We start from the raw sequence: 144,179 nt of genomic DNA, 5'->3' as shown, positions 1-144,179 counted from the left end.
GGTGCATTACCTATAGCTGGTATAGATTACCCCATTCTCTGCCTGACAATAGTGGTGGTGCCTGGTTCCGAGCTAATTAAAGAAAGAATAGCATCTAGGTCATATTTAACCACTGTGTCTTTAGCTCACTGCTATTTACAAATTATGTCTTGACAATAGGAGTGAAAAAGCAATACAAGGGCAATGTACAATGGGAAGTCTGTAATGGGCCGTCAGAACATAATGTGACAAATCCAGGTTTACAGTGCAAGCTTTGTTTAAGTTAGAAAATCCAATGTTGTTTTTGAGAATACACTACAATATGTTTGTTCTTCAAGGATTTTGCCACAATAAGCAATCTTTGTTTTCTCCAGCAGCACGGCCATTTCTTTTTATTCATATGGCAGGAAATAAGAGAATAAAAAGACTTTTCGGTAGAACTAGATGTTACTTATGAAGTAAATCATGTGTGTGTGTATGGATGTTTTCTTTTGCAACAGTGGCTTTCAGGTGATTGAATGAAAAAAAATATAGTGAAAGCTTAAAGGCTATAAAGGAGCAAATCAACAGTTTATTTGACACAAACAATTGAACAATGGACATACAAGACAGCTTCAGACTATGAAATGTAACTAACAGCTCACATGTAACAGCTAATGTTCATTGTTTAAGTCACTAAATAAAAATAAACATTTATTTTGTTCTGATGCTTGGAATCCCATATAATTGCATCATTTTACATTTTGTTAATTGTAAATTGCAATATTGATATACTTGTCTTGATCAAAACTCTCAAAATCCAAAATTCTCAGCTGCTAGTCTTGTCAGTTCATTGTGGCATTTCACTGTAGTACTTTTGTGTGCATTTATTTTTTTTAATCCATTTAATCCATTCATTTTTAAACCCTACATGTATCAATCTTAGGTCTTATTTTTTCAAACTAGTACAGGTATGTGAACTGAGATAGACTCAGGCACAGTAGCTCACTCATCACAATATAATATAATATAATAACAAAGAGCAAAAATATAAATGGTAATAATTCAAAATAAGTAATAAATATAGCAAGAGGCACAAATCAGGCACAGTTATACAAATGGAGGAGTGGAAGCAGAAAGTACTCATGCCTCAAATGCAACAAAGAATTATTCAAACATGCCTAAATCAGTCAAAATCAAATTTTGAGTAAACTAGTGGTGAGGGAACATGGTTATAACACAGCAATTTGTTGATTTTTTTTTTTTTTCAAAAGCTAACATAAAAGTGAATAGTAGTGCACGTGGCTTTTCCTGCTTGTGGTGAGTGGTGAAGAAGCAGTGACTTGTGTGTAGCAGCTTGGTGCCGTGTGCAGCGCTCCTGAGGTTTGTTGTTTTAATTGAAGCGGACATTTGTGAGTTGGTGAGGCCTCACATCGCACAGGTTTTAGCCCGGGAGCGGTGCTGGGCAGGTCTCACACAGCCTGTTGTTTCTTGGGCCGGTACCACTCACAGATACCAAGCAGGAGCACCAAACGCCCTGACAACTTTTACATAATTAGAAGAGGCCGCCCTGCTCGCTCACTATCCAGGCTGACATGTGTGAGCACGAGGAACAGTCCTGCTTCATTAATTTATGTCTAACACAAAGAGCAGAGGCAGCGCTCCCTGTAGCTCTGAGCCTTGTGACTAAATGGGGCACTTTGGAGGAGTTGTGACTAATGCATGGTAAAGGCTTGCAACTTAAGACTCTAATTCATTATTATGTTGAAAATGAATATCTATACATAGGCTACTTTTTTTTTGGAAATTTGGGGGAAATTTCTGTTTTTACCTACCCCCTATCACTGCCCACAGTTACTTAAATTGTTCAAAATGAACAGGCTCTGGGTCACAAATGTCACATAGACTTAATAAAAGCATGTTAAATCTTAAAACTCAGTGAGGACAAGGGCCCAGGATGTCCTGATACAAGCAAATGGACCTGTTTCTGTCATTAAGCTGTGAAGAAAATGTAAAATCATCATCATGAGAAAAAAACAAAACAAAAACGCAATATCCACTATAATTACATTTCTTAATTTATTTTTTTTAATTTTTGTATTACAGGTAATGGGTAATGGTAATGTTATAGTAATGTTACAGTCCTGGCTTTTATAAGAAAACCATAGATTTGTATATCATCAAAAATATCTCTTCATTTAGATGCACCTGTATCTTTTAATTACACCACATAGCTTATTTGCTGCACTTTAAGTATACAAAATGTAAATGGCTTTTGCCTGTGAGCTGTGCCTTTCGCCTCTGAGCGCAGGCACATGCAGCCAGGCTTGTCCTTATTCTAATTCTGCTCTGGCTCCAGATGGATCAACACATGCTGAAAATATGACAAGCTCGACATTTGCATGTGACCTAAATCTGTGCCACGCAAACACAGCACACAAAGAAAGAACTTGGATTAAAATCATTTGTACATAAAAATAGTCAAAATCATGTTTATACTGTAAACAAAATGACCTTCAAATGGCCCATATTACTCTATTTTCTAATCTATTCTGAACATACCTGGAGTTTTGTTTTTGTTTTATTCACCCACGTTTAACACACAAATCGTGGATATTTAGGCTGAGCTCTTTTCTAAAACAGAAAACAGTCTGTTCCGTCTTGTGATGTCATATGGTAATATAAGAGGCTTCATACACCTTCACTAAAAACATCTGGAAAATATTAGTCCAGGAATTAAGTCTCCACTGAACTAAAGGTAAAAGGTAGCTGTTGACTCGAAAACTACCACTTCATGACATCACAAGGTGGAACAGAGCATTTTGAGCTTTGATGATATAGACAGATAGATAAACAATGACTCAAACGTGTGTGAATGAAACAAAATACAACTCCAGGTACGTTTTTGTAGAGGCAGTTTGTGTAATATAGGACCTTTAATATACTGCATTAGCTAAATATTATCACCTATTATATTACCTGAGAATATTGCTCAGTATCTGTATCAGTGTCTCTCCAAATCGATCCATATAAGCACGTAGTAAGCCTTACCTTGCGTTTGTGTATCATATTATCATACGTGTCCCTGAACAATGACAGCTTGCCATTGTATTTTGCATCTTCATTAATTCTATAATTGCTTGCTGCCAGTGATTTACTGCCAACTTCAGTGCACATCAAAGCATTTGGCCTTTCTCTTCCCTGAGACCAGACACAGCCCATTAAATTAACATGGATATTACATCTTCTTGAGCTCAATAAGTTGGCTAATTAATAGTAAGAGGCAGCGGCGCCTTCTGGTTGTTATGGCTTTAGAGGAGTTTGTGTAGCATGTGGCCCTGTTTGCTTCATAAATGTGCAATGATATTTGCATCTGATTGAAATGAAAAGGCTGAGGTGCATGTGGAGCTAAGACATTAATAACCTGCTCGCTTTGATCCAGACCAGACCAGCAAGGTGCCCCTTCTTTGCATCAGTTGTGGTATGTAAATTTGCCCCCTGTGTTATCCCCTTAACTGCTCAAGAGCCCACCTGAGCTCGCCCCCCTCGCTGACGACTGGAGGAAGCAACAACACCGTTTTGTTTATCAATTCTTCTGTAGGAATGCAACAGGCAGATACAATTGTGGTTTAAATTCTTTGCACAGAAAACATGCAGGTTGATATTAATTATAAAAATTACATTGTGGTAAGGGGCTACAGGTTTATTGTCTGTTTTTGTGGATACTGTTTTTGTCACAAAGGTCCTATATTACATAAAACCAAGCCGTGTTAAAATTACAAACATACTGGAGTTGTGTTTTGTTTCATTCACACATGTTTGAGTAATTCTAGATTATTACTCTTTAGCATCTCTAAAACTCAAAATGCTCTGTTCCACCTTGTGATGTCATCTAGTGATAGATGGTGCTACCTTTTACCTTTAGTTCAGTAGAGACAGGCAATTCCAGGTTTGAAATCATACAAATCATTCTTATGAACGTATATGGACTTTAAAAACATAGTGGAGCACTTTCTGTATTACCACATTAAATCAGTGTTTTTTGTTTGAGAGAAGAACTCAGCCAAAATTTGCAGGGGTGACATGTTAAACATGTGTGAATGAAACAAAACACTACTCCAGGTATGTTTTTGGTGAAAAAACAACATTATAACATAGACTGGAAAATACTGTAATATGGGCCCTTTAACTCGTCTAATTGTTCAAGCCCAACACAATTACAACAGTTATACCTGAACCCTCCTTTACCAAGCAAAACCAGGTAAATTCTTGAGTCTTTAGTTATTTGGTCAAGCCAGAGTTTGTTTATTTTCTCCTGCTCACTGAACATGTCTGTAAAGGGTATAAAATTGGGTTCTTGACCTTGAATTGAAGGCTCCCAAGCGTACCACCACTCAGTCCTAAATCTGCAACAACATCCAGGTCTAGTTACGCGCATCATTTCATTAAAAATACAAAAGGATCAATCCAGTGCAGACTGGCTGTGGACTGGCTGAGTGTTTGTCAAAACGCATGGTGCATGTCTTACTTGAACCGACTGCTTATGGGTGGATGGCTTATTATGTATTGTCACTGGACACAATGGCATGGAGGCTATGGTGCGCTGGCCTCATAGCTAATAGAAAATATGCAGCATTGTCATTGAGGTATGCTCAATGATTATAAAATGTGAATAGATAAGTGAAAGCATCTAAATTAAATGTTTAAAGGTGCACTGTGCAACTTTTCTGGAGGAGGGTTTGCTACCTGCTTGTTTCCATGGAGATGCTTTGCCTGGAATATTCCATGGTATGACATTAAGCAAAACATACACATCTAGCATTTATTCATTCCGGGTGTTTCTATTGCTCAAAAATGCAATAATTACTTCTGTGAATAGGGGCGACTCTCCACAGATCTGAATTGTAATGTGCGTAGTGCTGCAACCTGCTTGTCTCCCTCGTGAAAAGTAGGTTTAATCTGTATATTGTAGAACATTCTAGACATAGCAATAACATTTCCATGGAGAGGTGTTGAGATATAATGAATTTTATTTTTTTTAAATGTGCTTACTATTGAGAAGAAAAGATATTTACAAAGAATAATCATCATTAGTGATTGAGTGAATGTGTACTTATTACTTTAATGGACCTATATTATTCAAAACAGATTCTTGTTGTCCATGGTATACTGTTGTTACCTCATCAAAAACATACCTGGAGTTGTATTTTGTTTCCTTCACACTTGTTTGAGTAATCATTTACTATTATATACTATAGTTTGTGTACATCTCCAAAGCTTAAAATGCTCTATTCCATTTTGTCATGAAGCGGTAGTTTTCAAGTTAACAGCTACCTTTTACCTTTAGTTCAGTAGAAATTGGCAATTCCAGGGATGAAATTATTCAAATGATTCCAGTGAAGGTGTATGGCGTTTAAGAACACAGTAGATCACCTGTGTTACCACATGATATCTCAAAGTGGAACAGATCAGTTTGAGGGAACTGAATGAGAATGAATGATTTTGATGAGGAAAAATACTACAACATAGATCAGAAAATAGTACAATATAGGACCTTTAAGTACAGGAGTTTGTGGCATATTCTGAACTAGGCTATATATTTAAGATACAATATATACACTTTAAAGAATAGTGTCTTGTACAAGGTCACATTCTCCAACTTCTTTGTATTGTAACTATTTATTTGCAATTGCACGCATACTTCTGTACAACTATACTCTTGTCTTTGTCTGTAACCTTGTTCTAAAGGTGATATAAGACATAAAAGGTAAGGCATTGTAGTGTATGCTGTGCAAGATCAGACAGTATATAGATTCAGCTAGTCGCTTTTTAAAACTGTGTGCATCATTTCTCTCTAATGCGTTTAACCCTAATTTTGATTGAAACAAATGTGCTCTTCAATAGCGCCTGAAGGCATGGAAATACAAGATAAACTCTCCCAGTGTGATCCAAATTAGACCCATACATGGACATGTTTGATGGAATTATTGTGGCAATGACCTTTCTAAGCTGAGGGTCACCAAGTCTATCCATTATCTTTGACCACCATGAGCTATGTAAAAACCTAGAGACAGATCTAAAAAAAACATTACTTATGTGCTTGACTGTGTGTGCTAATCCAATTAGATAAAGCACTAGTCAACATACAAGTTTAATAAGATACATTTGCCTGTCCACACTTTCAGCGGCTGTCGACCTCTGATGCACTGCACTCTGATGTTATAGACCTAATTTTTCGGATGCTGTTTCTTTCAGCAGTGTTGGCGATTATAAACTATCATAGGTTCATTTCATCTGTATGATTGTGTACAGTCTGAGAACATGGTGGAGGGTCTTCATTCAGCCATGTTTAAGTCACAGGCCAATCCAATTTGGCAATTACCACAGTTGCTTGTAGATTTTGTTGAGTTGTATGTATGGATGTCAGTTTTGTTTCTTTCTTAATTTTTTCTTGAAAAGAGCACATAAACAAATAGGATACAACTATTAAATTCTTCTATTTTTACTACTACCACTTAGGTACTTAACTGGAATCACTGGAAACAATGTAACCTTTGTTGTATACTGTTAACACAAAATTTTAAATGACTGCCTTTCACTTGTACAACTTGAATTTTGACTGAGTAAATATAATCGCCTAGTTACACTGAGGATTAAATGAACTTAATTTACTCTATATATCCTTGGCTGATATTTGCAGTTTTTTGCAAATATCAGCCAATATCGGCCTTAAATCTCCAACAGTGGCCAATGTTCTGTTTGGTCCAACCAGCTGCCTAAATACACATGTAATATATATGCATAAAATTTTATTGAAACAGTTAACTCCAAAGAGGGTGTATTGCAAAAACATTACTACACTGCTCTCCTATTCAGTTTGTTATAAAACAAGGTTGTGGATGAGTTTGCACTAATTTCTAATTTAGGAAATAATATCAAAATCGGCCCTACATATCAATCTAAAATTAACGGCAGCTTATTGGTCTGAACAATTGACATCGGCCATGAATAATTTCCAGTGTTCATATAATAACAACGGAGATAATGGAGTTACCTCTACCATTTTAATCTCTTTCTCAGAGTCTGTTACAGTGTGTTCAGTCTCCCTGCCTGGTCCTCTAGCCTGGCTCTGGCTTCAGACTCAGCCTATGCTCCTCACAATGATGTTCTCCAGATGTTTCTTGGTGCAGCCCCGGGTCCGCAGCAGTCGTAGGGAGATCGTGTGACTACAGTTCGTGCTGGTCTTTCTGGGTCGAGCCGCTTCTCTGCCCCTTTCTGCTGTATCTGCCCCTTCAGGCCATCGAGGCTGGTCAGTACTGGACCACATGACCTCGGGACAGGGGTAAACTCGGGCAGGTCCTGGTCCAGCAGTGCCACCTCACATTTGCTCTGGGTCGCTGTGAGGGGCTCATGAGATGGGTCGGACATGATGGGATCAGAGTAGCACTAATGCATGGGCTGGTTGGGCGCGCCGGACTCTGGTGTCCTATTAAGTTTGGCCTGGAGGATCATAAGGTTACAATTTGAGGAGTCTAGACTGGTCGTAGGTAATGGAAAGTGAAAGTCTTTAGTGCAGAGAAAAAAGACACCAGGGCAGAGAGACAAAGAGGGTGAGAGGGTGATTTTATTCTTGATTTCTGCAGTTGGGTGACAAGGTTAAAATAATCTTTTCATGTGCACTGTTACAGTTTATGATTGCACAAATTTCTCTACCAATATCAGTTCATGCCTCTTACATGTTATAAATTGATGATGCAACTGTATTTATTTATGAATGAAAAAAGTGTATAACATCTTTTATCATTTATTTATATCATTAGTTAGATCGTGACAACCACAAAATACAAATAATATGAAATAATCTATTCATTTTAACCAGTGATTACTTACTATTTTGAGTTGACCCAAATACTATTTTTCTTTACCCAAATAATTGGCTTATAATTAATTAGAATTGTAGACATTTACTTTTTATGTCAACTGTCTGATATTCTCTGAGGAATAAAAACATATCAAATTTACTTAGCTAAAGATGAATACCAAATCTCTGTCCTGCAGTTACAGGTTACTGTACATTTATGCTGCTGTTTTTGTTCACAGTCTGTACCTAGACAAAGTTGTCCCCGGAGGCAGCGTTTTTCAAATTAAATCTGATCTAATCTTACCCGATCACGTCTGCTGTAACTGTCCCATTTAGATAGCTCTCTTCTCCTCCACGTTTGAGGCTTCAGTGCATGATATTAATTGGGTCCTATGTCTTCCTGCTTTATTGAACATGACACTTGAAACTGTGTCTTTATATCGTTATATCCAAGAGTATGCCTCATATGAAGACTAAGACTAGGGAAAACCTGAATAATTCAAATGTATTCGCTAACCAGTTAATGTGATAATTAGAACCAATTATGCAGCATGTGGGAATATGTGAACAGGACAAGTATGTGAACCTTAAATGAGCATCATAACACGCTGACCTATACAGAGAATACTTTGAAATTGTATTTATTTACAGAATACTGAATACCTGAATTAAAACGAATTTCATACATGGGTCAATCAGAGTACTGTATTCTGAATACTTTGAATATTTTCACACAGAATTTTGTTTCAATTACGCAACATACATTTAAAAACAGCTATGTGTTTGTTTTCACCTTTTGTTTTGCATGTCCTATCATGGACACAAATGACACAAACAAATATGAATGTTTTCTATTTTTCTCTTTTCTGTTGATTCTGTGCATCAAGCATCAAGTGTATTCAGAGTACTCCTTTGATTTTAGAAAAGTAACTGTATTCTGAAAACCACCAAATGAGAAAGTAACTGTACCAGAATGCAGTTACTCAAAATTAATATTCTTAATACGTATTTTTGGTACATATACTCAGTCAGTTCTAACACAGGATCTATATATAATGTACTTAAGGTTAAAAATTGAATATATATAGCATTTATGTGCAAATTCTGTAATTACCAGGACCAAATTGGGAGACCACTGGGAATAACAAAGTGCCCTAGTGTGACAGCAGTTGGTCTAGTGTATCCTTTGTTGTGTCCTTAGGCAAGACGCTTAACCCACCTTGTCTAGTATGCATCAATTTGGTGTGTGCATGAGTGATTCATGGTCATCTTATACCAGGGCAGCAGTTGTTAAAATAGTTTACAATAATGCAATGTCAAGCACCTCTGAGTGTCCAAAAAAGTGCAAGGGATGTCATTATTACAGTATTTCAAATGTCTGTATGAGAACACTGTTAATGTGAATGGAGGTCATATATAAATTACACTGCCATAACATAGTGACTCTTGTTATGCTCTGATCCAGATATAACCATTGGTATAGCTGAGAGGTATTTTCTGCAGGATGCATGCTTCACTTCATCACAATAATAAGCAACATCTAATCTTCACAGTGAAAGTAATGATGTGCATGCACTAACTCAGCATTCTACCAGATTCTGCTGGTGACTTTTGTTGGTTTTTCGTTTCAACAATTTGTCTCACACTCATCAAATGAAACAACTAGACCAAAGGAAAAGCAAAACCAAATGAAAGACAGAATTCTATTTGTGAGCAGATAACTGTGATGGCTGCACTAAACGCTAAATATCTTTGTATAATTATTGTTTAATTGTTTTCAGAGATAGTGCAGATATACCATTAATGCTTCTGACTATTAATCCCTAAACATTGTAATACACATTTATTGACTATAGTTTAGTCACAAAGTGTCTTATTTCTTCTCCTTTGGTAAAAAGCTGACTTAACATGAATTTTGTAAAATATGTGACTTTAGGCCGGGAAGCTCCAAATTGTCTCTGGATAAATGGTCCATAATAATAACCAAAAGCACTTTTATTTAGATTCAAGACCAAACCTTCTGTATGTACCCGTTTATATGAGCGGTCCAGCCCACACTGGCACCTCTTGGCCTGTTGACATCTGCCAGAGGTGCAGCGAGGTTAAAAGCCTTATTGCGTGGCTATGAAGGAGTGCGTGGCCATGCCCTTGTTGTAGTTTTCTGAAAATTTAGTTGTGGCACCAACCTTGAAGCAGTGGCCTGCTTTATTCTGCAGCAGATAAAGAGAGACTTGTATCCCAAGACCACATCCTGACCTCCTTCATGGCTTTATGAATTGGTGTTATTCCAAAGCGGAAGATTAACAAGGACAGAATCTTACAATTGATGGAAAAGTTATTTGATTGAAAATAAATAATAGCGATTTTGACTGGCAATTTAAATGCTATTGAAATGGTACAATACATCACTCTTGTGGTTTTCAAAGGGGATTAATGTGTTTACATGAACCTGACTGCTCCTTAAGGTCATTTGCATTATTACAAGTCAATCTTTTACATCTCGTTTGAGAGTTCTTTTTGACATGTGGTAACCCTGGTTGGAGAGGGACGTCCCTAAGGTGCAAGTCCTCATTAAAGTGAGCAGCTTCGAGCAACATTGAACTTTCACCTCTGTGGTTTTCACTGCTGCCTTCCTGATCTATAACTATGCCCTGAAAGCAACACATCATGGGCATAATATGGAGTTGTTATATTTGAATCTCACATTCAATCTGAATTATAATGTTAAATAAAATGTTTACTTCTGCACATCAACAAAGCACAGTGTTGTATTTTTGTACATTGCATGGCTATTTTGACACACAGAGAGAGCATGTCTTGTGAAAAATATAATGCCAAATTTCTTAATGTGATTTCTTTTTTATTATTTTTTTTTTATTGTCAAAATCAGTTCCATCTTACTGACGGTGTAACTGGTAGCCACTCACTATCCTGTGGGAGTGTTCCTCTTTACAACATGTAAACCTGTTATGAATGTTATGTTATGAATCTGATATATTATGAAGAATAAGTTGTTATTTCTTATTCATGACCCCAGTCCCAAGGTTCAATTAGAGATGCGGTACACAGGTTGTAAACTGGTCATACACAGTAGCTTGAATTGTGGCCAAGCACTGACTCCTGCAAGGGACAACTCAGGAACCAATTATGTTAACTAGACAACTCCTCTGGACAGCAATGGAAATAATGACATCCGCTGCTCTGTTCTGCTTGATTAGATAAGTTTGCTCAGGCCTCCCCAAACATCACCTGAAGCGCCAGTTCATTTAAAATAAGACAGAGGAGACATAGGATTTTCCCTTTTTCACTCGCACTCAGTCGGATGCGCTTTTGCCTGATCCCTCCAGGTCTGAGCACTGCCCTGGCCTTCTATTCTAAAACCCCTGGGCAATGCATTCATATGGAGCGCACATTACACACATATGGTGCCGCAACAGATTTGAGAAATAAGCTGTCATCAAATAATCCAATCATTTATGTTTCACAGAGCAATAATGAAGGTATATGAGCAGATCCGGCCGGGACCTTCTCCTAGTGGGATGCCTTTGTGTGGTGTGCCTGTGGACAAAAGCTTGTTACTGTCTCCCCTTTTCACACTCACATGGAAGCAACAAAGTACAAAATCAGCCAAATGACACGGTGCAGGGCCAATTAGTTGAAGCTTGAAATTAGATCGGTTTAATAAGCTAATTTTGGAAAAGTGGAGGAATATTAAATGAAAGCTATCCAAAGATACATGGCTAAAAGTACCACCAAAATTAAAAATGTAATTCTGCAAGATAGTGAAGGATTAGTATATTATTATTATTATTATTATTATTATTATTATTATTATTATTATTAAAACAAACTGATATGTGTAAAACGTACATCTAAAAATCTATTTAATAAATTACAATGAGAAGGAACTTTTTATACAATACTGTGCTAGCAATACATTGTATTTTTAACACAGATTTATATGTGTATAGCATTTATATTGTCAAGAAAATAAGACATTTTAATTGTTTGGTTTGTTTTTTTTTGCACATATTTATTGTCGCTGTAGCAGCAGCAAGTGACAATTTTTACAGCTTGTTGCTCTGAGAAAACTAGGTTAATAAATGGCCATTTTTACAGTCTCTTGCTATCAAAAAACAGTGTTAATATTGCTATAACAAACAAAAAATATCTGAACAGATGGATTGCCATGAGTTTAGCAAATTTCATCAATCTCAATCCTTGCATCACCCAGAACTGTACCTCAAATATGGCGGATCTGATGTTGAAACACAACACAACACACTTTCCATCTGAAAAGTTTCTAATCAATTCCCACTGTTCCAGAGCGATAATTAATGTGAGCTTTATTGGTGCAGTGGCTGGATAAGATGCACACTATGCAAACACTAGACAAGACAAGCCGAGCTCCCTGTGCCCTGTCTGCACTCATCCCATCACTGTCAACACAGAGAAACACACAAGAAAGAGGGGAAAAAACATGGACCACTCAGCGCCCACCAAACCCCAGGCTAGGCTTTTTTTAACCTCCCTCTCCCCCGCCGCTTCCACCCAAGGCCATCGTGCTCATCGCGGCTGTGCATGACGTGCCCTGCCACAAATGTTTTCCCAAAGCGTCCACTTCTGTAACCCTATGAGCGTTCAGACCTCCCCCTGACATCATGTACCACTTTTTCACATGTTTTTATGCGTCAAGCGTTACTGGATGGCCTGATGAACCACTCCAGAAAAGGCCGTTGCGATGTGATTTTTTTCTCTCTTTTTTCTTTTTTAGGTCCAATATTGTGAATTTAATATTTTTGCCTTTTATAGTGCCTTGTTGGCTATAAATAAATAGATGTTTTGGCTGCCTCAACAAACAACATTGTATGAGGCAAGTCTTAAAGGTGCATTGTGTAACTTTTCTGGTGGAGGGTCTGTCACCTGTCAATTTCTATGATGTGCCTTTGCTCTGCCTGAAATGTTCCACAGTATGACATTAAACACCACTATCTTAAATTATTCAATGATAGGTGGTTTTATAGCTTAAAAATACCTGCAAAAAACAGGCATTCTGACTGTGAGTGGGGTCGCCTTTACACTGATCCTACCTGTACCTTGGTCTGGTTTGGTCTCCATGAAGCTAGAAAGGTTTCAACCATACTGTGAAACATTCCAGACAAAGCAATAACATCTCCTTGGAGAAAAGCATTAGATGGACCCTCCACCAGAAAAGTTATGCAATGTACCTTTAATGCTAAATGACCCTTCTGAAGCAACTAGTGAAATACAGTGACTCATTAAAACTAAATTGTATTTTGGTTTGCTTAGTATAAATAATATAGAGAAAATTACTGCATCTGTTAAGCGGAAACTGGGCAAATTTAGACTGGCTGCAATACATGCTGTAGATCAGACATTGTGTAAGTTTTTTTATTTTTTATAAATTTTTTGTTTTGTTTTTTGTTTTTGTTTTGTTTTTGTTCTTGTTTTTTGTTTTGTTTGGTTTTTTTGCGAAAGTCCACACAGTCTTGAACATTTCTTTTCTTCTCCTTGATCTGTGGGGATTGTTGTAAATGTATAAGTGCAAAGTTTAATAGTATAAGCACCCTGGTGAGAGATCAATTGAAAGATGGTCCTTTACACCCTGGTTCAATGCTCAATTGTTTTTTATTTTGTTTCACTATATATTAATACTTTGTCTGGATACAGTTGAAGATGAACATTTTGGAATCAGTAGCATTGTAAATGATATTGTATTCGATAAAAGTGTATCCTTTGATATTTTAATAAAATACAAATAAATCTGAAATTGTATTTTCTTAATTGAATTGTATTTATAATATTTTAAAAAATGTGCTTTTCTGCAAAAGATTAGCTTGGAGCTGGCCTGTGATGATTGTGAGGCTTTGTGAGAGGAGAGGGGAAAATGAAAGAGCAAAGGTCTCTCCCAGCACAATGAACCTCATGCAGCATGGACAGACCTCTCCAAAGATGAACCCTGTAAACAATTGTGCATTTCTGTGTTTTTACTTGTGTAAGCGTGGTGGACTGTTGCTACATTATCAGGCACAGATGTTTCCTCTCATATCCACAAGGCTGAGAGCAGTGGTCCTTGCCGTATAACTCTGTGCACTTCCACACTTTGACTGTGATGTTTTGTGATAGCCATGAGACATACATGCTTATAACAACATCAGTGCGCATCGTCAGGTTTTCAAGCCGGGGCCTGGCTGCTTGCTATAATTACTACCTTTGTGTGCAGTTTTTTTAGCTTCACATAGGCACGTCATGGCTGCTTTTTGCAGAAAGGTTCTTGCATGTCCAACCTCCTTAATCGCTTGTGTCCTTTTTTCCAAGCCTGGAAGACCTTGGGACAGGCAAAGGGCATAGGGGGCGATGGTGGAGTGGAGGTTAGGGGCCAGTTGTGATGAGCAAATCATTTATTTACATTTTGCATCTGCATAATGAGGCAGCCAGCCAATAGCAAGCCCAGTCAGGCTGCAGACAGGGTGGCATGCTTTCAGATTTAATGGGTATGCTGGGGAAAAACTTGAAATTCTTTTTGACATTTCGTATAGCGAAATAAACATGCTGTGGGTTAAAGTGTCTATTAGGCAGATAAGACAGGAACAAGTCAATTATAGTTCAATGCACTGCACTGCCAGGGGACCTCATTAACATGATCAGGGAGGTCTGCAGCCAGTCCAGTGCGTAGGCCCTGGTTAAGTTGTGGAAGAATGACATGGACATTTTGTCCAAGACTCAAAAGAAACACAATTTGAAGTTTGCTCAGAAACGTTTTAAAACTGTGGTGTCCCTATCCCAGGCCAGGCTCATACCTATCCTTACCTAAATTTAAAGATGCAAATGTAATGATCAATTATGTAAATGACTATAATCAACAAGAACTTCCACCTCTGAAATCAGGACCAAAATAAAAGAACAACATGACAGAGACTTCCTGAGTTGACACAAATAACCTCTAATGAATGTGTCTAGATTCTTATTTTTAATAACCAAATTTTCAATAACCTTCTGCCCAATGAATGTGGCTTCTGGTCTACACAAGTGGACAGCATTTCTCAACAGCTTCCAGCTTTTAGTTTAATTAACAATTAAGTAAGTGTACAACCATACAAACTACTCTGTCGAGGGTCAGTTCCGGAGCTGTACTTTTCATATTAAAATTAAATTAAAACTACTACCAAAAGTATGTTCAGAAAACTTTCATTAAAGAAATGATCAAAACAGTTAACAAAATACCATTATACAATTCTGAAGGTAAATACACACTGTCAAACCACTAAAGTTACTCAAAGTTAAAACTTGCGACCTCTGTGACCCCGCTGTAATCATGTTTGAGTCCAATAATAAGTGACTTTCTTTTGCATTAACTTGTCATTATCTCCAGAGAATACCATCCTTCAAACAGCATTCCTGAATAAAATGTACAACTCTAACATTTGTGACATCTTTTATCCCAAATGCCCAAAAAGATATTTCTTCATCTTTTCTCTGTATTGAGTGTGCATTAATGAGATGACTACTGCTTTCTTGTGTGTGGCGAGGTTTTTCATGACATTATCGGCTACTACACTGGCACTGCCTTGACTTGCAGACATCATTATAGTAATCACCACAAGCTCTAGTAGTTGCAGGCAAATCATTTTTTTCTCTCCCCCCCTTTTGTTGCCGCTCCATAGACGAAGGCAAACCACATTTTTCACCAAGCCCCACTGTTGTCTCTATTGTGACAGCGGTCATACCCCATCTCATAGTCCCTCTCTCAGCTACGAGTATCTCACAATCAGAGTAATGGTGAAAAAAACAGAGCCAGGCAAAGAAAACAGGCTATTTACCAGACTACCACCTCCACTGCCTGAAAAGAAGAATAGATTTTGTTCACCTTTCATTTGCATTCAGCTCATCCATGATCACTTTTAATTAAATATATCCAGACTCCAGATAATAGTCTCTTTCCCCACCAAGATGAACCATTGAAGCTTTTATCCACCGGCTTATATTTGATGAAGCAAGAGAAATGACCAGTAGCCATTTGTTCTTTGACCTGCATGGCTCTTTTGTAAAGTCTGCAGATAAGACTGGACTGACAAATCCTTCACTGTTGAGTTTTTAAATTAATACAAGAAGAGGAAACTCAAAAAACTTTGGATGTTGTGTTCACTGACAGTACAGCGCAGCTGCCAAGGGCCGACCTTCACCAACACAAAGCCTTTTGAGTTATTGCAGGTTGAGAAAGTTTTGAAAATTATTTCAAGACGATACACCAACCTCCAAAGTCACTTTTTACCACTTTAATGATCTGAGATGCTTTTAAAAATAAAATTCAATGCCAGGTATTGTAAAGCAGTTTTGAATGTTTCCTTTACTTTTTCCTCTCAGAACAAGCCCCAGCCAAACCAATTATGCCCCACGTAATAACAAACATCATTAGCATTTCTTTTATTTCTAAAATGATTTTTTGATTAAGCACTGGAAAAACGCACGATGTTGGTGCATTGAAGAGTGCTTCAACATTAGCTTGTGTGCTACATGTTTGAAGTGCCTTTGTTGGCCCCTCACTTAGCGTGCAGCGTGCTAACTCTATTTAACACATGAACAATTAAGAGAGTTGCAATTAATGCAAAATAGATAAAGAAGAACTGGTGAAAAGAAAGGTATAAAGAAAACAACACAATGGTGGAAAAATATCCATTATACAAGGCTTGTATCCTCCTCACTCTCACAGTGGACACAGAGCAGAGGTGGGATTCGAGTGTCTCTATATCACATATAAATTATCGTTCTGATTTGGGCCTGTGTTTGTCAGACCTCTCTCTGTTTGTGAGGGGGACAATCAGGTATTCAAGCCAAGGCCACGCTGGCCACTATCCACAGACACTCAGCTAATTACAACAAATTGAGTAATTTGTGCCTCTTTTAATCCCCAAATCAGCCCTCATCAAAATGTAATCTAGATTTAGTATAAGAGTGTATGACATCATGCCTGTTGTCACAAGCTCCAAAATGATCGCCATCTTCTCAAAATGTAATATATCCTCTTAGATCCTAATACACTAATTATACAACTTCACACCATTATAAAAGGACTGATTCTTGTTGTGTATCACCAGATTTGCATTGTGGTTTGCCAAAAGTCTTTGGCTCAACCTGGCAAAAGTGGTCTGGTTTGTTCACCCAAATTAAAAATTTAGATAGTTATATTGATTAAAAAAAATACAAGCTGTCTCATATTTACAAGTCTCTAATATTTAGGCTACATTATTTCCTCTTAGTTTTAATAGATCTTCAAATGATTCAGTGTTATTTTGCTATTTTCAAATGAGTTACTGTTGAACATATTACCATATTTGTATTCCCATTCAGTATTCAAAAATGTTTTCTTATGCAGAATTCCCTACCTACTCACTTTAAATGGAAAAAAAACAGGAGGTTAAAAATGTCCTTAAGGAATTCAATGTGTCCTAAAGGACCAGTATAGTTTTAATTTTACCATTCATCATTCATCCTTAAACCAGGTGGTGCCCGGTGACCCATCTCCTGACTCCATATCAGAATATCTAACAGAAGGATTGAAGGATTGTTCATAAAGGTTGCCCTAATGATGAGGATAAATTTGGTTAGGTTGTTAGGTCAAAATGATCCTTAACCTGCACTGAGTGCTAAAGAGCCAAGGTTAATAATACAAAGGGGCAGTATTTTTACCACTATTTTGTGGTTTTAGCATAACCACAGCTGCAAGATAGTGCTTTATATTGATGAAGGAAACTATGAAGAGAGACCTGTGGCCTTTGATTGCAGAAAATCACTAGTGTTAGCAATCACTTGTTGAAAGTTTGTATTCTTTTTTCCCTTGTGTTGTGTGCATGTGTTGTGTAGTTGTTTGTGGATTTGTGTATGAATGGCATAGTGTGGGGCGGGTGCACGTGTCCTTGAGGGCCTGTATGAGAGGCAGCGCGTGGTGAACATGTGCTGGCGTTCTCAGGGCTACACAACAGCGGGGCTCCTAGTGGGACTAGCTCTGCACGGCAGCTGGTAAACTCTGTCTGCAAAATAGGTGTCCTTTATGCTAGCACAAAGCAATGCAAATTAGCCCCAGTGCCGAGTGGACACTGAGAACGGATACACATGGCACACTCTTTGCATTGAGTTTCATTGAGACCTGCTCCGCAATGCAACTTCCCACCAATCAAAAAGAAGGCAAAACAACATGGGATAATGATGAGGGCCCACCCGCACAGCTGTTTGGGCCGGGGTCAACAAAAGTCTAGAGTAGCAACCCAAACACACAACACACGAGTACCGGGGAAGAGATTCACTCCTTTCTCTTGTAAATGCTCCTACGGATTCTACTGCTACTACATAGCATGATTTTGAATAATGTTGATCTTTAGCACCAATACTTTACTCAATAAGGATATACTGACCTTGAAATGGGGCAAATGTATTTGCTCCCACTATTTAGTACTACTAATTGCTACTTGTATTACCAGAGGTAGAATTCCAAATCTGCAGCCAGTGCAAGCAGGCATGAAACAGTGGAATTTCTCAAACATGCACAGATGAAAGAGACAAAACACATTTATGGTGTATAACACACCATAAATGTGTTTTGTGTGTTATGTTGGGGTTGGTAACATTTTTGATGTGAAAATATGTGTCAGAATGCTCAAAAGAATGGATTTTGCATATTAGATGACCTTTAATCTGTGATGTGACAAATCAATTAAAACATTTGTGAATCACACCACAAAATTAATAATTTAGTCCTTGAGTTGAAGATGTAATAATTCAAGTGAAATGAGCTCAACAGTAATTTCTACGAGCACTTATAGGCACTCATTATCAAGTATTTATTTGGCATTTTAGAAGTCAGGTAGCCACAAATATGATAATACAGAATAAATTGCCAGGTCATTTGTCATAATTAGAAATGTGACATGGAATGCCATTTTTATAGTTTAATGTATTTTTGCAATAAAAATAATAATAATTTTATTTGCAAATATGTCTTACTATAATAAACTAGGTTTTGTTATGTTGATTCTTGCTTGATATTTTAAATGCCTTATCATTAAAATGTGTGCAAAACTGGTCACTCATAGTTTCCGCATTACTTATGTACATTTCAGTGTAATTCATAATCTACATTTAGAGTGTGACTGCTTTTGACATTACATTGTACATAAGGTACAGACGATGTATCAAAGTCGTGACCTAAGCTAGCACCATATTGGATTTCCTGGTCAAATAAAGGTCAAACTCTAATTGAAAAAGCATAGGTTGAATTGAGCAATACTCAATTTAGTTGATATTATTAACCCAATAGACTAAATTCTGAAAGCTTCTTGATTACTCTGATTCAGTTGAAGTGTCAAGATCACGGGAGGCTTTTAGGATGGTGCTGTATTGAAAATCATTTCATTGGTCGAGGTAATCGTGTATGAATAGGTTGCCTGTCAGTTACAGTTGCAGCCTTGTAAGGATGGTTGAACTTCAAAGGGAGCCAGCTGTTTGGTCAAACTGATGAACGGGCGAGCAAGAGAGGCACAGGGCCTGGAGAGGGAGGCTGATGACACATCCGAGTGTCACTTGCAGTAATAGGCCTATGGCGGGTATTCATCTTCTGTGAGAGATTTGGAAGAACACTCTACATAGACTTCAATGGGACTTTGGTAATTACTCAGTGCTGCACATATGGATGAGATGGCCCACGAGAGGACTTGAGATGCGCACCGCTCTTCCTCCATCTGAAAACCACCTCCGGGTGACTTCAAGAACATCCCTATAATGCTCCAAGACAAAAGTCTCATTACAGGTAATTATGGACTGCCTATATCCCCCTCTCTACTTTCATCCCCTCATTCAACAGCAGAGGCAGGATACAGCGGCGATGTAGGGGGAGGGGAGTGGACTATTACCTGGGAGCATGCACTGATCATGGCCACTGACGCTTTACTGCACTTCCATTCATGTGGAGTGGCTCACTTGTGGGCAGCAATTACCACCAAATGATCCAAACCAGGCCTTGTGCTAAAGTAGCTGCTCTGCTGAGGGACTGGCCTCTATCTCTAAGTATTGTCATGTATTATTCTAAAAGAAGTGCAGACAAACTGGGCATGTGGGAGGTACAATGGATGCCGATAGTAAATTTTATCATGTAATATAATTAGACAAAATTAAAATGTGATGAATTCGGGGAAAAAAGGTGTTCATAAAAACAGAGACAAGATGTCAAAAGCAACAAAATGTACATTGCGAAATAAAAAATTATATATGTGCTTTTTCCCCTAAAAAGAAACACACATCAAGTACAAGATTCATATTATGATTATTATTATTATTATTATGAGTATGATTATAATTATGATGATGATTGTTATTATTATTGTTATTCAGTCTTGTAGTTTATTTATTTTTGATATCAATCAATTTTAATGTCATACATAAACAGTGATAATCCAAATTAAGTTACTGCAAAAAAAATAAATTTCAATGTGACACAAAGCAGTGTTGATACAATACATAATAGTACATTTCCATTGAGCCTCATGTCAGGACCATCCTGGGCTGAGTACAAGGCCGTGCACACGTCCCGTCTTCATCGCCCCAGGAGCTCCCCGTGTGGAGCTGGTGCAACAGGCAGGGCTGTCACCAACAGATCAGAGGCAACAATGGTCTGTCCTCTGCCTCTCTTTGAATATGTCACTGTGGGAACAGCATAATCAACCCCATGTCACCACCAGCTGCTGCGGCCCCATCACATTTGGATAAACAACAGCCCGCCAAGACGACATAAAAAACACTGGGGACAAGTGGACAGCACTACACTTGCACAGCGCTCATGGAAACATGATATTGTTCTGGGTCATTTGGCCCGGTGTCAATGCTGCGCCCCATCTGTGTGCACTGGTGAATGAGCTCGGCTGGAGCAGGACTTGAGACAGTTCCTGAAGTGTGGAGAGTGTGTTGTTCGGGGTTCACAATGTACACTTAAACAACAGCGAGCCCTCAGCCTCGTTACAAAACACTTATCAATTTTGCATTTATTCATCCCATAGTTTATGGTGGCCCAGTTTTTTTACACAATTTTAATGGGCTTGTGTTTACAGTTCTCTCAATAGATTAACCTCCATGGGTTTAGTATAATGCAGAATTGAAAAGGGAGGGCGAGCAGCAGCTGTAGTCCAGCAGTGTGGCCACAAGAGCTGCCCTTTACAATTCCCCCTTTTCAGACAGGTATATGTTTTTCAACAATATCGTGTCCTTGGGAGTCCCAGTAGAATGTGCACAGAGGTTTTGTTATAAACGCTGACAAAGGCCTATACACTACCTGTGCAGCAGAGACCCAGGCCGCTCTGTCCAAGGGCAAACACAGGTCACTGTGACTGCCCAAGACACAACATTATGAGAAACTCACTAAAGCTTCCAAGGAAGTCATTTTCACAGAATATAATCTTCCACCACTCCTCGGGAGTAGTTAATTACCTTAAATATAGGTTGTGTAATGCATAGATGCCTCTCTGTTCATCTGGTCTGAAGTGCCCTCTCACTAGCCAAGATCTCTTCTTATCTCCAGTACCTGTGAATTATACAAAATGATGTGTTCGCATTGATTTCATCAGTGCACCATAGTCGCTAGTAATCCCATTATAACATTTCTGTTAGTACAATAGCAAGATATGGGCTGAATAAAGGCAGCCTTTCTTTGGTTTATCAATGGTAGGCTGTCTTCCAAATTACTTCTTCAGAAGTTAAAAGGCCCGCTGCCTAATCAGTCCATTATACCACACTAATAGATGACCAGTAATTGCAACTAATAACTTATTACTCATCTACACAAATATTCTAATGGCTTGTATTTAGAAGCTATTTTTTCAATGGACTTATCAAGAAAGGGGGTTCCTATTCAGCAGGCAGACTGACAGCAACACAAAGAAATACTCTCACAATGGAAGCTCAGAAAGCAACCTGTAGCATCTTTTCTCCTTGGATCTGGATTAATATCTAACCTTATTCACCGAGATGTGAAACTCAGCTTCATCTTCATGTGTGGAGCCGTGAGCAGCAGGCCTTTGTTTGGTGCCTGGGCCCCTCTTTGAGCGAGATGGTGCAGAGAATTACACATAATGTGCTCCATCCTCAGAGTCTGTCTCGGCCTCACGGCAGCACACTGGGCACGGGGAGGTGGACACCGTGAACATGATTGGAGCTGCAGCAGTCATTGGGACTCCTACAGGGCTCACAGGTGGAAATGTATTCAGCCCCAGCAGCAGGCAGGGATTACCTCCAGACAGCATCATAAACTACAGTACATGGTGATCACATCTGTCTTGTGGGAGTATTTTAGTAATGGACCATGTTCATAAAATCAAATTACTCTGGCATGTCATGCACTCCTTAGACCAGGACAACCTTAAGTTGGCTGTATAGTAAACTTTTTTGTTTTATGGTTCTGAATAAGACAGTATCAAGAGATATGGAATTGCTCTTTTAAGTGTGATGCACAAATACCATAGTTGGTTATAATAATATCTTTTATATATAATTACATATTTGATGGGTTTTGTTTTTCACTCTCTCCATTTCACACCAATTTATGGACTGTCTCCTTACAGTTTACAATGTCTCTCTTATTGTGACTGTACTAACATGTTGGCAGAAGTTTCATCTTTAACAAAGCTGATCCGTAAACACTCTTTGGCCTGGGGTTGCTCTTGCGAGAAGCGTCATTAACAAATATGTTTATTGCCCACAGTGCATTGAGCGGGGCACAATGGCGATAGTTAAAGGGGCAGGAGGAGTATATGGCCCCTGCTGATCAATGACCTCATCCAGAGTCAGTTTTCCCTTTAAAGTCGGCAACACCAAAGAGCAGCAGGGCCCTTTCAGCTCGGCCTGATAACAAACCAACACCAGACAGTCAATAAAGAGACTTCCACTTCATTTAAAAGCAATTAATATTCTTGGCTGGCCGGCGTGGTCCCTTTGGTCTGGCAGGTCCACACACGCCCCCCTGCGCTGTAATGGGGTTGACTGGTTAACTCTGGGTTGCTGATGCTGCCCGGGTGAGAGCGCAGAGGGCTTTTTAGATGTGATTCAATAGGCCTGTCTCACAGCTCACTGCTCCCCAATGGGCCAAACCCCTCAATCTATTCCTATGTGTTTCTATGTAGTCCGGCCTTCTTCAACCAGTCCTGCCCCTACTCCTCGATCTTCTCTCAGAGTCCATCTCCGTCTTTGTTTTCATGTCTGTCTTTCCTTCTTTCTTTGCAAACTTCTATTCTTTTGGGTTACTATGGGCAGGCATTACAATAGGAGCAAGGGTTTAAATAGTTCACTTTTGTAGCATTTGGTAATGATTGTCTCCCCTGAATGAAAGACTGGTTAAAAAAAATAATAATAATAATAATACTCTCTTTCTTTGAGATGGTGCATTAATTTGTTCACAATGAGGAAATACTGAAAGTTAAAGGGCCCATATTACACTATTTTCTGATCTATTATTATATATTATGATTATTATATATTATGATGCTGTTTTCTCATCATGTTTTGTTTCATTCACACAAAATCCTACATATTTAGTCTGAGCTCTTCTTTTAGACAGAAAACACTATTCCACCTTGTGATGTCATGTGGTGATACAGGAAGCGCGTCATTGTGTTTTAAACTCCATAAACCTTCACTGGAATAATTTAGATGGTTTCAGCCCAGGAATTTCCTATCTCTACTGAGCTAAAGGTAAAGGGTAGCTGTTAACTTGAAAATTACCACCTGGTGACATCATAAGGTGGAACAGAGCATTTTGAGCTTTGGAGATGTAGACAGACTAATAATAAAGGATTACTCAGACATGTGTGAAAGAAATAAAACAGAACTCTGGGTATGTTTTATAGGAGATAACAACAATGCAACATGGCTTAAAGCTCACAAGAATCAATGTTTACGACAAATTAACCTTATAACAGATCTACAGACAACATTAGCACAGTGGGCATACAACATTTAATAGCAGCTTTTTATTCATTGTGGACAGGTTTATGCAGATTTTCATCCAGACAAGATTCCATTAAGATAACATTTGAATCACCATTTTGCCGTTACCCATTAAAATCACAAAAATTACAAAGGAGTCTAAGTTGGACAGATGTGTCATATAAAAGAGACAGCTGATGCACAATGACTCATTTTACCATCACAATTTAATTTAAAAATTACCATGGTGTTAAAGTCTTACAGCACATGAGTTTGCTTGAATGTCCTTGTCCATTGTAGCCTGCCTTCACAGACCTTGTCCACTTACTGAAAGGTAACGACTAGTGCATTAACAGTTGCCTGGTTGTTTAGTAGAGTGAGGTTAATGGGCAAATCAATGGGACAAATTCAACTTACGCTGATCAAAATAAAATAAAAACTGGTGTGCAGATGTTCACTACAAAGAGGTTTTTGTTGTACCAGTACAGAATGTCGGATTTGATTTTCAAGGCCACACAGCTCCTCAACAATCCCTGTAAAAGTTGTGATAATTTGACCAGTTTGTAACTGTGGCACAAGCAGTCAGTCAATAGCTGCTTATAGTAGCCTGTGGGTTTTATGTAAAGTGGAACCTAAAAAGTTCTTTTGCTGTTAAACTGTGTGTATGGTGTTAGGATTATGTACTGTTGCTAGTTGTTTTTGGCAACTTTGGTGAAACTGGACTAGTCAGAAATATCTAACTCTAAGTTTAGGTCACTTTTCATTTCATTGATTCTATCGCATACAACATACAGACATAACAAAATACAAAAAAGAAAAACATGTGGAACTGGACAATATCCAGGTTTGTGTTTCTGCCTTCAGTGGCCTGTGTAGTTGGTGACATCACACACCTCGGCCCTGTTTATAGCCAGGTGTTATGAGTGACACCTGCTGTAGGGGTGGAGCTTAAATATTTTAGACCAATCACACTGTTCCTCATACCCTCAAAAGCCTGCTCCTCTTCCCCTCTTGCACTTTTCTCTAGTCCTCCAGGTACTGCCCACTTTGAAATGCAGTTGTGTACAGAGTCCAAAATCTAACCCCTGGCCACTAACTGATAACTATTTAGTCCCACTGAATGAAAACCGTGTTGTGTTAACAGAATTTGTAAGTTACAAGATAACATGACCTAACTTCTTTCCCATCATGCATTTTGCATTTAATTTTGACTGATCAATATCAAATGAGTTCTTATAAGCATGATAAAAGAAAACCAAACCAAATCACTAAAGTTTGAATCTCGGCCTCTTCCAGTTGATAGGTTGGGTCAATTTAAAAACTTAATATTTCCTTTCCTGTGAAATTAAAAGACATTTTAATAAACTGTAACCCATAACATAACCTTTTTATAGTATAGTATAGTGTTATTAGCAAATTAAATAATTTTACCAATACAGATTGGTCTGCTTTAGTTGAAGAGTAGACAATGAGCATTATGGCTTTGACAAACCTGCACAAATGAAAATTCGTCCTCATTATTGTGCACATCAAACGGGCCTGAGGCCCACTGCAGACTCATTTGCAGCTGAATATCCGAAGCTGCAGCAACAGTGGCTGTTTTGCATGTGTTTGTGATACAGAGGTGTGGAGTGGAGCCAGAGGGACACAACTGATGTGTCATGCTCACAACCTGGTACCTGCTGCTGTCTACCGGGTCAGATGGAAAAAGAAGTCATACTTTTACCACATCATTAACTTTTTGTCAACCACAGATCGGAAATAACAATCAGAATTTTGTCAGGAAGAATGACCTGGAAAACAAGAATGATAACCATTTTGACAGAGGGCAAGCTCAAACTAACTGCGTAAGAGTGAAATCGCTCTCACAAGTTAGACCACATCAAGGCCAAGTCATTTGTCAAGGACAAAATAGTGTTTAATCGTACTATACTTCTGCTGGCGGTCACTCCAGCTGTAATCCATAGACATTTAAGGGTAAAGTTATATTTTGGAACATTTTACATGAAGATAGATAACTTCCGCCCTTCGTCTTGGTAGGTTGGGTACATACGTACTCTAGTTTCCCCATCAACCCAAAGTATGTCTATCAAGGTGGTCCCCAAATGCGACACAGTGCGTGGCGCACCCGGTGTCCCTGATTGGAAACTCGAAAAAGGTGCGCGCGCCTCGTGTTGTGAGGGCTGCAGGCGGGGAGCTGTATGCGCGCGCGCTGTACAGGAGTTGGCGGTGGTGACGGCAGCCGCTTCGATCGCGTCCCAAGCCCCGTGTGGGGCAAGAGTTTTGGAGTGCTAGATTGCCCTGCTGCTTGTAGCTCTGCTCTCAGTTTCTCCTGGTTATAGTAACTTTAGAATGTAGTTGTAGTTTATTAAATGCTTATTTCGGGATTATTGATGCAATAGAGGTTAGTGCAAAATAGGCTCCTAGCACAGTGCACTTTAACCCTCTAAAACCCAATGCACCTTAGTCCTGTTATACTTAAACACTGTATAGATTGACAATCAATTACAGCACTTTCTATTGGAATTTGCAATTTTATTAAGCCATAAAAGAAACCATTTTAAATATGATTGTTTAAATAAAAAAAATTGTACAAGTCCCACTATATATTGCTTTTGTCCTTTGTTTTGCCAGACTTACCTGTATTTTATTGGAAGATATTACGTGGGAACCCCTAACCTACCCGCTGGTTACACGTGTACAGTTGGTAAAAAACTCCAGCCAAATTAGTTCTGATCAATACCTTAAGATGTGGAGACGGGCACCTGGAGCACAATGCGGCGCTTATTGCCCCTGACAAAATTGTCCCAGCAATATTGAAAAATTGGTCAAATGCAGAGGACTAATTTACCTGTGGGGACAATAAAGTATTTATGGCATACATAATTGATTTACATACACACTTTTTTGTTTATTTCATATGGCGATTAAAACCCCTGCATTTATTTTATTCTAATGTTTTGCTTTAATGTAGCCTTGGAGAATATACATACTTCCGTGGCCAGTGCCTCCTGCCATGATGACATCTTGTCTTCTTTGGGCTCCATGTGACCAGCTGAGTTTGTTTACTCTACCTGGTTCACCTGCAAAAGCCCCGTCACTTCTCATTCTCCCGCCCTGTGTGTATGCGTTTTGACTGTCCCAGGTCACTCTATGTTTGAGGCATGGGAGCCTATTTGTCCATGACTCGGAGGTGCAGTATGACCAGCTGTGTATGTTGACTGTGTCTGGTTTACCTGCTCTGGGAGAGGGGCTCACAGCAGCAGAGTAGAAACAAAACAACACATTGGATAGACTCTGAACCATAATCCTTGCCTACATGCAGAGAAGCAGTTGTTTGTCAACTAGGCTTTGGTAGAAAAAGGTTTCAAAAGTAAATACAATTTTAAAGTCATCAATATGCTTTGATTCCCACTGATTTCCCTATTTGATGGTACTGGTTTGTGACACTAAGATTTTTAACTGCCCCATTTTTAACTTTAAACTTAAATTTTTGTGTGTCAGATCAGTAACTAAAAATGTCTTGTGCTGACTCTGAAACCTTGCCAACATTGGATCACTCCAGGACAAATGAGGCATAACACTGACTCAACCATGTTGGACACAATACAAAATATCTTATATTTCTCATGTTTGAGTTTACTGCATGAGGAGTAGTTTCTACTTATTTGTGCATTATAAAAATACTTAAATATAAATTAAAATAGTAAAAGACAGAACTGGCAATACAGTCATCAGTGTTCATTTTCTTGTGCATCTGTTTATAGTTGGGCAATTGGTTGAATTTTAAGATTAGGTTTAAGTCATTTCTAGATTATATTTTTCTGTGAGATCAAAATATTGTTGTCCAAATATGGAAGTGTGCCAGTTACTGATGAGATTTATTTTTTTAATCTGTATAATAAGAACATAACAACAGTTCTGGTTCAAGGCATGTCTTTGGGTCTAGACAAAAGTTAGATGAAGCACTGAGCTAAAAAAAAAAGTTCAAATATCTTGTGTAGCCTCCTAGGTCAAAAGAATACTATTCCGCAGTTGCTGTTCTGAAAAACACAACTATTTCCATTTCAAATCACACAAATTGTCACCATTGTACCTGTACATGCCTGGTTGAATAGAGTTTGAGTGTTTGATGCAACATGGACATTTGAGGGACGTATAACTACCAAACTTTTATCATGCTACAAAGGACAAAGAGTGCAGATATGAATGGAGTGTAAGGAATTCAATGTCATGAGAGAGACGCAGGCCTGTCAGACACATTTTTTTATTAAGGGATTCAATTCAGTCCACATAGTATATGACCGAGTGGCCTGGTGTGGTGTGGGGGTAGAAAGATGTTTTAAGCAATGAACATCTATTGTGAACTTTTGTGTAGTGCTTAACCTTGATCTAAACATGCATATGAAAATTCACAGTCTGTCTCGATCAAATTTAGTTCACACCAATTCTAATGCATTTGATGTTAGCACACATAAGAAGCATAATATTAATCAATTTCCTGAACACAGAACTTAACCATATATGTCCCAAGCTTAACTTGGCCTTAACCATAGCTTAAAGGTGCACTGCGTAACATTTCTAGTGGAGAGTACTTGTCTCCGTGGAAATGTTAATGCTTTGTCTAGAATATTCCACAGTATAGATTAAATCTTTTTATCACAAGGGAGACAAGCAGGTTGCAGCATAGCTACATTACAATTCAGATCTGTTGAGAGTCACCCCTGTTCATAAAAGAAATGATTGTATTTTTCATTCAAGGAAAAGCAATTACATCTCCATGGAGACAAGTAGGTGGCAGACCATCCACCAGAAAAGTTGCATAGTGCACCTTTAAATTTGACTCATGTCTTAACTATAAGCGTGTTGTTGATCTAACTCTGATACCTGCCTTTTGGTCCCCAATATGGAAGCACGTCGCCAAAAATATCTTGTGTCCCCACAAATTTAGTAATACTGCCCCACACACATAAGCACACTGGTTTGTCTTTTGAAACCTTGACTTGAACTTCTACTTGCTATCTTGTCTGTTTGGTGAAGCAAGGCAAGCAAGATGCTCAAAACTGGTATTGTATGATCAAGGATATCCGCACCAGGTTTTGGAGAAGGCTGGATCTCTGCCGAGCAAACAAACAAACAGTGAAGTGCATCTGCTGCATGTGAAGTCTGCTTTTGGATCGGATTCTGTGCCGCCCGGGAGTCAAACTCTCTCAATCAAAGCCTTTTTCCAGTGTCTTTACTAATGAACAGCACTAATTGATTGTAAATGCTGGTGGGAGGGGAGAGAAGGGGGAGTGAATTTAAAAACAATAGCAGCTGGATTTGGTCCAAAATGATGCGAAGCACACATTCACGAAGAGTGCTAAAACAGGAAATTCATCAGAATAATTGGTCAGAAAAGAAACTCACGTATACAGGAAATAGTTAAAAGAAAGATTTGATCAAAGTGAGACTATTTAACTTTTGAATTTATGTAAGTATTGTAGTGAGGCTTATGTCAACATGTGGTGCAATCATCTTATATGAGTGAAACCAAATTTAAAAAAAAAAATACAGATCTGATATTTGTTACTAAAAGAGCAAAATAAAATGTACCATGAGCATAATTTGCCAATGTTTTCATTTTCATCTTTGTATTTTTCTTCATTTCATGCTGGCATTACCACAGGGCCAGGAATAACTCAAATATAACTCATGTGGCAGTGTGATGCTTTAGTTTGCTCCCTGTGACAGTGACTGACGCCTGGAGACTTAGCTGCTCTCTCTTTTCTCTGTATGAAGTCTGTACACACTCCACAACCAAATCACAAGTGACAGGTTTTGTGATCCGTCACAACCATCATCGCTGTACCATACAGAGAAAGGGCAAAGAAAGATTTTTCCTTTCGTTTAATTATTTTAGAAAAATAACATATTTCCAATCAACAGTATAATCTTTAATTTATTGATAAACTGAGCAATAGATCTATAATAATGTACAGTTTATTTCAATTTTAGATGCTTTCGTTTTTAGCATATATTTGTGTATTTATATCTTTTATTTTGTTCATATTTGTACTTTCCCCCCCTCCCACTCCCCCATCACCACCACCCCCTTTTTTTTTTTTACCAACTTAATTAACGCTCAACTCCTCTTTCATACCATGCCCTAATAATGATTTGCTTATTCTTGTTTTATTATTTAAAGTAGGTAACATGCATAGCCTTATGGACTACTCACATGTCATTTACTGATTAATATTAACACACAATTTCAAACAGGTCCTTTATTTTTTTTAATAATTTATTTGAAAAAAAAAAAAAAACATTGACGCAATAATAGACATGAATAAAATATTGCCTCCATAGCAGTGTGACATATAAACAAAGAAACACGTCTCCATCGAAATAAGAGAAATAGTATATTTTACGTTTTACATAATTTCTCTAGAAATAATTCCCTCTTAAAAATAATAGAGTTTGTGGCTGTTGCTTTCAGAACAGCTCGCGCCTCGAAAGTGCAAGTTTTAAAGTTCAGAGTAAATCAGAGGCATAGGAAAACAACCATTTAACCAAAAAAGTATCACATGGAGGGTGGAAAATAAAATGCCCTTGCCGTTTCTTTAAAGTGCAAATGGCAGTTTTAGATGAGACTGGCCGCTTCTCTTTTCAGATTTATGCGTAAAATATCGATTAAAGCGTGTAGTGCGCAATGTGTGAGAAAGTAGTGCGCTTTCGTGATGCGCTTTCATTTATATCAACCTCTATAAAGTTCTTAAAACACGGTAAAAGAAGTCAAAACTAGACTTTGATTGTTTTTATCCATGATAATACTGTGGACAGGCCTCAGTGAAAATGCCCTCAAATCTAGTGTCACTGCAGTGTACAAAATTCTGCAGCTGGTAGATAGAAAATAAAATTTCTACTGTCTGGAAGTCCCAAAAATGTAGCCTTCATTTTGGCGCACGTGCCAAATTTTTATTATAACACTGTGCCGGTGAAAGTCAGTTGAGGCCTGTGCGTAAAACCTCTCACAAACTTAACAACAGTATAATACATATTTATTGAGTGTATATGTGACATTGACACTGATCAGTCTTTTATATGCTCTCAGTCTTTGCTCATCTCTTGGTCGCTCTGGTCGTCGGTAAAACACACGTCCACGTCGCTCTCATTGTCGCTCTTTCGCTCAGCGTCTTCAAACAGGCCTCCCGGTTTGTCATCCAACTTCTTCACGCTCTGACCCGGGTGTCTGGACTTCACGTGCCTCTCCAAATCGCGTCTCCTCACTAGCACTTTGCCACAGAAGTCGCACCTGTATGGCGTGTTGCCCTCTGCGTGGAGACGGATATGTTTGTTCAGGTTACTGGGGTCTCCAAATGGCCTGAAGCACACTTTGCACTTGAGCGGCTTATAGCCCGTGTGAGTTCTCATATGGATTTTCAGGCCATATTTTCTAGAGTATAGTTTGCCGCAGTACAAACATAAATGGCCCTTTTTGGGTTTACCGGGTGCTGCGTTGCTCGTGTTGGCTGTTGGTATGGAGTCTAGCCTCGATCTGTTCTTCTCCGCTGCAATTTCAGACAGCTGCTGTGTATGCATCGCGATCTCCCGGTCTATGTTGGTGATGGTGCCCATGTCTTGGCTCAGAGCGGGCGCGCCGAAGTACGGCATGTTCTCTGGATACTTGAGCAGGTTGCTGAAGTGGAACTTAAGCGGATAATAGGGCGAGCTGTACAGAAGCTCCCCGTTGTATACTGTAAATGGCATGAGAGGGATGTTGCAGTCTGCGCCCGGGTAGGATTTAACGCCATCAAACTGCGAGAAAGAAAACCTTTCAAAGTGCAGTCCGGGGGGCATTTGTGGGTATCTTGAGGGGGATAGGCCTGAGTGTATACGGCTCTCAACGTGCTTAAAAGCTGATGTCTCCTCCACATGTGGCAGCAAGGGGAAACCTCTAAGTGGATTTGGGACCATTGTAGAATTGGGGTCCATAAGTGACGGTGGGCATTTAGGAGGATGACTTCCGCTGCCTCCATTAAGATTCTCTCCTGCATTACGGATTGGCTTTGTGTTTCCGATGAGTTTACCGAATCCGAGGCTGCTCATTTTGCCATTTACGTCCTCTCGCGTTGTTGCATCAGTGACTTTGGAGATGCCGGTTGGTTTAAACGCTGAGCGCACACCCGGATGGAACCCCATGTTGCTCAACACTGATGCCCCCAAACCGAGCAGATGCCCTGGTTGACTTCGAGACGATGCCACACTCATGTCCAGAGCTCTGTCCTGGTCTTCAGTGTTGATTTTCTTTGCTTTTGCAACAAGCAAAGGCGAAGGAGCAAGTGCGCGTCTGCTGGAGTCTGGCACCGAGGTGGAGCTGTTATTGCGGGGAGATGTGGCTGTGTTGGGGATGTCTCCTGATTTAGGGGACCTGCTGAATGTCTCTGAGCCTCTGGCCTGTTGCTGCTGCTCGCTGTTGAAGCCCCTCCCGTTGCTGAGAGCGCAGTGAAAGTGCACGTGGGCCTTGAGTGTGTTGGGGTATTTGAAGATCCTCCAGCAGTACCAGCAGATGTAACGCTCCTCACCTTTACAAAAGAAAGAGGACTATAATAAAACTACTTATAAATGTGTATACGGAACACAATAAAGTAATTCCATAATAATAAGAAAAAATAAACAAAAAAGATTATTAGTTTTGTTTGTTTGTTTGTTTGTTTTTTATATAAAGAAAGAACGCAGATAAAATGTAGGCTACAACTTAAACGTTTAACTGAATTCGGTCAGACGAGAGAGTCAACAGACGGTCCAACTATGAAGTTTTATAAAGAGACCTATATTTGGACACGTGAATTTCAGGATCTCCTGCCAACTGGTGTAAGGCAACACGGGTCTGCGTAATGACCCCCAGTGGATCATTCAGGACTTTAATATAGCTGTAATGATTTGGTAATCCTTATATGGGGGCATTGTTATGATTGTGCACCAAAAGAGCAAACGCCCAGTCCAATCTGGCGCTTCGCGATATTCACGGCAGTTCTGTTTCCCCCTGCTCTGGCTGAGGAGATACTCTTCCCCGTGGAAGTGACAGCAGCTGTGGCTTGAAATCGCAAGTCTTCAGAAACAATGGCGGCGGCCCATCTGTTGACTCTTCATAATGGAAGCGAGCGTATGTCCAAGAGCGCTCATGATGTGTCGGGGTCGGAGAATCAGGGCAATATACACCCCACATAAAAGTTAGCATTCATTAGGCCACAATACCTTAACGCACCCACCTAATTTACCGTGAAGCCCTTGTTTTTGAATTTATTTGCCTTTGAATACGTGAATGAATATTAAGAGCGCATGTGGCATTTGGACACCTCTCTCTGCAAAAAATGAATCCTCTACACAATCTCCGACTTTCAATGGCAATAGGCCTAATTGTTTATCATGAATCCCAAATTTCCTTTTTGAAATTAGTCACTGTACGTATTCATTTAGGTCAATTTTAATTTGTTCTGTAGCGATTTTTTTCACAAACCACGAAGAAAGTAATTTAAATGTTTAATCCTGTTTGTAATCGGATTAGTGTCTGGTGAGCTGGTGTTTTACCAAGATTAATCCCTTTAAACTCAAGCGCCAAACAATTAACCAGAGTTATAACAAATGGGTTAAAAATCAGTGGATTAAGACGCAGAATTCAAAAGGAAACACTTCTTCAGGGATCTTTCTTAATCTCAGATTTTATGATTAACTCTACATATAAACCCATAGAAAACATGCGGCCGGTTTATATATATATATATATATATATATATATATATATATATATATATATATATATATATATATATATATATATATAAGACAACCAAACCAGTGTGTTTTAACTAAAATTAACTAAAAAACTTTTATATTGAAACAAATTACAAAACGAATTTGATGCCTGCATTAAGAACTGCATTAAGAGTTTCTTTTGAATTGTCCTGCTGGTTTGAACAGATTTTATATCAGGTAAACGACAGAAAAATGAAAGTTTTACATTGATTTTCATCCAGACAATGTCTAACTGGAGTAAACCGTTATAGGCCTATTTGACAGAACCTTCAACGTGTCGATGGCTCTGTTTTTCTCTCCATCTGATATGAAATACATGGTTGTACATTTTTCTCATACCTTTTTCGTCGTGCGTAGGCGTAGCTGTAGTGGGGATGTCGTACCACTGTGCCAGTGCGTTGGAGTACCACACAGTGAGCTCCTCTCCTGCTGGGATGTCTCTCAGCACGCGATAGAAAATCTGTAATATGAAATGGTTTTCATAGTGTTAGATTAGGCCTATATCAATTCAGACTATAAATGATGAGGAACAAAAAAATGTAACTTCATGACTGCAAAAGCTTATACATCAGTCTTAATTCATTTCTATATATAATAACTTCTGAGGTGCAGATGTGTATTTTTTGAAGGACAAAAATTCACCTGGCCTCCAGGGAGCTCGGACACTGCTTCTAAGTTTTGTTCTTGGCTGTTCCTGGCAGCGCGAATGAATCCAATCCAGTCTGGTACGGGGCAGCCCAACTCATCAACGAATTCCCCACGAACCAATCGTATCTACAAATCCACAAACATTTGTCATTGTTACACATGCACATAGGAGATAGTTCATATTTGTAGATACAGTTGTTGAAGCCACAAATGACAGGTTAAAGTGAGATATTGGATGAAATGTCCATAATAGGCCTACTCAGTGTTAATTTTCATGCATTTAACAACTGTATTTTAACGAAACGTGCCACCATTATTTACGGGCCCTTGCGTCGGTCTTCGGTATCTGGAGGTGTTGGGTACGCATGACCACAGCGAGCTTAATAAGTCTTTATCCGCTCTGCTGATAATGTCCTCCGGAGACAGGCCTAATTGACTTGATATGGGAAACAAATTTGAGGAGTGTCAAAGCGTTTCTAAACTGTTCAAGGACATTAAAGATGGAAGCGTGACATTTGACACAGAGATTGCACCTGATGATCGCCTCAAGCCCTGCGGCCACGCATTTAGACGCATCAATCACGCGCAATGACAGCTGCAACAATAACAGGGCGCGGCCTTGGGCGCATTTAAAAGGGTGTTTACTGCTATTTATTTACACATTAGGTGAGTTAAAGCTGATTAATAAAACGTTCACTTTATTGTAGTCTATTGTAGTCTTATTAGCTGCTATTACTTAATGAATTTATGCTATACATGGCTACAGGCCTCGTTTATTATTTAAAACACACTCCAGGTTAAAATGTTTTTTTTTTTTTTTTGTTTGTTTTTTTTTTTTTTTTTGTTTTTTTTTTTTTTTAAATCAATGTCGTTATATTATTTTCTAAGTAATATTTCCATAAAACAGCCTAGGGCTATGCGCTTGGACTCACAGGCATCTTTCCGTGGCCAGATTACATTAAGGTTTAACGGCTCATGAGGATAACTGAGTCCCATTAGGCCGGTGAAGTAAAGGCAACGCAGAGGCGCAGACTGACAAGACTGCCGCTAATGGAGCTCAATTATCCCTTACACGACAGGCCAAAGAAATAAACAGTACGAATCACGATTGAGTTTGACAGAGGTTTCGAAATCAAAACAGATCATTTCAAATATGTTGTCCTAAGCCTACACATTTTTGTTTCTTTGTCAAACATTAAAGATATGTTAAGCATTAGGCCTAGGTATATTTATTTCATGTAAAATAACATTTAAGAAAAAATAATCTGCCAATGAAGTCGTTAAAATAATAGTAAATGTAATACTACAATTTACATTAGATTATTAGAGTTATAATTAGGCTAGGTTTATACCATAAAGCTCTTTAGGCACTAACCTTCTTCTTGGGTCCCACTTCCTTGCGGTCTGACGTGTACTTTCCAAGTTTGAAGACTCCCGGTACCGGACCTATCCGTAGCCCTGCTGGGAAACTGCAGTCCGCGAACACACTGAGCGTGGAGGACGCCCTGCTTGCTTGCATGGCGTGGGGTGAGATCAGAACCATGAAGCCTGCTGACGACCGAGAGGGATACTGCGGGGAGAAGGATGGAGATGAAGAGGAGGAAAAGGACTGGCTGATGTCCGCCCTCAAAGTGACGCGCTGCGTGCACCTCTTCGGCTTTTCTAGTGACGGTGCAAGTCAAAGGTACCCCCCCTCCCTCCACCACTCCAAGCAGACCCCCACCTCTCCTTCCTGACTGTGATCCTGTAGGTGATGCACAGAAGAGAAGCTGCAGCTTCTGCGCGTGGAAGTGCGCGTGAGTGTGAGAGAGTTGGGTCTCCCAGCAGCTGTGCGCGCGGGGCTCAAAACGGGCCCAGTCTTGTGGTCACATGGAGACTTTCCCTCACTCTGCCGCATAATGAATTGCCCCAAAACGGTCAAGAGACACAAAGGTCCTCGCGACCTTCCCATCCCCAAAATCCAATTTGTCAAGGGCAGAGAAAAGAGGGTGCAGAATCAAAGGTCCAGAGCAACCATTAATCCTCAGCATGTGGCTTTGTTCCGTAGACAGTTCCGATATTTGAACTGACAAATCCACTGTATAATTTCTCCATAAATCCTCACCCCTTTCCATTCTTCCTATTCAGCAAGCTTTTGGAAATCAGTGACTACTTTAAATCTACTTGGCCGGCTATTCTTGGGGGTTCATATACTTCAAAGCCTTTTCTTTTTCACCCCCTTTGTGTCTTTAGTTGGACAAAAGGAGCACCAAAGTTTAGAGGACTTGTTAACTTCTATTGACTCTCGGCGTGTGCCGGGCTGGGACCAAGCAGGACTAGGGCTGAACCACCAGCTACACGGAGCAAAATTATATTTATATTTTTTCCTCTTTTGACTCAGCTCTGCCTTGAATTTGAATGAACAAAATAAGAAAATATGAATTAGGCTACATTTTATTTAGAATCAATACTTTTTAACGCTCTTGAATACACATATTATTATTATTATTATTATTATTATTATTATTATTATTATTATTATTATTATTATTATTATTATTATTATTATTATTATTATTATTATTGAATCAACTACAAAGAGAAAATATAGGCTACATTGTTGTCCACTAGTTCAGAGCGACATGATGACCTGTGACCTGTCCACAGTTTACCGGGGAGAGAACAAACCACTTGCTTGGACCACCATTTATTTAAATATTATTATTATTATTATTATTATTATTATTATTATTATTATTATTATTATTATTATTATTATTTATTTTATTTATTTATTTATTTATTTTTTTTCCGCTTTTTAAAAATGATTTTTCCCACAGACACATCTTGCTTTATTAATATTAACTCCCATCACCTTCTCCTCTTTGCAGGAATCCCTGCCGAGATGCGCTCCTGCGCATGAAGTGCCCGGGCGACACGCGAACAATCTCTTCAATAGCCGCAATGTTGGTGCCTGGCTGTAGTCTTGGGTTATTTATTAACTCCGCACTATTTGTGACTGGTTCCCATCCACTGGTGCTCTGCATAAAATCCAGCCTCTCTGCTCAAAAGAATTATTCCTGGTGTAAAGAATGGTGTTTTCCCCCTTTTGGTGAATCCGCGTTCCAAAAGCCTCAGTGTTAGAGAGAATGCAGTGTGTGGAGCAAATGGGATGGAAAATTAAATGAAATTAAACGCTTCGACCATCGGTATTGTCCCTGTTCCCCTTTCTTCAGAAAATACATTAATTACATGGTCGGATCTTTATTCTTGCGAAGTTCATCAACAACTGTCCGTAAGTTGATGCCTTTAATGAACTTAAAAAACGACTTGAAAATAATAAGAACTTCTTGCAGCTCAGGGTTTTATGACCCGCTTTGGCTGACTCCTGCCAGCCCTTTTTGGACTTTACTGTTTTAAGTCAGAGGCTCTGATTGAGCTGGTTGGCCATTAATGAGCCATGAATACAGAGGAACAACCTGTCTGCAAAGGAAAGCGGTAAATGCACGAGGCAATGCCCCACCAGGGATCTCCATTCAAGCGCCACGGCCATACTTCAGGGGTGCCAAGGGTTCACCAGCTCCTCTCTGGACTGGTTTCAATACCCCACCATTGAGGACCCCTAAGAGCAAAGAAGAAAACACATTTTTTATGTCGACCCATAAATGTTGTTTGCCTCCATTCACTGCAACGCAATCATTGTCCCATTTAGCAAAAGGCCGGCGATGTGGCCTATTTCTCACACATTCCCACGTCTCAAAAATGAGTATATTTCTTCACCTTTCACATTTGTCTGGTCACACCTTTTAATGTAAAACAAAGACTCTAAATGTCTTAGACTTATTAATATTCCGTTCGGATCTGCTGAAGAAAACTTTAATCGTTTATCTTTGCTTTTTTTTTTTTTTTTTTTTTTTTTTTTTTTTTTTTCATTTTGCCCTTGTTGAAGTGACTTTGTGAGAAAGATGGGGAAAGTTGCAAGCTGCGCCCAGGGCAGACCAGCTGCCTTGATGCGGGTGGGACATTAGCGACGCGTTTGAATAGTAATTATGCTTGTATGGGACTCCCACCAGATGACATGATTGGGATTTTAACCCAGACTAATATTCAAAATCGCATTAGAGAAGAGGCGAATAAACGGCACCTGATTCAGCGCTGTTCATGCGTGCGTTCATTCGCCTTTTTACGCCTTGAAGTGGGCTGCACCGTTTCGGTATTCAAAGTCTCTGTAAAGTTCTCTCCCGCCGCATTTCCCTAACACATTGTCTCGCCTGAGGAGACTTGGATAAAGGCATGTTAAGTTGTGAGAATTGATATGTTTCGGTGTACCTTATAAATTCATACCTTTTCTCACTGGAGAGCCTCAAAAAGAAAGTATCACTCAGGCCGATTTTCTCTGCTGTCCAACGCATTTAGCAGGAGATCTATTTAATCTGTTCATTCCTAGGCAAATGTATTCAGCCCGAACTGTGTGTGAATAGAGCAGCGTGTCAGCCGACCCTAATTGGGATTTAGCCACCCAAAGCATATGCACAAAGTGTCAGAGAATTGCAAGTTTCAAAGAGAGTTGAAACTTTTGCCCTTCCGCCTTTTCCCTCGCCTCAGAGAAGAGCAGCGTGTAGCCTGCGACACTGAGGTAGTGACCCAATCGACTTCAGGTCTGTTTTCTCACAAGGAAAGTGCAAAAAAAAACAACTCAATGGCAAAGAGCAGGACGTAACCTTGACTTGCGATTTCTGTGCGTAATAGGAAAGACAGCTCCTTATATGATCTGTTTGGAGAGAAAAAAAAAAAAAAAAACGAGAGGAAAAATGATTATTATTGTTAGATTAGGCTATAGGATATGAGTGCAATACAAAAGGTCAACATCTGGGTCTAATTATGAATTTTAACTGATGATGCAGCAAACAATAGCTGGATAATAATAATAATAATAATAATAATAATAATAATAATAATAATAATAATAATAATAATAATAATAATAATAATACATTATAGGCCTAATTTGCCGAATCCTTTTTGAAGATACGATATATAGGCGTGAGCGTCTTGGAGAGTTAGAGCAAAAGTAAATCCTATTAATTATATTGATGATCAGTCTGGTCCCATTTTATTTTTGACAATGCTTTCAAACTCCCTTCACCTAATCAAAAATAAATGCATAGTAGGTACATGCACACGAACACAACTGCGCGCGCTCAGAAGCACGTAAATAATTCGCTGTTACAAAATGCAAACTAATGATATGTCCGTCTGCACCGTCCTCATTATACTGCAGAACTGACAGTTCTGGGTTCAAGCTAATTGCAGAATAGACTGGGCTTAGGAGGGCTGAGCTTGTGGAACGATATTATGAAACGAAATCAAGGAAATCAAGATGAAATTTCTTATAGTCTAATCATCTAACCTTAACTCAAAGCAATAACCTCGTTTTTATGTCCTCAAGGGCAGTTTTCAGGAAGTTATACTCAAAACAATATTCTCTGTTGTCTTTTACTTGTGAGTAGAAGTACTGATGTACTGATCACAATATTTGCTTCATTTTTTAAACTTTTTTTTTTTTTATTCCTTATGTTATTTTTAAGGGTCATCAAGTGTAAGACTGAGAGATTATTAAAATAAAAATGTAATCATACAACAAACCTAAGATGTCTGTAAAATATCCTTTGAGGTTAGACCTTTTATATTAAAATAATAATTTAATAAATAAACATTAAAGACTATTGCTTTTGTGTGTGTTTTATAGTTTCTACTGTACAATGAACATTGAGCTTGCCTGGCATCAGCACCCCAATCCAATCACTTCCACTAAGAGGAGATAGGAGAAGGTGTAGATGTGGATGGATTGAGGACAGAAAGTGTATGCGTGCTGTCACTTGATTGTAGCAGAAAGTCTGAGTGATAGTGAATGCTTTTGCCCTCAATACAGTGTCAGGGTAGAATCTTTTGGACTCTTCATTCAACTCATCTCTGATTTCTTTGTATTTATTTTTAAAAATTCAACCAAGATATTTTATATCTTAAGCTTTCTTGTGCTATGGTCTAATTTTCATACTAAACTTAGATTCTGGATGAAATTATGAATTACTTATTATAGAAAAAAAATACAAATAAATCAAGCATAGTCAGATGCTGATAGCTTTATTGGCAATGAGAGGACAAAGGGGTGTGCTTATAGACATTCAAAAAGCTAAGAGTGTGTGATCTTTGCAGAGCTATTAAGTTAAAAGCCAGTGGTGACGGCAGCATTAAGTGGCAAACAATCATTTATGGTGCTCTTGTCCAGGGCAAAGGTGGGAGGTCAGTGTCCAGACATGGGCCTTGGTGAGTGTGGGAGCTGGGTGGGGCATGGAGGTTTAAGGGCGAGCAGAGGTCAGGGGGGCTGCTGCTTCTTATTCATTATCAGAGTCGGCTGCACCGCTGATGGTGTAGGTCTGTTCCTGATGGTCCATCTCTAGAACTTCATTGGCATGTTTAACTGTTCTGTAATGCATTCAGAGAAAAGTGGTGTTAGTTGGATATAACAATAAGTGGTACTATGCAAAATACTGTTTATTAGGATTTTATGTGGCATGTAGCAAAAATAGTTAACAAATAAATTTTAAAAAGTCAAATCACTATTTTGAATGTTATTCAACTGAACTCACTCAACATTTCAACAGAATAACAGTATTGTGGTTACTGAAACTACTGAACTGACAGGTCTATGACTTTTTAATATTCTGTATTTTCTGTTTTCATGGATGGATGGATGGATGGATGAATAAGATGACATTGTAAAATTTGAATTAGAAAAGCCCATGGTACCCTTTACCTAATAAGAACTGTCCTTCTCTCTGTCACCTCCACAGCCTGCTCGGCATAGGGCTCAATGCTGCTGCCAAATTGATCAGATCCAATCCCCACCCCAGAGCCACTGCACACCTTTCCTGCCGCTGCTAAACTTTTTGGTCCAAATCCAATATCACCACAGCCCAGTCCACTGACCATACCCCCATCACCAACAATGCCCGGTCCAGCTGCCTCTACACTCCTTCCTGAACCTGAACCAGCTTTGCCATCTCTTGAAGGACCACTGACACCTGTTCCTTCAACTTTACTGGCATCCAAGCTGGACCCTTCCCCACCTACTGAACCTGAATCTCCAAAACCACCAGGTTGAGAACCAGCTAAACCTGTAGCCCTTACTCCAGAGCCAATTACTGCACTCTCAGAGCTAGTGCCATGTCCTCCCGCACTGGTACCACCAGGTGTGCCCACCCCTAAAAGACCTGCATTAGTGGTTTCAGAACTAGCTCCAGCACTAGTGAGATCAGTACCTGCACCAACCACACCAGAGTATGCACCCCCTGGACCAATGCCTCTACCTTCAAGACCAATTCCTCGACTGGTGTCCACTGCTCCAGCTTCCAAACCTTCAAAACTTGCCCCAGTGGCAGCGGTACCCCTGCCTACCCCAGGGTGTGGACCAGTTGTACCAGTTCCTCTACTTTCCAAGCCCGCCACAGTTCTGTCAAGACTACTTTCCATCCCCTCTCCAGTGATAGCCCCAATAGCACCTACATCAGTGTCCATTCCTCGTCCAAGATTAGACCCAGGCCTTCCAAGACTGCTCTCAATTTCAGAGATTCTAAGACCTGTACCAAGACCGATACCACTACCTTCAGCCTTGGCTTTCATATGTGCTCCTTCTGTATCTGCCCTTTTTAGGCTTGGTCCCAAACCATCAAGACCTGCGCCAACATCTCCAGGACCAAAGCCACCCCTTTCCCGAGCACTGACTCCACCCGCTATGGTGCTAGCATCTGTTACACCAGCACCATCAAAACCTGAAGCTCCTGACATTGCGCTACTTACACCCATAACCCCTACGTTAACTCCACCCACAACAGCACTCCCATCACTAGCTCCTTCCCTACCAGACACACCCATAGCAGCACCTGTGACACCCACTCGTGCTCCATCTACTCCTGCTCCACCACCATAGCCTCCACTGCTAACTCCAACCACTCCAACTCCTCCTCCACCAGTTCCACCTACACCGCCTATGCCTCCTTCGCCGAAGCTCATCCCAGAACCAATGGCACTCATGCTACAGCTGGAAAGAGACAAAGTTTGCATCATCCCAGCCAGACGCAGATCCTCTCCCTCAATCAGTTTCCTGGAAAAGACAAAATATAGTTGTTACTGCATTAGCTGACAATCTCCATGCATATTTGAAATCTTTTCTTTACCTGTAAGTTGTAATCTCAATCTCCAGTGACATTTTAATATTCAGGAGGTCCTGGTACTCGCGCAGGTGCAAGGCAATTTTCTCTTTGGTGGTTTTCAACTCAATCTGCAAGCTCTCAATCCTGGCCTAAACATTGTCAATAAATTGAATGTATTGTAATTGTATATATTATTATTATTATTATTCATTTATTTATTTATTTATTTATTTACGAATCAAGAGTTGTGATAAGCATTTAATGTATACCTGCAGTTCCTCTAACTCCTTCCTATACTTTTCTTGCATCTCAAGTATTTTGGCTTCAAGAGCTTCATTCTTGGTTTTGAGAGCTTCCAGGTCACGTTCTTTATTTTGAATCTTTAAATAATTATTTTATTGCTGGTCAGTACATAGAAATAAATATTAACCCTATCATTTTAGGTTTAGGTACTGTATACTCACATCTTTTTTGGCATTCCCTATCCCCTCTCTGTAACTTCGAACATGATCCACATGTCTGGATGTTTTTTTATTGATATCCTCAAACTTGTTTTTATACCAAGAATCCATCTCCTATATAAAAAAAAAAACACACAAAAATGTTTTCAGTAACACTTTCTTCATTTTATTTTATAAATAGTCCTTTTTCTCATTATAAAGAATAACATGATTTTTACCTGCAGATTTTTAGCGGCAATATCATCGTATTGGTTTTGGATTTGTTTAAGGGCCCCGGCCAAATCAGGAAGAGAAAATGCACTGGCAGCTGACACATGAGCAGCATAAATTTGCTTCATCAGCTCATCGATTTCCTGTAAAGACAAAATGACAAAATCTATTGTAATTGCATAAATTGTAATTTCATTTTTACATAGATGTTTTGTTCTTAAATATAATTATTCACTTGTTGATGAACACGTTTCAGGAACTCAATTTCCACTTCCAACTGCTCGAGTCTCTTCTCCAATGCAATGCGAGAGGAGGTGGCTTGATCAACATCCTACAAAATAAAACCTGTTGTAACTGTGGCATAATTTTTTGACTTGAAAAGATACTCAGTAATATTTTATGTAAACTACTTACTGGACGGAAAGCTTCAATTTCAGCCTCAGCTTTTCTCCTTAACTCAATAGCTTCCTCATATTTCAGTTTCATTGCTGCCAGTTGCGCAGCTGTGGAATCCTTGGCTGCAAATGCATTGTCCTAGACACCCAGAAGCCATAGGCAAAATGAATCATAATTGATTTGGAGGTGAGTGCATAAAGGTGTCTGTAAAATGCTGAAATAATCTTTCCTGTGTCTGTGAGAATGTGTGTGTGTGACTAACCATGTCCCCTCAAGTGTGCATAAAGCCCCTTGTACTCTGTGACACTTTAGCACATCTATGTATTTGCCTGCCATAAATAAGAGCAGTCTAGCAGGTAAACAACCTTGAAAACATCAAGTTGACATAAAGTTTTCTGCCCAGACATTTCTTGTAAAACTTAGTGAGGTAAAATTTAGCTTGAAACTAAAGTTTTGCCTCGAAAATATCTTTGTATGAGAGGATTGAACACATTTTACCCTCTGAGCTTTCATTTGGTCAGCAATCTTTTTCAGCTCCCTCAGTTGTTCTTCATACAGCTGTCGCAGACCAGATGGCTTCACAAAACGATTTTGATAGGCTTCTATCTCTGCTTCCAGTAGTTTATTTTGCTGTTCCAGAGATCGCACCTACATAAGAAACAGTAAGAACAGTTTGAGGTGTGAGATATTGCAAAAATTAGGTCAACAGTCATGAGCAAAGTTTAAGACTATCTTATTCACTTTATCTATATAGACAGCCAGTCGATCATTCAAAACAATCATCTCTTGTCTTTCACTGTGGCGGGTGCTTTTGAACTCCTGGTTTTCAATTGCAGCTGCATCCAGATCCAGAGGAGGCTCTCCAGTTGGCCCCACACAGACAAGGGCCCCACCACCCACCCTGAAAAAGGTAAAAGTAAGAAAACTATTACTTTTTTTATTGCATATATTATGGGGCATAACAATACTTTATTCTAACGGTCTATTTTTATACAGTGTTTTCATAAAGGCCCAGATTTTTTTTTTTTAAATTTGTTTATTTTAAAAGGAACCATGTGCAAACACATAAAAGAAAAAATCTATCTGCATTTCATCCCCTTCTTAGAGTCTTACCCTGCTCCAATCATGCGAGACCTGCGGGCAGCTGACATGGTCCGTCCCGCTGATTCCATGCGGACAACTGCAGCTCCAGCTCTACCAGAGTATCCCACAGCAGAGCCAGCACGACCCTCTCTCCGGACAGGGGAAGGACTGGATACCCGTACCTGATAGGACGAGCTTACCCCCTCCTCAAAATGTCGACGGTAGGATGAAATTCTCTCAGGGCTGCGGCTCATGTTGGCTACACACAAGGAATAGATGTACTTTCCAAAACAAAAGACTTAACAGCTTCTGCAGCTTGTTCGCAGTGCTTGATTTTTAGCCCAGTGACTGGTTTTATAACCCCATTTACAACCATGCCCACCCAACATACAGGAGGGCGCTGTTCATGGAGCTGCTGTGGAATCTCGAACCCTTGCACCAATCCAAAGTTGACCTGCTGCTCCCATCTGTCAACAGTTTGTGAATAAAGGAATGGGATAGATATAGCATCACTTGACACTGTGTTCAAGAAATGAACAAAATAGAAAATGATGTGTGCTGTAAAGGTATCACAGGGTTGTTCCAGTGAAGTTGGGCACTTTGTGGGGCACTGCAGCACTGAGTAACTAGCTAAAGCAGATATTAAGTCTACATACTTGCTGGTTTAAAAAACTGAGCATCATTCGCTGAGTTGCAAAGGCTGTATAGCACTGCACTGTAGGTGCTGAGCTTTAGGTAGTGAGGTCAGGTCAGGAAGAGGTTAGGGTTAAACCAATTGGATTCATATTGGAACTGGCAACCCAAAACAGAACTAAGACACCAAATGAAAATAACAACTTGGAAAAATATGTCCAATGTGTTTGTAATTAAGAATAAATCACACTACATTGTTATATAAAAGCAATGCTTAATTTGAAGAACACATTTATGGAACTTTAAATAAAAATGCTAAAAATATACATTATGTTTAAAGAGACAAAGCACATAAAAACTGGGTTATACACATTCAGCTGTGATTGTTGGGTTATGTCGAAAAGGTGACACTGCATCTCAGGTGTTAAATTCATAAATATCTTATTATTCAACTTCTGAAAACTTATCTTCATAAATATGTTAAATGCAAGTCATCTTCCAACATCTATAAAATATCAAGTTAATAATGTATAAATTCTCTGTATTAGATATAAATCAACTGTTTTGTTAATCCTATCAAAATGAGCAGCTGTGTTTTGTTTTTTTTCTTGTGAATGTCCATGACACTTCCCAGTGTTGTTGATTTCCTAACCCGTTGCCTATTCTTTCCATTGACCTCAGACTTTGCAGCAGCCTGGCATGTTTGGAAAGAGGTGGTGGCACAGTTTTATTCAATCACATGCACAATTGGGCTCATCTTTCATAGCTCTTTTAATCCTCTAATGAAATAACATCACTCATCTTTGTGGCATTTAAAAAGCCTTCACTTCAAATGCCAACAAAAGCACCACTTAGCATTATGACTATATTGATGAAGTGGATCTTGTGATTAATAGTACATGTGTTCTTCTACTGCCACTTCAGTATCTCTTTCTTTTTTTTAATAAATATATTAAATATTTTGAAATAATGATATCTTGCAAACTTCAAGTGAGTCTTTTATTAGAGTGATCGGCCGAGTCATCAATGGTGACAGTGGTCTAATATTAACAAATTTCAAAGTTTCAAAATTAGCATAATCTGAAGTAACGTAATAATTGTCTATATAAATTGAAAACTCAATGTTCCTTTAAGGTATCTATCTTAAGCTGTAAAAAGTAAGTACATAGGGAACAAGGTTCATGGTCACAACAGAACAGGCAGGACAGAACAGATTTCATCCTTCTCTAATTTATGACTGTGTGATTGTATTTGGAACAAGAAACATTTTAAAGAGTCAGTGGCAAATTCATACTGGGAGATATTAGGCACAGCACATCTATACTGTTCATTATCTGAGCTCATTTTAACAATACCAATGTAAAAAATAAGACTCAAACAGTTCATGAAAACAAATTTTATTTTCGTCCCTTCATGGACTGTATTCAGCCATTATTTATATACAAAAACATTTCAAATGTTGAAATCTAATTATTTGAGAATTGTATGTCCACAGTCACAGTTTAAAAGGGATTACCAGAGCCATAACAAATTGACAGAAAAGGTTATCCACTCAATACATTAGGACTATAGAAAAAGAGGCACCGTCTGTGAATTACTGATGTCCAAATAATCACTGTTTTCACTATCCACATGTAAATGTGTCACCTCACATGACCATGTACAGCCTGACTCTCACTCAGTGGCTCTAGCTTTGCATAGTTAGTGTATCTAGCACATTCACATTAAGACTGATTTTAGATGAATTTGTTGTGAAGACATTTAACCATCACATCATCAACTCAAAATTAAATTTGTATCTTTGGTACAAATCATGCAAGAAATATCCAAATGTAATTTATGGAGCATTCTTCTGTTCAAGTGTCATCCACTCTTGCCATCCACCCGGGTAATGTTGAACACTGGAATTTGGGAAAACAAAAAGTACTCAATGACTGTATGCTTCCTGCATTGCAACTATGAACAATAATCATATTACTAACCCTGTGATAAAAAAAATGCACAAACAACTTATACACACTTTCTCACCTCTTGTATCCCATTGAGTTGGCAGTCTCCAGAGCTATCAGGCTGCGGACTCCAGCCAAACAGGTGAACACTATGCTGTCAGTTAGTTGGGGCATTTTACCTCCATACTTCTCCAGGAACTCCTCTGCCTCCAGCCGAAGAGCAGTGTTTATTTGACCCACTACAAAACATTGATAATATGTACAATGTAAACTGAATACATTTAATTCTAGGCAGAGCAACAAATACTTAACAGGACAATTATTTTAGTAAATAATTTGCCCCTTACCTTATAATTAGCAAATCAAACAACTCCCTTTTAAATCAGGGGTGTCCAAACTTTTTTCACCAAGGGTGATATATTTGAAGCAGAGGGCTAAAGAGCAGTGGTCAAAACAGTGGATCATTCAGATGGGTGCATGTGACAAAGTTTTGACAGAGCTACCATACCTTTAATAAAGCTTGGAACACTAATTTCAGGTCTGTATCACAATGTTTTGTGATGCTATTGAGGTTATAGTTACAGAATTACTTAACCATTTCAGCAGATGGCTTGAGAGCAAATAAAAATTGGTCTGAGGGTCGCATGAGGCCCCCGGTCCTCTGATAATTTGATTTATATCAAAGTATCCTGCAATTGGTTTCCACACATCAATGATCAGAATTTAATTCTGTGGCTAAATGTGAAAACACACTAAATAGGAACTAATCCTTGAGGAAACAAAGTCTACATCAGGACTAAACCAGGACCAAAGCAGATAAAATATGGAAGTGTATTAGATTAAAGGGATATTTCTATGCACAGCAGGAGAAAGTCAAGCCAGTTAAAAACAACTGGACAAGTACAAGTGAGCCAATATCATTGTTTAGGTCACATTTTAGTTACCAGCATAGGCCTGCAGGCTATGGGCATATTATGGCTTAGAGGGGTTTAGCGATAAATGTTATGGTTAGTGAGTGCATGCTTACGGGGCACGTTGATAGATCCTGGGATAGCTCCATATTCCCTGAGCTCCCATGGCTCCCTGACATCTATAATGACTGCTTTGTTTCGTCCATCCACGATTTGCTTTAGCTCCTCGTAGCTCACATCTGCGCTCAGTGGCGTTGCACTGAATCTATTAACAAACAACCTTGTACCTAAAGGACAAACAAGTGCGAGTATGAAAATAAGAGTACAACTGTTGGTGCGGGCTTCATATGATCAGACAAGTGTTTTGGAAGTTTTATAGCAACATGGTAGACTCACTCGGGAATCGACCCTGACTGTTGACAAAGCTGGGCAGTCGGATTTGACCTCTCGGAAAGCAATTATCAAGAAATACTGGACTCCTCCTCCAGAGACGGGAGCTGACGGACGCAACCCTCCAGCATATCCTGTGAGCCATGTGCAACTAGAAACAGGTACGCTTGGTTATTCGATCATAATATGGTGTATTAAGCGGTCCAGGCTGGTGATGGCATACCAGCAATACTAACCCTTAAGCGCATGCGCAAAAACTCAAAAGGTCATATGCGGTTGCGTAAGAAACTTCAGTGGGAAAGGGAAACGGTAACATGGAGTTAATTACCCAATAATGATGACACACTGTGGGATAATTGGAGGCAATAAACAACGGGAGGATGTCATTAAAGGCGAATTGCTGCTTACAATTTTAAATGATCATGGTTTGAATAAATGTGATACATAAAATGTGTATGTATATTATGAGCAGTGTTTATACTGTGAAATCAATACGAATATAAAATATACAGTTAACTTTGTGTTTCACCGAAAGACCATGTAAACGTACAAATATATCGTTTAATTTTAATTTTATTTTTTTCTAATTTTGCATAGGGGTTATCTAATGGCAGTTTTTTCGATGGACCGTGAATGGACCACACGCGTTGTTGCCGTAGTGCGTCACCAAGTGTTGTCATTCGATGCTAGCGTTAGCCAGATAAATGTAGAACATATCAATGCGTATTCCACAAATAACCAGTATTACTTTATTGATTAAAGTGTTTGAAATATGTCCTTGATATCTTCATGGAAAATACGTTGAAAGATTGTTATTTTTTCCAAGAGGCTAGTTTGCTCTTGCAAGCTAATGTAGCTAGTCACATTTTGTAGCCAGGAACAGCTGGCTTGTTCTGTTAGCTAAAAGGTAGTTAACACAGGCATAGGATCTAGAATTAAGGTGAGTATTGTATTATTTTGATTTAATATACTTATTGAGCAAAGTCACAGTGCTTGATGATCCTCCATTTGGATTTAAATGCGTATGTGGCTCTATCAAACCCTGTTCATGGTATGTCTTTTAACATTTACATTCAAGTCAACCAATGGTATGTATAGATAAAGAAGAATTACCTTTCTCAAAATTTGGCAGTGTTTAACAATTATAAGGAGCTCAACAGTGCATTTGAAATATTGTCAAAGTCATGTCAACTTCATCAGTAATGAATGCTCTTTGATTCACATTCTGAACTCCAGCTTTCCAAATGCGGCTAAAGGACCCCTTCTCTTTAAAAGCCGCAGAAATGACTAAGCGGACAAATAAACCAAGAAAGCCTCGAGATGAGGAGTCATCAGATGAAGTCAGTGGTAAGTCTCCATCATGAACTGTAAATGCAGCAAAATACAAGGCAGTAGTGTTTACAGTATTTTTCCCCCCTTGTCTAATAGCTTTGCACATGTCATAATTCTCTCATAATTCATCTTCAGGGCTGACGTGTCAGCATGTAAGTAAGGCCGTAGATCTGAACTCAGTGAAGAAGTCTGTGCTGTCCAGTGTGTGGTTAGTGTGCTCTGAGTGTCTTAAAGAAAGGACCCTTACTGAGGGCGAGTCGGTAGGATCACATGAAATCCTTGTCTGTCTCAAGTGTGGATTCCAGGTTAGGATTTTATTACATTTAAAAATAATAACTGAAAATCATTTATGGAAATAAAGATTAGATTTTTTTTTTTTTTGATTACAGGGTTGTAATAAGTCAGGAATCCAACATGCTGTGAAACACCACCAGGCGTTCCACCCTGAGTCACATTGCATAACTATAAGTCTAAGCACATGGAAGGCCTGGTGAGATGACACCAAAAAGAAAAAAAAATGTGTTCAATATTTCTTGTTATATTATTTCTTGTCAAATCCCATCTTTTGTAAATTTAATAGTGAATGGTTAATTTCAACATAATTAGTAATGCCCCAAACTTGTGCACATTTCAGATTTTTTTTGTCCTTTTTTTGCCCTTTTTTGCCAGGTGTTTTGAATGTAACGAGGAACTATCCACTCACTGCAACAAGAAAGCTTTGGCTCAGACCCTGGACTTTCTACAAAAGCAGTCTGTCAAGGCAACATCAGGTACAGTATTTGCCAAAATGTTGAAGGTCTGGTAACCTTCTTTTGTGTTATACTTTTAACCATTGAAAAATCTGTTGGGTAGGCATTTTGGCCTTGGGACAATAGAGAATTCTCTATTAATGTTATAAACAGTTGTACTTTTTCCCCTGCTTCTGTTGGTTCTAAATACAGACTCTCCATGTAATTTAATTTCTGTTTACAATGAAGAATTGTGTGTCGCAGGTTAGAAATATTTCAGACACAAAAACATAACCCTGTATTAGTGAACAGCATCATATGCAGCTGTGTGCAGGCTCCCCCTGCTGGTAATAGTTAACAGAAGATATTTGCAGATGGCAATCCATAGAATTAAACATGGAGTCTCTGATAATATACAGTGTCAGTAAATTTTTTATGCCTTAATAGACTATAGACTTGCATTTGTAGATAAAATGTATATATATTACCAATCGTCTTATTTTACAACACAACCTTTTTGTTTTGAGTCATCTGCTATTCAGCCAGATGGTAAAAAAGCCTACATTTCGTGAAAGTTGTCATAGTTCATTTATCCAGGCTCAGCGTGACTGGTTCCCCAACAGTCACTCAGTTGTGCATGCGGAATTGTTGTAGAGTTTTAGAAATTCCCCACCCATTCCCTAACCCTGTCTCTTGCATGAATGCACACATTAGAGGAATTAGGCGCCTGAGCACTGTTTCCCAGCTGGGTTCCCTAAAGAACAAGAGCAGCTGTGCAGGGTTCAGCCTCTGCCCTGTCACTCTTTGTCTCTGCGATCTGTGTCGTGTTTCTTGTTACTGTGCCGCATGTCTCACCACCTCTGGGCCTGTGTGCTGCACTAGTGGGAGCCAGGGTCCTCCACAAGTCAGAGCAGTGGGATCTTCGCAGCTGGAGCGCACTCTCAACTCTCTATAGACATACACAAATAAACATTTGTTTCAAATTCCTTTGAGGGCCCACCTTGACATCATGTAATCCCTGGGTACACGACCCAACAAACATCATAAGAATACATATTGTGAACAGCCTTACATCCATATGAGGAGCCTCATTGTTTGTTTTTACTAATAATATAAACATATACAAGAAAGTATTCTTGCTGCCATCTTTGCCTCGTGGTTACCACACTTTATTCTGAAAACTACATTTTTAAGAGAGGAACTCTGAATATTGTCATCTTGAACTTTTGCCAAGTACATTACATACCTGCGAAATAGTGCTTTGAGCAAAGTGGCAGACATGATTTATAGTATGTCTATTGTATTATTATAGTCACTCATGAATCACATTTTCAGGGATAGATAACATGTTAAACATTCAACATTAATTCTTTTCGTTAAGCCCTATAGTCAGTCATTTTAAGTATGCGCCTGTTGGATAGCCAGTGACCTGCTTGGACAGCGTTCCTCCCTTGCTTCTTTAAAATTACCTGTCACCTTTCCTGCCATCACACCGGTGGCTAAAGGGTTATGGAAGGCAATGGCTATTGTTGCAGCAAAAATAGGCAGTTGTTGTTGGCCGAGGGGCTTGTGAAATTGCATTTCACTGTGAAGGCCAGATTTTCAGAGAAGACTGCTGTTGCACTGTTGTTTCCTATAGACCCCAAGTACAAAAGAATCCAAGCAAGGATTTTTTTTCCCAGAATCTATAATAATTTTGTACAACAACAGCTCAAGGAAGAAAGAAAGTCGATTAACCATGCTCTCTCACCATCAAGGCCTTCAGCTCAAGTACCACAGTCCCAGTAAAAGCACCTTGACGTCAGGGAGCTAGACTCAACTTGTATCTCAGCTGGAGATGCTTTGTTGTACAAATTAAAATGTTAGGTTCAGAAAAACCTTAGAGCAAAATTGTACAAGTCATTTATTGTTTAGTTTTATTTAATGATACTAAAACACATTTTATAAACAAATCATATAAATGGGTGCTTTAATTATATTTGGAAATTGCTTTTTTAATTAATATAAGCATCACAAAACCACACATTGCTGATATTGAATTAGTAGACTATTTGTAACTTAAGCTTCCCTATTATCTTACTCAATTGTATTTTGTGGAAACTTAACTAATTGACATGAGTCTGCCATGAGGGGTGAGCAGAAAGTGTTAAGTGAAATTCTTACACCTTCCCCACATTTGCTGTCAGTTTTATTTTCCCGAGTGAGTGGTCATTAAGAGGCTTGTCCCCTGGTGGTGCTTTCACAGGGGTAATCAAGGGTGATCCTGTCTTTATTCCACCATCGCACATGAAAGTAGGCCAGATAGTGGGTAGCAAAGCCAGCGTCTGTTTGTGTGTATATGTGTAAGTAACATGGCAGTGGTACTCTTGGCCTCAGATGGCAAGGAAACTGGCTTTTATGCCCTGCAGTCACAACAAATTTGCAAATTAATAAGACATTTGGTGTTGCTTGGCCTTCCCCTTCACTGCCTGCTCTGCATGAGAGGAGCTGGCCTTGGTACCACACATTGCAGTGTTGTAAGTGAGCACTAAGGAGGCATGAAGTCCAATCAACACTATAAAATGTGACTGGATATGGTTTTCAAAAAATACTTTTTAAAGTTTTAAATACATATTACATTTACATTTAAAATGATTATGAATGTTTTGTGTTCTTTTTTAAAAAGTAGTTTGTGGTCCAAATAGCCAGGGTGTGCAGATGTAGAGTGGTTGGTGTACGTGCCTCTGCTCTGCTCTTTGCCCTGGGGAGCGGCTCCACAGTGTCAGTGCAGCCAACACTCGGTGGCTGAACAGAGAGGGCCAGGTGGTAGTGCCGACTGCAGCACAGTCAAGCGTAGACACAGAGCATGCTGACATTTGCCTTCACTGACTGCTGCAGGGAGAGGAAAAATCTGTTTTTCCATATGCTAGTGCTTGCTAGAAACCTTTCCTCCACCCACTGTCCCCCTCCGACTGCCCTCTTCTGCGCCCCTTTTTTCTAGCCTCTGCCAGATGGCTCCTGAACATTGTTTACCTTGGGTAAGGATCCCAGATGCAGAGTGTCCATAGGCATTCGCACAACTCTCAGTTAGTTTCTGGTTTCTTTGCTACAGCAAAGTTATATTGCATGTCTGATGGTATCTGCTGTTTGACCATGTGTTCAAGACTTGAACCTCAAAACCACCAAAACTCGCTCTCTTGTTTGTCATTTTTCAATATCAATTAAAAACTAAAACCCAAAAACACTTTTAAAATTATTTTTATGTTTTTACATGCATTTGTAAGCTCTCCCGAAGATTTAATAAGTGAACACACCAGAGGATGCTATCAGTTTAGAAGCCCCATTTCCATGTAGATTACTTAATAGTTTGCTGTTAGTTCTACTTGTGAGTGGCCAGCGCTGGGCTTACCACTGCTGGAATGAATAGCTTTTCAGTGTAATGTGCGTGTGGGGTTTCTGTGAATTGAAAATGTTTGAAGGCAAGGCCAATCCTGTGTGGAAGAGAGATACAGCAGAGTATAGGTGCAGGTTGATGTGATGATTATGAATGTGTGCAGTTCAATTGAAATTTCTTAGATTGGAAATGGAACAGGTTCAAAACAGTGACCCCAGTGTCTGCCTGCTCTCTTAACGGCCAAGGAGGTGAAGTGCTCATGAACCAAACACTTTTTGTGTAGTAGTGTTTTCTTCTCTGTCTGAAGGCCTGTGCAGGAATGCTGCCAGCCTGTGAAAATATTTACCATTTTAGACTTTTGAAAAACGGCAAGCAGCTCTTATTCTTCTGCTGATAGGTTGCATATAAACAGATAAAACAAATGGACAGAAAAATATGCTTTGTGGGATTTAGCACCTTTTCTATACAAAGGGATTACCGTATGTGTCAAATAATATACATTATTTATCTTGTACATGTACATTTGAGCCAGTAAGTTTACAATTGCAACCTCTGATCCTTGAGACTTCATCTACTGTACCATTAACATTTGGTCATGAACAAGTTTGGTTTTATTGACAATCATAAGGAACAGCTGGCTTCTCTGTGCCCCCCTGCCCCCACTTCTCTGTATCTTCTCCAGCTGTTATCTGCTCTGGCCCATCCCTTCTTCCAGCTGTCAGCCTTGTATTCTGCTCCCAGACATGACTTTTATTTTGATTGACAAGGAGCCAATAGTAATTTGCTTATAATGTTAGAAATATTATTATTATTATTATTATTATTAATGATAATAATAATAATAAGAAGAAGAAGAACAGATACAAAAAGCAGTGTAAAACGCTTTCTTTACAAGAGTTGCATACATTTGTTATTTTGTATTTAATGTCTGTCTATGTTTCAGCAGTGTCACCTAAGACCATCAAACTAAGAGAAGAATCATCAGATTTTTCTGATTCATCAAGAAGCAAAAGTCCTGCAATTAACAGCACCTTAGTTCCTGTGAAAGGCATTACAAACTTGGGCAATACCTGCTTCTTCAATGCTGTCATGCAGGTTGGCAACATTCATTTACTACAGTTACAATTAAGAGTGCATGATCAATGTTCAGCTTTTAAGGCTAGTCAGAAGTATCACTCACATAAACACCCTCTCATCTACATTCCCTCTGGATTGCTCCTTGAAAAGGAGTTGATGCGTTTCAAGGGGCAATCCAGAATAAAATAACCAATAACCAATAAAGATGCATTTTAGTGTTACTGATTATAATACACAGCCTGTAAAACACTAAGCAGTCTCCTCTAGCCTAGACCTAATTTTCCTAAATCTGCTGATTTAGTCCTTGTCAATGTGTTTTTTTTTATTATTTTTTTTTTTATTTTAAACCTATGTTTTGTGACACCTAGGTTTGTCTTGGCCTTTGACCTAATCCAGGTTTTAGCAGTTTAACACAACAATGTTGTTGAGACATTTTACAACTATAAATGTGTTGATCAGTTACTGTATATTTATGTATGCTATGGCTATAATCTATGAGAGACATCTATCATTATTTTTATATATATATATATATATATATATATATATATATATATATATATATATATATATATATATATATATATATATATATATATATATATATATATATATATATATATATATATATATATATATATATATATATATATATATATATATATATATATATATATATATATATATATATATATATATATATATATATATATATATATATATATATATATATATATATATATATACCACAACTGTGGAGTAGATTTCCAGGGATGGTATGTCACTGTAAACATCACAAGTACAAACCAGGAAAACTGGAACTTTCATAGCAGTAGTGTCTTGAATACAACCATGAGCCCTTTTCTAACATTTTATATCCAAAATACAAGTATATCCTAAGGTGTTTTTAGATTATATAATTGATCATTTCAATTATACTACAGATTTTTTCTTGTGGTGTATAGTGGTGGAGACTATAAACAAGCCAGTCCTTGAGGTCACTGAGGTATATTCAGTACAGCAAAAGGTTTGAGCTTGTTTACCTGTCCACACACGAGTGGTGCACAGTTGGTGTAGAGCATGTTCACCATACAACACAACTGTAGAGCCTCCCCAGTCCCCCCATTGTCATGTCATGGTGACTGTAAACTGACATGTTTCTCCAACAATGAAGCTGTTTTTTTCCGCCATTTTGTTAATCACCCCCAGGGCCTTCCTCAGTGATTGAAATTCGAGTGAGTGCGCTTTACATGCTTTTCCATCCCTCTCCCTATCTGTTTGTATTGTCTCCTTGAAAATTGCAATTTTTCTGGTGAAAACACATAATTTTAAAAGGATGAGCCATGTCTGTGCTCACAATGCCAGCTCCATTGTGTGTTTTCCATAGCAACTGTCTTCATTGCCAGTATGTGACAAAACAAATACCCCATGAAAGGAAGGAAAAGAGGCTTCTCTCACATGAAGGGACAAAAACTGCTTTAGGCAGCAGGATCGTTCCTTCTCTCAAAGCTCACAGGGCGGGGATGGATCTGAAAGTCTCTCTAAAAAAATAATAAACTCACCACAAGTTATAAAAATCATATTAAATGAAAATGACAATTCACAATGAGATTTTAATTAACCAAAAAAGCATAGTCTGGTATGCATAACTACACCTTCACAGTTATTTTACTGTAAAGTAATCTCATATAATGCATAACTAACATGGAACTCCTTTGACGCTTAAATAGAACCTGGCCCAGACTCACATGCTGATAGATCTAATACAAGAAGTGAAGGAAAAGGGATATAAACTGAGAATCTGCCCCCCCACTGAGGCTAATCTGGTAAGATACCTTTTTTATTTATGTCAGACTTAGCATAATTTCTATGTACTCGTATATTTGTTTTGCCATGCCATAGATATGTATCTATATGTATCTAACTATGTTCTTTTGTTCAAAGAGTCCACTCACTGTTACACTGTCTGGACCTGAACCGCTGACAGCGGCCATGTTCCTCTTCCTTCAGACGATGAAAGAGTCGGGGAAAGGCCCAGTCAATCCCAAGATTCTCTTTAATCAGCTGTGCCAAAAGTAGGTGTCACTGCAATTAGGCCTGTTTTTGAAGGATTTTAGAATGATGCCCATTTAACTGTTTAAGCGACGGAATAGGGGTTGTTTTCCACAACTTTCTTTGACTTTTTCTAAGTATTGTATGGTCCTGAAATCTCTTCCAGTTTTATTATCCTGTGCAAGGCATGCTACAGACATGGACAAAATTGTTGGTACCCCTCTGGCAATGAAAGAAAAATCAACAGTCATCACTGAAATAACTTGAAACTTTACTAAAAATTGTCCAATGAAAATCAAGCATTGCTTTTCACCTGTTGTTAAACAGAATCATTAGAAAAAGCAAAATAATGAAACTGGCTTGGACAAAAATGATGGTACCCTTAACTTAGTATTTTGTTACACAACCTTTTGATGCAAACTCTGCTAACAAACGTTTTCTGTAATTGTCAATGAGACTTCTGCACTGGTAAGTGGGTGTTTTGAGCAAACTGCTCTAGTTGTCTCAGGTTTGCAGGGTGCCATCTCCAGACAGCATTTCAGCTCATTTCACTGATGTTCAATAGGATTGAGATCTGGTCTCAAAGAAGACCACTTAAGAACAGTCCAGTATTCTATTCTTAGTCATTCTTGGGTGTTTTTCGTTGTATGTTTTTGGTCATTATCCCGTTGGAAGACCCATGACCTATGACTGAGACCAAGCTTTCTGACACATTTCGTTCCAAAATACCTTGATAATTTTGAGATGTTGTTGCACAGATTCAAGACACCCTGTGCCAGATTCAGCAAAACAGCCCTAGAACATAACCAAGCCTCCTACATGCTTCACAGCAGGGACAGTGTTCTTTTCTTGGTCTGCTTCATTTTTGCATCTGTGAACATAGAGCTGATGTGCCTTGCCAAAGAGCTCCAGTTTTGCCTCATCTGTCAGAAGGATATTGTCCCTGAAGCTTTGTGGCTTGTCAATGTGCATTATGGCAAATTCCATTCTATTTTGTTATGATTTGCTGTGGTGTCCTCACATGAAGTCCACTTTGGAATAAACAGTGATGGATGGTGTGATCTGACATTGATGAACCTTGCCCTTCGAGTTCACATTTAATTTCTTTGGAGGTTGTTGTGGGTTCTTTGGTTACTACTCGTATGATCCATTTCTTGAATTTGTCATCAATTTTCCTCTTGTGGCAATGTCCAGGGAGGTTGGCTACAGTCCTGTGGACCTTAAACTACTTAATAACAGGTGCAACTTCAATCACAGGAACATCAAACTTCTTGGAGATGGTCTTATTGCCTTTATCTTTATCCTGCTTGTCTATCATTTACTTTCTAGTCTCCTGACACAGTTCTCTTCTTCTCTTTCTCTCACTGGTTATTTTTCAGGATTTTTTTTTTATTATTGCTTGCTATATTTGCTTAGTTTCAAGTTATTTTAGTGAAAATTGTTGATTTTTCTTTCATTACCAGAGGGGTACCAGCAATTTTGTCCATGTCTGTATGTGTCAAATTGTTTTAAGGTTAGGACAATAGAAAATCTCATTACCCAGGCAAGAGGTGACCAGCTTTTGTACGTGTACTTTTTGCCCCACTATGTGAAATATGATTTGCATATAGATTATAAAATTTTCAGATGCTTTTTTCCCCTTTATTGCCCATATTTTGTCAGTAATTGCAGATTTACCTAAATATAACCTGTTATTTCTAAACACCATGCATTATTTTCACAAAAGAGACACAGATTTTCCACTTACTATGCCTTTGTAGCCACTTTAACCAGCCATACCCAGGTTACACCTGGTCCCTTCTCAGTCCCTTTTACTTCTCTCAATGCACAGCCTACACACATGCTCCAAAGGCACTGTAGCTTATCAAATGTCTGATGGCAGCTAGCTATTTGCAGCTCTTCTGAAACTTGCTCCAATGTTGTGCCACCTGTGTCATGTTTAGTTCAGGGTGAGGTATTGACTTGCTGTAGAAATAGAGCACTGTTTTGTTCTTCTCTTTGAAGAGACAGAACATGTTTGGTTGGTTGGCTTCCAGTTGGTGCATGGCACACTACTGGTTGGGTCCATGTTAGCTGCTTGTGTATGTGAATTCTGATACTGTCTTGTATTATTAACTCATGCAGGTGGGTAGCTAGGGCATTTAACTGCAGATGACTAGGCACACCTCTGGTGTGGCTTTGACCGGGTTTCTGGTACTGGCTTTCATCAAACATGCTTCATTTTGTGTCTCTGTGAGTGTGCATTATAGCAGCACTGTCTCACCTGGTACCACCCTGAACCACACTACACATTGCTCAAATATGCATTCATTGCATGCACCTTTCTGCACTCACATGTGCCTAATTAAAAGTATGCCTCGCTCAGTTATTTCACTGAATACATGTGACAATAATGATATAACTGGAAGAATCAGAGCCAGTTGCACACTCCACTTGAACCACAGGTGAAGGCCACAAAGTCCATTTTTGTGAACAACAGCTTGGGACAAAAAGGATTGTGCACACATAGTAGTATAGTAGTACAATTACATATTAGTACAATTATTAAATGAAATACAAAATATACATAAGAATATGGTGAGTGTTTTTGATTTGAAGGTCTTAATGACTTTCCACAACAGTATGCTTAATTGCACTGCACATGGATCTGTAGGTTAGTCCTATAAAAAAAAAAACAACAACTCTACATTCAGTGTGGAATAAAGCTTTTTTGTGAATAGGGTCAAGAACTGCTTCTGTTTACGGGACATTTTCTCAATCGTGCTGACCTGTATGATGAGTGCTCTGTGGTGAATGCAGCCTGTTGCCCTTACTTGTCACCAAGCATTTGTTGACACAAGAGAGGCAGAAATGTCCTTGACCTTTTCTCAGTTTTTGTGTTAATAGGTAGTTGAATACAGCTTTATTGTGTGGATCAGGGACACTGCCTATTTGCAATACTGTAAACTTAATGAGTCCACCTTTTGACAGTTGTGTGTGTCTGCTTATATGTGTCGGCATGCATTTATACCAACCAGCTGAGTACCACATGGTCCACTGTGCCAGCAGAAGAGATGTGATCTTGGAGGGAGCTTTGCCAGTAAAGTCAGACCAGTGCCAGGGACAGTCCCAGCTTTTCAACCAGTCATCAACTGTATATGTTATTCTTTTTAACAAACAAGATTCTTTTATACATCTTAATTAATGATTTTAGATTATATATATATATATATATATATATATATATATATATATATATATATATATATTATATATATATATATATATATATATATATATATATATATATATATATATATATATATTATATATATATATATATATATATATATATATATATATATATATTATATATATATATATATATATATATATATATATATATATATATATATATATATATATATTTTTTTTTATTACCATGTATTAAAACCAGTAACATTTTATTGGCAATCCTCAAATTTTCAACATGACATGAATGAGCAACAAGCTTGTGCATGAATTATCATTAGTCATATTTTATAGCACGTGTTGTTACATGAATATATTTATAAGTTAGTGTACAGTATATATGTGTGTGTATGTCAGTGGGGGTGGTGGTGATGGGGGGGGGGGCTTGTGTGGCTGTGCGTCTGGTACTAACTCATCCGGTTATTAATTGTGTTAGCAGCGCAGATGTTTGCATTGGCCAGATTGGGAGCAGTGCTACAGGGCCCTTCTGCTTCCTCCACAGGGATGAGCTTCCCTGGTTCCACTGATTTCTACGAGCTCCATTTTGTTTGTTATCCTGAGTCCTGCATGTCTCTCCACTCCAGTCTGTCTCACTCACTGTCCTCTACATTTCAGTTAGTGTTTGTGTCTCCATGGGACTTAGTCAGACAACACAAGGAGACAAAGCCACACATACCGTCACATCATGTTCGTTTTTGGGACTGGACAAAATGGTGTGTCTGCCATCCCTGCCCCCATCACTCACTGTGAAGATACAAACTGACACAGGAGACTAACGTGTCCATATGTAGGATTCATGCACAACTTTGACCATTTATCTTCTGATGTCTGTTGATTCTAAACTATTTATTGCCTCCTACATGGATACTGACCATATTGAAGGCCATCTTTCTTTGAGGTTTTTCAGGTTTACTGAGACACCACAAGTTATAAGATAGGGTTTAAGAAAACATTGTAAGCATTATTCCTGTAAAATTAACCTGTCCAGGGGCCGTGTGGTGTATTATCCAACAGGTTGCTGTGGCTACAGCCTTAGCTGCCCATCTGCCCCTAGCATCTGCCCACACATCTGTGTGGTCTTGTACAGTTAGAGGACATGCTTGTCATCCCAGAGCTCAAGTGTTGTCTCTCAGCTCACAAATGTTCTTGTGCCTTTTCATTAATAAATCTTTGTGATCATGTTAATATTATAGACATACACCTCTACATGCAAAATCAAGCTGGCAGTGTCAGAGGTGCGTAGCATAACTAAGTATTACACATTAGTGGTGTGTCATATTAAATTTTTGATAGATTTTGATACAGATAATAAAAAAATACAGGTCTGCAAGTGTTGCATTTTGTAAGTTTGGGTAGAAGTTCAAATGCTAATAGAAGTTAGAAAAAATTAACTTTTTCAGGGACCTATAGTTTCTATAAATTATTTATCTTTTTCCCCCTTTCAGAGCACCACGCTTTAAGGGTTACCAACAGCAAGACAGCCAGGAGCTTCTGCACTATTTATTGGATTCCATAAGAGTAGAAGAAACAAAGGTGAGTTCAAATCCATGTGCATTACAACACAAGCACACATGAATGGCTAGACGCATTGTATAAGTTACACTTAAAATGAAGATGAGAAAAAAATTTCTATTAATTCCACAGCAATATAATTCAAATATTCTTGGGTCTTTTGTCATAACCTTTTGGTGCCATATTTTTGGGATGCATGGCCACGCTGCTCCTTATAGAGGACGTTTTGGAAAACTCAGTGCTTTCCAGGCTCTTCTGGCCCCCATGGCCCCACCAGTGACTGTGTGAACCTTAGAGGAGAAGTTAGCGGGTGTGTTAGTGGTCAGCCTTAGGCCTAGGAGGGGCTGCAGCCGGGCCCTCTCTGCTCCCATTCAAACTTGTGAACGCTCGCAGTTGTGCCACTTAAGGGACTTGCAAGTGGCACGACCGGCATCATTGTGTGATCTTGGGAAACCCACAGCTGCTGAATGAGCTCCGGGGCTGTCCCATTGTAGATGAGGGTCACCCATAGCCCCCTCCCAAACATACACACACTCATCAACCCGTGTCCCAATCTAATCAAGACTGTGAACAGGGAGGGGGATTCAGCTATTCATTGTATCCAAAGGTAATTGCTACCAACAGAGAGCAGTGGGTTATTGCTGATTTCAAAAATGTCAATTTAAAAAAATATGAAACTAAATGCTTTAAAAGTCTTACAACTATCTAACCCATACAATCTTAACTTTTTAGTTATTTATAAATGTCATTATTTGGTCAATTTAATTTAGCCGAAAAGGCAAATTTATTTAATTTGATTATTTATTTATTTTTCTGACCCTAATATACAATATTTAAATAATTTTAGTTTGAGTTATGTTCATTGAGTAACATATAATATGATATATTATTTATAAAAGATAATGAATAAGGGTTTATTTAATTAAGTGTTCATTTGTAGGATACTTAAAATATTACCTTTTTTTGTATAACTTCTCTTTTGTTGTATTTTGAAGTCACTATATATGCATTATGAATGGCATGTCTTTTTACACTTTAATTAAGGCTACATGTATTGATATGCATTTTTCACTGAGTCTGACTAACCATGGAGACCTTAAATGTTTGTGTTGATTAGCAATTAGTATCAGAGATTTCAATATGCTAATTTGCCCTCAGTCAGTTATCACCAATTAGCTGAAACAGTAGGTTTTACTCTCAGGGCATGGACTGTCCTTCTTCACCTCATCTTCTTGGCGCAGTTTCTACCCCTGCGCCCACATACCAGCCATGCCCCTCTCCCCCCTCTTTCAGTGTCTTTCATCGTCTATGGAACAGAGCAGTGCGAGATCGAGCAGGAGATTCTATTTGGGATGGGGGATGTATGGGGGGTTACTGGTAATTAATTAGTCGAGGAGTCCCGTCCTGGTTTGAGTTCGGTGAGTGGGATGCAGGCTAGTCTGTCTCGGATTACTGGGGTTTTTGACCTAAATAGCCAGTCCAGTGCGTGGGTCCCAGGACAATGGGGGTTGACTGGTCTCGGCCACAGACACAGACCGTGGCCAATTATCTATTGATTGGTGCTTTACTGTGGCGGTGTCTCTTCACAGCTCTCTGGCTGACCATGTCACCTCCAATAAGATCAGCCTGTGAAAGATTTATGCACCCAACACAAACATACACTGTTAATTGTGATACACATTTTAATGTCTCTAGACAAGCACAATAATTATTTACACTAATGATGCTTATTATAGATAAAGCTGTCAGCGTGAGCTTCAGCCTAGATTTGGATATCATATTAATGGATATAAACAACTGCTAGACATATTTGTATTCATTTGTACAATTTGTGTGAGTGAGTTTTGTAGTTTTGCTAATTCTTGTCTTTCATTGTTTGATGTTTACAGAGGGTAAAAGCAGCCATTTTGAAGGCTTTCAACAATCCAACTGAAAAGACAGCTGATGAAGAAACAAAACGCCAAGTCAAAGGTGAGTATACAAGCTGCACCAACAGCATGGATAGAGGCAATAGCTCCCCCCAGTGGCTCTAAATCTTATGGTAGAAAGAGCTTCCATGCAGAAGAAACATAACATAATGTACTGTGTTTTGAACATGATAAAACAAGTTTAACCTACCTCCCATCTTTTCTTTAGCATATGGAAAAGAAGGTGTGAGAATGAACTTTGTTGATCGCATTTTTGTTGGAGAACTTACAAACACAATCATGTGTGAAGAATGTGAACATGTAAGTCTATCTGAATCACTTTTATATGACTTTGATTTTTCTGTTTTGAGCAAACAAATTTTACAGTGGTTTCTTGTGCTACAGATATCAACCGTTAAAGAGGCCTTTATTGACATTTCATTGCCAATCATAGAGGAGCGGGTGAGTTGGAATGTTTTTGGATATGATTGGTTTCATCTACATATATGCATTATATTTTATTACCTTTTAGTTTTATTGTATTCTGTTTCTTACATAGACCTCAAAACCATCTAACCCTGCGCGAGTGGCTAAAGTGGTGAGAGAGCAAGACAGCCACATAGTCCACAATGAGCAGCTTTTCTCTGCTGCTCATAACAAGAACAGGAGACTGAGTGGGCAGGTGTGCATGCTCAGAAACATACATAGATTTATGTAATGTACTAAAACATAAGTTAGAGCTGTTTTTGTCTGTACAGAAACTACAAGGCAAGAGATGTTCAACCCCTTTAGAAGATAAAGGCGCAGGTTGTGGAGTAGAGCGGTCAGAAGAGGAGGGAGTGGCTGGAGGATCCTCTCGTGGTTTTTCAGTTTGTAAAATGGCGTCTGCTGGTAGTCTTTCTGATGGGAGTGACAGGGACTCTGGGGCTCAGGACAGCAGCAATGATGCGGACAGTGAGGCATCAGAGAGTGAATGGGCCCCACGCCCCCCATCCTCATGCCATGGACACACCTCTTCCTCCAGCACAACCCTCACGCCATCTCCTACTGGAAACTCTTCAACCGCATTCAATAACAAACCTGGAGGTGCAGTCGACCAACTTGTATCTGCGGTGTCAAAGATCAACATAGGTTTACCTTCTGGAGATTGCTCTAGCTCCACACACTGTTCCCCGGATGAGCCACCTGATGCACGAGACAATATTCACTACCCTCACCAGCAGGGGGCATTCCAGGCACTGTCCCAGAGTTACACTCCTAGCTCCAAAGAGTGCTCGGTCCAGTCCTGCCTCCACCAGTTCACCTCTGTGGAGCTGCTCATGGGTAACAACAAACTACTGTGTGAGAGCTGCACTGAGCGCCGACAGAAGCAGCTGCGCAAGACTGGCCCTTCAGGTAACACCTAAACTGATCATATGTGCATGTAGGTCTGGCTGGATTGGACTGTGACTAGTTGTATAGCTTACAGTATTTCATAGAGCCAGTATAACTGTTGTGTAATGTTTTGTTTTGTTTTTTCCATAATATAACATTTGTTTGTTTGTTTTATTTTAATAGACAAAAAAATAGAGAAGATTTACACCAGTGCAAGAAAGCAGATGCTAATATCCTCCCTGCCTCCTGTCATTACTTTGCACCTGAAACGCTTCCATCAGGTTGGCTAGTGCTTGATGCCTCACTACTATTAACATGTTTTGGACAGTTCATATTTAAATTTGCTTTTGTACTTCAAGGCAGGAATGAACCTAAGAAAAGTAAACCGCCATGTGGACTTCCCACTCATTTTGGATTTGGCTCCATTTTGCTCAGCCTCCAGTAAAGTAAGCCTTTTAACAAATAATTAATGATTGGTTAATTACACTACTCACAAAAAGTTAGGGATATTGAGAGAGAGCCGGTGAATGTCATATATACGGTGTTTGTTTCACTTCAGAAACTTTTGGGATAGGGAGGCAATTGTATTGGGGTGATAGACAAACCTCATTTTGTGTTTTCCATGTAATGTTCTCACTGTGTACAGTGTGCCTTACATATTGGAGCCAAAACCATTTTTAATGTGGCATCAATGTCAACATTCTTTGGGTATAAAAAGCTGGTATTGTCAAGTCATTCCAAGTTCACAATTCAAATGGCCATGAACACATGACGTCACTTAACAGACGAGTAGTGCCACCTAGCCATACCACGCCTTCAGGGTCAGTGGCAGGCAGTCAGATGTTGCTCATGAACTTGGTTTGTCTCAAAGTGTCATCAGCAGACTTGCATCAAGACACAGAACTACTGGCAAGGTTCGTGACGGACCCAGGAGTGGAGCCTCATGAGTGACAGACCGCAACAATGACAAGTAACTAAAGATCTATGCACTCAGACATCGTTAAGCAACTGCCACACAGTTGCAGGCTCGTTTTCGAGATGTGAGGGGTACTAGAGTTTCCAGACAAACCGTTTGAAACTGACTCCACCGCTTTGGTTTGAATGCCAGACGACCATTGAAGGTGACTCCACTGACACCAAGACACCACCGTGAATGTCTGCAGTGGGCACAAGACCATGAGACCTGGACAATGCAGCAGTGGTCCACCGTCCTGTTCACTGATGAGTATCGGGTCACTTAGCACCGAAATGATGGTCGTCAACATTGCAGGAGAAGGCGAGGTGAGCGATACGCCGAGGTCAGCATGGTCCTCAGGGTTCGCTTTGGTGGAGGAGGTGCAACAGTCTGGGCAGGCATCACCAGTCTGCGCAAAACAGATTTGGTTACTGTAGATGGCTCAGTCACTGCACGTTCTTACCTCAGAGACATCATACAACCCATCATCATCCCCCAATTCCGCCAACACACCCCCAACTTTCTGTATATGGATAATAATGCTCCACCACATCGTGCCAGAATTGTCACAGCTCGACTTCAGGAAGTCGGAGTGCCTCATAAGGTATGGCCAGCACTGTACCCTGACCTGAACCCCATAGAGCACGTCTGGGACCAGCTGAAGCACAGACTGGATGATCGTAGCCCACCCCCACGTGACCTGGTGGAACTGCATGTAGCACTGGTGGAAGAGTGGAACACATTGCCTCAGAACAACATCATGAGGCTAGTGAGGAGCATGAGACGTCGTTGTCAAGCTGACATTGCGGCAAAAGGTGGAAACACCCACTACTGACATAGTTCATTTTTGTTACTTGGGGCTATCCTTGTTATTGTCTAAATTTTGGGGGTAATAAATAGTAAACTAATGAAAATGGAGTTTCTTCTCATTCATTCTTAGTAATATCAGAGGGAACTTTTACTTATTTCATAAAAATTCAGACCAAATAGGAAAAGCACTCATGTAAATAACAATATCCCTAACTTATTGTGAGTAGTGTAGGTGTGCGTTTAGTTTATAGACAATTTCATTGGTTCTTCTGCTCTTTATTCCCTCTAGAACCTGGCAGCAGGTGAGCGAGTGCTCTACAGCTTGTATGGGATTGTTGAGCATAGTGGTTCAATGCGTGGAGGCCATTACACTGCATATGTAAAAGTCCGCGCTCCACAGAAGAAAACTGAGCATCATAGAAACCTGTCAGGTCAGAGTCTATGTGTCTTCACCTGTATGAACCTTTGTATTCATGTCATGTTCTTTGTGCAGCTTCCATCATAAGGTCTGTCATTTGTGCACCAAAGACCCACTGCTCAATAGTGGATTTGTTTTCTATAACAGATATACCCTTGTGCCCTACACATTGACCCATGCTTCTTCTTGTGTCCTTGTGACCACATACACTATAATGCTGAAAAGATTCCATTACACTGGCCTTACATCTAAGACAAAGGGCTCCATCTTGCCATTTTGATGTATACAATAGTGTTCACAATGGTCAGATAGCCCAAGACCTCTGTCTGTACCATGCACTGATATGCATCATTCACAAAATTCAGCTGAGTCTAGATTATTTCTATAGAGTGTTTATTGACAATCTTATCAGGTGTGTTTCTTTCTTTTCTTTCTAACTCCCTTACAAAGTGTGTTCTCCTTTGTATGTCTAACTCCCCTTCACCTATAACACTGTGTTCCTGTGTTTTCTCAGGTGCCAGGGAGTCGAGCAGCAGCAGCAGCAGCAGCAGCAGCCAGGGCCAGTGGGTTTACGTCAGTGACACCACAGTACAGACCGTCCCAGAGTCTCGTGTGCTCAACTCTCAGGCCTACCTGCTTTTCTATGAGGAACTTCTATAACTTGCTTAAGAATATTTTTCCTTGTTTGCAATGGTTATGTAATACAAAGTAACATGGTACATGCTGTACTTATCCTCTTTATCAAGAGGGGGGGGAAGGGAACTGACCACTGAGACCTTTATTGTCAGCTGACAAAAATGATCACTTATAGAGTATTATATTGTGTGTATGAACAATTAATTGTATATATTACTGATTTGCAATTGTGTTTTTCTTAGTTCAAACTTGCAATTTCATTTATTTGAATTTTAAAAAAGAAACCCTTTAAAATAAACAGGGATACAATTTAGACTTAAAGTTGTTCTTCCTATAGGTGTAAAATGCATGAAATTTACTAACATAAAACAAGAACTGCATGCACTACTGCACTCAGTGCTGACTAATGATGTCTTTGTGTGTATGAAGAATGAGTGAGAGACACAAGATTGTAGATTAAGATGCTGTGTGTATCAATCTCTGCCATTTTACGTTGTGCTTTATCAAATTATCAACAAATCAAAATGTATTTCTGGTTTTCATTTAAAATGTTATTTCTATATTGGACAAGGCGTGTCAGAAAGATTGTTACACATAGCATCATCAGAGTACTAGCACAATTATTTAACAGACCAATTATATTTTTTCATCTTAATGTAATCATGTAATGCTAATATCATTAACACATTGCCAAAGATTAATACCTGACTAAACTTCTCTGTCTGTTCACAGTCATTTTTATGTTGTCATTTCAACAACATATTAACTTTTATCACCATATCTGCCTTCATTGTATTTAATGTTGCTATAATGTGTTGACACAGTATTCATTTGACAATGTACAACAAAAGGTTAATTAGATTTTTCCTGTGCTGTCAATGTCATTACTGTTACATGCATGAGATCATATGAATGTATTGCCTCTTTTGAGTATTTTTATATTTCCTTTTGGTGTCAATTTGCCAAATGTAAAAGAAAATATACTAATATAATTGATTTGTTTTGTCTGAAATTTATCATAGGAGCTTCAGGTTTTGAAACTTGTGCACAGTGAAAAAACACACATTTTGCAGAACAGAATGCAAAAGTACAGTAGTTAAAGTATGGTAGTTGAAGTACAGTATGCAAAAGCATATTTTATCTCCCAGAACAAATGTAAAACCACTGTGGTGCTTCAGGTATGCAGGGCTTTATGTTTTTGTTTTGTTTTGTTTTGTTTTTTCATGAAAGGATTATACATATTTGGAATGTCTAAAATACTGAATGAAAGCAAATAAATCTTAATTATTGGAATAAATATATAGCACTTTCTCTTTTTTTTTATTTTAGCAACATCTGTCAGACATCTAATTCAGCAAGACTGTTCAATGGCCTTATCTGTCATTGTATATGTTTTGCCATGTTCAAATCATTCCTATTGGTGATGCAGGCTGATGGATGCATAGCCCCAGTACTGTGTTGCATGTCACTGGCTGGTAAAAAGGAGGGTGTGAAGAAGGAAAAGGGCAATGTCCTAAAAATTGCACGACCTGTCCCCCTGCTCTCACTCACAATCACATCCAGTTGTGTTGCTGACATTTTATTTTTAAACAAATTGCCAAGCTACCACTAATAAAAGACCAGAGCAGTTCTGAATTGGATTTTGTTACTCAGTTGGTCAATGGATATGTCTACAATAAAAACTACAGATCACTGTGTTCACTTGTTTTGTCTTCAGACTCACTTAACGAGATCCTGTATTGCACAAAACTGACTCCTGTGAGCTTTAAATCGTGTTAGAATGTTTTTACTTTCTCAAAAACATTGTGTTTGGTTTCATTCACACATGTTTAAGTAATCTGGGTTTGTTAGTCTGTCTGCATCTCCAAGCTCAAAATGTTCCACCTTGTGATGTCATGTAGTAGTACCCAGAGGAAAGAAAATCCAAAGAGGAGACTAAAATTTTATGTCTTTCTTGTTTTAAAGTTGACTCTGAATCTGTCCTTGTTGTGGAAGCACACGGTCATTTTCCTAGAGAGGGCATGTTCCAAGGTGCTCATCTCCACAAAGCTCCATTTACTTGTTTATTTGTGAATGTTGTAAAAAGACAAGAAAGAGAGAGATATCCACACAAATCCCCCTTTGGCTCTGTGGTGCACCTGGTCTCCTGTCCCTGGCTGGGAATGGATGAGCTTAGTTGGGCACTTGGCACTTTGGGTTGCTCAGTGATGAAAATATGGGCACATAGCAAATAAAGTGAAGTGAATTAGTAAAATAACTACACTATTTTTGCTTGTAGTGGTTTCATGGCTTCTATGGTAAAATTGGTTATACTAACTTGTCAAAGCCTGATCCTGTCAGATCTCAGAAGCTAAGCAAGGCTGGGCCTGGTTAGTACTTGGATGGGAAACTGCTGGGAATATCAGGTACCACAGGAGAGTGCCACTGATTTAAAAAAAAAAAAAAAAAAAAGCTGTCTTTGTGTCCTTAGGCAAGGTACTTCACCCACATTGGCTAGTATGAAAGTGATCATGGTGTTTTTTGGATAGGCCAATGGTGCAGCTTGGCAGCCTTCTGTTAGTTGTCTCCAGGGCACTCTATACACATATGAAATGAAGGTTAAATGTCTTGCCTAAGGACACATCAACAGTTTTTTTTTTTTTTTTTTTGCAACTGGCACCCCACTGTGGCACCTGATTTTCCCAGTGGTCTCCCATCCAAGTACTAACCAGACCTAGTCTTGCTTAGCTTCTGAGATCTGACAGGAGCAGGCTTTGACAAGCCAGTATGGCCACCAGACCTGGTTTAGTCATGGTTTAGTTCTGGGTCAGACCTGGTTCAGCCTTGATTTACTTTTGGTTTGATGAGGTTCAGTCCTGCTTTAGTTCTGAAATATACCTGGTTCAGTCCTAGTTTAGTTATGGGTAAGCCCTGGTTTAGTCCTGGTTTAGTTCAAAGTAAGACCTAGTTTAGTCCTGGTTTAGTTCTGGGTTAGACCTGGTCCAGCCCTGCTTTAGTTCTGGGTAGGACCTGGTTTAGTTCTGTGTTAGACCAGGTTTAGTCCTATCTTAGTTCTGGGTTAGACCTGATTCAGTCCTGGCTTTAGTTCTGGGTCAGACCTGGTTCAGCCTTGGTTTAATTCTGGTTTGACATGGCTCAGTCCTGGTTTAGTTTTGGGTTAGACCTGGTTTAGTCATGTTTTAGTTCTGGGTTAGACCAGGTATACTCCTGATGTTTACTCCAGATGTCCTGTTTGAGTAACACTTTATTACTTCTCTGTTTCTCTGTTTACAGCTCCAAAACTCAAAATGCTCTGTTCCACCTTGTGATGTCATGAAGCGGCCCACATAGCAAAAAATATCCGCGGCGGATCCGTCAAAATAAGCCCGGATCCGCGGCGGAGGCGCGGCTGATCCGCTGCGTATCTCGCGGATCCGCCCGGGACCCGTTTTGGATCCGCTTTCAGAACCGGGTTATCTGCCCCGGATCTGCCGCGGATCTGTTTATTGTGTCGTTAGGAGCCTAAATATTTATTTATTTATTTAATAGGGACAGTGCATATTAATGAACATCTACAACATTGCAGTGTAAATATGCCAGATTATAGCAAGACTGCTAATTTCCATCTGTAGTCCCTTGGCAGGTAACACCACAAATTTAAACAAAGCAAAAACAAGCACAAAAACAAACAAATCTATACTAAAAGTGTCCACAAGTCTGTTTTTTCTTTAGCCACTCTTTTAAGGAGGACTTGAAGGTGGCAAGAGTTTAAGTTTCTCTTATTGATGGTGGCAGACTGTTCCAAAATTTTGTGCCTCTGACTGAGAGCACCTTGTCCGAATGTTGTGCGTCTGTGTGGGACGTCACAGTTCCCCCGGTCTGTGGCCCTAGTTCCCATCCCACTCACAGTCTTTACTTTAATAAAATCCTGTAATGGAGGAGGGGCAAGTCCATGCAAAACTTTATAGACAAAACATCCATATTTAAAACCAATATGCTTCAGATTTAATACTGATCCACTTCCTACTGACCTAAATACACACCAGCAGCATTTGCATTGTAATTGTACATACAACTTTTACAGCAAGTATTAAAACTAGGATATAAAGGCTTAAATTTAAAAACATAAACTTAAACAATTTCAAAGTTGGATCAGTGATATCCTATCACTAAATCTCATTAATTAAGAAAAAAAGAAACTTTTTTTTTTTACATTTACATTGTTTATTTAAATCATTAATTAGAAATCTTAGGACATGAATAATTATTATTAATGGTATAGGACCCTTTGAGTTAACCAATGTTTCATTCTTAATATGAAAATGAGATGAAGAAATGTTAAGCAAAGTTTTTTTTTTTTTTTTAAATGGCAAAAAACAAATATTAGCTATATGAGTAAAAGCCTGGACAGATGAGACTGAGTGTAGCCATACCATACTGTTAAAACTAAAACTTAACTTGTGTTTCCCACCACAGTACAATTAGATGGATGGTTGTTTTTATAGAGTGTGCAGTGTGGGAGCTTCAGAGCCTCTGTCTTTAGCTTCAGTCTGAGGCAGAGGTTTTGAGGCAGAGGTGTAGTGAGTCTGGCTCCTCTTCAGTCCTACTGGTGAAGATCCAGTCTGTCAGTGTCCAGCTCTGGGCTTCCCCTTTCTCACAGCATCTGAAATGATTCCAGTGTGTGTTAAACACCCCATTACACCTCTTATTCTTGTAAGGAGTTAGAGTTCAGGTTTGTGAAGAACATTGTAAGTTATGACAGTGGCTGTGTGATTTGAACATGAAAGGTAAACACTTAGGGCGGCAGTAGCTCAGTTGGTAGATCATTTGCCCACTGATCTAAAGGTTGGCGGTTCAAATCCAGCTCTCAACATAAACATCACAGGTTGAGTGGTCAGATCCACTAACCCACAGGTTGGCTGGTGTGATTCCAGCTCCCACAGATGAATGCTGTTGTTGTGTCCTTGGGCAAGACACTTAACTCACCTTGCCCACAGTGTCTGTGTACACTGGTATGTGTGTGTGTGAATGGTTCCTTGTTGTAAAGTGCTTTGAGTGCCTTGAAGGTGGAAAAGTGCTATAGAAAAATGTGACCATTTACTTGATTGTGCACTTACAGAGGGTCAATCTTTAAACTCCACCACAGCATGTTCTGAAAGTAACAATATGCACAACAACAGGTGTGATTATAATGTGCATATGTTTAGTTATGAAAGTGAATAAAAGTAGGTTAATACAGTAAACTTACAGAGGGTCTGTCTCTACATTTTTGGAACTTGGCCCAGCAGAGGGAATTCTGTAATACCTCAAATAACAGAAACACAAATATCAGTTTGGAACATTTCAGGCCACAGTGTTTAATACAAGTGCAGTATTTACCTCCAGAGGGTCTTTATCAGGCCCTTATGTCTATCTTCTTATTAACCATAGTATATTCTGAAACAGAGATGAAAAACATTATTTAACTCATAGGAAATACTTTAGTGCAGTATAGCTGAACTCATTTGTTTTAGTATAAGCCTGAGTATGAGATTGAGATGTATTTCACTGCTGTTAATATACAATACTCTACTACATTTACTTTTACCACAATATTTAAAATATAATAATCAATTTATGATGGTGTTCATAGTCAATATCAGTGTAATTTAGATGTGACACATTAGTGTTCATGTCAACATGTCAGATCTCTCACTGAAAGCCTGAAGCACCGTCTCAAGTCCCATAACAGAAAGTTAGAGACAAAGTCAGATCTGGCTCTAAACTAAAATCTCACTGTCACAGAAATCATTAAAAGTACTGACCTCTGATCAGTGTGCCGGGCTCCTGATGGAGACACTCAGCAGAAGGACAGGGGCTCCTGATGTCATCTGGGGAAAAACAACATAAGTTTTGGTTGGTTATCTAACGTTAGCTGTTGTTAAAAGTTGTGCTTTTTATTACGTTACGTTATTGTATTAAGGCACGTTGCGTTAAAGGTTGTATGGAGGATTTTTTTTGTTTCAAGTTGTCAATGATAGCATTATAGAGGTGCAGTAGCCTTGTAATTATGATGACCAAAAAAAAGAGAATAAAAATTCATCAACTCTGGACGTGGTGGGGCTAAACATTTGCCAATAGATAACGACACTGCCTCGTTATCTGTTAGCTGAAAGGCTGTCAATCAATCTCCCTACGTTTCTAGAGTAACTGACTTGCCTGCGCGCCGCCGGTACGTGGTTTACGTATGCCTGTCACGCAGTCCACAGACGCAAGCCGCACAGACGCTGTTTACTCCACCAACGCAACAGTTCTTAGCGGCTTTTTTTGACCTATATCTTCCTCGCAGTTAGCACAAAGTTTGTTGCAATGGCAGACAAGAATCCAGGAGCAGTTAGCCGCAAAAGAAAGTCCGTTTTTGAGGTCGCTGAAAGAAGAAGACAAGGGGAAACGCAGCGAAGCCAAACTAAGGTGATTCTTATAGATTCATTCCAGCGATGGCGCGACTGAAGCAGACGCAGGGTCTAAAGACTGACGCATTGGTCGCCAAATTACTCCTGGACAGGTCACTTCTGCTTATTATGAAAACGTACTTTATTTCCAAGAGCTAGTCAAACGTTTTTCAGGACACGAAAGCGATATCCTATGTCTGAAAACGTAATTTTCAAGGCAAAGAAAGAGTCCGCTTGCTGCTGCGTGTTGTAGCTAGTTCATTCGCACGGAATCTCCGCGCAACCTTCTCTGCACCCCTTTCCTGCTCCTGTCCCCGCTGCCCGTTGCGCTCTTCCCCCCGCTCCTCACTTCTCCGCCTTGCCTAACCAACACTGTAGTTAGTTGTTTACAAGTCATGTGCAGCTCACCGGCTGTAAACAAACCTGTTTCTGGCGTAAAGAGGAGGCGGGAGGAGGCGTTTCTACGTAGGGAGCTGTAGGGGAGGGGGGGGGGGGGGGGGGGGGGGGGGGTTGTTTCACGCATGCGCAACATTTGAAAAAGGACAAACAGTCGCTGGATTTCTCGTTCCTTGGAAAATCCTCTATACAACCTTTAAATTATCGTATAAAGGCACTGACATGACTGCACTTTAGTCTCAACTCAACAGTCAACACTCTAGTCTACACAAATAATAATTATCTCTGGTTAAAAACACAACCAGATCAGACACCGGTGTCACCGTCGCTCCACAGCCGAAGGGAGAGCGGCATCCAGCCAGAACTGAACCCGTTAGACACGACCAATGATCAAGGAGCAGAATTACAATTCTGTGATCGTAAAAATATACAAGAATATAAGTAGCGCTATATAAAAATAGTATTTAGACTGGGATCTACCTCAAGAGATGGAGTTGTCCAGACTCCTGACCTCACATCGTCTTCATCACTGCACTCGTCAAAAGTGATAAAACACACACAGTCACAGATGTACAGACACCACAATCTAACGTTAACGTTATGCACATTAATGATGACTAATACAATTAACTTTTAAACTATTACTTACAGTTAAATCCGCGGACAACAGGTGAGTGCTGCTTCTTTCCACTCAGGTCCCGATAACGGCTGATGAGTCAGTGGCGCGTCCGCGCAGCGAATCCGAACCGGTTTAGCCGCGGATCCGCGCATTGATAGTACAAATCATTGTGTCAAAAACAAAGTGTTGTGTTAAAAGTACGTTCACAGTGCGGATCTAAGATGATTTAACCGCAGATTCTCTCTGAAACAGCAGGCCATCTAAGGGTTAGGGTTAGCAACAGTCAGAAAGCGAATACGCAAATACGCAGCGGATCCGCAAAGCGGACGGACTGTGGGGCGGATTTGGCGGACCGAAAGCGGATCCGCTGCGGACCTGATGCTAGTAGTTTTCAAGTAAACAGCTACCTTTTTTATTTTTTTTTTTTTTATAACTTTTGTTCAGTAGAGATCCAGATTAGAGATTGAGATTTCAGGACCGAAATGATCCAAAATTATTCTAATGAAGGTGTAAGGAGTTTAAAAGCACAGTGGAGCACTTTCTGTATAAGTACTTGTGCCGTAAACGTGTGAACGAAACTAAACATAACTCCAGATATATTATTATATATCCAGGGATATTTTTAGTATCGATGAGTATTTGGTTTCGGTACTAATTCTGGTACCAATTATTATCCGATTTTCGATAGTTTTGACAACCTTAATGCAAAGTATAATGTTGAAAATAAAAACAGATGTTGTAAAATTCTTTAAACTCTCAACTGAGCTACTAAAACTGTACTTTCCCCTAATTTACTGAACTATAAAATATAGAAAATGAGGACAAACAATTAAAATCACCCTTCCATACTCAAAATAATCTGGTTAGTGTTTGCACTTCTCCATCAGTGACACACACTGAACAGATCTTAACGTGCTGTTTTATGGTTCCCAAAATGTCAAAATGTAATTCCCACACTGAACATGATAGGTCATTAAAATGCAACACCATTATTTGGACAGAAGTAAGTACTGGTGATGACGGCGCTTCCACGGTCTTCTTCACAGCACATTACTGCATGTTTTTAAGACTTTTTTAAAGAAAACCATTCATGTAAGTATAACATGTAACACTTTTTAAACCTGTTAACCAAATGTGAGACCTCACATTACATCAGGCCTGTCATGTGTTGTTGGCTGGTGCATATGGTTGCTGAAATGTATACTGTACTTGTTGAAATATATGAAATTGAAATGTATCTTAATGCACTTGGAATTCGAATCATTGTGTGATCAATATTACACATTCATTCATTCATCAGTAATTCCTGACCCTCCATGGCAAAATAGCTGCAGTATATAACACTGAAGTCTGCCCTAGAGCTATGGAGTAAGAAAGCAGCCTAAAATATTACACATTTTCGTTAATACGTTAATACCAGTTCACTTTGAGAAGCACTGTTGTGCTATTGTGCACTACGCATGGATTTATTAAAATAACACTACTAAGGTCGTTTTTTAATAATTGTGTCCGGCGAAGGCGCAATGTGACATTTGTCTGCCAAATACAAGGAATGTCGAATAGTGCAACTATTATTACAAAAGTTCCTATGATTGTAAATGCATCACGGCACGTCTGTCGTCACTTCCGTTTTTAGTAGGAGCCACTTCCAGTGGCGACTTGCTCATGCAGCCATTTTATTTTGGAACCGCAGGGCTGCAAAAACATTTGGCAACGGTAAGTATGTAGTTCCTCAAAACAATACAAAACCAAACCAAGCAATATAAATAGATGCTTTGTGTTCATTATGTGGCTAACACATGTAAAGAATAAGAAATTAAAAGCTGCATGTTGGCACGTTTAAAGCAGACGCTTGTCCTGGTCTGAGATTGGTGAGCTAAGCTAAGTAGCATTTTCACCGATCCTATTTGATTACTCAAGGCACCACAGACTTAGATTTGGTGTTTTTATTCAGTGGTCATAAGCTAACAGCACACATTGTAACATTTGATGTCTGGAGTCTTTCCGTGCCATGAAATGTTAGACAAATTGGTCGCCATAGGCTGAAGGCTAGTGCGTCTGTGGTTACTCCATGTAAATGCCCTGTCCATCTATACTACAATCTATATTTTAGGAGTGTTGCTTCAGAAGCGTGAGTGATGTGGGACCAGGGAGGACAGCCCTGGCCTCAATGGCCCTTGAGTCAGCAGCAATGGATGCAGTCGTTTCAACATCAACATGATCCAGGTAATACTTGCAGAGTTAATACTGTGTATGTGACTCGAAGTGCATTTTACCTTACAATAATAACTTCCCAGGTCAAGTGGATTGGGCTGCCCTGGCACAGGCATGGATAGCACAGAAAGAATCAACAGGACCAGAGCCACAAAGTATACAGCCCAATGGACAAGACATCCCTGGTCTGGAGTCTGTTGGACAGGGCAACCACGGTGCCTTCCAGGGTGACCCAGCATTTGGACGAATGTGGCAGCCAGGTACTTCTGAACCTATACCATAATGCAGGGGTGGGCAGTTATTTTTTTCCATGGGGCCATATGAAAAACAGGAAATATTGTGGAGGACCAGGCCAACATGCTTAACTCAATTTTGCATAATATTAATTGTATTTCTTTATTAAAAAAAAAAAAAAAAAAAAAAAAAAGCAGTTAATATTATTGTTTTGACAAGCTGGTAAGACATGTAAGAGCATATGTTATGACTAAGCAATGAAAAAGTGAAGGTGCACCTCTAAAGTAAAAGCAATACAGCTTTAGTCCATAAATAAGGTAAAATTATAAAATATGTTTATTTTGTAATTCCAAATTATCTTAACTCTTTCCCCCCTGGACGCCTACTAGGAACAACCCATACATATGTTACTAGGGCTACCCATAGAGCATAATTGCATAAAAGAAAACAGACTTCCACGAGTGATTATAAATGATTTTTACACTCATGAACTTAATTGTAACACAGACATATTTGGTATCTCTGGAAACCTTAGACTCTGAACTATTCATTTATGGATGTTTAAATGTGATTCAACTCATTTATAGGTGTATAACAGCTCACTGAAAATGAGACTTTACCTGGTCAGGTGCAAAATCGAAAACAAAAAACTACAGCATTTGATATATACATGTTCTGAGTACTATATTCATAAAAAAATAAAATATATACTTTGTCAAAGTATTTAAACAGATTTCATATCACCAGATACAGTATAGCCAAGTGTACACCTGTTTTTACCTGTTTGCACCCAATTAATTTTTTTCCATTTAACTTATTCAACTCATTTAGCTTATTCAACTAATTTAGCTTATTATAATATAATAATATAATAATAAAACTCTTCCTCATCAGTGGGTGTCCAGTATTTGTCATCTTGGCTATTTTCTCGTGCGCAGAGCTCCACATAAGCGTTTTTTCTGTAGCGATTCTGTTATACATCGCATCTTGGAAAAAAAGACTGAAATATTTTAAAGGACTAGCCTGGGCAACATCCAGATTTCAGGGCAATTTTGGTTCATAATCGAGTATAAAGCTCAGATGGTTTGTTCGGATATCGCAGGACTCCACACAGACGCATCAGCGGCATTCTCATCTTCTCCCCGAAAGTCCGTCGCTATCGCTGTTTTCCACTTTATAATCAACTTCAACATCATCACTTTGAAATCTATAAAAGTCACTTTCTCTAAAGTTATCCATAAAATACGTCCGCTCCTCATTATTTCTAAAACTGTGCGCCGCAGCGCCGCGATCTTTCCATTGCACGTGTTTCGTGTTGTGTTTTTTCCGGAAGCTACCATTGTCACTATTTCGATTAACTTCGGAAAAAATCGGCGAAAACATATCCTTGAATCCTATTGGTCAGTCTAGTGTGGGTTGTAGTGGCCCCCACCTATCACAGTCTCTGTTTAAATGTGAAAAACCAAGCCATTTCTAAAGGTCGGCAAATCTCGTCTTTAGTGATACGGCGGAGGTGTCAAAAGTCGTCATTAAGGGTTCAGGGGGGGTCGTCAAATGTCGTCTTCATGGGGGAAAGAGTTAAAGGGGCTGGTCAGAGTCAACTAAAGGGCTATATGTAGCCTGGGAACTGTACAATGCCCAGGTCTGCCATAAAGCGTGTAGTGTTTTGTGGATTGTGTTTTGGCTTTGTATCTGTTTCACTCATACTGCATGCCTTTTATAAACACACATTTCAGGGTTTTAAGTTGACCAGTGATGAAGTGTGTGTTTGTATCTTCACACCATGTGTTGCAGAGTGGGCAATGCATGGACAGCCCCCTCCCCCTCCGCCTCATGACCCATCCTGGATGCCTCCAGGATCTGGACCAATGGATGTGGTGAATCCCAGTGAAGATGGCAATAGTCAGGACAGCGGAGAGTTCAACTCTGAAGCCCATCACGGGGTTTACTCCCAGAACAGCCATGGGTATGGGGCACAGCCCGACAGCTACGCCATGGCCCCCTTGGCCATAAACCAGTTTGATTATCAGGTATGCAGATGCTACAGTTAAAACGTATATTGGTTTTATTGTGACAACCAAGTAAAACAAGAAGCAACTGGTTTGGGTTCCAACATGTAGGTTAATCTCTCGTTGCTGTTTTGGTGTGATGTGTCAAGGAAACCTTATTGCAGATACAGTTCTGTTTTCTGTAAAGAACGTACTTTATTTACTTAAGCACAGTAAGAAGCACTCTTCTGCTCTTATAGGAAAGAAGACGTAAACCCTTTTAAATAACAACATTGTCTATATTCTCCAACAGCACGGAGCTGCATCCACCTATGGCCCAACACCTACAGGCATGCCTACTCCGTACTGGCCAGGCCCACCACAGAACAGACGAGACCCCAGGCCTCCTGACTTCCGAGACAGACCGCGCTCTCCTATTCAGCTGCCACTAAAACCAAAGGCACCAGTAGCACCTCTTGGTAAGGTTTAGCAACAAAGATATTACATGCAATTTTGTTAAGTACTTTACATATTTTTAGTAGTGAGTACTGCATATCATATGTTTAGTATTATAATTGTGACCTTAAAATATTTTAGATGCCTTAAAAAGGCGAAAACTTCCTGCATGGATCCGAGAGGGCTTGGAGAAGATGGACAGAGAAAAGCAGAAAAAACTAGAACAAGAGAGAATGGAAAAAGAGCGTGCAGAAATGGCAAAAAATGAAGGTGAACAACAAGAGCCTGATGATGGGGGTGATGGGCCCCGTATTCCCAGAAAAAGCAAATTTGTAAGTTATACATCTAATAAAAAGGTAGACCTGTATTTTCCTTTTTGATGAGTTCATATTTTTGTATTTTTCTCTTTAGGATAGTGACGATGAGGGCAATGATGATAATGCTGTGGAAAGAATTGCTGTGAAAAAGGAATTTCCCAGTCACAGCCCATCGCCTGCTGCTGAAGACAGTGAACCTGAAATGACAGAGGAGGAAAAGGAGTTCCAGATGGTGAGTGTTTTTATTGGGCTTTATGTCACTTCTTGTATAGTCTTCTCTGACTCATATTAGCGGCTTATCTTTGTAGATGATTATCACAAAAACACTTCTGACAGAGATCCTTCTGGAAGTCACAAATGAAGAGATTGTGCATGTGGCTAAAGAGACTCACCGGAAGGCAACTAGAGGTTTGCCTTTAATTTGTAAATTTTATCTGAAGAATTAGTATGCCTTTTGTGTGTTGTAGGAGCTGAACTATAGGTATAGGTTCTGCTAATGGATCACATTAATTACACATGCTTAAAAAGCAAACTTTTGAATGTACAGACATGAGTGAGTGCACTCTTTAAATGTTGTTTCAGGGTTATTTTTGATGCATAATGGATCAGTCTCCTTTGTTGGCCTTATGTTTGACTTGGATGTATGTTAGAAATTTATTAACGCTCTCTCTTTTCTCCATCTTTCTTTTATTTTCATTTATTTTTGTTACCAATGACAGCACAGCTAGTGTTTTATGACCCTTTCTCTAGCGTCTCTTGAGAAATGGCTGTATGTTTTTTAACATTTTGTTCCTGTTGTTGATGTGAATCAAAGCTCCTGCAAAACAGCTGGCACAGTCAAGTGCACTGGCTTCTCTGACTGGTCTCAGTGAGTATCTAATTTTCTTTTGCTCGGGGGGTGGGAAGGCTTATATGGGCACTTAAAATAAAATGTAAGGAAAAAGGATCGCGACACAATCAATGCATCAAGCTTTTTTTTTTTTTTTTTTTTTTAAAGACTAAGCATTCAACCTATTGGCAGTCGTCATTCTAAGCATGCCTTAAACCTTAGTGCTATGATTTGTAACTGTTGTAAGCCTTGGCCGCTTACAGGCAAGAGAAATAATCTGTGAGAGTTAATGTTCCCTGACTAAAAGGAACACTATCCTTTCTCAAACTGAACAACTTGGGGGCTCTGCTGTGCAGGTGGGCTTGGTGACTATGGCTCCGATGAAAGTGAAGATGAGGAGCACAGTGTCCATGGATCTGAATCATCTGACACTGATGAGGAGGAGTTGCGTCACCGCATCCGTGAGAAACAGGAGGCCTTCCATCGCAAAGAGCGGGAACTGCTTGAAAAACAAGCACAAGAAGCCCGACTAGCACGAGGTGAAATGTTGAAATGTTTTTCAAGCCACATCTCTTGTATGTCATCAGATAATTTAGAAAATAAAACGCACTTAATATTTTCTTCTTTCCCTTTGCAGAGGACATGGAGAGAAAGCAAAGACTGGAATATGAAGAGGCTGAATTAGAGATTGCTTATAAACAGGCAGCAAAAGAAAGTGAATCGGAGGCCGTATCAGAGAGGCGTAGATCCCGTAGTGAGAAGGAAGGTAGTGAGAGCAAACATTCAAGCCGTGGAAAGGATAGCTCAGGACGTGGTCGCAGTGATTCTCCAGCAAATGGTCACAGCAGCAGCTCCCGCTCTTCCTCGAGCACCAGTCACTCTTCTTCATCTTCATCATCTTCCTCTGTATCTTCCCGTAGTTCGTCAAGGTCTTCCTCCCCTCGGCGAAAAAGGAGACGTAGCCGTTCCCCTTCGCATAAGTCTCGCAGGCGTAGTCGTAGCCACAGCTCCCACAGACACCGTAGTGAGCGCAACGTCAAAGGTCGAGACAGGAAGAGGTCAAGTGCAGAGCGCTCCAGGGATAAACGAGACCGCAGTGATTCTAGAGACAGGAGAAGCCGCCGGAGCAGATCTAGGTCCAGAGACCGGTCCCGAGACAGGGCACGAAACAGGAGCAGGGACCGCAGTCGCAGTCGGGACAGGGACAAAGATCGAGACAAAGATAGGAAAAGGAGCAGGGACCATAGGGACAGCAGCCACAGCCGAAGCAGCAAACATAAGAAGGCCTCCAGCAAAGAGCGAGAGAGGAGGAGAGAGCGGAGCCACAGTCACGAGAAAGACAAGAAGAAAAAGGATAAGGACAGAGACAGAGAAAAGGAATCAGACAGAAAGAGGGATAAAACAAAGGGCAAAGAAAAGGAGCGAGAGAAGGACAAATACAGCTCTGTAGTTTCTGAAGAGAATGGAAAGTCCAAGAGAAAGAAAGACAGCGACTCCTCCACTGACTCTCACAGCGATCGCCACTCAAAGCAGGACAGCAAAAGCAGCAAAAAGGGCTCCACTAAATCTAGCAAAAGGCGTTCTGATTCGGACTCTAGTAGGTCCCCTTCTCTTGAAGTTAGCAAAGAAAAAAAATCTAAGAAATCTAAACGTAGTCGTTCAAGGTCTACGGAAAAATCTCACAAGTCTGGTAAGAAGGCAAGCCGCAAACACAAGTCTAAGTCTCGATCAAGGTAGTATTCGTTTTTCTCTCTTTATTTTACACTGTTAATATTTAGATTGTATTACTGTGTAATGTCTCTGTCACTAACTAATTTAAACCTTTAAGCAAATCATCAATGATTGACATGAACATTGTCTTGCTAAACCATGATGTATTCACGTGTCAATGCCTAATGATTTTGTACACAGATGTTGTCTTCTGACATATTTTTGAAGGTTGAACTTTTTTTTAAATGTAATGTCAAGCACATTTTGTGAAGTGTGCAACTTGTCAAATTCATAGTTTAATTAGAAACCAACTTTCCACCTCTGCTGATAATTTTTAACTTCCACATGATTTCTTTTTAAGGTGCAGTAAGCTGTTATGTTGGAGTTGTAATATTATGTATCTTAATGGTCTGTCCGTATCTTTTTCAGGTCGGCATCCCCTGTGCGACGTAGCAGGCGCTAAGGAACACAGTTAAGCTCTGAATGGTGCACTTTGCTGCTTTAATTCCATGAGTTGAGCAGCCTTGTCTCATTATAGAGACAGAGTTGTAGGTGAACCCCTCAAACATTTCTTTTTGTTGTAAATATGGTATTTTTAAAAGTGACTAAAAAAACAGAAGTAATTTTGAATGGTAGGATTTTCAATTGTGTCATTATGCAAGGACTAAGACGAAAACCCACTAAAGTCACCATTGTATCATTTTAAGTCATAACAGGATTCTAAAGGTGTTATTGTAAAATGTCCAATAAACTGTTTGTCCATTGACTTGTGGTGGTGTTCATTGTGCACAGACACATACTCACATTCACCCCAAATTCCTCATGTTTTTCATTACCAGGCGAAATTACTATGGGTGCATAGTTGCATGTAATGTAATGGAAAAAAGGTAGTAGTGAATGAGCAACAATATGTCCATACCATTGACCAACATTAAAGACTAAAGCTTTAGGGTACACTGCCACATATGTACGTTTGTTACATTTGCATAGTATATAACTTTCTGGAGGTGACGCGTCACTTGCATGTTTCCATGGAAATGGAAAGAACACTTCTATTTATGGTTGTTTTTCCATGATTATTTAAATTGTAGATTCTCGCTTAAAGCATCAAAACTATGAATGGACACATGGAATGTGAAAAAAAAATATTCCTTTGTTTTAATCACTTTGCACTTTCAGCATTTGTTGACCCTGACACCTGTGATGTGAATACAATTTAATGTGAATAATTCATCGTGAAACTCATTGAAGGCCAAGGCTTTTGGAGCAGTGTCCACAAATGGTGACTATTTTGAGTTTAAATAAAAAATTTAGGATTAAATTAAATTAAAGGTATTTTTTAAAAAGTTAAGTTTTCTTTGCTATGTATTTGATGCCTGATTTCATAGGTAGGAACTATTAACTCTAGGAACAATTGTTAGTCTCCTTTTCAACCGGATTGAATAAAAAAGCACACCAAACATTTGCACCAAGTCAGCAAGGCAAGCTCCAACTGCTACCAGGATTGCATGAACCTTGAATGCAATCTAACCGTGCTTTACCGTAAAATGTTTTCTAGTAAAGTTGGTTGTTTAGTCTTGGGGGTTTCTTGTTTTAAACCGGCACGTGTCAGGAGTGGGCCGCTCCGCCCCGGGCTTCGGACTGGGTTCAGCTGGACATCGGTGTGTCAACAGCGGTCACTGTGGCTGAGGAGAAGTGCCCTAATGAATAACAACCAGGGTGCCTTACACTGTCAAGCCAGGTGGGTAATATGAGTTACATTACGGTTGGCCTGGTTGCGCTCTACAGTGGACTACCTATTGCCTGGCTCAAAAGAATTGCATCCGTATTTTCTTGGAATGCCTTTAGTTTTATGATTACGACACACATTTTGTTATGACCCTATATAGTTTTCAAAGCGTCTGCAAACACTGTCACAAGGTCGTGATGATGGGAGAGTGGGACCACAACAACGTTTTCTCTATCTTAAAGATTAAAGCCTTGACACTAGTATAGGTTACTCTATAATAGTCAATATGTGAATGGTACGTGGTGCTTCCTGAACCAATATGACCATGTTATCAGGAAACGGGGAAAAATCCATTGGTGGCGGAATACACTCATTCATTTTAATTTCAGCTGGTGTCGTCTTTGAGCAGGCAGCACGGCCTATAGAGTAGCATCTATACCATCAGCAGTTAGTAAATGTTGAACACGTGAACTGCATGTCCCTTTTCTTTTCATTCATTCAGTCACAGTCAGAAAGTTTTGTCACTAACAGTGTGTTTCTCCCCCAGTGTTCGTTCAGTCTCACAAACCACAGTTGACCCAAATGAGGTGAGGAGGTTCCAGTCACTGGCCAGTAAGTGGTGGGATGAACAAGGAGAGTTTGCAGCTTTACACGCAATGAATGACCTACGCGTGCCTTTTATACGGTTTGTATTCTGATTACTCATATCAACACTTATAGGTAGCAGGCCAAGTTACAAGTTAAGGATATGAACATAAAAGACAACTGAGACAGGCTTTCTCCATGCATAAGCCTTTTTTTTTTTTTTTTGATATGCTATGTGCCCTGTGTAAAAATTATTATGTTACTCACCCAGCCAAGAGGGCAGTGTCTCTGCCCTTCCCCCTTTATTGTGCCCTTGGTGGTTTGGTTTGGATTTTGACATGTCTTGAAAGTGACAACTCCATAGATTCAGAGGCAGACAGTGTGTGTGTAGCTATGTTGATTTTTTGTTTGTTTGTTTGTTTAATTGAAATCCTTAAAACCCATGGATATTACTTTATAATGCAAGATTCTGTTTATTTATTATGGTGTATTTATCATAGCAGTGACCTGTTTAGCTCCTATTGTAATGATAATAGATGAGAATACATTAGAATTTCTATCATGATTACCTGAAAAACTGCAAACATTTTATATTTTTTATCAAGATTAATTGAGACCTAACCACAATTTCAAGCATTTTTTCACACTCACCTTGTTTTATCATTTAATCATTTAAATTAACATTAATAATTGTTTTGTTTTTTGATGCAGAGATAATTTGTTGAACATTCACAGAGGACGTCAAACTGCAAAACCACTCGCAGGTCTCAAAATACTAGATGTTGGCTGTGGAGGTGGCCTGCTCACAGAGGTAATACTTTAAAGTTAAGAAACACATGTAGACAGGGCTATGCTATGAATGCTATGATGGTAGCAGAACAAACATCTCAAATGTCTTACAGTTGATACGATTACCACAATTCCCGTCAGTTGTAGGAATTTTCCTGGCTTTTCTTTCTGTCTTTTCATAGCAGTGCACACTTGAATGTCACTCTAATCAATATAGTTTGTATGTTTGACTGGTCACTGTGTGGTGGAACAGACAGTTGGTCATTTATAGTTGTTTATCTTTTTGTTAGTGTCTAAAGGGAGCCAGTGAAAGCACAAAACTCCTGTCTTGGTCCTTTAAAGTGAGGCCTGACCAGCTGTGCTTTGTGATCTGGGTAGACAAAATCAGGTCCTGTATGTCTGATGCCCCGCCACACAGGTTGTCATACATAGACAAACATCCCAAATAAAAAAGTCTGCTTGGATTTCCAGGGTGAAAGTGTCTCTTTGAGCCTCATCACTTGTTCCCTTGCCATCATAGGTGATCAACTGTAAAAGGAAAGCAGCAGTCCCCTTGGCAAACAAGAGCACATCGTGTGTGTTCTGTACAGTATACAGCCAGAAGATGGCGCCAAAAATAGTCTTGTATACCGCTGCAAGGCATTAAATTGTTCAGTTGATTAAATTGTAACTTTACTTACAGTTTATTTAAGTTATTCCTCAACTACATTTTGGGAATTATTTTTATAACACCCTTCTAATCATTCAAAGACACTATTACTAAAGTGCAAGTTCCTAATGTCAATCACAACAGCTTTCCTTTGCTGTTTTCTCACCATCACCCATCGGCATTATCATTCAGTTAGTATATATCTGGAACCTGTGCATGTAAACATATAATGAATGTTTCAGTAATACCTTATTTTTTATTGTCTTAGCCTCTCGGTCGCCTAGGTGCCTCTGTCCTTGGTATAGATCCGGTGGAGGACAGCATTGGCACAGCGCAACTCCACTCGTCCTATGACCCAGACCTCCGCCACAGAGTCAGATACAGAGCCTGCAGCCTGGAGGAGCTCACATCTGAGAGGCCAGAGGGAGCAGAGGCTGGGGAGGAGGTTGTGGGACAGTTTGACGCAGTAGTTGCGTCTGAAGTGGTTGAACATCTTGCTGACCTGGAAACATTTGCATACTGCTGCAGTCTTGTACTGAAGGTAAGTTTTAGTATTTACTACATCCAACTGTGCTTTATTTTTGTGGTCAGTGAAAAACAATCTGATTCACAATTAGGAAACATATGTAGATATGCAGTCTTTTGTCTTAGAGTCAATGTACTTCAAGTTTGCATGTATTTGTGAGAAAAATGCAAAAATATACATAAGTTAAAAAAAACAAAAACTGAAGGGGACAGATCTATTTTCTCCTTCTGTACAAATGAGATTTATTGTAGATCAATGGGAAAATACCCCCATGTGTAGTTGTTTCCAGTAGTGTCATTAATGATGCATCTTAATCTCCTAGGTCTGTGGACCAGAGGAAATCTAACAGATTGGTTTTCTTGACACAATTCCACTTTCCTCTAATTCCAGTCTCTCTCTCATCCCAATTTAAAAAAAAAAAGAAAAAGGAAAAAAAAAACTCAGAGAAATAAAGAAGCTTTTAATCAGATTTGGGTAACACTGAAATTGACAGATTAACTTCTATATGCTACTAAGCATATATAAGAAAAAACATGTTTCTGGTCTTTAATAATATGTGCATAATATAATATATGAGTACTTGTTTTGTATTTATATAGAACATATCCATGTTGGTGTTATATGAACAATATGTTCTATTCAAATATTTCTGTCTATGCAGCCTGGAGGTTCCCTCTTAATCACTACGTTGAACAAAACAAACCTGTCCTGGTTACTGGGGATTCTGGTCGCTGAAAATGTGCTGCGAATTGTTCCCCAGGGAACCCATGAGTGGGAAAAATTTATCAGCCCAGAGGAGCTAGAGCGCCTCCTAGAATCCAGTAAGTCTGTCAATAACAGGCTGTTATGTTTATTTTCTAAATGTATTATATTGTGCTTTTACTTTTGCCACACTAGTACTATCTCAAGAAATGTTGTTGCACAGTTTCATTTTTTCAAATCTTTTAAATCTTTTCCCTCGTCAGATGGTTTCTCAGTGCAGTCTGTCAAAGGGATGCTGTACAATCCAGTAACAGGAGCCTGGAGCTGGACAGACAGTACAGCCATCAACTACGCCCTTCATGCTGTCAAACCAAGAGACGAGCCCCTTGTGCACCAGGTTGAAGAAGACAGTCCCCACCCACAGGACTCCACAACACATGGTTGAGCCTGTCACCAAGGAGACGAGCAAGTCTGAAAAGACTGGGATGCATTAGACTGGGGTTATTTGAGGACACACCAAAGCAAGACCTGTGACATGTTACTTTGTTTATCATGACAAATGAGAGTGTGTATCATTATCACATTTCAAAATAGATAAAAACAGAAATTGTGTGTGATATCAATGAATTAATGAATTTTTGAATATAGCATGACATAACAGAGCCAGTGAATCCAAGTGTTGATATCCACAGTGTGTGGCTGTGCAGAAGATAAAGCATTTTGTTGCATGCACGGGTAGTTACATTTCCTGAGCCCTTGTGGTTTTATTATGTAACAGCTGTAAAAAATTAAAAAAAATAAAAATGTTAAGCTGTTTTCAGTTTAAAAGCTACTGCCTTTGTGTCATCATCACATAATGTATTATTCAGATTATAGTTTCTTTCTTCTTTTGTTTGTTTGTTTTATTGACTCACAATATAAACTGCAACCCCCCCAGGCAATTAATTCTGATGACCATTAGACAAAACAGAGGCAGATTTTCCTTTGCATCAGATCATTATTATTTGCTGTGCAGTTTTATCTTTCTTGTGCCGCGGGAGGGCGCATAAACTTGATGAAACCATGACTGAGGTGTGGATGCGCAGATTAAACCGTCACCATTTGTTCTAATTTACGTGGACATGGGATTGTTTTTAGGGCGCTTATTAGAGGCGATGGGACTGTAGAGTCTTTTCTGGAAACTGTTTTTGCGCACCTCTCGGCATGACAAGAAAAAAGCGCACAAACAGATCTGGTGGAAAAGATGAGCGTCCATCTGGTTTTCCGATGTTGCCCCAGAGTAAGTAGGCCATCCGTATCTAATGCATAGTAACTCTGTTGAGAAGTGTCTATAAGATGTAGCCTACATAGGATATGTGGCGTATACCTGTTGCGTGGTTCTGCCAGTGTTTTTGCATGCTTTATTTGGAAAACGAAATCCATTCACAGTGTTTTACCTTCTCTTTGGTCAGTTTGTACAGTGTAGCCCATTCTTTGTTTTATCATCAGATCGGCCTAGTGTTGTTTTTATTCAACACCCTATCCACCCATTATGATGCCCAATACTTTTCACACAACACACCACAACACATGCCCTGAGAGATAAGAGGAGAACGCAGGGGCTCGTCTTTGGGTTGGGGCGGGGTAACCACGGAGGCAAACAATAGCAGCATCAAGTTCCCATGGACATCATGAATATCGAGAATATCCGGATGTGTTGAGCTGGTGATACTAAGAATTAAGGAAAAATATGCAATAAGTTGCTTTGAATGGGAATGTATTTGTAGGACATTAACAAAAACATACATAATTTAGTATTTTGCTGATGATTAAGTACTGGCTTATTGAGCTTGCATGTTAGTTGAGACATTATTTTGAAATTATCCAGTTTGAAATTCGGTACCGGAAGAAGTGCACTGCTGATTGTGTGACGCTTTGCGCATGTTTCTGGAAAGCGACTTGCATGAGCGTCTTCACGGAGATGGCAAGGCGAGATGGTTTTTGTCTTTTACGGAGTCAAATCTGACGCCTCTCGCTGTCATGCCGTAAACATGAAGCCAGCCTGGGACTGTGGTGGCGGGGTGGATGCGGGACTGCTGTGACCGACAGAGGCAGGATGTACTGGGCTGCAGGGTTCGCCTCTAGCCGGCCGTGTGTGGTGGAGCTCGGGCGGAACCACAGCCTGCCTCTCGAGCTGTGTGGCCCCGAGCAGCAGCAGTCTCTGTATGGATATATCATCACGTTCCCTTTACAGGACTATGGAGGGATCATGTCCGCTCTGGGATCCGAATCTTGGTGGAAGAAGACTCTGTATATCACCGGGGGAGCCCTGCTGGCTGCAGCTGCCTACCTCCTGCACGAGCTCCTGGCCATCAGGTAAGAGAGGCGCGTTGTCAGAAGCTGTTTCATTGAGCACAATTTCTCTGGATCTAATTAATCTTGTTAAATGCTCCCCCGGATCAGTGAGCGGACTGCACCGGTGGTTTTCTAGTAGATCTCACATTTCTTATGCAGTGTTCCTTGAGTATGATGTCTGTTTACGTCCTTCCAAGGACACGACTTTGGGTGAAGGGAAAAAATAAATAAATAAATAAATAAAGCGTGTGTCACGCGTACGCTCGTGTGCTGCTCTCGTGCCAATCCTGAGCGTCACCTGAGCGTGAATGAGCTCGGTGGACCTTTAATGAACCCATGGTACAGCTGTTCAGTCAATGTACATCTGTCGGTGCAGTAGCCTATATTAAAGTTGGTATGTATTTGTAAATCTACAATCTATAGTCAGTAAAAATGCCTTAATAACCATGAAAATCCACTTAAATTATTAACAAAAAGCAGGTCTCCAGAAAATAGCTCTTTCTCTTTGGTTCTGGGTTTGATCTGATACCAATTCCTGTTTATTTTGGACTAATGAGGGCCACTACACAGTAAATACGTCCTGTACCAGTGGCCTGCTATATCCGATCTCTTCCTTCCTCCCTCTCTCTCCTCCTGATAATCTGTGCGTAACCTTGTATTGCGAGAGAGCGCTGATGTTGCTGAATCACGTGCAGCCTGCTGGCGGTCGGGCCCACAGCCTGCCGGCATCATCTGTTTAGGCCATGTGATGTTGGCAGAGAGCGTAGCACCCACACTAGCCCGCTTTCAGTCCCTGTGTGTCTCCTTGCCAGATCCTTGTGTCTGAACCCCCTTAAGGGGCTTGTTATCAAGGAACATCTTACTACCAATATGTGTAGTGGACCTAGAAACCAAGTGGAAGGATTGATTGATTAGTGTACTTGACTGGTTAGTGGATTTCCACATATTTCAGTACCATGGACAGCGACTCATTCTGCGCACACATATTTAACGCCATCTATCGAGTTCTGCTATCACATTCTGCTAAACGGTCAATTTATTTTCATATTTCTTTATGGTTTTAAATGATCACTGTTGCACAGCACTGTGTTGTATTCAACTTGTTCACCTATTCTTACTACACTTATATTACTTCACTCTAATTCACACCGCTGCTTTGCAAATGAAAATATAATTATTCAATTTTACTCTTGGCATTGGTATTTACTTAATCTATATTAATAATCAAAATAAATATTTGTATTGATTTTAGTGCACCTGGAAGACGCATAGATTTCAGCACCACATGGCAGTGGACAGCGACCAAACATCTAATTTCAGCACTACAAGATATGTGACTGTATTCACTCAGCTATACTCAATATAGTACAGTAAATCTGATCTTGGCTTTTGTCATTAGAGCTCCTGAGTACAGATACAGGGCACCACAGTATGCTTCACTAAATAATTCAGAGCTGAACACAGGAGGTCACTTATGACAGAGATACTAAAGCAAACAGCAGTATTGGCTAATGTATTAAGGTGCATATTATATGTTTTAACATAGTCTTATCTTATGATCATCCTTATGTAATTAGAATTATGATTAACTATCTCGTAGCTTTTTGCTGTGTCCTTCTAGGTTATTTTACCAGCAAAGTCATCTGCTTGTCTGTTTGTCACCCTTTTGATTGAAAACTAGTGGTACATACACTTTCACCACTCATATATGTTTTAAAGCTATTTGGCTTAATATTTGAAACTAACCTAGACATATAAAATATGTATACATATTCTTTTACTAACTTGATAACATATTGTGTTTTAATTACTGTAGGAAGGAGCAGGAGCTGGACTCTAAAGATGCTATCATACTCCATCAGTTTTCCAGGCCAAAGAACGGCGTGCCCAGCCTCTCACCTTTCTGCCTCAAAATAGAGACATATCTGCGGATGGTGGATCTGCCATACCAGGTCATTCGCTCATTTTAGTTGCCTGTTATTTTATGTTTGGCAATATCTGTCAATGCTTAGATTTCCTTTTGTGATAGTATTGACTGACTACCCACACTTTTGTAGTTATAGTTTCAACAGTAGCACAAATATAAAGACTAAATCAGGTCTCCATCTTGTTGGTAGGATTAGGAGGACCAAATGCCATACTGTTTAAATTAGGAACATATTAGGTAGCCCTACTAGTACATTAGAAATGTGTACAAATGCTTTGTGACTAAAATTAAGCTTTTATTTTACAGAATTACTTTGATGGGAAACTGTCACCACAGGGAAAGATGCCTTGGATAGAGTACAACCATGAGCAGGTCTCAGGGTCAGAGTTTATCATAGATTTTCTTGAAGAAAAATTTGGAATCAATCTCAACAAGAACCTCACGCCGGAAGAGAGAGCGGTCTCCAGAGCTGTTACTAAAATGGTCGAGGAACACCTGTATTGGTAAGGCCCAGCATTGTTTTCAAGCAACTTAATGAGCGAGACGCTATGATCTAACACCAAACAAATACGACAAATATTAGTGAGATTAAAACAATTAAATAAATAGTTTATAAAGAAGAAATAGGTGAAACTTTTGGTTATAGGAATTTATGTCCTTTTAGCGTAATTTTTAATATTTTTATAAGGGTATAAGGGTAGTGAGCATGGTATGCTTTGGACTGAACAAAAACATGCAAAACTGACACACAATTAATAAACCATCAGGAAATTGTATCTGCTGTTGTATGTGTGATTGGTGTGATCTGTATCTGACTATATGCACAATATTACAATTGAATGATTTAACAAGGCTATGAAAACTTGTTGAACCCACTGTATGAAGTGTGATCTCATCATAGGTCAACTCTGATCTCATCAACTGGCACTTTTTGGCCCTTATTCTTCTTCCCATGTTCCTCACTTCAGTGCCTCTCGATGAAAACAGACTGCAGCTGCTTGCACCACTTCTGCCTCACTCTGAGTATAGAGACTTTCCATTATCTAAAAGCCTCATCCATCTTCCACTACCTCTCACAATATACAAAGCAAACACATAAACAATTCAATTCATAAGTCACCACTTTTGACTGGCCTATTTGAAGAGAGATTTATGATTCCTGATTCAGATCAACAAAAAACATGTATCAGATCAGCAAAATTCTACATATTCTAATGTCTGCATATTTAATATAGAGGTCAGTAATGTAACCCAAGCCCTCCCTCCTGTGTCTCTCGCTTCGTCACACCACCATCATCCTGTGACTGGACCCACTTTTAGATTTATCGATTGAATAATTTATGTCGGGGAAGGGCAGCATGCACAACAAAGAGTACTTCCCAACTGCCTAGTGATAGAACTGATTTACTTAAAATTAATAGAAAACCTACATATTTATGCTCTAGTTCTTCTCTCAAACAGAAAACACTCTGTTCCGCCTTTTGATGTAATGTGGTAATATAGGATACAGGAAATACAGGAAGTTCTCCACAACTTCACTAGAATCATTTGGATGATTGTAATGATGATTTCAGCCTTGGCATTACCAGTCTGAACAAAAGGTAGTTGTTAATTTGAACCCTTACCCTACATGACATCACAAGGTGGAACAGAGCATGATGAGCTTTGGAGATATAATAAATAATAATAAAAGGTTTCACAAACATGTGAATGAAACAAAATACAACTCAAGGTATGTTTTTGGGTAGGTAAAAACATTATAACATGGCTTAAAACTCACAATAGTCAATTTAGTTAAATATAGGATATAATAATAATAATAATAATAATAATAATATATAATATAAGACAATTAATGACTTTCTAAAAGACATCATATAAACAAAAGTAACTTGTGTTTTTAAACATGTAATATAATGTATTATCTATGAAATATCAACTTCCATATTATTTTACCATATTATTATGGACTGTAGCAAGAGCCCATTGGACTGCCACCACTCCCACTTGAAATTTATTGTGAAGGCCATAAACTGTAATCCAGTCACCATTGATTTCCCAGTTGTCATGGGTGATTTAGACAGCACACACAACACTGGGCTTTCTTAACCATGATATCAGTGCCTCTCATCTCCTTGTCCTTTTGGATCAGTGGCTTTGTAACCTGCTCAGTGTGAAGGTCACTGTGTATTTCAGTGTTAGGAGTGAGTTTAGAAGGATATAACAGGCTAATCCAATTAGGGTCTGTAGTCTGGTAGCAAAAACATCAGAGGGAAGGAACAAAGGGCTACCTCCTAAAAATGTTATTATTCTAACTTTGATTACTTTTATGATGGAGAAATTTGTTTTTTTAGTTTTGGGGGAGATATTTTTACAATAAAGAATATATATTTTTAGAGGTTACATTTTTATGACGAGGAGAAAATTCAGTTTGTTGACAGCTCATCCAAGCTGCTTCTTCAGTTACATTTTTATTTAAACATGTAAACTTGGGATACCATTATAACTTACTTTTTTTTTTTTTTCATTGTCATTTAGAATAAAGTACAGTCGTGGTCAAAAGTTTACATACAGTACACGTTCAAACTAAATCCCCTATAACTTCAAGTTACACGTTCATCCTTGAATAAGCCATTTTGGAATGCATGGTAATCGCATTTTGGAAATAAAAAGAAAAGGAAAAATTTCCTGTTAATCATTTATTTATTTAATAGCTTTTAACAGCACAACTTTTTAAGTGGTTCATAAGTTTACATACACCTACTCGTTCAGGGCTTAGTACTTCGTTGCATTTCCATTGACCTTGATAACTTCAGCAAGTCACTTTGGATATCCTTCAATCAGCTTCTCACAGTAATCCCTGGAGATCTTGGGCCATTCCTACTGGCAGATTTCATACAGTTGTGCTACGTTTGTTGGTCTCCTCTTACGGATCTGTTTCTTCAGTTCACTCCACACATTCTCAATGGGATTGAGGTCCGGACTCTGTGAAGGCTCCAACATGTTCACCTTGTTTGTCTGGAACCATTTTGATACTATTTTGGCTGTGTGTTTCGGGTCGTTGTCCTGTTGAAACATCCAATTTCCACCAAGCTTCAGACATTTGACAGACTTTTTGAGGTTTCTTTGCAATATTTCTATGTAATCCTCTTTCCTCATGACCATTGATCTTCTGGAGTTCTTTCCCGACGCTGCAAAGCAACCCCACAACATGAGACTTCCTCCACCATGCTTCACAGTTGGAACTGTATTGTTGGGTGGAAGGCTTCACCCTTTCACCGGAAAACGTACTGTTGGTCATTATGACCAAACAGTTAATTTTCGTCTCGTCTGACCACAGCACATTCTTCCAGAAGGCCTTATCCTTGTTCAGGTGCTGCTTGGCAAACTAGTCGTGCTTTTCTGTGCCTAGTAATGGCTTCCTTCTGCCCCGATCTCAGCCCATGTCGATGGAGAACTCCTTGACCGTGGATACTGATACATCTGTTCCAGAGGCAGCCAATTCATTGAATGGCTCTTGATTGTCTTTGGGTTCATTTTCACTTTTCTGACCAAAAGCATTTCATGTTGGGTGTTAGTTTCCGCTTCTTTCCAGATGAACAGCTGTACTCCACGGTGCTTAATGTTTGGACAATCTGAACAGATACTCTAGGACATCAAGTGGAGATGGTTCAGGGACAGCCTGCCCTGTGCAAGGCAACTATTCGGTCCTTATGTCCTGAGTGTGTTGTTTTGACTTCCCATATCAAGTCAATGCAAGTGTGTGAATTTAAGCTGTTTATATACCCCTCAAATATATAAAACCTGTTAATTATGCAATATGACTGAACACTGACTATGGGCTCTGGTTAGCACAAGCTGCCTTCACCAATGTATTGTTTATTGGGCAATGTGGGTGTATGTAAATTTACATAAGAAGTTGAAGAACTATCAGTATCATATTCCAGAATGGGATTGTAACAGTTATGCAAACAAACCATTTATCAGTATGACCACTGGTTTGACATTTTAATGCAGCGATAATTTAAAGAGAAAAGTAAGCTGTGTCCTCACAGTTAAAAGATAAAAGTTTAACTGTTATTCTCTTTGAATAGCTTGAGCAGCAAAGCCCCCAGACCCATCTTTCTTTGAGCTGCCTGTCAAGTTAATAGGCTGAATAGATGATGCAGTCTACCCACCTTCCTACTGAATTCCAAGTGTTACTGATGAATAGGTCAGGGAAAGGAAGCAGTGGTACATTATTATTGATCAACGTGAAGCTGTCAGTGGTTCTATGGGCTCTTTAGTAACAATACATTGAAGCTGGTATCAGTGGCAGGTTCAGCAGAGACATTCCTTTATATTGCAATGCATGTGCCATGATAAACAGGGGTGAGACCAACAATACTGTATGAGAAGAAAATGAAAATTTGTAGGGTTTTGTTTCAAGATCCGTCACACAGGACGCCTATATTCAATGATGATACTTACTGTAAACAAGACAATGCATTGAATTGGGTTGAATTCAAATTATTGCAATTCTTGAAGAAAACAATTAAAAGCAGACTGTGTTTTTGGGAGAAAAATAGAGAGGAGCGATACCACAGCATGTGATAATTTGTTATCAACATGCTGCTCATTCAGAACCATAGACTGTATATACAGTCTATGTTCACAACAAGGCTTTTTGTATTGTTTTAGAATGCATGATTGTAAATGCTTTATACTTGTATATAATGATGTGGATTATGTTTGCTTTCTCTCAGGACAATAGCATACTGTCAGTGGGTGGATAACCTGGAGGAGACACAGAAGCTGCTCTCCATGAGTGGTCCTCTCAGCGATACTCTAAAATGGCTTCTGAGTCACCTGAATGGCAGCATGGTCCGCAGGGAAATGTACGGTCACGGGATAGGGCGCTTTTCCAAAGAGGAGGTGTACTCACTAATGGAGAAAGACTTACGGACATTGGCCACTCTGCTCGGTAAGGCACTTACTGTGTGAGGCTCAAGTCTAGTGACAACAAAAGCAGGAACATTGCATATAATACAGGAGGGATTACCCAAATACTATTATATAATATGGATATGACCAGATTAATGTGATGTTTCAGCATACATTTTGGAGACTGTTGGTGAGGGAAAAGTGTGAAGCATTGTTTTCATATTTTGTTATACCACATTATTTTGTAGCAATTTTACAGTGAATCACCTTGAATCTTGACTCAATTAAAATAAAGCAGTATCTCAGCGGAACTGAACCACAACAATGGCGGTTTAAACCAGAGCATCCACAGTACTGCCTCTAAATTGTATTACAATAAATTTTGTCAATAGCTGTCAAGAGGCCAGTTCGTTCACATCTAGTGGTCATTGTACCAGAGTTTTAGATACAAAAATTCTAGTCTAGACAAAACAGCTTTAGAGAGACACTGTTAGGCTGTGGTCAACAAACAGCCAAGTATTGTACATAATATTCTATTTGCATTGATCTGTTTGTGCAATTTCAGAGAGCAACTGTAAAATGGAAAGTTGCTCCAAGACTACTGTATGCATCATTACACCCTGAGACTTGCAGCGTTAGTGCAGGATGTTACAGGCAAGCTGCCAGAGTGTCCTCAAATATTTTTAGAGCCTTGAACTGAAAGGCCCTACTACTTTAATGCACTGTGGTACATCAAATACAAACAAAAGCAGTCATCAGCCAAGGTAAACTGAGTCCATTCCACTAAAGAAAAGGAAGATGTGCTAGAGTAAAATCTAGGCAGGTTTTTATGTAAGATGGCAGATGGATTGGCAAAATGACATCAAATGAGCACATATGAATCACAGATTTAATATCTTTAGGGTCTTTTCTTGTTTTATCTCTGACATTTGTTATTTATGTTTACATGCTTTTTGTTTGCAGGAGATAAGAAATACTTTATGGGCTCCAAGGTTTCAACATTAGATGCCACAGTGTTTGGGCATTTAGCTCAAACAATGTGGACATTACCAGGGACTAGACCAGAGCAGCTCATTAAAGGTGAGTGAGTTTTCTCTTATAAGGAATTATATTTAAATGATAAAATATGTGCATTGAATCTGTATGATATGCTGTATTTAGCTCAGTTTGACTCACTACATATTTTAATATGCAAAGGGTTGATTGTATACTACATTTCAACTTGGCAAATCCAGTTGCATTAGATCAAACAGAATTTACAATTTGCATTGATACTGGTCATTTTCAGTTATGTAACCTATTGCAGAGACCTTATATTTTGTACATAACAGCTTATAATTTTCTTATATATCCACTAGATGGCAGTGTTAGCCTACCTAAATGCTGCCCATTGTGTTTGACGTTGTACTCAAACAAGAGAACACTTGAACATCTTATCTATATTTATTATTTAAAAAAAAAACAAAAAAAAACAGCTAATGTAATATCTCAGAAACAGCTTTTCTCTTGTCACTTTAAAATGTGTACAGGACAGGCTCAGGAAGCAGTGCTGGCACCTCCTGCTGGTTTAATTATTTCTGTACATGCTTTTACAAGAGACCGGCTGTCTCTGTTTTAGGTGAGCTCATAAACCTGGCCATGTTCTGCGAGAGAATGAGGAGGAAGTTTTGGCCTGAGTGGTTCGTTGAGGTGGAGGATCTTTTTTACCATGGAGACAGTGATAGCAGTGGGGGTTGTACTCCGATGGGCCTGCTGGACCTGGGTCTCTTCTCCAGAACAGACACAATGGAAGATACTGACAGCAGCACTCATTCAGAGGAGCATCCCAACAAACAATCTCAAGATTCAGACCACTCGCTTTTTGATTCAGATGTCGGCACCGCTTCTGACAATGACATTCAGCTTAAAGAGGATGCAATGCCTGATCTGGAGGTGTAACACATGCTAGACTCCTAAAGGCACTTCCCAGTATGGCTGTTAGAAACTGGCAAGACCCCTAAACTTCACAACTCAGATTGTGACAAATGAGACACTGGACTAAGCTCTTTTTAATGGGGTCATATATTTTTTCCTTTCATGTCAGATTTGCTCTAGTGGCACTTTCACTTGGCCTTATGTTGTCTTATCCTAAGATACTAAGACTGATGAAAATAAAATGGCAAAAATGTTTAGGAAAGACTTGACTTTGAATTAATGCAAATGATCACCATGTGTCTCTAAACACACAAAATTATTCAACCTGGAAAAGGCTTAAGAAGGCATCTACAACTCCCTTCCCAGCCTTCTATGTGCTCATGCACCACTGATAAGTTTACATATGTTTGGTCATCCAACCTTCACAAAATCGGTATTCAATGCACTATTCATTATTTTAGTTGATGAGAGAAACACAAACTAATGTGGGTGTTTTGTTCCATAATTGTTGTCTTTTGTCTGTTGGCCATTTTTTGGTAAATATACAGTTTTCATATTTAACCACTAGATGGTGTAAGTTAGACTGATTACATTCAACTTCAAGGTCATTTAAGTCAAAGAGACCTCTAAAGGTCTCTTCTGCTGAGTTCCAAGTATAAGCAGTCTATTTCTCATTCTCAGATCACTTTCCCCATGTTCTATTATCATCAATATGAAATTGGACAGAGCACCATTCAAATTAGATGCACTAGAGGTAACTGAGTTGAAAGAGAGAAGAACTGAAGCATAGTCATGTCAAGTGTCACTTTAGATTAGGTCTACATGACAACTTACATAAGACTATGTTTAATATTTATTTTTATATTTTTCTCTCAAGGAGAGACTTTAATATGAATCTGTGGAATTTTTATTTCACTTTATGTTGTGTGCTGAACTGAGAAGGCATATCACTGATGAGCAGCAGTGTGTGGCTTGTAAAGTGGCAGCAGCACATTTTGAATAAAAGTACACTGAACTCTAACAATCCAACAATGACCAAAATTAGCTCAAACTGTTTTATCTTAACATTTTTAATTATTTATTTTAAGGAATTACATAAAGCAGTATTCTTCATTTGGACATTTATTTTGTTAGCTGCATCATCACTGGGTTCATAATAATAATAATAATAATAATAATAATAATAATAATAATAATAATAATAATAATAATAACAATAACAATAACAACAACAACAATAATAATAATAATAATAATAATAATAATAATATTAATATAATAATAATAATAATTTCCCAATATTATGTTGCCATATTTCAATCACACCAACTCACTCATCAAACACTTGTGGATGAAATTTAACATTTATGGACATTTATACAATAACACACTGAGTTTGCAGGTCTTAATGTTCTTCCAGCTCTTCATCCTAAATATCTCCATCTCTTTCACCTTGGGATGTCCTACAATACTGAGAATTGTTGTAATGAAGCCATATTAAAATACATGTGTTGTTATTGTATGGATCGTGTCATAACATTGCTGCTGGGGTAATGTTAATATGTATGTATGAGAAGTACCATAGAAGATTGAGCAATTGGTGATTTCAATAAAGAATTACAATTGAAATTGTAAACAATGTAAGCATTTGCAATATTTCAGGTGTTTAAGTCCTTGTGAAAATACTATTGAAGTCAAAGCTAACAATTAAGAAACAATGACCTTACATTAATTATACTTCTTTACTGCATTTTTGACATTGTTCAGATCACCATACAGCATCACAACACTGCTCCATTCTGTTAACATCCAGGAATCACTGTCGGCACTTTTTTTTTCCAAATATATAAACAAGGAAAAGCTTTTTGATTGAGAGGAGATTAGCCATAACACAGTGCCATGGTTTCCCTCTCAGTAATGTTTGAGTGAAAATAACCCCCGCAGAAGCACAGCCTGGTCTGGGTACAGGATCCGGAGGTTCACAGATCAGGACCGAGCTCCCTGGGGACGGAGCAGGTGCAGGCTCTGAGCTAGGCCTTTGGGCTGGAGGAGCTGCCAGGGCCTGAAACAATCTGCACTGCTCCTTTTTAATTTGGCTCAGAGCCCCTCCCTCCATTTGCCTGCCCCGACTCTGTCTGCTCTTAACAGATCAGCGATCCACAAAGAGGAGTAAACACACAGAGCAAAATTAAAACGGGAACTCCCCTGGCACCACAAAACAAATTACAGCAAACAAATTACAGACAGTCAACACACAAACACTGCAGCATCTGTGGCTTTGGACCAGTGCAGCCGGTGGCTACAACCCACAACTTCAACATCACCTTCACCAACACCAGCCCATAATGTTATTGTGTCAACATGACCCAGTGCTGTCTGTCTTCTTTATAATGGGTCTATACAAATTACTCATATAGTCTAACCCAGCAGTTTTTGTGTTGTAAGGTAGCCAGACAGAAAGGTAGATGGATAGAAAACACTTTGACACGGCTCACAGCAATACTTCAAAACACATAAGTGCAGTTAATCTGTTATATGTTGCAGTATATGTGGATTTTTGGTATGTGGTTTGTGTGCCTGTATGAGCACACATGATCTCAGCCCCCCCTCTCCCCAGGCCCTCTGGCCCCTCTGGCAGTGACTGTGGCCGGTCCATCTGCCTCCTACTGTTCTGCTCTGGTGGGACTGGGGCCATGGAAGACCCCCATGCCCCTTTACCCAGCATTCATCCACCCCCAGGCAGCTGCTCCGTCCCAGGGCGAGAGCTGTGCTGCCAGGTAGGCCCCAAGACACACAGGGGCTCACATTGTGGTCTGCCTTTTTAAATACACCCTTATTCTTCTCTAATGTGCCAACTCTCACTTTAGGCTCAGGTGGTCCCCATTCTGGGAGTTCATGGTGAGATAACCAACAGGTGGCGCTGTTTTCTTTTCTAATTACTGCTTTATTTATTCATTGGCATGTGGTAGTTTTCAGATGACTTTGGCTGGCCTGTGCAGTGACAAAATGGAGTTAACCACAGGCTGCACCTGCCTTTGGAGAGCGGTGAATATGCTCATGTCATGTTCTGTACCTGGAGACCAGCTGATGAGTGATCTACAACAATAAGAACTTTTTGTCTGATTTGCCTTAAACTGTTGGAATCCATTTAGCATTCATTTGAGCATTCATTGCAATGCTGGTGAATGTAATCAATGTAGTTTAAAAGTACCCTAAAAAACCTTAATAATACAAAAGGTTTACAAGGGTCTAAAATATAATTTTCTTGCCACATACATTGTTGTTTTGTAAAATCCTTGGTTAATGGTCAGTTGTGTTTCCCAATATGAGTTAATTTCACCAGAATTCTCCAGATCAGATTCAGACCCTCCCCCTTTTCATAAAAAATAAATAAATAAAATAAATAAATAAAAAAGGCATATGCACTGGGAGCCCGGGCATGGCAGAGGTGTTCTTAAATCTTTTTTAAAATAATTGGTATTATAGAGGATTATTTTGCACTAAGATCCAGGGTTGAATGTGGCATTTTTACACCCATTTCCCTTGTTGGTTTCATGGCAGACAAGATAGGTAAACAATTGTGTCACACTTGATAGCGTTTGAGAAATTAAAAAACAGGAAAAACAATAGGCTATGGAAACAAAGTCAAAGGGGTGAGGGGGATGACATAGGCCCATGCTCTAGGGGCCTGCTCCTGTATAGGCTAAGAGACAGAGCCTTCACAGCTAGAACAATATAAAGTGACATCCTTCAGAGGGAAAGTACTCAATGTAATATACACTGGGCCATCTGTGCATTTTCATCTCTCCTCTCTCCCTCCCTTTTACAAATATGTGATTCAGTCTTAAATCTTGGCCGATGATGTGAGTAAAATGATAATTTCCCAAATATGTATTTACATCTCAAGAGTTTTACCTCAGATTGGGAACTTTTTGTGTGATCTACTGTGACTGCCACTGTATTTAAGAATAAGTCTATAGGGGGCAGCGTAATACAACAAAAACAACAACAAACCATGCTGCTCTTCAAATTCACCAATGTTGATAAATCAGTGTGGCCATTATATTTCCATGGTCTTTCTCAAGATGTACATGTGGGATTAAACACCTGAGCTACGTTCGCAGTCCCTCTTCGAATGAGGGGTGGAGTCTGGACAAACAAGGAACAGCACAGACTTGCACTTCAAACTCCTCCCCTGCCTGGTCTGATGGACTCTAAAAATCAGCGTAGAGGTGTGTGACGTCACAAGCCTCTACAGTCATAGAGTTTGCATTGAAATCACAAAAAACAAATGACTAGGAACAGATTAAATGCTATCAAACTTTAAAGGTCCTATATAGCCCTATGGAGACTGTACAGGACAGGTCAGTCTGCTTTGGTGTAGTACCATGTTTCCACTATCCAAGGTGAGAAGCTCTTACTCCAGTGTGAAATGACACAAGCAAAAACAAGACACCAAAAATGTTGAAATAAACAGATTAATTAAATTAAACATAAAATTATTATTCCCCACCAAATGCTTTCTAAAAATGAATAAATAAATACAAAATAATAATAAATAAATAAATAAATACATTTACACATGGCAAGTACAAACATTAAAGCTACAGTATCCTGTAGTATCAATGGGTTATATGAATGCCCAGCACTCACTCACACAAAACATGACACTGGTCAAACTCATTACACCATGAGATTTTTCAGCGTAATGTTGTGACTTCAAGAGGTGAATGATAAACTGGAAGTAGTTTCGTACAGTGTTACATTATACTTGAAATTACCAAATGTTTTGTGAAATACAAAAACATAGATTATTCAGATACAATTATATTCATATAATTAACAATACATTTGATGGATTTGTGCCATGCCAGTGTTGACTACACAAAATGATTATCAGTCTCAAGAAAAGTAAAAGAAAAAATATTGCTCTTTCTCTAAATGTTTTACTACATCTAGGCAGGCTAGTCTTGTTTGTCATGTTTTATTCAGTGCCTTTGACTTTGCCAAATTAAATTTGAAGTTAGTGATAAGAGTTTAATTACCCGAAACATTTACTTATGATTATTTGCATTTGACAATTTAACAGGAACTGAACTTGAGACAGGATCCGCCCAAACTGTCACACGTGACAGTGGTGCCTTGGGACCAGCCCGTCTCGGCCTGTATCTCTCTAGGCCTCTCCTCCAATATATAATCTGTTGTTATTCTGTCACTGCAAGCAGCACAGCCAGCCCCACTGAGACACCACTGAAATTCATTAATCTAATTAAATATGTCGGATTGCCCAAATGAGACGCAGCTATGGCTTTGCTGCAGGATAAGTGCAGAGTAAGGCTGGGTCCCACTAGAGCCACGTACAGCCGACGTGTGCTAACGGTAGCCTGCTTCATTACACTCTTAATTACCTATTGTTTCTAACTAGTTGGTGGCATTTTAATGAGAATCTACAGGCAGTTAAATGTAATCTAAATTTTCTAATCTACTGGTCCATTACCAAGGAGTCAAAATGTTATTGGTTTTGTGAGTAATCAGACTTTTAAATGGTGCTGATATCAGTCCCGGAGGGCAAGGAGTGGGGTTCGACTGTGTAATTGAATTCTGTTTTTTTCCTTCTTCCTCTTCTCTTCTCTTACAGGCAGCTGAACGGAGGGGTTTCTGTTGCGGCTGGTTGCTCAGGTCGAGGGCCATGTCTTCAGTTCCGGTCGGATCACAAGGTTTTCTCCCAGATTTCCATGGTGACGCGTGTGTGTGTCCATCGCACGGGTGTGTGTGGTGTGATGATGCATTTTGCAGTGTATTTGTGTGTGTTTGTGCCCTGCCAGCTACCGTGCTCCGCCGTGCTGTCACCTGCAGCCAGATAAGCCAAAGGATTTATCGCCCGGTGAATTGCCTTTGAGTGGTGGATAAAATGGCTCCAATACATTCTCATATGAAAATGCAGCGAGGTTAATGAGAGCCAAATTCACACAGGGCTAAATCTATTAGGTTTTCATGGATGGAATCAATCAACATGCACCACACCGGCTGATTTGTCATATTGAAGCATTGCCCGTTTGAATTCCAAAACACAATCTTCCTCTCGCAATGATTCACTTTGATTTTGATTGCCTCTTCATCAAGAAGATGACAGCTATGAACTAATTTTCTCTTCTATCATGTTACACACTTATTAGCTGCGGATGTCCTTGGCAGATGACGGATTCTCCCTTTTTGCGCTGCAGCAGTTGGGTTTTCCTCAGGTCTCTTCACAAACAGCCACCTTGCATCTGTTTTCATTTTCACACTATTTATTTGCATAACACATTGATTCTTGATAGCATAAACCTTTGCAAGTCTCACCAACAGAGGCTATTATGTAGATGTTATGGTCTCAGTGCGTTGAGTTTACATTTGCACACACAACATAGCGGTGTGGCCATTCCTTTTGAGGGGATCAAATTGTAACAAAACAAAGTTAGATTTATTTTATGTTTTAAATGAAAAAATAAAAAGTTATAAATAGTTATGAGCTCTGAGCTGTTTAGTCATAGGCCCTCTCAAGTTATAGGCCCCTGGGCTTCAACCCAGCTAAACACTTGCATTAAAGCTGTAAGTTGAAAAGATTGAACCGGCTACTATCAGGTTCCCGGGTGAGGAATTAATACACTACACCACTGCCATGTGTAGATTTTGTTTGGGAAATATCTACATGGAAAACAGTTGAGTGAAAGTTTATGGAGCCTTTTAATGGCCTTCTTTACAGTATGTAACTTTCTGGAGGTGGCACGTCACCTGCATAATTCTGTGGAAACAGAAAGTTGAAATCATACTTGGGAACATTCTCTATGGAGATAGGTAATTTTTATACCATACTTTGAAAGAGTAAAGCCAAAGGAACAACATTTCCATGGAAACAAGTAGGAATAGGTACTCCATAAGCCAATTAAGAGTCAGGTTTTACAAGTGTGTTCAGAGTAAGGATACATGTTTTTCCATGTTTTTCAAAGCAATAAAAACACATATTGTAGTATATTTTTTGGCTAAAAACTTGCATACTGTGACTTTTAAGTACATCCATATACAACTGAAAATGCTTAGAGTGTTAGGAGTAACTGAGTCACCCTCAACCTGGAAAGTCAAATAGTCATTCTAGCAACACAAAACTATCATCACTCAATCACAAGCATGCAGTGACTAAAACATAACATTACAAACTTAGAGTATTGTTACTTCAACATAATATTTAACTGAAGTAAGTGTATAAAATTATAATATGATAGTTGTTTTCAAAGATTCAAGGTTCCTTCAAGTACCTTTTTGTAAATAAATAACATGTTAGGTTGGATATATTTTTCAGTTGATACACTCACTTCCCTTAATGTTTTTTCTAGCTTTGAATCATTGTAAAAAAACATGACAGAAATGTGAAACTGATGGTCCTAATTGGGAATCCGCGGTTCAACACAAGACATCTTTTTTAACCTGTTCTCACAACACTCATGCTTGTTTGACTGTTTTTGCTCAGCATCAACTTCATTATCATTCAATGCTTTTATATTTCCTCACATCTAGTCTCCTTCTCTTGATCTTTTCTTCAATGGCTTTCTCAGGTACCACCACGTACAGTATGAGAGAGAGTTGGCAGCCTTTTCTACTCCACATGCAGATCGTGTGATGCCTGGGAGAAAATGTCTAATCATTGTAGAGGAAATAAAAGGAAAAAGAGGATGCATTTGTCTTGTGTGGATGTTACCTCTTTCTCAGAGCGTTGATGGATGACAGCCTTGGTTTTGAGTGTGTGTGTTTGTCCCTATCACTGCAGTGCAAAGTGACCAGGGACAGGCAGGAGACAGAAAAAGGCTCTGTCCCCAAACTAATGAGCAGCATTATTCAAATAGACTTTGTGTTGTCAGTGCAGTGTGCTGTAGTCCACACAGCGCTGTCACACATTCACAGATCCTGCACTTGCTCATTTTGATGCTACATATAAGAGCATCACCCATTGGAATTCACAGAGAATGGCACCCAAGCACCTTGAAACTGAACATTTGGTCACTAGTATTTGCAGCATCTTTTAAACTTGTTTATTCCTTTCTTACATACAGACACAATAGATTAACTGCCTTCTAGTAGTGATTCAAAAATTAAATTAAACCCCTAATGCCATCCCAACATAATTCTCTTCATATTTTCAGATTTAAGTAACCTATACCTATGAGATTTCTTGGAATAAATCTCTCTCTCCCCCTCTCTCTCTCAATATATATATATATATATTGATAGATAGATAGATAGATAGATTGATAGATAGATAGATAGATAGATAGATAGATGCCTTACACTTTCAGTTTCTAATAGGTTTTGTATCATATAGTTTTGCTGAATTTATATTTTGCCTGTCCTAATTACTATTTATTATAAAAGCATATTTGAGCTCCAGCGGCCTGTTTTACTGTGGGATTACCCTGCGAGCTGCCTATACACAGTGTCAGTACTGAATCAAACAGCAGGTGTGCACCCAGCAAAGGCAAGAGAGACAGCGAGCACAAAATGTCAACAAATAGAAGAATATCACCCAGTTTGTCGATCACACTCAGGAGTCGCATGAAAAAACTGTAGCGGGAGTCTTCAAGGCCCTCCCAGCTGACAGGAGGAGCAGTGCCGGATAAAGGAGGAGGCAGAGAAGAGAAACTAGGCCCTTTACAAAGAACCACCGAGCGAACCCATCTCCAGCTGTCACAAATCATTTCTGCTCAGGAAGTGAGGGGAGGCGAAATGTCAAAATATTTGAATAAATTCCACAGAAGCCTGTAGAGAGCAGGCGGTGCAGAGGGAGAGAGGGGATTGTTGGCACCAATGGGGTAGAGAGGATGAGCGGGCTGGGGGAGAGAAGGGAAAAGAGGAGGGTTTGAATGCAAAACAGCCCTCAGCTCTCAGGACGAACAAGGAAATCAAAGGTTGGGCACTGCTAAGAGATTTTGGTTCATTTTCATTTTTACCCTCTTTTACCCTCTTTGGTTGATTGGTAGCTAGTATATATATATATATATATATATATATATATATATATATATATATATATATATATATATATATATATATATATATATATAGATAGATAGATATATAGATATATATATATATATATATATATATATATATATATATATATATATATATATATATATATATATATATATATATAGGTGAGTGACGCTCTTGTTAATTCAATAAATACATTTTTTCAATGATTTTGTTAATAATTTATATTAATTCAACTGGAATATTGATTAAGTGTTTTGGATGAAAGACACAATGTAAAAAAAAAAAAGCCCAGATTTTTTAAATGTTTTATTGTTAAAGGTGCACCTGTTACAGCTGTAATTGAATAAATATAAGATACACTTTAAATAACACAACAATCAACACACAGTTCATGATTTTAATGTTTCGCCCCTTCAGCTGTCTCTGTCTCTCCTCTGTTGTTAGTTTAATGCCAAACTTTGGAACATTCCAGGCAATGTAATTACATATTCATGGAGACAAGCAAGTGGCAGACTACAAACCAGAAAAGTTACATAGTACATCTTTAAATACAATATAGCCAAGTGGTATTATCATAGTATTTATGTTACTGTTTTAGTTTTGCAATAATGTGGGCAGATTCATTGTGGAAAGTTTTACAACTTTTAAAAGCTTATAGAGGATTTGTTGTTCCCTCATGTGGACATATTCTATCATTATCATTGTATCTAAGACTCCCACCTTGGCCTCTTCTTATTAATATGTATGACGGCAGGTGAAGAGTGAGTTAAGGACAGGTTGTGGTGATAAAAGCTTTGATGATGCTTGTTTGTTTAAAGTCTCTAAATGCATGTTGTAGATGGAAAGAGTGCAGCTCCTCTCTTTGTTTAGATGATCCCAAAGGTGCATTGGAAGTCGTGGGGTCAGTCTCTCCTCTGTCTCTTGGAACACTGTATTTAATTAGGCCTATAATCAGCCGCTAAGCACACAATAAAATCAGGTCATCTCTATCTGTTTACCCCACACACATATATAGACTGCAAATTTGCATGTATTTGTTAAAAATACAAATAAACATTTATCAGGCATAAAGATCAAGGTCATGACTCCTCTTCACACCCGATACACTGAAACCAATTAAACTAAAGTTCAGATGGAGGACGGGCACTACAAAACAATAGCAGCTGACATCGTCCCCACTATCACAACGCAGAAGTAATTATATTTGTAGATTTCATCATTAAGACTAAAGTGTTTCAATCAGCTGGAAAATGTAAAAAAAAACAAAAAAACACAAAGACTGTTGAAATGTGTGGGATCTGTATCGTATGCATTCCATTTTCAATAACAATTTTGTGAAGGTCGTAACTTTCTTTAAAACTTCAAAGTCAACAAAAACTCATCAGACATTTAGTGATATGGAGTAGCATATGGATGTTGAATGAATTATATTAGAATCCACACAATACAACGGCAATCTAAGGTGGAATGTAGAGGCATTTGCCCATATACCCAGATGAATTCTAGTTATCCTTTCCTACTTGAAAGATATGTTGCTTTACTGTGTTTCCTATAGACCTTATCCACATTGATTCTTGTACAACTTAATCCATGTTACTGAATCCACATGCACAGTAAGTCCCTCTTTACTGTGTTATACTGTGTAAATAACACATTTGTACCACACCTTTTCAAATGCCACTGTGGCTTTACCTCAGTTGTACAATGTAAAAGTGAATATTTTTCAACAACAAGGACTCTTTTGCTGTCAATCATCCACCGAGGCCTGGACTTCCCTGCACCGTTGACATACCTATATGCATAAAACATGCCAAGGTGTCAGATACATTTAAATATTTCTGAATAATCAGCATTGAGCCATCTGGCAGTCACTTTAATAGTGACCACTGATCTGCCAGTGTTAAATTATACAATTACAATAATATGTTAAGATCTATTTATACATCACATGTTCCGGGTATATTTTTCCCTGGTGTCAGCTTGTACGATGCATTAAATAGGACAATAACATATGTGTGCTTATTTCTTGGCAACAGAATTCAATAAGAGGTTATCTCAAGTGCAAGGCTTTCTATCAGTGCCTCAATCTAAAGAAGGATGGGCAGCCATGCCTGGGTATTCTCCAATCCTCCAGAGACGATTCCCCATGTGGTGCTGCTCAAATACAGCTGGGAATGAAGTGTGCGCATAAGGCTACATACAAGAAATATCCAGCCTCAGTGCACCAACAGAGCAACTGCACAGTGGGTTATTTAACTGGCTTTTGACAGCTGGAGCTCTGCAGAGAGGTGGTCAATGCACACATTATAGTGATAAAGAAAAGTATTTGAGTTTTTTTTATAACACAGAAAATAATGTATCTACTTTAACAGTTTATTTTAAATGTTTCATTTATTAGACATATTTTATAAATGAATAATTTTAAATAAATATTGATTTATGTCATGACAACCATTCTGACTTTTCTTAACTAAACACTGTACTAACTGACACATGTAACATCAATCTTTTTGAGATTACATTCAAACACACATTACATTATTTTGGTCAGTACAAGCAAATTGCATATTGACAATAAGAAAGCACTCAAGGCCTATAATTTTGCCTAGAGGAGTTTTACTAAATTGTTTACACAAATAGTTTTGACCATAATATAATAACTGTAGTGCATCCTTGTCAGAGTCATTTTATTTCACATGTAATTTTCAATATTGAATAAAATAAAATGTGTATATATTTGTTGCAATCTTGCATATTTAGAACAAGGTTTACCTAAATAGTTACATTATAGTAAAAATGTGATTACTTGAGTTCAAATTGAACCTATTTAAACCTGTAATCATTTGGCAGTGGTTTCTTTTTCTTGAGCAGTATTGGTAGAAGCCCTTTGTGAGTGTTGTGGTGGGTGAGTCCACTCCTGGATTTGCATGTTAGTGTGCTGGAGCGTGTGCATATGTATGTGTGGCACAGTGGACCAGAACAGCTCTGACAGAGGCTGAGAGCTGCTCGCTGATGCCTGCCTGGAGAAGCTCTGACAGCGCCTTGGCCTGTCAATCATGGAGCATGCCCACTAGACTCACATCCACATCATCCCGTCTTGTTAACTCCACATGCAGCTGCCTACTGTTTATACACTGTCTATGTGTGTATTAGAATCAAAGGAGAAGCATGCTTTGCTTTAATAGGGTTTCTGTGTCACAGTCAGATGGGCCTGTTTCACATCAGTTCACCAAAAAGTGACCAGATTTTGTACATGCACTACTAAAAACATTGTAGAAACAGCATTAAAGAAAGATGTTAAGTAGTATTTGAAAAGGCACTTTAAATAACCCCGAAAGCTTAGTTAACACCATCTATTCCTGTAATTCAGCATTGTGGGTTGATTATATAAGCTCTGATAAAACAGCTACATTTTTATGATTTACTTTAACATTCATTGTGTTTAACCTTCATGCTATGTATCAAAACATGTGCAGTCACTATAATCATCACATAAAGCTTACTTTTATGGGGGCCTGCCACTTGCTTGCCTCAATGGACATGTATTCAGTTACAATTTTTATTGCTGCAAAAAAAAAAAAAAAAAAAAAAAAAAAAAAAGAGAGAGAGAGAGAGAGAGAGAGAAAGAATAAATAAAACCGAAAATGAAACTTGGATTTGTGGTGTTTTATTATATTATTACATTACATTATGTCCATTCCATGGTTATAGATGTTTAATGCCAGACTGTGGAACATTCTGACTTGCCCAAGGACACATCAAGCTTGTTAACCTTCCTGAAGACAATTCTCACACAAGTGGTCACTGTCACACTATTATATATTCACTTCATCTGCTTCACACATACTGATAACTATCTAACATGCAAAATCCACACAGAAAGGTTTGATTTTAAAAAGTGCATATATGCAATACCATTTGTATTACAATACCAAGTGGTGGTTATTTATTTATTTATATATTTATATTTATTTATTTATTTAACTGATCCACGATATTGGTCCTCCCATAGACTTCATAAAGTTTATGGTTCTTTGCGTTACTTCTTTAAAAACTACAACACCCAGAATCCCTTTCGATGGCAAAGCGGATGTTGATCCTTTCCAAGTACACGACACGAATGTGGCTTTTACGTGCCCTGTGATAGTTCGTCTATTTTAAGCTTTAGGTAGATTTTCTGTCAAACTGCGTTCAAAGAAAACAGATTTGACGGCAGTAAGTCACAATACAGCACTTGAAATAGTTCGGCTTATCAGTCGCGGATGTGTGATTTTGTTTTTGATGTTTCTTTTAATTCCTTTTATTTCTGGATTGTTTTCTCCCACTATTTATGAAGACAACAAAGGTAAACGCTGGGAATTCGGTTTGGTTTGTGAAATCTCCTAAACAAGGACGGGGGTTATTATTGCTTATGTATGCATCTTTATTTTATTTTATTTTTTACATTTATTTTTTCAATATCGTGATTCTACTAACACATTGTGAGGTTTGTGTGCTTTGTGTTACGGAAGTTAGCCTTAGCTGCTATGTTTTGACAGTTCTCGTTGCTGTGATCTGCTAGCTAACACACTAGGTGATTTGCTAATTTGCGTGGTTCTAATGATAAAACTAAGGTAATGGCACAGCTTATTATGGATTTAAGGATAATAAGAGGTTAACGGTTCCGTTTGTTTGTGTGGAAAGTAGTTGATAGGCTATCAATCAGCATAAGCTAACACTAAAGTGACCACTGCGTTTGCTCCCTTAGTTGGCTTCTGTCTGACATATATTTTGTTCTGTGTTCAGCATGGGGTTTACAGTCTTGCTGCATGTTGTACTTTGCATATGCAGTACTGCGAAAATAAACTGGAAAGTAGACATGCTGTTTTGTGTATGTATGAGTTAATGGTTTGTGGTGTGACTCTGGAAACTCATCTAGGAAATACAAGGCTGTATTGTGTGTTAAGTTAATGTGTTAACTTAATATATAAGGGGATGTTTCGTTTGCAGTATGTTTAAAATTTAGACAACGTGCTACCTTGTGAAATTGTTACTATTGGTATTCAGCTCCTAACTGTTGTGTGTTTGTTTCTGCCTAACCCCACAGGTCATGCATGCATCCAGGCCCCTCATCTGTGCTTTGTACAGCCATCCTGCCAGCGTGCTTCCTATAGGAGGAGCTTTTGTCTCCCTTTAGTCTGCATTTCTCTCCACAGTCATCTGCCTCAGACTTCCCTATGTTAACTCTTTTGAGCATGTTTTACTATATCTGTCTGCGGCGGCGCTCCAGGAGTGGGACTCGTGGGGAGGCGCTGACCAGTCGTCGGGCTGTGGAGTCGGGCCAGAGGGCAGTGTTGCCCGTCAGTGTGGAGGTGGAGCAGTATGCCAAGGAGGTGCTGGACTTCAGCTCCCATTATGGCAGTGAGAACAGCATGTCTTACACTATGTGGAATCTGGCCGGAGTGCCCAATGTTTACCCCAGCTCAGGGGACTTCACCCAGACAGCCGTGTTCAGAACCTATGGCACATGGTGGGAACAGTGTGCCAGTGCCCCACCACCTTTCAGACGCATCCCTAAAGACTTCTACAGCCAGGATTACATAGAGCTAGCATTTGAGGAGCCTGTTTATCCCACCTCTGTAGAAGTGCTTGAGACTTATTACCCAGGAGCCATTGTCCAGATCCTGGCCTGTTCCCACAACCCCTTTTCTCAGAATCCACCCATAGATGTCAGGTAAAAACATGAGGTTGAAATAGAAAATGGAGTCAATACTCATCTTCTGTTGCATAATATATAATGTGATATTAGATATTATTGGTAAATATATATACCATGAAACTGAGTCAGACGGATATAATATGGCGCTTGATATAATTTTGCTGTTTTTAGGTGGGAGGTGCTCTGGTCAGGAGAGCCCACCAAAGCACTGACACCTCAAGCACGGCAGTTTGCACCAACTATAAAACACATCAACTTCCCCACTAACCTGCTGCGCCTGGAGGTCAATAGCTCTCTACTGGACTACTACACAGAGCTGGATGCTGTCATTCTTCGAGGTGTGAAGGAACGGCCCATGCTGGCCCTCTATAAGTTGCCTATTATTGACATTAATGACCTGAGTGACAGTGAAGAGGAGCTCTCTGATGCAGGGGCCCCATTTAGACAAGAGGACGAGAGAACAGGGAATGGTTACTTTGACAAACTCCCGTATGAGGTAAACAAAAATACTAAATTAAATGTGTTGAATATGTTTCTTCATTAAAACCTCTGTCATGCAGTTGTATTTGCAATGCTACCCCTCATAGTTTTTTTCTGTTATTATAAATGCATGTGGCTTTTAATCCATTTGACACTGACATGTCTTCACTATCACAGTCATTTTCATACCTTAATGACATGTTGTTTGAGAAGAGGCCTTCAAAACGGCACCAGTGCTCCTGCTATGTGTCCTCTTATCTTCCCTCCAAACCACTGCCATTAACAGCAGTCTTCACAACTGTGGTGTGTGTTTGTCTCAGGAACACAATATAGCTATTATCTGTCAGCTGATACCCGCTTCAACACAGTGTATTGTTAATTCACTGCAACAAACACTCACACAAGCACTGTCATTCTTTCTCATCAAGAGGTGCAAAAACATGGTGCAAAACAAGCCAGCTCTCCTCCTCAATGATCCTGCTATCAGTGCTTTGTGTCCTAGATAACGACTATTTAGATGCCTGACACCGGGAGCACAATTATCATTCTCTGCTCAATACTCATCTGTTCTCCTTTTTTCGTTAGTTGTACCTTTCTCTGAAACCCTCTAATTTATTCTGACCCTCATCGTTTCACCTGTAAACAAATCCTTTTCTTTCTCATGTCCCACTTGTAGCTCATTCAGTTGATCTTGAGCCACCTGACCCTGCCGGACCTGTGCCGTCTGGCCCAAAGCAGTAAGCTGCTACAGCAGCACTGCTGTGACCCTCTGCAGTACACCCAGCTCAGTCTGCAGCCATACTGGGCTCGTCTAAACGACGCTTCACTGGGACACCTGCAAAACCGCTGCACTCTGCTCCAGAGGCTCAACCTCTCCTGGACCGGCCACAGGGGGGCTCTCACGCTCACAGGCATCAGCAGGTCTGCCTTCACACAGACAGACCACTAATGACCTTGGAGGACTGGCTTATATTTGCAAACACAGTTTGTGAAAAGAAGGACTGAGACGAGTAAATGAAGGCCCATTACAAACATTTTCTACTGTGTGAAATATATGAATAAATGTCATAATGCATATTATTGTTTCAGTGAGCAACAGTAATGTTTTCTGTTCTCATTTAGCTTCCTGAAGGCATGTGGGCAGAACCTGGTGTGCCTAGAGCTCTCGTGCTGTCACTTTTTGAATGAGGCGTGTTTGGAGGTGGTGTCTCAGACCTGTACACGGCTGCAGGAGCTCAACCTGTCGTCATGTGACCGCCTCAGCCCTCAGGCCTTTACACACATCTGTAAATTTGCTCATCTGCGCAGGCTGGTCCTCTACAGAACCAAGATTGAGGTCAGACAGCAGAATGTGTTTCAGTCTTTATATTAAAATAAATGACAAAAGCTGGTCTGCCATTCAGGCATGATTACAGAGCAGAAACCCCAAACCTCTGCTTGGCATGTGTTTTTTTAAATAGGGGCTGTATGTTGAGGTTTTTTTTGTAGAACATTTTTTCTGGCACAGACCTGCTCTCAATGTCTCCTAAGGACACACTCTGTACTTGTTCAGGCTGGGGCAGGTCTTGTGTTAAACCTCGTCTTGTGTTGTCAGCGTTGCATTTCTCCTGCACTTGGACAGGAGGTGGTGTTGGGTTTCTGTGGTGGAGCCAGGCTGCACACTCCAGGTTGTTTATACTGAGGAAGACAGAGGCAGGCTGTGTGTCTGACATCTCGGCTGTCATTGCCCTGTCACCGCTCTAATTAAATGGCTGGCTTTTGCCGGAGAAAGGCGTTTATAAAGATGCCAGCGACAGAGTCAAGCACGTGCGCTGCAAACACACAAGAGGCTTCCGCTTTCATGTCTGACACTTTCTCTGCCACTGAGGTACATGTGTTGGCAGTTGTAGAGTTGGATTCCCATATCTCTATCCAAGCTGTATGGCCACTAGAGACGCTCCTGTGGCTCAATGTGTGAGGGGATGCAAAACAGTGTGTTGTATTAAATCCTCTACCAGTGGCAGAGAGACATTTAACAGACATGACTGGTCTAGTGTATGGAATAAATTCATGTTTATCTTCATTTTGCTGCTCCCACATCTCCCCATAGACACTGGTAGGAGTGTGCAATGGGATGATATATTTGATCTGAACTCAAAAGCTTACTGATAGTGCCGTCATCCTTATATTACAAAATTATTTTTAATTGGTATAATGGGGTAGTGTAGTACACAAACATGACTGGGCAGGAGGAATTGGCTTACTTATCAGTTACTTTAATTTGAATCCTATGGTAGGGTATATAAAATAAATAAATAATAAAATAATTTGTGAGGCCTCATAGTACAGATTATGTATTTGTGTGATTTATATAGTGCATGCTAAGTTAAAATCTTTGTTTTGTCTCTGTTGTAGCAAACTGCTATCTTGAGTATCTTGACTTTCTGCGTGGAGCTGAGACATTTAAACCTTGGGAGCTGTGTGAGGGTATGAACTTCACAAACTTCAATGACAATCCATATAATGTAGCCATAAGAGATTTGTAGTATGCATGTAAGTTGTAGAATCAGCAAGCCTGAGTAGTTCTGCTTGAATTGGTGTAACAGCATTGCATAGGCTGGGGGTAGTCTAATGTTGACTTGACAACAAAACTGTATAATATTTCCTCTCTTTTAAAGATTTAATATCTCTCCACTGCTAATGTTCAATGTTGGCTGTCTTGGCATGGTCCTCACACTGGTGTTTGGCTGTTAAATTGCATTTCTCTCCTTTCGTCTTTGGATGAAAGGCTGAAATATGGCCAACATTACCTGACACCAAAGAACAATAACCGTGTTGAACACAAATCAAGTCTTGAAAGACTTTTTTTGGTTTAGGTGGTCTCTGTCAGAGCTTTGTTCTCAGTCTGGTAGCGGGCTATTGTGCCTCGGACATGCCAGCTCAGTTAATCAAGTCACATAATCGCTACATTTCAAATCTTTTACACAAAAATAGCCAAAGGCAGACTACTTCATTTTCTTCTCAAAGAGTTATTTTTCTCCTCTCTAAAGTACAGAAGTTTTAATTGCCACCTTTCTTTTCTGAAGATTGACGACTATGACGTTGTTGCCAGTATGCTGGCCACCCGCTGCCACTCACTCTCCTCTTTGGACCTCTGGCGCTGCCGAAACCTGACAGACAGAGGACTGGCTGAACTCGCCTCTGGGTGCAAGTAGGAAACATCAACCTTCTTATGACAAATAATCTGAACCACTTAAAATAGTCTTTCATTATCTTTTTGATAGTTAATATGTGTTATGTGGACATATAAACCGTTGAAACAGTGACTGATTTTTTTTTTTCTTTATATAATGATTTTGATTTCAAAAGGTGCACACTATTTACGCATAATGTCTATGTAAATTTTTCCTGTCATCCTTATGTTTTTAAAACCATTTTGTAAAATACTAGTAATGTATATCGCGTAGTAATCTCATTTTGTCTTTCTTGACACTTTTTTCTTTGGAAAACTTATATATTATAATTATATATTTTTATCATCTGTAGATCTTAACAATGAGATTCAGTATAGATTAATGTATTTGATCAACCAAAAACTAAATCTGCTTAAATATGCAGTAAAGTGCTGGTAACTAAACCATGAACATAACTCCTGAAAAGTCTACATGTCTTATATGTTGCCAGGTTGCTGGAGGAGCTGGACCTGGGCTGGTGTCCCACTCTCCAGAGCAGCACTGGTTGTTTTCAGCAGCTGGCCCGGAGTCTGCCCCGGCTCCGTAAACTCTTCCTCACTGCCAACCGCTCCGTGTGCGACTCTGACATTGAGGAGCTGGCGAGCTGCTGCCCCTCTCTACAACACCTCGACATACTCGGTAAACACCTGCCTGACATCATATCAACAATACCTGTAGAACCAACTATTATTGCCAAGTATTTGTATGAAGGACAGTTTTCTGCACAGCCGGCATCATCCGCTATTGAACAGTTTCAGTATGTTACCTTATTTGGGGAATGTTTCTGAAGCACAAAGTTGTGTTACAAAAGCATACATTATTAATATTATATTAAAATTTACAAAATACCACTTGCCAAGACTATTTGCATTTGCACTAGTAGTGTTGACACTGCAGCCAATGTCCCAGACACTAGTAACAAGCTCTTGTGCTGCTGGGCCAAATTTGTGATAAATGATACAAGAGAAGCACCAGTCCTGTATGCAAACAACAATAACTATGAACTTAATGACTGGGGTGCCTGAGAGAAAATCAGAAAAGCTCAGTCAGTAATGATAGTCAATGAGATGAAAGCAGTAATATTGGACAAAAGGAGGTGATATTACATTTTGATAAACATACTGTATGTTGTTGTGTGTGTGTGTGCTCATAGGTAAGCAGTTGACTGAATGTGTATCTGTTTAGGGACACGTCTAGTGAGCTCTGCTTCGCTGAAGAAGCTCCTCCAGGCCTGTCCTCGGCTGCGGCTGTTGGACGTCTCTTTCTGCTCCCAGATCGACATGCGTGTGGTCCAGGAGCTCTCCGGACAGTTCCCCAATGTTTCCATAAAGAAGAGCTTTACACAGTGATCTCAGAATCTGCCAACAACAGGAGGTTAGTGGAGCAAGAGTGCTTACCAGCTGACACTGCCTGGACAATGACAAGGCCAGTGGATGGTTGAGTACCTTGGGTTTTATATTCAGTAATTGAATGTGATTGACTCTTTAGAGACAATTTTAGTATAAATAACTGGCTCTAAAATTATATTTTTTTTGTTTAAAGTAAAGGTGATGGTGATTTGTCCTGGAAGTAATTTCACATTATTATTAGGAGCACAAAAGTAAGAATAGAGAAGCATGAAAGCACTCATAAACAGGACAAACAGCTGTGCTTGCAGGTCTTCAGAAGGTGCAACAACTTTAACTTGATTCATAAGAGTGAGATCAAGGCATTTATCAACATTGCATTCTGTGATACTGTGGCAGTGTGGATTTTCAGTGCACCCAAAATATGTCTGAATGCTATGGCAAACTGTTGAGTTAACCATTCTCTTGCTTATTAAATCAATCCAATTCTTGCTGATTGAAAATAAATTGTATTTAAAATATAATTTTTTGAGTATGCTGAAATAATAAAAATGGAAAAGTGTGGAAAAGTGGAATCTGTTTTGCCAGTGAAATTCAAATTGAAACACGATGACACACACAAGTGGCTGTTGCCTTGATGATGATGCACTAGTCACACCCATTATTATTCATTGGATTAAATCATTTTTATGAAAAAAAAAGAATAAATTATCATGGTCATTACTTTTGTAATCAAACTAAAATAAATTAATAAACAGGTAACAACAATAACAGTATATCTTTTTATCTATATAATAATAATAATAATAATAATAATAATACAATTATTATTATTATTAAGTTCAGATACTTCAGATACTTTTGCTACTCTTGCTCAGTCTGTGAATGCCTTAAATTTAGACCTTGATAAACAAATGGCAAAACTGTTCTTCCAAAGCCAACAGTTTAAACACTAAAGATGTATTGTGACTATTACTCAGGGGTTAGACCTTATATTTTGTGTTATTTTTTTTCTCCTAAAACCAGCACATTACAGTGACTTGAGTTCACTTTGCGTTTACCTGCTGGCGGAGTGGCATTACTACAACACAAAGAACATACACAGGTGTTGAGTTAGCACTGATTTTATTATCATTGAGTCAATGTGACTGAATGTATATAAAAAAACAAACAAAACAAAACTTGTTGACTGTTGTATTAAAATATACAACCTCTTTCTTTGAAACACAAAACTTGAAATGAACTTGAATTTCTTTTTAGGAAGTTAAAATGTTTGTGCCTTATCTTTTGAATGTGTTGCTTTTGGTGTTGAAATTGTAGTGCTTTGTTTTATGCTCTTTAACCAAAGTTAAATGTCACATACTGTCTTTCATCTTTGTGGCTTTGTATCCAAAATGAGGTATATTTATTTTTGTGTAATGATGCTTTATTTAAATCAGTATTTCATGTTCATGTAGAAATATATAATTTTGTTATTCTATTGCTCTTTTGTAATCTTTGATTTGACTGAAATAGCATTCAATTCACACTCAACAATCAACTGTTGATACTTCTCAAGTAAAATCATTTTGGCTTAAGTTTAGATTGCTTTTTTTTCCCTAAATTTACCTGCTAGTTGTTGTTAAAATATAAATATTTAATTTTTCAGTGGGAAATGGTTATAAACAAAGTGGGATTGGTGGCTGAATGCTGTAAGCTAAGCCTGGTCCGTATTTTTCATGCACAAACATGATTATTTTAAGAATTTCAATCACGTCTTGAACCAAATATTACTACTATTTGGTCGTCTCCTTGTATTTGTAATGTATTTATGCCTATTGTGAACACATGTTGTCATTGGCCTTCTTATGGTTGCCCACATGTGTGACTTTCTCTACACTCTAAATAGGTGAGCCACTGATTTTAAATAAATGGAAAATGATGATTGCTGCTAAAGAATCTATTTTTTCTTCTTGTGTATAATCCACTTAAAAGGTTGGGCGCAGTTGTAGCCTTGTCCAGTGACTATTTCTGCTGTACAGTAAATATTATTATTGTAATACATCTAGGCTTCAAAAGTACAACAGTAAGTGTGAACAAGTGGCAAGTACATTCACAACTAGCCGCGCGATTACTCAACATGACTGATTCGCTAGTTGTTGTGGAATGATCCTTTTTCTCTCCCTTTAACCCTCTGCCATTTTACAGTCTATTAATACCAGCGGGAGAAGTGGCATTAGCCTGTCTTCTTAACGACCTTTTAATGAATTGTTTATGCCTGGTTTAATGATGTATATTGTGGCCCTGTAATGTGCCCTAATCGCGGCGAACGAGGCTGAAGTATTAATTTGGACTGCCTCCCCAATGATTATTCTTGCTTATGCTGGTGTGGCTTTACAGATGCAAGGCGTGATTCATAGCAGCTTGATTTCTGGCTGTCACGGTCCTCTACAAGCCTGATATATCCAGAGGGGATCTGCTGCAATTAGTTGAACGTTTTATTTGTCTTTCAACAAGCTTACACACATACAGAGAGAACCCGGGGATGGCTCTGCTAAGGGAATAAATGGATAGAAATGCAGACCCTGAATAATCAATCTTACATTAAATGCAAACCAGGGAGAGGGTTGAGGGGTAGTGCAAGGTTCCTGTCTATCTCCCCTTTTTTAAGAACCACAACAGATGTATTTGTAGATGTACTGTACCTCAGTGAAAATGGTCTATGGTGCAAACTTGCTTCAGGAAAGTCAAGATGTGGTACCTGCCATTCTTCAGCTTGATACTCCCCTTTCTGAATATACCTCATCAAACATAATAAGTGAAGCTAGTTATTTGTACTTTCAAATGACAGAATGAACCCTTTTAAACATGCATAATTAAGACAAAACCCATTTTTAAGTCATGTGAGCCAAATAATTTGGAGTAGAATAAACGTAATGTCATTGTATCATTTCCTCTTATTTCTCCATTTATTTTTAGTGTAATAATGAAGCCACCACATCAGCCTGGCACCATAGCATCATGTTGTTTTCTTTACAAAGATATCAAGAATGTCACAGTAGATTTTCTGCAGATCCGCCAATGTAGTTTTCAGTGCTGTTAGTGTGTCTTTTTGGCTAAGTTTAAATCCAGAAGGATAAAAGTTGCAAACAAAGATAATGCCTGTAACATTTACGCGTCTTGGATTGAGATCGATTTATCTGCGAAACAACAGCCCTGTGTCTTATTGTCAGCAAACACCCACTCTTTCTAAGTGGCATTTAAACGTGTCATACTTTAAACTTGTTTTGTACAGAAGCACGTTTGCGATTGCTTTGTTTTATTTGGTGAAACAAATAAGTAGTAAAACCTGTGGCATTTTAAAAGGCATTTGTTGTTTTTTCACTGACACAAATTCTTTTTTGATTTACAAATATATACTGTGATTGGATTTGAACGGCTATTGCAAATCCATGTTCTCATTACATGTAAATAACTTGACTTGGTTCAGTTCTTTTTGAGGATTGAGGTTTTACAGAACATAAAGGGAAAATGGGTCACAAACTCTTTGTGCTGATACAAACCCATGGAGATTGTAGTTTGAGAAAAAAAATGCTGTTCAATATGAAATCACTGCACTAAAAGTAAAAAAAAAAAAATCTAATAATTAAAGTGTAGGCCTATATAGATTAGTTTAAAGAATAGAGAGAACATGCATTGTGGGCCCACCTGGTTTGGACTCGAATCCCAGAACCTTTGTTACACCCCTGGATCCACTGAAAGTAGATGCGCAACCAAGCTATGTGCTCTGTCACATGTGTAGTGGGTTTCCATTCTTTACTTTTCTTTTCTTTTTCTTTTCTTTTTTTATCTAAAACTGAGAAGCCATTGTGTTTTTAATCACAACAATCCCAGGCACCTTTTGTGGGTTCTTACTTAACGGGGGGATTTGATCACTTTAAGTTGTCTAAATGTGTACTTTTCACTTTGTAAGGCATATAATAGTAAAGAGTATTTTATATTAATTAAATCTTCATGGTGTTTCTAGCTTACTTTTTTCATTCCACATTTTATTTAAATCATTTGAGTTGACTCGATGTAAATCACAAAACCATGGAGCACTCACAAGAAACGAGCACCAGTGAAATGTCCGTGCCAGAGGAGAGGAGCGTGTATCACAAACAGGCCGTGGCACAATTATAGCCTGAATAATTACGTGCTGAAGGGGAGACACGACGCGCCCCAGTGATCAGCAAAGTTCATGTGAAGTTATAATTAAACAATAACTCGTTTACAAATGAACGCACACCCGCATTTGTGTACTTAAGTGTGCGCTGCGTAATTAGCCGCGATGCATCTAAGCGAGATTGAAGAACAACAGTGTCAAATGGTGGAATTATATTGAGCTTGTATCTGTGGCAGACTGTGTGGGGGAGAGGAGGAGGAGACTGAGGGGCTGATGGATACAATGCCAGCCACTTACATTGGCACCACTGATTCAGTTTTTATGTGGATAATTTTGTGCTGGTAGTTTTGGAGAATCTCTGCCCTCAAGATCTTATTTACACCTACAGTTTTTACCTGCGCTGAACTGAGATTGAGAAAGATTTGAGCCACTTGATGCATTCTTTTTGTTCTGAAATTATTGTTAATTGCTGAAAGGTAATTTTCATATTAGTCCTTCTTTATTGTGACCTAACAAAAAATAAAAATTTACATTTTTGCTCATATGATCTTATTTGTGTGTCATATTTTTGTTGTGTAATTATGAAATTAATGATCAAATAATGTTTTTTTTTGTAATGTGATTACAATTCTTGTTTTACATTTAAATAGGTCTAATGTCATTTAAATTAATAAAACATTAAAAAGCTTTCTTTGCACAAGCTGCCATTAATTGAGACCAGTGTAAGTTCAATTCATTTGTCACACAGTTTCAAAAACAATCAGAGAAAATCTAGCAGAGAATCAACCAAAACCCAGTTGAATAATATTTGCCTGGATTTTTAGACAGATGAGTCAGAATGAAATCCTATTGATAACCTACAACATAATGTATGTGGCATTATTTACAATGGCACTTTGATTTGTCTCTTTCTTCCAACAAGCTGCTGGATGTATTTTCTTTTTTTAAATGTTGTTCAGATTTGGACCTTCTGAAAAGAGTTGTGTGTCTTTTAACCTATATTTAAAACACACTGACCTTTAGCAAGAGAATAACCTTTTTACTCTCAAGTGCCACTTTAATGTGATGCCTGCCTGACACCAGGGAACCCTTTCTTAATTGTGAGGCTTTTGGCTACTGTATTCTTTAGCCTATCTGGCGTGCAATTCTTTCCAAATCAAGCACTGATGACTTTAAATAGCCTAATTCTGCGAGATTCTGTCAAACTGACCCATCCAATTGTCCATCTGTGTAGGACCAATCGTATCTCATTTGAACCATCAGCGTAACATCGTAACATTTTACTTTGCGGTTATCTGTGTTGGGTAATTAAATTAAACCTTGGGACACATTATCCTACAGGCCTATTTGTGTTCCGTCGCCAGTAACAACAATGTACAACTGAGTGTTTTGCTGCCACTAGATGGGGCTAGAGCACTGACTAACCCTGCTTCACCCTGTGAACCACAACATTGGATCCTATGCAGTAAAATGCTGTGGGAGCCTGGTGGGAAATTCGGAGTCACCTAAATAAAAAGGTGTAATTAACGCGATGCGCTATTAATTGCATCTGTTATAGAGACGATGAAGGGCGCCAGGCCGCACTTGTCTGATTTGTGGCCTCTCAAAGTGCTCTCGAAACATTACAGGCCGAATCTGCTCGTGTCACCTAATGCCAAACATCCAAAAGGAGCTCAAATAGGCCTGCTCCTGAGACTGAATGCCATCTCAAATCAGAGGCCTATTTTCAACTACAACAAACTCGTGGGCGTTTAATGTTTAACTTTAAGACATGCAAAATGCGTAGATGGGACAATAAGATGACCATTTTTGTTCTATAATAAAATAATAAGAGGTGCTTGTGAGGCATACAAATAGTGCGCAATCAAATGTTGGTTCTCAAATCTCAATTGATTTTTAATATTTATTTATTTATATTTATTTATTTATTGGTATGTCTGAGGATTTGCATGATATAGGCTAATACCTACCTAGTTCAAACTGCACCTACATAAAGGTATCATTGGTGAAACGGTGGGAAAAGATAAAACATTGTGTTCTTTCACATGGGCAAAACACCTGGGAAAAGCCAATGGCATTTTCAGTGGGCCCAGGCCTTTACATTAACACAACGTGCCACACTGATAAATGTGAAAGTTGAATAAATAGGCTACATGTCTAGTCTCCTTTACTACTACACATTTTGATATTTTCGTCTGTAAAAAGTTACGCATTTTGGTCACATTTGAAATATGTCAAAATATTACGTTAGCCTGGTAAATTATATATGGTGTATTGTGTATTTTAGATACACAAAACACCGCAGAATCTTATTAGTAAAGACAGTATTTAGATAAGGTGTTTTTCTGTAAAACAGCTCCTGTGTTAACACTGATGATCTGTTTGGTTCTGAGGAAAACATGATATTTCTTTGTTCGTTGTTCGTTTGCGCACACAGATTTGACTGCATAAACCAAAAGTATATTAAAAGCTCAGGTTGGTTTGGAGTTCGGCGTTGGTCCTTACAGAAAGCCGCAGATGATGACAGATGTGCGCTTGTTCTCAGTCAGAGCTGTGGTGCCTGAGCAGCCCGGGGCAGGAACAACACATCACGGCATTACAACGTGCCATTCATCAGCCCTCACTCTCCTCCAGCAGTAAGAGGAGAGATGCATGGCACCGCAGCTGTCAAACTATAGCGAGGCTCACACCGTGGAAATGAACATATAATAAAAGGCTTTAGTTTGGAAAAAAGCTGTTTAATATCAACCCCATCATTTAAAAATGTGCAAGTCCGTAAAGTCCGTGTGGCGCAAGATGAGGCACCTACAACAGGCGCTTCTCGCCAGTGCTTCCTCGAGCCCAAGTTCATCCGGTGAATATGACAGAGCCTAAATCACCCAGAAAACAACAAGGCAATGCTGATTGCTACAGCTCTACGTGCCACACTTTCCACTGAACCAGAATCTAAAATTAAAGCTACTGAGGATTGGTTTTGTGTTCTGCATGGGGAAAATGACGAAGACAAAGGCTGCGACAGATTGTCCCTGGATCTCTGCGCAAAACCAAACACAAATCTCCGGAGAAAAGATGTATATACATTGAACTGTGGCGCTCCATGTGACGGTTTATTGGCAATTCGCATCTGAAAGTACTAAATTAAATATCTGTCTCTCTCTGTTCTAAAAACAAAACATAACCATTCCCATATATATTTGTGTCATCTATAAAAAGCAATAGAATAAATTACAGTCTCAGTAAAAAAATAAAAGGAGGAAGAATGGGCAAAGTAAATCAGGGTATTATCAGGTACAAAGCAGCTAAAAACAAAACGGCTGCAATGGGATGCCAGAAAAACACCAAATAAACAACCAATTCAATATTTTTGATCATATGCTTCTGTTTTTCATTTATGCACTTTTATTCGGGGCCTTGTTTTACCACCTACCCCCTCATGTTTATATTGATCTATTTAAGCATTTATTTACTTAGTAACAATATGAATTATAATTGATCAATTTCTATAGCAAACATTACTTAAAAATATAAAAAAATAAATAAATGTTTGGACTGCTGTGATTTTAGAAAATTGCTTCCGTGGGATGCTTTTGACAGACCGTGCATAATGTACATTATAACAGCAAAGATCTGTAATTCGCATTTATTAATATGCAATAACATTGCATAAATATTTATTTTAGCTTGTAAAGCATTTTGGCAGGTATGCGTAAAAACTATCATCTTTGTAATGACATGACAAATTAACAAATCAGACTGTATTGAAAATTGGTCACATTAATTTAAAATCCTCAGATAAAACATAACGGTGTCAAGGCTATTTAGGCAGATCAAATATAATCTACATTTCAGTGGGATGATACCTATAGTTTGTTGAATACAAAATAAAATAAAAATTATATTGTTGTAAAGAAAATTTTAAAAGTGCTCCAGTGAAAAAAAAAGGAAAAGGGAAAGGAGACTTTTTAAAAAGTTATACAATATTTACAAAAGTGAATCCAGATGCTCTGAGAGTTTTAATAGCCCTACGTCCCTCTACTGTACCATCATTAGTGGTGTGTGGAAAAGTTCCAGATAATCCAATCGCAGGGAGGGGGGCCAGTAATCAAGGCTTTGTGGCGTGAAGGTATAGTGGTCTTTTTGTCTGATGTGGGAAAGGTCATAGACCTTTCTCTAATAATAATAATAATAATAATAATAATAATAATAATAATAATACACTGTATGACCTGCACTTTCCTCAACGCTGCTCCTGGACTGACATGTGGGACCCAGGCCGTTGTCCCTTAGCTGGACACCTTTAGAGGCTTCTACTCCACTCAATTAGCGACCCCCTATGCCCTCCAGACGCCCACTCGTCACTGCTGGACGCCATGAAACTAATCGCCATTTTCACTTTTACGCACAACCAAAATATGAGCAGGATGAAGTGCAGGGGGTAAAAACTGCTAAGAAACGCACCTATACCTTCAATTTAAGTGCGCACACGCTCCCTCCCTGTTTAGTCAGAATGCACAATAGGGGCAACACCTTGAAACTGCGTCGACTCAAGTCACAGTGCTGGGCATGTATCCTCAGAGAACAGCGCGTGTCCCCACCAGAAACCCACTGCAGATGTACTTTACTGCATCTATTATACATAAAACACCCACTATTTCAGTCATAGTCCAGTGGTTTACATATAACCTTGAGGGATAAATAAAAACAAAGGACGAGTCCTGGAGTCCGCGTTCACTGGACCGGGGTCTGGACCCCATGGTGCGGTGGCGTGTCCCCGTACACATCCTCGCTCCCGGGCAGCGCTCCTCCCGGGGGCGTCATGCGTTTCTCTTTCTGTCTCCTGTTACAAAACCAAACCCGAACTACTTCTTTCTCCAAGTGAAGACTGTCCGCCAGGGAGATAATTTCCGACGCTGCTGGTTTTGGGCACTTCAGAAAATGGCTCTCCAAAGCTCCTTTTACGCTTACCTCAATCGAAGTCCGTTTTTTTCGTTTCCTTCCTTGCGCTGCTATTTTGTCTAAGCTCGTGGGGCTGCCCGACGTAGAGTCCGCCTCTTCCAGCCACTTGTTCAACAGAGGCTTGAGCTTGCACATGTTTTTGAAGCTGAGCTGCAGGGCCTCAAACCTGCAGATAGTGGTCTGGGAAAACACATTTCCGTACAGAGTTCCGAGTGCAAGACCCACGTCCGCCTGCGTGAAGCCAAGCTTGATCCTGCGCTGTTTGAACTGTTTGGCAAACTGTTCCAAGTCATCTGACGTCGGCGTGTCCTCGTCTGAGTGTTCGTGGTGGCTCTGCGGCCGGTGCTGGTGCTGATGTTGGGACTGCGCGTGCGAGTGCTCGCTGAGATGCGGGCTGTGGTGCTCTTCATGACCGTCTCGGAGGCTGCTGTGGTGGGACATAGCCTGACCACTGCCCGGCAAAAGCCCGTTGACACTAAAGCCCGGCTGGGAGTAGATCAAGCTCTGACCGTTTGTGCTCGCCATGCTCGGGATGTGTGCCGCGGTAGTGGTCCTCCACGCGCGCGCATCGTGATGGTTCCCGTGATGCACCAGGTGGCGCGTTTGATGCTGCAGGTTGCCACTGGAACTGTTGTTGTGCATGTCCTCTCTGGCACCCTGCACCGTGGGCTTGATGTCCTGTTCTGCCCACGGTGTAGCCTCTCCGTGGGACAGTGCCGTGATCCACTGGTGCGCGTGGCTCAGCGCGTGGCTGTTGGTCTGCAGCGGGTAGTCGCCCTGCAACAGGCTTTGTGCGTCCCGGTACGCCGTGGCTTGCTGCATGCCGCCGGGCTCCGCGTGCACGATGGACGCGCTGGACGTGAGGATGCTGTAGTGGTTAGACGCTGCGGTCGCCATGACTCCCGGAGCCGGACTGCTTGCTCTTACGGAAGCCGCGTCGCATTTGACAGAGCCTCTCTGCCACAGGCGGCTCCCAGGCGCTCTGCCAAGCGGACGCCAAGGCGCACCTGGACCGAGCCCCACCTCCTCCGCGCTCATTGGATGTTGGAGCGTGATGGACGTGGTTACCAGGAGCAACCGAGTGGCGATTGGCTGCGGGGATGTCTCCGCGAACACTAGGGTCTTTGTTGGAGAGGTGCGAGCTGGGGCTCCAGTGGAAGTGAAGCTGGAAAGCAGCGTGGGGCGAGGAGCGCGCGGAGCTGCGGGTGACTGTAAAGGCACAGCTGATTTCCTTTGATGTGGTCAGTTTCCAGCACCATGCTGGAGCTGTAGGACTGTCTGACCCGGAATCTATGCATGGACCGAAACCTAGATGCACTGTTCTTTCAAGGTTCAGATCACTGAGTGTTACCTTCTTATAATGCACATAAACTTGTTTTTTGTAATTTACTGGCTCAAGATAACTTATTTATAAATCATCATGCAAGTCAGACCTTTTCCATTTTTCTTTACAAAAATGTTGCAGATTTTTTGAAAGTTTTTGATGAATTGTTTTTCACTGTATATTTAAACATTGTTAATGTTTACTTAACAAAGCAGTCAGAAAATGATCAGATCCACAAAGATCAATGACAAAAACAGTTATATAGACTACGCTGTTGAAATTAATATGTTGATGATGTGAAAATTTGACCAAAATTTTTTTCCTAATAAATACATGTTTATTACATATAAACCTATTGTAAATCTAAAAATACAAATCTAATAAATCATGATAATTTGCAGATTTTAATAGATATAGTTAATACCATTGCTCAAAGAGTAAACAGATTTAGTTGACAAGGTTCTTTTTTTTTATTTTCTTTTTTTTATTTACATGACAAATCCAGAATTTACAGCATCAAAGCTTGTTTTGAGGACCACTGAGAGCTATCCATGATTCTTTACATTTCCAAAGCTCTGGCCCAGCTGCTGTATGTGCCTACAGCTCATCTTCAGAGAGAAGGGACAGACTGAAGTGAAGAGGCGGATTAGACCAGGCCCTGAGTCCAGACCAGTCCAGAGCGGGGCAGCTGTCGTCCCCCCAGCGTTAGCTTTGAGGACGGGACATTGTCCAGAGAGGGGACATTCCTGGCTGGGCACTGCTGGTTGCCATAGGGAGAGGTATAAATGAAAGGAAGGCGTTGGTGTGGCTGCAGCTCCCCCTGCTCCAGGACAGTCTAAAGACCTCTTTTTAGAAAGACTCTGCTGCTAGGACAATGCCTTCTCCGGGGCAGGGGGAGGAGGGGTGAAGAGAAGCACCCCTCTGTACTATGAAGGCCGAAAAACTGAAGAAAAAAAAAAGGGAGAAATCTTTAAGTCCCTGCTCAAACCCTAATACAACTAGATCATGAGTAAATTATAAAGAAGTGTAAAAATCAAACTTCAGAGAAACCTATATTAGCTGTGCAAATTATAACTTACATTAAACAGAACAATTAAATCTAAAAGAAGTAAAGTAGCAGAAACTGGCCACAAATTAAAGCTATACATCAATGACGACAGTGCTTCAGTCTCAACAATTCATGACTTCGGAAATAAACGTATGCAAATGACTTAAACTGTAATTAGACATTTTATTTAATAACACACAGCTAGCATTAAAATTAAAAGCACAAAAAGTAATTATCACAGAGATATTTTAGAAAATAGACGGGAAATGGAGAAAAAAGAAAGTGAGCTTTAGGCCTTACACAGTAAGTTTCAAAGTTCAAATTTGGTACTTGGTTAGCATGTAAAATAAAGCACATTCAGCTGTGGTACAATACAATATTATGTGTACAAACATTGTATAATGAAAGGAAAAAAAGTCTGAAATTCACAACATCAATATTCTATCATAAAATTTAAACTTCACTTTGACACAATTTTCATTTGACTTTATTTTGTATTGTCAACTTATCACCAGTTGGCGAAAGATCTACCAGATAATTATATCCCCTAAATCTCTATAAATACAAATAAAAAAGTAAAAAGCTTTTAATTTAACTATTACAGAAGTTGTGCGTCTGTTTACAACGTCATGATGAGAAACTGAAAATGATGATTTTAGCTGTTACTGTAGCCATTGATTTAAAGCACTAATTGGACCTTTATTGCATCTGATTTTACTGATAATAATCCTGTAAGAACACAGCTGCGCTTAAAGGGAAGTGCTTGGTTTAAGTCAGAGTAGGAAAAGTTTCTAGGCACGGCTCAGTAATTCATTCTGGTAATACTGAACATTATTGTGGCGTAACACTGAAATCGGCCAAATCAAAAGAACATTGTGGTAATTAGACTGTAATTCAAGGCATTACCATATCGCCACACAGGCTTAAATAGTCGTGTTGGGAGAAACGCAAAGCACATTATTTTAATGGTGTAATATGCAAACTACGGCTCGTTTCAATTACATGGCTTAACAATGCATAAATGATGCAAGCCTTGTTATTTGGACTGCGGGGTCCTGGGTTAGTCCCTCACATGGGCCGCTGTTGGGCTATGTCAGTACAGTAGAAGTCATGGGCACGAGAGTGGCTGCCAAACTACATTTAAGGGAGTACAAATGAACAGCGAGAATGTAAGCGTTAAATTAACAGTAGGATAATTATATGACCCGTGTGCTGTAAAGATTCAATTTCTGAGGCTTTAATTAGGCGACTGTCTCCCTGTACTGTACCAGCTCACAGCCCGCTGCCAATTTCTCACCAGCAAGCATCCTACAAGCGGAAATAATTAGATTTTATTAAGACATGGCTTGGGTAATAAAGAAAATCAAAGGCAGGGCTGCATAAGCATGATATGTTTTTAAAATGTTTCACAGGCAGTCCACTGAGTCCAATTCATACAAGGACAGGTCTATCATTGTTAGCAGTGTGTCATATTGTACACTGACCACTGTCTACAGAAGGAGGAAGATCTGGTGACTTTTTTATACACTCGCTGAACAAGAAGGGATTGCTCAAACACTGGTTTAAAAGCCCCACTGCATCCTGGGACGTGTTGGCTGTTATTACAGGTGATAAAACACAATGCTATACAATCAGATGTTTAACAGCTTAGTATTAAGTGCCACAGAGCGAGAAACTGTCCCATTTGGAGCATTATTGGTTTATTACAGAAGTGGCTTTAGGGAGCAATCCCTGCTAAAAGGATAGTACTTTGTATTGTGTGACAAATAGAAAGAAAATCAACACAGAGGCTATTGTCAATACAGGAGAGATGTCTATTGAGCTCGCATGGGACTTCTTTTTTCCCTCCACAATATAAATAATCTGTGTAATCCTGACAAATATATACACTTTATCCAGGCATGGGACAAGCATAAAGAAAAAAACTTTTAAAATGGTACTATTACTTTTTTTCGCTTTTCACAAATAGTTTAAAGCATTTTTTGTCATACTTAAATAATTGTTTTTCATTGCAATTTTGTATAGTATTGCACAGTGCAGTAGAAATCAAATGTTAAAATAAAGTTTGTCATTTAAAGCATGCCCAAGTAGAGCGCATGTACAGAGAGCTAAAACTTCCACTAGTTTCTATTCAAGGGCAGTGCGTTTCAAAGCAATAACAAAGACATTGAGGCTTCATTTCTGATTAGCCGTTCAGATATCAAGGTGTCTTACGTAATCAGCCCCGCGTTGGCCCTCCAGCTTTCATCTCTACTGTAATTGTTGTGTGCATCAAAGCGATCGGGAGCGGACTGACAGTTTGTATGGGAGGAATAAAACAGCGGGCGAGTGACGACATGGGGAGAGAGAGAGAAGGGGGAGGGGCCTTACAGGAGAAGGACATATCGGCCTGAAGAAAGGAAACTGGAGAGGACTCAAAGTGGGAGCGAGTTAACGAGTGGGACAGTGTTAATTGTGTGCATTGTGCGTTTTCTCTATTGGCGAGTGCGTTCGTAGAGCAGCAGCCCGCCGACACCACAGCCAGCTCTCAAACCCGTGTATTCCAACGCAATTAGGCCACTCAAAGACCTGCTTAAACCTGCACCCCCACTGCATAGAGCGGCGGATAGCTGCAGCTCCTGTGGGTCCCCTCCATTGTAGCGAGGAGGGGTGTGCTCTGTCCCCCTTTGAGCTCTGAGGCCCGGGATGAAGAGACCACCCCTGGGAGTAGGAGAAAAAGGAGGGATTATACCTCTTTTTTGTCTGTGCCGTTCACTCACTTTTTATCTTTCTGCTTTAGGAGTGCACCTCAGTCTCACAGCTGCGAAAAGTAGAAGTTCGTTTTATATGCAACACCGTTAAACTGTACAGTCTCATCACTATCTTGATATTTCAATTCACTTCTGTTACTTTTCTAGAAAAGATGGTAATCATTACTTCATCATTACTTAAGTAACAGTAAATACAGTACTACTAAGAATTGTATCTAAACAACCTAAATTATTAGTTTGACCAAAAAGGTGTGGCTGTGTGAAATAAATGTGCATACTAGTATAAGTACTTCTGACACTTCTATCAGAAGTACAAAGAAAGAAAGAAATGTACAGAAAAAAGCTGCATGGCAGAGATGGTCACACAAGCCTGTACTTCCCCTTTCCCATTTCATTATTCAGAGTCATATATTTCAACAAGTGGCATCTCCGTTTGCACCAGTGCCAGTCAGCGGGTCCTCTCTGCGCGCAGCGTTAAGAGAAAGCTCCTCGCGATAGCAACGTTTTCTTTTGGCTGCCTTTCAGCGTGTCTCATATCCCCCTGAAAGCATTTAAAAGAGATTACACTACACCTCCCCAATAAGAGGAGAGAGAGGGGCAGATAGAGAGGGGGAGAGATAGAGAGGGGCAAAACTGGCACATTCACACCTGCAATACAACTCAATGGCATCATCAGATTAACAAGGTAATCCACACAATGAGCTCTTTGATTCGTGCAGTTTTGGCAGGCAGAGACGCCAAGCATAATGCACGCTGTTATTTTGGGCCGTCCCAGCACGAGGGAGCCTGGCAGAGCATGTTCCCTTATTCTGTTCAGAGAAGATTTTAAAGTGCAGTGTGGTGCCAGCGTCCTATCCTACAAATTATTAGGAAGATGTTTTTCAGGGAATTTGAACACGTCTATGGGCATTTCAACTTCAGTCACCACAATATCACATTAGGGATGATCCAATACGAATTTCAACTGATATCCGATATTTGTCTTGTTGTTGTGTCAGATAGCATATAAATATAGCAAATATTGGTAAATATCAATAGTAAAGGCGCTATAGAATGGCCTGTCATGATAATTACTATATTGCCATATCGTTCAATATATGAAAATTAAAAAATACATATTTTGGCACTCAATATTTATCATGTGGACAATTTCTTTTATTTTTATGTAAAATCTGAGCTTTAGAGGGTAGAATCAATAACTTCTATGACTAATTATTGGTTCATTCTGCCATTTATTAGTTGCAGCTCAAGCCTTTTAATGATACTGTTAGAAATTTGCTCACTGGCATTATCCTGCTTTGTGTCAGTGGCATAAGGTAGTTTCAGTGTTATTGTTTATCATCTATAGTTTCTAAAGCAATCGTTATATTGATCTTAAAAATGTATAATTGGAACAGCTTCCTTGCTCTTCAGTCTCTTTTGTAACTCTGGGAATGACACAAGGGCACTGGGGACTGGGTTAGTTTAGAAAAAAAAAAAGCTAAATCTCAGTGAATAAGGATATCAATATACCAATATACTGTTCACCTCTATATCAAACTATAAGCTATTTATTTTCCTCTTAAAAATAGTAAGTAAGTAGTAACTATAATAGTAAATAGTAACTATAATAAGTAGTAATGATAAATCTTGTAGTCACTTTACAATTTGACATTATGGGTTATTTAATTAAACGTGTAAGTTAACTATAGATACCTCTCTGGACATAGAGTATCTATGCTTTTACCTACAGATGTGTATTGCTTTGCTCTCCCATTGCTCATGTGGAGCTGGATTAGCCCCATGAGCCTCGTTCGTCAGCACACAGGCAGCAGATGGCAGGAGACGTGTTACCGGCCGCACCACAATGTAACGTGTCTCTAATTGAAACATCAATACAGCCCTGTCAATACATTAACGCTACTCTGCAGACAGCCCTACCTTCAGACCTGGATTTGAGTAATGAGACATGCACCCCGTCATTGTTTTGCATTTGTTTCTCTAATATTAGCATTTTAAATTTGTCAAACGTTTATAGACTATGGGGAATTTTGTCATTACCATGTATGATGACCCTGAGTGTGGAATAGAGAATAAAGTAATATATTTAACATTTCTGCAAATTTCTATATAGTTATTTTACTACAATATCCATTAACATAGTGTAGCAGATTAATGAAATATTTCTTCAGTTGGTAATTCAAGTTATATTATACACATGCTAGTCTGTGTGGTGAAAATGTAAGTGGGCAGGACCAGAAAATATATGTCAAAAAAGAAAACAAATACATTAACGGGGATTGTTGTGGACTCAGTCTAATTATAGAATAGGAACCCTTTGGAATTTGAAGTGACTAGCAATTTTTTGTACCAAAAAGCACACTTGTATCACCAACTGAACAATTATTTTAGGTCCAAAATCTACATAAGCTGCTACATGACTCCAATCACTCAATGTAGTAAAAGTATGAAGTTACTTTGTTTGTATATCATAGGACAGATGTAGACTCTGCAGTTTCTTGTTTTCAATAAACTGATAAAAAGTTCAGAGACTTGGTTCAGAGATTATCAGTAATTTGATGTTATGGGGCAAAATTCAGAGGAGAGCAAAGGAGAAATTAGGCAGATAGAAATTAATTTGTTATTTGTCCAACTCAATGAGGAGTGTCACAGCCCTGTTTAATGAATGGGTAATCCATTTCTTATTGCTCTGCGCTGAGTTCACCCTTCAATGAGGTGGAAAAAGACAAACATATCTCTCACCGGAGCTTTCCTTCCGGAGGTAAACGAGGCTCAGGGCTCGCCCCTCCAAGTCATTTGTTTTTGAGTCGTGATTTATATGTTTGGGGAGTGATTGAGTTTTTAAAGCAAGTTTGGAATCTGTAATAAATATTGTGTGACATCGCTGAGGCCACACAGCTGAAATACTGTGAAAAATGGATTCATGATCAATTGGTTTGTACCTCTGAGGAGCACTGCACTGGCTGTGTATTGCACATAACTAGTATTTAGGAGGCCTAAACAATAAGGGAAAGAAGAGATGCCACAAATAACTATGACAAATTCACCACATGCTGTACGGGGAGGTGAAATCTTTTTGATTTTTTCATTATACAATTACTGACCTTATAAAATCTATTACGGAGTCATACTTTTAACCAAATCTTCAATCTTCAATCTTTATTATGCCTTTTGTGCAAATAACATACAAACATCAACTTTAATAGGGATCAACATTTATTATAACATTATATATTTTACATTTGTGAGTCTAAAACCTCTAAAAACTCAACCCAGGCACTCAACTGGAGCCAAACTGAACAGGCACTCTTTCACTTAATGAGAAGGTTACTGACTGTTCCTTTAGTAACTACTTACGGCTGATGTTTATGATTACCTGTGTTTGTGATCACTTGACAAAAATTATAACATCTTTTGAATAGGCCATTCTTCTTCCGGTCTTTCCAGGACCTTTCCTTCAGCCCTGTTAACAAAGCAGAGGTTTGGAGTTAACTTGGATAACTTTAAAATATGTTCATGTTCATGTCGATTGTCCCAAATATACAAACCACAGCCTCTTTGAGAAGTAGCCATTGTGCCACCATGCACCCTAATCTTTACTAGGGATGTGCAAAAATGTCAAAATTTTGATATACTGTGATACTAAAGTTGGTGATACAATATTGATATCGTGGGCTGCTATATCGATATATTGCTAAGAGTTTTTTTTTTTTTTTTTGTATTTTTAGCTATTTTTTTGTGACCCATTATTACTAAAATTGTTTATGCAACACACTTGACATATTCACTGTTTTGATGATTACAATAGATGCATTTCATGTTAACTTCACATGTAGTAGATTTAACAAAGAAATATAGTTTCTAAAATGCATTTGGTCACAGTATGTTATGTTATAATGTATTGAGTATCTCATGTATCACCATATCACCATATCATGGTAATGTATAATGTACATCATATTGTGAGCCATGTATCATGTATTGTATCGAATCATGAAGGACCCTGTGTTTCCCAGCCCTAATCTTTACAGTAGTGAAACAAAGATATGTTCTCTGACTGATACTGCTGCATACAAGCGATATTGTAAAATCTGCAGACTGACATTTTAGTTTTAAACCATCCCAGTCATTTGTTATTGTGAGAATTGCCCTCTTCTGATGACCCCAAAGGTAATGTCATCTTGTTGTGATACATTATTTGTTCCTGTTAAGACTTCTCGACATTTCAGATTTTACATTTGTTGCACTTCACACCGGCACTAGCAGGGACTGGGGACTCCTCTAACATGGTTTTTCCACTACATTGTGAGTCAACATATTTTATCTCTCACTCTGAATATTTTGAGAGAAGCTTCACAGAAAACTCAGGAGGAAACATCAACATTTTAAGATACTACAAGTAAAACCATCTTTTTAAAATTATGAGATTTGGGGACAGTTTTTTTTTTTTTTGCTTAATGCTTCAGTTTAAAAATGTCTAATCAACTCATCAATGTAATAAAAATGTAATGCAAATTGTGCCTATGTAAAGAGTTCTACCTGCAACATTAAATGCTCCAATGCTGTTGTGTGATTTGGTTCTCACACTTCAATTTCAATTTGCATCTTCAACCATATCAAGCCATTATATACATACATACGACTAAAGTACTTTTGTTCCATGGAGATTTTAAAACTACAAAAAAAAAAAAAAAAAAAACTACCCATTAAACTACACTTTAGTGTCCCCCTTTAATCTCTACATTTGACCCATCCTTCAATGCCGCTAGGGCAACCTGGAGTAGTGGGCAATTGGTCTACCTGCTCTAAGAGTCATCTGTAGTGTCCTGCCTTAAAATTGGAGATCAACAGATATGGGTTTTTCATGGCTGATGCGTTACTGATTGTTTCAAGAGAGCTACGTAGTCACATTTTGAGCAGTTATCTATTTGCAGTTTAGTGTTCAATTAAAGCTTTGTGTGTAATCGCTAGGCAGCAGGTCAGCCAAAACAAAATATCAGCATGTGCTGGAGATGTAAGTCTGATAGCCGATTTGCTAAAAAGTGCAAATATCAATCGGTCTATCTGGATTTAAAATGTGCACTGTATATTATATTATATTCTGGTGGAGGATACTTTTTTTTTTTGTCTATTTATCTCCACATGGACATGGACATGGACATGTAATTGCTTGAGTGTTTTAACTGGTCAATGTGCATGGAGACAAGAGGGTGGCAAACTTGGACTCCCCAAAAGGAAAGTTCCACAGTAGTTTTAAAACAGCAAGCCAGGCTCAACAACATTCAAAGTCAGGATTACAATTTGATCTCATCTCAAGTATTAAGTTTGACGTCCCAGTGCGTTGTGTGGAATCCCGAGTTGGCGGTGTAGTTGGTTGGCGTGCAGCGGGTGGCTTAGAAATACTGTATTTAGAAAGAACAGAGATGTGGGAGTTACTGCAAAAGACGACACTTTCAATTATTTCTCACAGCATTCATGGAAATAGAGGCACAGCAGGAGGAGAGTTTGAACGACAGAAGTATAACAAGCGAGAAGTCCTGTTACAATAAATACAGACATATACTCAAAAGAAAGATTGTTTTGGATAGTTTCAGCTTTTAACAACAATAGGAGTGATGCTGAAGCTGTATTCATAAACAAAAATCAGTTAAATTAACAAAAAATACAGAGCAGAAAAAGTACAATTACTTCAAATAAATTTACTAAAAGCAATATTTAAAAAAAAAATAAAATTAGTATTTGCTGTTTCTATAAATTGCTACTACCACTATTGCTATCGTTGCCCAATATTGCAATGTCAAGATTATTTGGCGGCCCATATTACGCAATTTTCTGATCTTTGTTATTATGTTGTTTCCTCATCAAAAACATATCTGGAGTTATGTTTTGTTTCATTCACACATGTTTAGCACACAAACCCTGCATATTTATGCCATGTCCCTCTCTCAAACTGAAAACACTGTTTCACTGTGTGATGCATCTTCGCTAGAATCATTTGGATGAATTCAGCCCTAGAATTGCCCAGCTCTACTGAAGTAAAGGTAAAAGGCAGTTGTTAACTTGAAAATTACCACTTCATGACATCACATGGTAGAAGGTGAAGGCAGACTAATAATAAAGGGTTACTCAAACATGTCTAAATGAAACAAAACACAATCCCAACAACTGTTTTTGGGGAGGTAACAACATTCTAACATGGCTTAAAGCTCAAATTGTTGGATCTGTAATGGATAATTGTGATGGTGATGAGGTCATAGTATAATCATGAGAACTAAAAAATAATAATTGTAACAGTTTTATGAGCTTGTTTTTAATTTATCTTCCAAAAAAACTAAACAACAATGAATAGTGATTTTGTATCCAGCTTTTTATGTCACAATAACTTTTTCTTTTTCAAATAATTAAAATATGGCAGTGCCTCAGCAGTCCACACGTTTTGAGCTGTAGATTCAAGGTGGGCCAAAGCGACATAAAACACTGGCAATTCTCCTTCAGTGTCCTCCACATTAAAAGTCTGAGATTGGCAGATTTCCCATTTTTTTCTGCCTCAAACATCATTCACACATTACTCATGTCCTGCCCTGAACTCATCAACACAAACAAGATAAGTGGCTTCTCCTCAATGAGCTCTTAGTCCGATTCACCAGAGCTTCCCTTAACAACTACATGGGATAAGTTATGATTTATTGTATGACTGAGTAAATTTATTAATACATTTTACCTTTAAGAGTTTTCTAATCAAGTCATTGGATGTTGTAGAAAACAATATTTATCATCGTCTACTTTTAATACTAAAACAAAATCACAAAACCATATGTAAAGTGGCAAATTGCCTACTTTTTTTTTTTTAAGGTAGATGCCCATTGGTGGAAAGTACAAATGTAAAAGTATTTAAGTAATGTACTTAAGTAATAATCCAAGCTATCTATACTTTACTTAAGCTGATTTAAACTGGATACTTTTTACTTTTACTTACTGCATTTGAAAGCAGAAAAACAGCTAGGGAAAAAAATCTATTTAATTTAATAAAATTCAGCACAAATCTTTATCAACTTCACCCCATTTTAAACTTTATTAGATGTCTTACTTTTATTTGAGTGTTTTTTTTGCTCCAGTATCTGTAATTTTACCAATGTATCAAAACTGGGTACTTCTTCCACCACTGTAGACATCCAAGTTTACCATGTATTTTTGAATAACTATGCTCTTGGTGGAATTTTTGGCTGCTTTAACTGTTCGTGTTCACCGGGACAACCACACAGCTGAACCCACTCCACTTTAGTCCTAACACCTCCATATTCACCTAATAGATCAAACAAAGGACATGATTTGTAGGCTAAGTCTTTTGCTGTGTGTCTACTCCTTTCTGCGCATACCAATCCAATACAGCCCAAGGTAAGAGCGCATGCTGTGTGTGCTACATGTGTATGTGTGAGTCAGGGCTGAGGGTTGGAAGGTCTGTTTGCCTCTCCGCAAAGCATCGATTTATCCTTTTCTCCAATTTATTTCTCCTCCTTTAGTCAAAGATACATTCAGATGTGCCTCTGGGGGGGAACTTGGGGTAAAGACGTTGAAGAGGCTGGCTTTTGATGGGTGCTATAGCCCAAGACTTACATGGATAAAAGTCATCCACCAACTCATCGTAAGGACAATACATAAGAGGCAGCTACATACATAGGCACAAATATTATGCAACGCAAACTGTATTGTCGATTGATTTGACATTTTTATGCCAGAGGACACAACTGCCATCAGGCTTGAAATTGGAACAAATAATAATAATAATAACAGAATTGCTGGGTTTCAGATAACATCACAACCTCCTATAGTCCATTAATATTTAATATAAATGGGGGTCAGCTAAAACGATTATTGTTAAAATGCAGTTTATATTGTCAGGTTAAGTTTACATGAATTTACATTTTAGACATTTCATGGCAAACAAAGTACAACAGGGAAAACTTTTGAAAACCTCCAATTAGAGAAAATGTGAAAGCAACAAAAGTGTATTTTTATGTCCCTTTATTTTTTTTTTTAAATTGCATGGATTTATATTATTAGGAGTTACATCTGCTTTCTAGTGTGTCCTATGAAAAGTATGGTGAAGGCCCAACCTGAGATTCGTCTTTTCCAAGCTTGAGACTGGCACAAATAGCACATGGATTTAGAATTTATAATCTGTCAAAATCTATGCACACAAACACATTATCACGGCTTTAATTTCAAAAGAAGACAGTCTTTCGTCGAGTAACAACCATTATAAACGGCAGCATAAAACATAATTGTTCCTCATAATCTGGTTTTGACTACAAGGCGATGGGATCAGAATAACAATATTCAACTGCCTGATCCCTATCTGCGCCTGTATGATTCTGACATTTTCAGATGTTATTACTCTGACTGGAGGATTTGTATCGTAAAGCCCCGGCGGTGGCAATGGCTGTGTTCAACAGAATATGCTGTGTGTGCACAAATCCCCCCTCATGCCCCTCTCTACACACACACACACACACACACACGCACACGCACGCACACACACACACCCAGGCATACACACACAGAGCAGCCATTCTTCAGTGTCACGGTGAGCGACGCCTGGCACATCCTTACACCTGAAGTTGATCAATGCCGATACGTCCAGGGGGAAATTGAAATCCATAGGAAATTAGGCGGTGCCAGTGATTTATTGGAATAGTAAATCAAGCTATGTGCATGTGTGTACAGTATACTGAACAAGAGGGGGGAGAGTAGCCAAAATTGTATTCAAGTAGGAGTACGTTGAAAATAATGTTACTCTGGTACAAGTAAATGTTATGATTACTTTTGAAGTTTTACGTAACTGTTAAAATGTTTGTATTTACCGACAAAAACCTTACAAATGTTCTCTCTTAACCTATAAGACATCACAAAGTATTTGAACAAATAAATTGTGCCGATACAATGTTGCTACTTATGCTATTATTAATTAGTGTTAAAGTTTAAAAAAAAGCTGAGATAAATCCACATTCAGAAGTAATTAATGTACAATAATAAAACATCACTATTCAAATATAAGCATAATGTTAATTGACTTTTGAAGTTAGCAGAACTTGCCTATTCTCTCCATGCGGTTGGTCCATAAAGAAGTATCTGGTCCCCTCTGGTGCACCCCCCTCTGTGGTGACGGGACGGGGTGAGGACCCAACCCCACACACACAAAGCTCCCCAGGGGTCCCACTGCAGTGAAAAGAGAAGAGCCACTGTCTGTACAAATGTCAGGTCCATTTCTGAGCAAATGTTTGATATCACAACGAATCAAAAGATGCAGGGCTCAATAAACAACCACCAAACAGAGAGACTAAAGAGAGGAAGAAGTGTCATCTGAAATTTGCCACTGATTAGTTTAGACAAGTACTATTTTTGGTCTGTTTCATAGTTTTGTCTTATATTCTTTCCCTACTCTGTGAAATGTGTGCAGCGTCATTTATTATAGATGTGGTGGGAGAAAAGTGAAGACATTCTTGTTCAAGTATTCAACAAAAATAAAACAGATCTGTACTTTAATATTTCAGTTTTCTGTTATTAAACTTAATGGCAATAATAAAATATGTAATGGCAATATAAAGCTATATAGAGTCACCACAGTTAATAGGTAAGGAAATCATGAAAACTATTATGCAAACTGGGTGTGTGCTTTCATGCTGTCCCATCATCCGAAGACATACATGGTTAACTGTAGGTGAATTATTGTGTATCAGTAGGTGTTGAAAAATAATGTGAATTCCAGTAAACCAAATGTCTTTAAAGCCCCAAAGCAAATCTTTGTACACTTTATGAATGATGATATTTAGACTGTACTATGAATCCAATATAAAACTGTACGAAGTAGCTTACAGCAACCAATTCCTTATGAAGCTGTAACAAAAGTGACGTCTTTACACTTGGGTTTTTCCTCATCACTCTACTGTGAGTGAGGCAATCTGACACTATGAGCGAGCTGTAAGACTGGTATAGCTACACAGTCCAAGGGAGAAATAAAAACATATATTTGCCATTGAGTCTAGTGCATTTGTATGGCTTATAGAGCAGGTTGCATTCATGCGTAAATGTGCAAATAAATCCAGCGGGTTTTTCTTTGGAGACAGAATCACTTCCCACCACGCTCTCCCTGCACTTTTCCTCCTCGCAGGTACACCACCGCTTGTGTTAGAGCGCCGGTTTTGTCCTTCTTTAATTGCTTTTTTTTACAAAGAAGAAGAGGAAGACAACAACAAGCTGTGGCTCTGCTGTGGCTAATGGAGAGGCTGTAATAGTGAATAGGGGCATTCATCTGGAGACGTCGGTGAATCGGCACACAATCCCCTCGCGCTGGGCTGCTCAGATCACCAACAAACACCAAACACACACACAGACACAGAAGAACACAAAAGTACACACAACTACGCACAAGTACACATAGCAACCATGGAGATCAGGAGAGGCCAGGGAGGAACCTAATCACACCTCCACGGAGAGCAGACATCAAGGAGGGAGGAGACCGGACAAGGTGATAGGAGGAGGGATGGAGGAGGTGGAGGAATGGATGTTTTTCTATTTGATTTAGGGCCCATGAGCCCATGAGACACAGCAAATTGAACTTGGCATTACACAACATATACCGATGAAATAAAATGAATGTAGATTAGATGGTCTCTTAAGATCATTTAGGTTAACCGCAATTTCTCTTCTATATAAGCTTTATACCCTGAGAGCAGTGATAGGAAGAATACTTTGAAAATGTATCTAGTTACAGAATACTGAATATCTGCATTAAAATGTATTTTAACATAACGTAGTGCAATCAGAGTACTGTATTCTGAATATTCTGAATATTCTGAATACTTTTACATCAAGTTACATTTAAATTGTAATGCAACATAGGATTAAAAATCGCTAAATATTAGTTTGACCGTTTATTATGTATTTCCTATCACTGGAGTGGAGAAGGACAAATGGCACCTACATACACCACAAGAGCTACCCACAAGAGGTGTCCAAACTTTTTTCATCAAGGGCCAAATATCTAAACAGAGACAAAGCAGAGGGCTGATC

At 39.1% G+C, this 144,179-nt stretch overlaps 9 protein-coding genes and 1 pseudogene across 13 annotated transcripts; 5 read left to right on the top strand and 5 right to left on the bottom strand.

Annotated features, from left to right (window-relative positions):
* Positions 1–30,889: 30,889 nt before the first annotated feature.
* prdm13 (PR domain containing 13) lies at positions 30,890–35,786 on the bottom strand. The gene is made up of 4 exons (XM_020937636.1): positions 35,619–35,786; positions 34,238–34,369; positions 33,935–34,055; positions 30,890–32,364 (listed from the first exon to the last, which is right to left on the bottom strand). The coding sequence occupies exons 1-4, from the start codon at positions 35,784–35,786 to the stop codon at positions 30,890–30,892; spliced, it is 1,896 nt and encodes a 631-aa protein (XP_020793295.1).
* Positions 35,787–40,396: 4,610 nt separating this feature from the next.
* Positions 40,397–44,839, bottom strand: zgc:172323 (uncharacterized protein LOC564165 homolog). The gene is made up of 11 exons (XM_055164128.1): positions 44,616–44,839; positions 44,244–44,403; positions 44,001–44,150; positions 43,521–43,640; positions 43,342–43,437; positions 43,115–43,249; positions 42,900–43,010; positions 42,705–42,815; positions 42,460–42,584; positions 42,266–42,386; positions 40,397–40,708 (listed from the first exon to the last, which is right to left on the bottom strand). The coding sequence occupies exons 1-11, from the start codon at positions 44,837–44,839 to the stop codon at positions 40,700–40,702; spliced, it is 1,362 nt and encodes a 453-aa protein (XP_055020103.1). The 3' UTR covers positions 40,397–40,699.
* Positions 44,840–46,599: 1,760 nt separating this feature from the next.
* Positions 46,600–48,709, bottom strand: tstd3 (thiosulfate sulfurtransferase like domain containing 3). Its single transcript, XM_020937511.2, has 4 exons — positions 48,475–48,709; positions 48,195–48,365; positions 47,247–47,406; positions 46,600–47,119 (listed from the first exon to the last, which is right to left on the bottom strand). The coding sequence occupies exons 1-4, from the start codon at positions 48,611–48,613 to the stop codon at positions 47,056–47,058; spliced, it is 534 nt and encodes a 177-aa protein (XP_020793170.1). The 5' UTR covers positions 48,614–48,709; the 3' UTR covers positions 46,600–47,055.
* Positions 48,710–48,772: 63 nt separating this feature from the next.
* On the top strand, positions 48,773–69,174 carry usp45 (ubiquitin specific peptidase 45). Of its 2 annotated transcripts, none has more exons than XM_055163704.1 (18): positions 48,773–49,408; positions 49,705–49,815; positions 49,936–50,105; positions 50,190–50,290; positions 50,470–50,570; positions 54,845–54,996; positions 56,709–56,804; positions 56,923–57,053; positions 61,707–61,794; positions 63,663–63,744; positions 63,910–64,001; positions 64,086–64,142; positions 64,240–64,362; positions 64,439–65,075; positions 65,238–65,335; positions 65,414–65,500; positions 67,109–67,250; positions 67,752–69,174. In XM_055163704.1, exons 2-18 carry the CDS (start codon positions 49,713–49,715, stop codon positions 67,895–67,897), a joined length of 2,406 nt encoding a protein of 801 aa, XP_055019679.1. In that variant the 5' UTR covers positions 48,773–49,408; positions 49,705–49,712; the 3' UTR covers positions 67,898–69,174. The 2 variants fall into 2 exon arrangements, with proteins under 2 accessions (XP_055019679.1, XP_055019680.1); XM_055163705.1 differs by having other exon boundaries at positions 48,775–49,408; positions 54,848–54,996.
* Positions 69,175–70,533: 1,359 nt separating this feature from the next.
* On the bottom strand, positions 70,534–70,651 carry LOC129411959 (5S ribosomal RNA; annotated as a pseudogene).
* Positions 70,652–76,921: 6,270 nt separating this feature from the next.
* Positions 76,922–83,812, top strand: pnisr (PNN-interacting serine/arginine-rich protein). The gene is made up of 12 exons (XM_055163985.1): positions 76,922–77,014; positions 77,412–77,524; positions 77,596–77,772; positions 79,541–79,776; positions 80,048–80,213; positions 80,332–80,522; positions 80,602–80,739; positions 80,816–80,915; positions 81,322–81,375; positions 81,693–81,875; positions 81,974–83,069; positions 83,476–83,812. Exons 2-12 carry the CDS (start codon positions 77,437–77,439, stop codon positions 83,507–83,509), a joined length of 2,463 nt encoding a protein of 820 aa, XP_055019960.1. The 5' UTR covers positions 76,922–77,014; positions 77,412–77,436; the 3' UTR covers positions 83,510–83,812.
* Positions 83,813–84,478: 666 nt separating this feature from the next.
* Positions 84,479–88,842, top strand: coq3 (coenzyme Q3 methyltransferase). The gene is made up of 6 exons (XM_020937532.2): positions 84,479–84,787; positions 85,323–85,460; positions 86,072–86,171; positions 87,067–87,339; positions 87,986–88,145; positions 88,290–88,842. Exons 1-6 carry the CDS (start codon positions 84,555–84,557, stop codon positions 88,469–88,471), a joined length of 1,086 nt encoding a protein of 361 aa, XP_020793191.1. The 5' UTR covers positions 84,479–84,554; the 3' UTR covers positions 88,472–88,842.
* Positions 88,843–90,121: 1,279 nt separating this feature from the next.
* On the top strand, positions 90,122–99,364 carry faxcb (failed axon connections homolog, metaxin like GST domain containing b). Its single transcript, XM_020937093.2, has 6 exons — positions 90,122–90,381; positions 92,177–92,312; positions 92,594–92,790; positions 97,033–97,250; positions 98,174–98,290; positions 98,829–99,364. The coding sequence occupies exons 1-6, from the start codon at positions 90,122–90,124 to the stop codon at positions 99,146–99,148; spliced, it is 1,248 nt and encodes a 415-aa protein (XP_020792752.1). The 3' UTR covers positions 99,149–99,364.
* Positions 99,365–112,272: 12,908 nt separating this feature from the next.
* On the top strand, positions 112,273–120,811 carry fbxl4 (F-box and leucine-rich repeat protein 4). 4 transcript variants are annotated; one of them, XM_020937367.2, is made up of 9 exons: positions 112,273–112,496; positions 113,238–113,864; positions 114,021–114,345; positions 115,006–115,250; positions 115,452–115,665; positions 116,724–116,795; positions 117,395–117,519; positions 117,993–118,180; positions 118,727–120,811. In XM_020937367.2, the coding sequence occupies exons 2-9, from the start codon at positions 113,368–113,370 to the stop codon at positions 118,888–118,890; spliced, it is 1,830 nt and encodes a 609-aa protein (XP_020793026.1). In that variant the 5' UTR covers positions 112,273–112,496; positions 113,238–113,367; the 3' UTR covers positions 118,891–120,811. The 4 variants fall into 4 exon arrangements, with proteins under 4 accessions (XP_020793026.1, XP_020793028.1, XP_020793029.1 ...); XM_020937369.2 differs by having other exon boundaries at positions 112,273–112,564; XM_020937370.2 differs by having other exon boundaries at positions 112,291–112,366.
* A 6,948-nt stretch (positions 120,812–127,759) lies between these two features.
* Positions 127,760–129,011, bottom strand: pou3f2b (POU class 3 homeobox 2b). The gene has a single exon (XM_020937508.2). It carries the CDS (start codon positions 128,882–128,884, stop codon positions 127,760–127,762), a length of 1,125 nt encoding a protein of 374 aa, XP_020793167.1. The 5' UTR covers positions 128,885–129,011.
* Positions 129,012–144,179: the final 15,168 nt, after the last annotated feature.

Source organism: Boleophthalmus pectinirostris, unplaced genomic scaffold, assembly GCF_026225935.1.
Source record: "Boleophthalmus pectinirostris isolate CB_2022bp ecotype Guang Dong unplaced genomic scaffold, ASM2622593v1 HiC_scaffold_6, whole genome shotgun sequence".
In the NCBI taxonomy this organism is placed as follows: domain Eukaryota; kingdom Metazoa; phylum Chordata; class Actinopteri; order Gobiiformes; family Gobiidae; genus Boleophthalmus; species Boleophthalmus pectinirostris.
This window is presented reverse-complemented; position numbering and strand designations above follow the sequence as displayed.

Bases quoted from the DNA above. Each gene is read 5' to 3' on its own strand.
- prdm13 (XM_020937636.1), bottom strand. From the start codon at position 35,786: ATGGTTCTGATCTCACCCCACGCCATGCAAGCAAGCAGGGCGTCCTCC. The intron at 34,370-35,618 runs GTTAGTGCCTAA...GTGGATTTGTAG, and splicing joins AAGTGGGACCCAAGAAGAAG to ATACGATTGGTTCGTGGGGA. The intron at 34,056-34,237 runs GTGAATTTTTGT...TTCATATTACAG, and splicing joins CCGAGCTCCCTGGAGGCCAG to ATTTTCTATCGCGTGCTGAG.
- zgc:172323 (XM_055164128.1), bottom strand. From the start codon at position 44,839: ATGAGCCGCAGCCCTGAGAGAATTTCATCCTACCGTCGACATTTTGAG. The intron at 44,151-44,243 runs GTGAATAAGATA...TTTCTTATGTAG, and splicing joins TGGCTGTCTATATAGATAAA to GTGCGATCTCTGGAACAGCA. The intron at 42,387-42,459 runs GTAAAGAAAAGA...TGTCTTTTCCAG, and splicing joins ATTGAGATTACAACTTACAG to GAAACTGATTGAGGGAGAGG.
- tstd3 (XM_020937511.2), bottom strand. From the start codon at position 48,613: ATGGCTCACAGGATATGCTGGAGGGTTGCGTCCGTCAGCTCCCGTCTC. The intron at 47,407-48,194 runs GTAAGCATGCAC...AATGTTTTGTAG, and splicing joins AGGATCTATCAACGTGCCCC to TGGGTCAAATAAACACTGCT. The intron at 47,120-47,246 runs GTGAGAAAGTGT...CCCAAATTCCAG, and splicing joins AACTCAATGGGATACAAGAG to TGTTCAACATTACCCGGGTG.
- usp45 (XM_055163704.1), top strand. From the start codon at position 49,713: ATGCGGCTAAAGGACCCCTTCTCTTTAAAAGCCGCAGAAATGACTAAG. The intron at 54,997-56,708 runs GTTGGCAACATT...ACGCTTAAATAG, and splicing joins TCTTCAATGCTGTCATGCAG to AACCTGGCCCAGACTCACAT. The intron at 64,363-64,438 runs GTGTGCATGCTC...TTGTCTGTACAG, and splicing joins ACAGGAGACTGAGTGGGCAG to AAACTACAAGGCAAGAGATG.
- pnisr (XM_055163985.1), top strand. From the start codon at position 77,437: ATGTGGGACCAGGGAGGACAGCCCTGGCCTCAATGGCCCTTGAGTCAG. The intron at 80,523-80,601 runs GTAAGTTATACA...TTTTCTCTTTAG, and splicing joins TTCCCAGAAAAAGCAAATTT to GATAGTGACGATGAGGGCAA. The intron at 83,070-83,475 runs GTAGTATTCGTT...TATCTTTTTCAG, and splicing joins AAGTCTAAGTCTCGATCAAG to GTCGGCATCCCCTGTGCGAC.
- coq3 (XM_020937532.2), top strand. From the start codon at position 84,555: ATGAACCTTGAATGCAATCTAACCGTGCTTTACCGTAAAATGTTTTCT. The intron at 86,172-87,066 runs GTAATACTTTAA...TTATTGTCTTAG, and splicing joins GAGGTGGCCTGCTCACAGAG to CCTCTCGGTCGCCTAGGTGC. The intron at 87,340-87,985 runs GTAAGTTTTAGT...CTGTCTATGCAG, and splicing joins GCTGCAGTCTTGTACTGAAG to CCTGGAGGTTCCCTCTTAAT.
- faxcb (XM_020937093.2), top strand. From the start codon at position 90,122: ATGTACTGGGCTGCAGGGTTCGCCTCTAGCCGGCCGTGTGTGGTGGAG. The intron at 92,313-92,593 runs GTCATTCGCTCA...TTTATTTTACAG, and splicing joins TGGTGGATCTGCCATACCAG to AATTACTTTGATGGGAAACT. The intron at 98,291-98,828 runs GTGAGTGAGTTT...TCTCTGTTTTAG, and splicing joins ACCAGAGCAGCTCATTAAAG to GTGAGCTCATAAACCTGGCC.
- fbxl4 (XM_020937367.2), top strand. From the start codon at position 113,368: ATGTTAACTCTTTTGAGCATGTTTTACTATATCTGTCTGCGGCGGCGC. The intron at 116,796-117,394 runs GTATGAACTTCA...TCTTTTCTGAAG, and splicing joins ACCTTGGGAGCTGTGTGAGG to ATTGACGACTATGACGTTGT. The intron at 118,181-118,726 runs GTAAACACCTGC...GTATCTGTTTAG, and splicing joins ACAACACCTCGACATACTCG to GGACACGTCTAGTGAGCTCT.
- pou3f2b (XM_020937508.2), bottom strand. From the start codon at position 128,884: ATGGCGACCGCAGCGTCTAACCACTACAGCATCCTCACGTCCAGCGCG.